General features: G+C 31.7%; 3 protein-coding genes across 3 annotated transcripts; 2 read left to right on the top strand and 1 right to left on the bottom strand.

The window, feature by feature from the left end:
- Nucleotides 1–71,998: 71,998 nt before the first annotated feature.
- Nucleotides 71,999–91,541, bottom strand: LOC143911462 (endocuticle structural glycoprotein SgAbd-2-like). The gene is made up of 2 exons (XM_077430335.1): nt 91,457–91,541; nt 71,999–72,995 (listed from the first exon to the last, which is right to left on the bottom strand). The coding sequence occupies exon 2, from the start codon at nt 72,957–72,959 to the stop codon at nt 72,672–72,674; it is 288 nt and encodes a 95-aa protein (XP_077286461.1). The 5' UTR covers nt 72,960–72,995; nt 91,457–91,541; the 3' UTR covers nt 71,999–72,671.
- On the top strand, nt 91,408–95,970 carry LOC143911451 (facilitated trehalose transporter Tret1-2 homolog). Its single transcript, XM_077430322.1, has 2 exons — nt 91,408–91,965; nt 94,513–95,970. The coding sequence occupies exons 1-2, from the start codon at nt 91,890–91,892 to the stop codon at nt 95,886–95,888; spliced, it is 1,452 nt and encodes a 483-aa protein (XP_077286448.1). The 5' UTR covers nt 91,408–91,889; the 3' UTR covers nt 95,889–95,970.
- A 30,667-nt stretch (nt 95,971–126,637) lies between these two features.
- LOC143913916 (facilitated trehalose transporter Tret1-like) lies at nt 126,638–131,568 on the top strand. The gene is made up of 2 exons (XM_077433977.1): nt 126,638–127,048; nt 129,321–131,568. The coding sequence occupies exons 1-2, from the start codon at nt 126,958–126,960 to the stop codon at nt 130,685–130,687; spliced, it is 1,458 nt and encodes a 485-aa protein (XP_077290103.1). The 5' UTR covers nt 126,638–126,957; the 3' UTR covers nt 130,688–131,568.
- The last annotated feature ends 12,611 nt before the right edge of the window (nt 131,569–144,179 follow it).

The following is a 144,179-nucleotide window of genomic DNA, read 5'->3' as shown; positions in this document are numbered from 1 at the left end:
AAAAATGTTATCCAAACTAGGCCCAGATATATTTTTTTTAGTATTGTATCATTGATTTCGTTTGACAATCATCAGCAAATACATATCCAGCTCCATACAATCTCTAGCATATGTACATGATGCGTTGACCCAGAAATAAGTTTTATTATTTTTAAGTATATAGTATTAACCTAAAATTATTTTTAGTATCAAGCAAAAAACTGTAGTAAAAAAAGAGTTTTATAACAAGGTTTTTAAATTTTAGCTAAAAGATATTAGGGGACCAGCTTAGTCCCTATAGTCTAAATATTAAGGGTCTTATTATATATATACATATATATGTATACTATTATATTTTATTAGATTATGATTATGTATGAGTTATAGGCTTAAAAATATTAATTCAATTCCAAATCAAATACGATAACGTAAATCCTCGATTAATTTTGTCATTTTTTATATTATTTTTATTTTAACCTTTTAAACACGGGCAGCTATATCGATCACGCGAACTTGCCGCGATCACGCGACTAAACATGTTCATGTGGGTAGACTTGCACATGTACATACATACATTTGTCATGTATACAGTCGGAATCGCCCTCTGTTTGCGACACATATTTATTGTGTATGAGTGAGTAGATAACTAAAAAGTCTGTAGGCGATTTATGGGTTTGTCCCAGGGCGGCCCTCGCATAACGCCGAACAAAGAATGAGTCGTATATTACGCGAAACGATTGCGCTCGCTCGCTTTGCGGGCAAAACGGCCAGATTTACTGGGACACTGTTTCGTTTTGGCGGAATTGTGGCGACTTGAAACATTTCTATTGCCTTCAAAAATATAAGAAAAATCGCACAACATACACAAAACTGCATAAAAGAATATTGAAAGGCTGTGCGACCATATACGGTTGAAAACTTGTAACATGCCAAAATATCATAATGTGATGTATTTATTTTCATTTTATTAAGAGTGGAAAATCAGCGTGAGTGTTCTTTTTGAGTGACAAGTTGGCTCTCAACAACAATATTCAACCAATCGAATCGTTGTCATAGAAAATTTGACTATTTTCGACGTTCCCAACTAAAAATACTTACAAACATACATATGTACATATGTACATACATACATACATACATACATATATGTATATATATATATATATATATATATATATATATATATATATATATATATATATATATATATATATATATATATATAAATATATACCTATGGTTGAGATAAAACTAAACTATTACTTTATATGAATAACAAAATCGGGGTATAATTTACAAGCACTGTTGAACGAAAAATGAGAACATTTGCTTCGATAAATAATGGTAAATGTATACTTGTATAATGTATACGGGTCCACATTGTGTGGATATTACGCGAACAACGGAGAAAACAGTTTCGAGTAGAAAGTTTCTGTTCCATTTGGTGATGTGAGTTCGGGAAATATGGATAAAACGACCACTTCCTTAAATGTTACACGCAAAAATACAAGAGAGTATTATGTTATGTTCGAAAACAATTCTTGAAAAATATATTTTAATTTCTGTGGAAAACTCATACGAAAGAAATGTAATTTTGAAGAAAAATATATACATATGTTATATTATATATTCACTTCGAATGGAATAAAATTCAAATTTTTTTTTGGTCTCCCGTTACTATTATTTTTATTTTGCTTATATTGTGTTATAAATACATATGTATATTGGCAGTTAAAAATGCTTTTATGTTTATCAACATGTGATATATATATATTATTATATTCTGTCAAAATTAAAGTAGGAATATAAAAAAGACTGTAAAAAAGAATTAAAAGGAAACTAAAAATTAGAAAACGGCATTACGAAAATAGAACAGCGATAACTCACGAAAGTAGTTATAGAAATAAAGTAATTTTGCAAATGGATCTTTCAAGTTCACAGAACCTAGTTTATCGAATTAGACATTAATAATGGATTAATCGTAGCGTGTCCTCTAGAAATTGCTTTTCTATAATTGCAGATTTATTTAAATTCGGATTTAAATATTAAGGTAGTTAACTATGTATGTATACAATGTTTATACACGTTTATCGTATAATTTTCTTGTTTCTCATTTAAATTTTCATAAGAATGATAATTTTATATAATTAATACTTTTATTTCAAGTCCAAGATGAGTTTCGCGGAAATATAATATAAGCCGATATATGTATGTATGTATGTACGTACATACATATGTATACTGCCATTCAGCGTCATACGTTCAATTCTCCATAGTGAAATATGGAGATATATTTATATATATATATATATATATATATATATATATATATATATATATATATATATATATATATATATATATACATATATATGTAATTTATAATATTCAAGATTGCGAGGTCAATGACCTGGGTTTGTTTATACATAATTGTAGGTATTGGGTTTTGTAAATTAAACACATAGTTCAAAAATCTTTTTAAATAAACGTACTAAACGTTCATATTATACGATTTCGACTGTTTCGGTGTTGACTTCGGTTTTATAATTTTATTATTATTTTTTATTGCATAATTTAATTGGCATAATCAATTCCCGATTTCTGTTTCAGTTCCGATTCCGATTAATTATTATTATTCATATTGTAACTTTATTTTAAATCATGTATCAATCCGAAAGCACCCGTTGAAATTTCAATGGGCATAAAGCTAGTACATAAATACTATATTCCCTATATGGGAAAAGTTATTTTATTTTCTTTTTTAGCGTACGTACAGGGTCAGAATAAAGGAGTAAAGGGTCAATGTTTATCCTGCTTCATTTAGAAAATAAAGTATAAAGTTTTTGCCTTTCAATAGATCTACGGAACATATTGATAGAATTACCGGTTTTAAATTCGGTTGACCTAATTTCTTCTCTTTTCTTATGGAACAAGCACATTCACGAAGAAAGTTGGTTGAAGGAAGAGTTGATAGCACTTTCTTTGCTTCTGTAAACGTTTGTGGGAAATCTCAAAAGGCAATTCAAAATACTGAATACTCGGTAAATTATGGCCTATGACCCGTGAATGGAAAGCTACATAGTATGAGGAGAAAGATAAAGAAATTGAGTAAAGGATACTGTTTCATCAAAGCAAATTTAATAGACGGCAAGCACACAAACTGAATAAGTTAAGTGTCGTTTAAAACGAAATTCGCTATTTGGACGGTGTTTGTAAGCTGGAGTTTGTAACGGTGACAAATCAAACTAATAAAAGCTCAAAAGGCTCTAAGGTCGAAACGACGAATGATTGAATTTTCATGTCACAAATATAGTAAATATATTTTCATTTGTGTTTGTATGTATTATACATCTTTTCATACATACATATGTATGTAACCATACATACGAATGTACTTATTACCGAATCCCGTTCAATGAGTTCGCTATCACAACCCTTTCAAATTGTCCTATTTAATTGTTATATTCTTGTGTTCAAGTAATACAGGGATTTAACAATTAACTAATTTAACATTTTGAAAATACAAAAACTCACTACATATCAAAGTACATCGTTTATTAATATTGAATTACTGAAGTTATTTTTTCTACTATATTAATATTTCGGTTTTAAAGTGGAAAAATGTACTCAACATTGAAATTAAGTCATAATTTATTTTTGTTTTCATTATTTACTTTTTCTAAAATATTTGAATACATTGGTTGCAAATTGATAACATTCTTTTTTTACTTATAATGGTTGATTCATTGTGCTATGTACTTAGATACATACATATATGAAATGAAATAAAGCGGTAATTTTAAAAGTCAATGCATTTAGTTCGTGTTTTTAATATACACAATCAATTTAATTATTTATAACTGTCCTTTTCAAGACAAATACGAATAATAAAAAAAACATACCTAGATACGATTTACAGACTGTCACTTTAGAACACTGCATCAATGTGAACATCATTAGAAATGTGAAGGTTAGACTTAAACGTCGCGACATTTTGTTTTAATTACAAATATGTGATATTGGTAATAAAATAGTGATTATTTACTTTATGATTTGGGCAGTTTCTAAATCATTCACTTTTTCATGATGTTGCTGCGTTCACCGACCTGAAACAATAAATTAAAAAAAATGCATTAATGAAATAATGAAATATCTATAATATATGCTTAATCATTGTTGTTAATATTTATCGTACGTAAATGTTTCATTTTTACGAGCGAAATAAAAAAAAGTAATTTTTCAAGAACATGTTCCACCCAAAGCGATAAAATTTCATATGCTATTGAGTACGCGTTAAAAGCACTTTGGATAGTTAAATATCAGCTTTTGAATATTAATAAACTTACAGGTGTCGAACGGTTATATAGTTATCGGTACGCCCTATGAAATGTTCTTTCGATAATCGACAGATGGCACACCCAATCTTTGTTTTCTTCTATTTATTTAATACCTAGAGAAATCGAGATCCAGGTGGCTCGAATGGGTCGCTTCGGCCATAAGCCAACAATTTTATTTTCGAAACGCACTGACGCGACTCGTCGCGCTAGTGAGTTATAATTTTTCTTTATTTATAAAAGTTTAGTTTTAAAATTACTGTTTCTGTTCCGATTCCGATTAATTATTACTATTCATATTATAAATCATGTATTAATCTGAAAGCACCCGTTGAAATTTCAACGGGCATAAAACATATATAATGAGGGAAAAATAATAAAAAAAAACCAAGTTGAAAATTAAATTTATTATTGCAAAATATATTCGTTAAAAATTAAATTTATTATTGCAAATTCGCAACAACGTGATAATGGAATGTTAAACAGAATGAGACTGAGTGAGATATATTCTCTGAAGATGAAAACTTCATGGGAAGTGATGTCCAACACGTTGATATGAGAAGATGATTATTTTCCGTCTTTTCTAAATCTTTTCGCAGTGAATTTATCTGTCCAAAACGTTGGGCATTTAAAATCAATAATTTCTAAACTAAGACTATTGATTTTAAGATATTAAAAATATTGTCAATATTATTTTTGTCTATTTTATCAGGCTTTATTATGAAGGTAAACATTTCACCGTGGTTCTTATTCATTTTTGTTCAAAACATAATTTGATTGCTTTCTCAATATTTTCTTTTTCATGTTGGCTTTTCAACATGAAAGAAACCTAAATATTTTAGTTCTTACGTCAGCTTCAAATAATATCAATTTCGAACAAAAACTTTTCCAGGAGTCATACATAGAAATCATTATAATATTTTATAATATATCTTAGGAACAAAAACCATTGCTTATCATTGATTTTATGGTCATTTTCACCGATTTCGTAAAGAAATATTTCTATTTCATCAAAGCATTGCTAACCTAGACATATTATTTACATCAGCACATTCATCGAGAGCAATGCTAATTACATCACTAGATAACAAAACTGTTCTGGCTGATAAATGCAGTTCTTTATTTCTTTCAATTATTTGTTTTTTGTTTTCAAAATCATCGAAAAAGTGTGCAGAACAATCTATAAACGTATTTTTTAAAAATTCGCCATCTGTAAATGGTTTTCCTTTAGTACCTATTCTAAGAGCTACAACAAAGCTGACAAACGTAACGTAATTGTTACTGGCAACTAAAATCTGTAAAATTTTTGTTTGTTTTCCGAAACTTGATACACGTTTAGAAATAAATGTATTCAAATTTTTCTTCATTTGGCATTTCACTAATATCTTTGTTTCGAGAAAAAATGTCTTAAAAAATGTCTTAGCAGTTATTGTATATCAGACAATAAAGCAATAAGATGCAATTATTTTTGGTCCGAACAACTACATATACATACATACATATGTCCTACATATACTCTCTATTATCCAGGCTAATTCTGGAGAGGGAGGGCAAAGATAATTGAAAAACACGGATAATCCTAATCATCAAATTTTGACTTGGTTTCGAGTATAATATCATTAACAACACAATTTTTTGTTTCATAATTTTAATACTAATTATTTATTAAGAAAAACGCTTATAGTTAAACAGATGTGTGGCCGTTAGTACCTATAGGTAGTACTACTGTTGCCAAAATATAAAAAAAATCGGGTGTGACCAACCCATGACTTTATCTATGTATTTGAGGAATATAAGAAGGTAACAAAACAAAATTCGATATTGAACTAATAACTATGATAGCGATACAAATTGAGCGCAAATATATGGAAACTTGTCCAAGACAAAAGTTCTACTTCCGGTTGTCAGATTTTGTTCAAATTTTTTTATTATTTAAAATCATTATAATTATTATACACATTAAATATTAAGAGGATAAAAATAATTTAAAAGGTCAAAATAAAATAATGAAATATTGTTTTAAAAAAAAATACTACTTCCGGTTTACAAATTCCAACCAAAACATTAGCAGCTCTAAGTTAGTACATAAAGCTTAATACGTTCAGGGGTGTGAACAGGATCCAGGCTACAACATTGTTGACCTATCTAAGAGGAGAAAATACCACTTCCGACTCATTAAATTTGCTGATTTTATTTTGTATTTTTACTTAAAATCACTATCTTTATTATACATAATAAATATCAAGACTCTTAAAATAATATAAAAGGTCAAAATAAAATAATGAAAAAATAATGAAATATTGTTTTAAAAAAAAAATAATACTTCCGGTTTACGAATTCTGACCAAAACGTTACCAAATCTAAGTTAGTATATAAAGAATACAAATATAATTTTTGAGCTTAATACGTTCAGGGGTGTGGACAGGATCCAGGCGACAACATTTTTGACCTTTCTAATAGGAGAAATCCCACTTCCGGTTCATTAAATTTGCTGATTTTATTTTTTATTTTTATTTAAAATCACTATCTTAATTATACACAATAATGAAAAAATAATGAAATATTGTTTTAAAAAAAATACTACTTCCGTTTTATGAATTCTGACCAAAACGGTACCAAATCTAAGTTAGTACATAAAAAATATAAATATAAATTTTCAGCTTAATACGTTCAGGGGTGTGGTCAGGATCCAGGCGATAACATTTTTGACCTTCCTTCCGGAAGCGAAAAAACCCCACTTCCGGTTTATTAAATTTAGTGATTTTTTTTATTTTAATCACATTGATACAAGAATTATACTTTAATTTTTTCGTGAAGACCACACATGTTAAAAGGGTCAAAAAAAATAGTGGAAGAAAAATCGAACAAGAGTAAACTGCCACTTCCGGTCGACGGACGCTTACCAAATTTTTATACATAACTTGGTATTAAGCTTAAACTGATCGATATGAAATTTCAGTTCGATAAATCAAAAGACTTTTGAGAAAAACATAAAAAACCTCGATTCTCTAGAGTAAAAGTACTACTTTCGGTTCTGATAATAATATTTAAAAAGTATAAAATTATAAAAAATAGTATTTCTAGTACATGTAAAAAAAATTCAGTCCGATTTAGTTAGTAGTTTGGGAGAAATTCGAATTCAAAAACTTAAAAAAAAGAGGACACCTATAAGGGGAGGTACCATTTCCGGTCAACTTAAAAATTTGAAAAAAATGTACGTAGTGTCTATAAAAATTTCAGTAACCGATACTAAGTTTCGGTTCGATAGGACAAACGGTGTTGAAAAAATCCCCACAATACACAGACACACACACAGGCACACACACAGACACACACACACACAGACACACACACACAGACACACACACACAGACACACACACACAGACACACACACACATTTTTTCTAGGTCATAAAAACGTGATCAGTAATCGATTCTGAGTTCGAATCAGTCAAAATCTCGAGTTCGAATTTTCGCATGATCACAAAACTTCATCTATTGTTACTACGTACATACATAGATAAAGTAAAAATCTAATCAACCAGACAGACGAAGCATTGAAGTTGTCTACTTATCCTAATTTTTCATGGAAAAACTTGGCTGTTTTCATACACATTTGACTGCTAATTGGTATTCCTTCAGCTCATTTTTGATTTAACTATATACATAGTTGCAACCAAATCTTCGTATCTTGACATTTTCATACTTTTTCGTTTTGAAGGACCTGCAGAACTATCACAATCTCTCGCGAACGCCTCTAACTTATTTTTTTTTTAACCATATTTCGAAGAGGTATGTAAATCTGAAATGTATCTAAATGGTATATTTGTAAAATAAAAAATAAAAAATAAATACAAATAAAAAAATACATGGAAATGCAAGTCACGCGCGGCAAACGTGGTGTCTCTGGTCGAACTAAAAAAAAGAGCCGCACGTGATTGCTCGACCTAGTCTTGTCAATGGGTTATGCGTCAATTACATATGTCAATTACATATAATTTAACTGCGCGCGATCCTACGCTACGTGTCGCGCCAGTGTTTAGGCCTCGGTTTAGCCTGCAACTTACGCAGCTTCGCATTTGCACCACCGCCTACTGCGGTTTCGATAGCGAAACCCAATTGTGGTCAACGATACTTTTGGTTTTGAACATAAACAAACTTCGAGCATTCTAAACGTACAATTGATCACATGAGCCGTTATATCATATTTGAAAGTGGTGGAAGTCCAACTTTCAGTTCCTGAAACACCATTTATGTTCGACTTAATTGTTGTCACTTATTTAATTTGGTGTTTCCCGAATCTTAGAAAGGCAGAATAAACGTATTACAGGCCACCAGCGTTTTTAAACATTGTTAAAAGCAAAACATTATATTCAATATTTTGCGAGATATTTCTCTTGGTAAGACACTTGTGGTACGCGGGTGATGGGTGGTGGTACGTGGTTAATGGTTGGTGGTACGCGAAATAAGTGAAAGTAAGAAGAGTTTAGTAAAGAAAATAGTATGGCTCACATGCAGGAATGAATGATTTACGATAATAATAAAAATAGAAATATTTTTTTATTTAACATTATCTTAATAAGTCATCTTCGACGTCAATATGTACAGTCGATGATCGAAAATCTGGCAAACGATATGTTTTCCTCAGATCCGACATGGATTTTGGTGTGCATTTTTAAATTTACCGCGTTGACGCTCAAATAAATAAATAACTTGATTTTGACACGAGAATAGCTCCATAATGATCTTTAATGTTACAGATAAAATTGAAAGAATGATTGTAAAATAAAATTTTTGGAATCTGTATATCGAAAATGATCAAACTGAAGTAAATGCCATTTTCCGGTAATTTGCATGCCCTACTATGTAAATACAAACATATTTATATCTACATACGTACATAAACACACATATTTATATAATATAATTTATATCTCATGTATGTCTGTATCATAATATTGAATCGAACAAATTTTGTATTTATTTTTGGCATTTTTATAATTTTAATTTGACGATATTTTAATTTGAGTATGGTTCAAATTGCGAGATTGAAAAATAGTGCCCTCATAGAGATTATGATAATTATAAATATTTGTACATATATTAAATATACCCAATAGTTCCTGCGGGATAATTATAAGAATAAATATTGAATATATTATGATGAGGAAATTTTATTTATGTAGATAGAATCCTATACAGCTCATGCAGAAACAATTATTGTCTTGAAAATTAATATTTACATTGAAATATAAATATTCACTTGGTAATAATTACATACTTTATTTATTTAACGTTTTGGACCATTGTGGCATTACAGGAAGAACCTAATGCGCCATAATGGCCTACATGATAAATATAATAATGTATATATGTATGAACAACGAGTCCACTCTAAAGTATAGTTAATCGTTTTCTAGCAGGTTTAAAATATGAGATCGATTATATAATCAATAAGATGATCGAACTGCCTAAGTAGTAACCAAATAAATAGTTACTTACTAGCAATCGATCTCAACTTTTAAACCTACTAGCAAACGACCAACTAAATATACTCTAGAGCAGACCCTTTCGAAAACATTGAAAGGTTGAATGTTTTCCAGATAAAGTAAAGAGAATATGTAAAGATTATTCCAAGAAAAATTTAATTATAGCTTATAAATTACGCAGCATCAGCAAAACATAACGAATATACAATTGAATATAAATAAAGCTTTAGTTCCGTTATTTCAGTCTATAAGACTGTGGGGGTATTGGAAAAATACTATTATTTCTGTAGGCAACTAAAGAATATAGTTTCGGATCATATTTATTCCGAAACGAAATAGAAAGGCTTTTCAGGTAAGGATAAAAAAGGCCGTATCCTCTTTTTGAAGAATAAAGCGTTTTATCTTCTGTCTACCGATTTTCTCACAGAACGCTTTATCCAAAACTCGTGTTATTGGCTCGTAAAAAACGTAAAACCTCACAGCGAGTTGTCGGCTGCCCAAAGAACAGAAACGGAAACAGTATAGGATAATTTAAAAACATCTCAAATGTATTTCTCCTTATTCATATCTCATATTGCAGCATCTTTACGATGTTATAGCTTTGTTGACGCTTTCCGAGTCAGTTTTTGATATGATCTGTCAGTCGCCTCGTTTTCAAATGTACAATTTTTTGATGAGTCAATTTCTATTAGGAACTAGTGTTGTGGCCATTGATGTATAATACACATATGTAGATGGGCCCTGACGTGTGATTTTGGTCGGAGATTTTGTCTTCACTAACTGAGGGGTGCGGGGGGTTTAACTAGCGGGGAAGTTGGGAAAAAACATGTTTTTTCTTCCCTACGAAGCAGCGGTACCTACCTACCTACTAAGAGAAACTGTGCATGCGCCATGTATTTTGCATGCGCCAAAAAGGAGACCAGTATAAGACGTGAGGGCGGATCTAGTGTATTATACATCAATGGTTGTGGCCGTTGAAATTTCAACGGGTGGTTTCGGAAACAAATTAATACATGATTTAAAATAAAGTTACAATACGAATAGTAATATTTAAACGGAATCGGAACTGAAACAGAAATCGGGAATCGGAACTGAAACAGGGATCGGGATCCGGATATGAAAATGGAGTCAACAACTGGAACTGAAAAAGGAATCGAAATCAAAACTGAAATCGGAAAACCTTATCAACCCTATGTAACGCTAATACATAAAAAATACAAATATAAATTTTCAGCCCAATACGTTCATTGGTGTGGAAAAAATCATGAGGTCATTAAGAGGAAAAAAATTATTAAATATCAAGAAAATAAAAATAATTTAAAAGGTCAAAATAAAATAATGAAATATTGTTTTAAAAAAAAATACTACTTCCGGTTTACGCATTCTGACCAAAAACTTTGCAGCTCTAAGTTAATACATAAATAATAGAAATATTAATTTTCAGCTTAATACGTTCAGACGAAGAAATTTCACTTCCGGTTCATTAAATTTAGTTATTTTTATTTATTTTCATCACATTGATACAAGAATTATACTTGAATTTTTTCGTGACGAGCACACGTGTTTAACCCATTTGAACCCACGCGGTCAGTTATGAACTTACACGATGTATGCCAGCGCGGTCATTCTCGGCATTTTACAATTTTGCGTCGTAAAATAAAGGGATCACTCAGGCCGGCCGTAAAACCTTTCGTTACGCTTGGTTAGATGTTGGTGATGAATTTTAAGAAAGTCACACGAAATTAAATCAGTTCCTTTTGGAGTTTTGAGGGAATATCATCGAGCGCTTTTCGACTTGCAGATATGTCGAAGAGAAAACATACGTAAGTTTTTTATTTTTACATATTTTTTATTTATCTTTATGTTTCTAATACAGTAGGACTTATTGTATAATATGCATAAGAGAAATTGCGTTTATATATCTCATATTCCTGAAAAAAAAAAATCAAAGTCGACGGAGTCGTATATGACTCCTTGGGATAATGACACATATTTTTTTCCAGAGAATGCAATTTTACTACTGCAGAGATACGGGAAGAAATTGATAATTGGGACGAGTCTCAACTTCCGGATTCCATATACATACATATTACCACCCCTGGAAACTGATATTCGGTTAAAGAAAAAAGTAGGGTGGAAATCAATCAACCATTTAGTATAAATATGTATAATAAATATGGGTGGGATTGATCAAATAGATAACCATATTTCTAACTATAACATAAGTATTAGAGGGAAAAAATGGTACATGCCTATTCTGTTTTGGAACATCGATGTAGCTGTGAATAACGCTTGGATTCTTAGCAAAAGTTTTGGTTGTAAATTTGATAAATTAGGATTTATCAGACAGGTAACAGAGACGTTGTGCAAGTGTTATGGTCAAAGACGAAAACAATTGGTCCCATTCAGACCCGGCAAAGTTAATCAAAATCAAAAGGAAGTTGGAAGACATTTGATATTGGTCAAACAGAAAAGGAGAAATTGTGGACACTGTAAAAATAAAACGTTTTCCGCTTGTGATAACTGTGAAATTCCATTGCATGACAAATGTTTTGTACCGTATCATAATAATTAATTATTTTGTCTTCATGTATTTTGTTTTTACGACTTTTGAACCCAAAATCTCGTTTATGACATTTCTTCTTTTAAAAGGGTGCACCCTTTTTTTTGTTGACGATGTGTATATGTCACAATATATGTACCTACGTGTGTTATGTTATGCGATTTGAAAATATCATTTTATCGAAGAGATGCGTGTTTGTTATTTTTAAAATTAATTTTATAAATTTCTTAACAATAAAATTACAAATAACCAGTGAGAAAGTATTATAACTGATTATGTGACTCCATTGTGATTTTTGTTTTATTTTCAAAAACATGTTTCATTAGCCCCAAAGGTCGTTCACGACACCACCTTGAAAAAAATTAAAAATGTTGAAAAATCAATTAATTATCCATCCCTATCCTATAAAAAATATTTCCCATGAAATAACTCAAAGATTTTGGAAAATAAACGAAAAAATAGTCCTGGGCACATGGGACATGTGTTTTCACGCGAGCTCTGGGTTCAAATGGGTTAAGAGGTCACAAAAAATAGTGGAAGAGAAATCGAACGAGAGTAAACTGCCACTTCCGGTTGACGGATACTTACCAAATTTCATAAATCACTTGGTATTAAACTTATATTTCCAAATATGAAATTTTAGTTGAATAAACTAAATGGTTTCTGAGAAAAATACAAAAAACTTCGATTGTCTAGAGTAAAAGTACTACTTCCGGTTCAGATAAAAATATTTAAAAAATATAAGATTATAAATATTATTATTTCTATTACACGTAAAAAAATTTCAGTCCGATTTAGTCATTCGGTTTGGGAGATAATTGAATTAAAAAACTTAAAAAAAAGAGGACACCTATAAGGGGAGGTACCATTTCTGGTCATGCTAAAAATTGGAAAAAAATTACGTCGTGTCGATATGAATTTCAGTAACCGATACTAAGTTTCAGTTCGATAGGACTAGCGGTATTCAAAAAATCCCCAAAATACACAGACACACAGCCACACACATTTTTTCTAGATCATGAAAGCGTAATCATGAAAGTAATCGATTCTGAGTTCGAATCAGTCAAAATCTCGAGTTTGAATTTTCGCATGATCACAAAACTTCATCTATTGTTACTACGTACATAGATAAAGTAAAAATATAGAGTGAAAAAAGAAAAAGTTATAGGCGTTTAAATAATTAAAATTTGACAGCGAGATGGCAGGGCGAAAAGTAATGAAACTACCGATGTGAATGATGAATATGACAGATAAACGTCACCGTGTAATACGATGCAGTATTTCCAAACGTGTCTAATACGATATTTTTTCTACCATCGTAATTGCGGATGATACCTTAACTTATATTGATGACCAAAATGAGCAATATGGCAAAGTATGAAAACGATTGGATAAGAGATAAGAGATATAAAAAATGATCGCTTACACGAAGAGGTTAGTAAAAATTGAGTCCAATCCGTTAAGTGACTAAATTGAATCCAAAAACTTAAAAAAAGAGGAGACCTATAAAGGAGGTACGATTTCCGATGAATTTAAAATTTGAAAAAAGTTAAGTCGTATCGATAAGCATTTCAGTAACCGACACTAAGTTTCAGTTTGATGGGAATGATAGTGTTCAAAAAGTTCAAATATACACAGAAACACATACACAGATACACCCACACATTTATTTTCTAGATCATGAAAACGTGATCAGTGATCAATTCCGAGTTCGAGTTCGAATTTTTGCATGATCACAAAACTTCATATATTGTTACTAGGTACATAGATAAAATTAAAAATGTGCATCATTTTACTAAACGAATCACAATTGGAACGCGTTTCGCTCAAAGCGTCACATATAATTTTTTGAGGCGTCACGACGTCTCCAAGCGTAACTGGCGTCGGTTTTCCTAAGCAGTAAAAGAAGGGAACGTGGCACGTTGTCATCGAAAAAGATACGAAAGTGATGATAAAATAAAACGTGAAAACAAATGAAATGTGAACCTGTCCCGCATTATATCTTGTTGGCAGATTTCCGCAGCAGGACCTGCAACCTCTTACGACTACTCAAATCCCACTCCATACCCTCATGACATTCTATCGCATTTTGCCACTATACACCTATGTATGTATGTACTAATAAAAAAGCTAATTCAAGGTATTCGAAAGATTGAAAAAGTATTTAAGAATTCTTCAATGAAAAATTGCAAATTACAAAAATATGTAAACAAATTGAAAAAAGAGCTATTACTGATTTTAGACTACAAAACACAATGAAATATTATGGAAAATTATTGAACAATTTAAAAAGGATGAAAAAGTATAAATGATATTCGCGAGAATGTTTTAGACATGAAGCGAGAATTCCTTTTTGTTGAAAAATGTCGAGAAATCAGAAGCACTACTGCCAATTTATTCATTTTTAAAATATCGCATAAAATATTGCTATGTCATTTCATTACTAGAAGACATAGATACATACAAACATATCTGATTTATGAGTCGATCAATATTTGAACGACAACCAAATCAGACACACTTTTTTAATATCTAACTCTTTTTTTGTATTTTTATTAATAATCAATTTTAATTAGATGGTTATTAGTATATTATAACAAAAAGTTCCAAGGTGTAAATAGGACAAAAAATATAAAATAATCTTAACAATTACAGCTTTCACTTTCCGTATCCGAATGTCCACAATAGTGCAACCGATCCTCGGTTTGAGCACTGAGATTACGGTGCTGGTAGATTTTATCGTAGTACGACTTTGTCTTTGTCAATTCTACGATTATCTATTTTATCGTAAGTAAACTAAGCGGAAACTAAATGTGTTTGACCCATTATATTTGACTATGATAATGATTTTTGTTGGTTTACTCTCGTTTATGAGATATGAGCGTTTAAATTAGTGAAGTGAAACATAGAATATAGCATTGTAACAATTTATTACATACCTCTTCTTATTACAGTTTGTTGGCTTTTGAGGTTTTTAATTCAAAATCTAGAATTTCTGTGCTCAAAATGAGTATTGGAATCGATAATCAGAGGTTTTTTCTTAGGGTGCATTTTAAAGTCAGACAAAAGCCCCCATTGAAAGGCGGGTAGCTTACAGTACTTTATTACTTTAATTAAGGTTGAAAATTGGGCATGGGGGGAAATGGAAAGACGAAGCGTTTCTTTTGGTGACAATTTCTGAACTTTGTTGATAAAGTGGCCGCCGGAAACGAACAATTACTTGCAGCAAACAAGTCGAGTAACCTCGCATTTTTTTCGTCGCCAGAAGACCCTCTGCCTCTATTTTATTTTTTTATTTTTTTCTGTTCATAAACTGGAATTGTAAATTTGAATCCTAATTGTAATCCTTGTTTTTATTTATGCCCTCCGTTTTCATAACTTTTATTTTGCGTCGCCCGTAATAAAGATACAGTTTCCGTTCGGCATCCAAAATCCGTAAATATTAATATTTAATTTTGCTATGAAAATTACTATGGAAATATACATTTCAATTGGTAAAATGTTTGTGTACTACCTAGCTTGTAACTATATACGATATACATTCCCTATGGCATTCCTGACGATAAGACGTACAGTAAAACACTGTCTTAACGAATCCACGTGCATCATTTGGAACTCCTTGCATCTTGTTCCTACATACATACATATTATGTATATGTATGTACATATGTATGTATGTCATTCCGGTTCTACTCTGTTCGAACGGTCTTCAACTCAATTCAACTCGACGAATTTCATAATTTCTCATCTAATTTAACAAGAGTATATTTTTTAATATACAAGAAATATTGTGATTATTCATCGATTTTTAAGCTATTCACACGCTAAAAATAATTTAAAAACGTTTTATATATGCAGATGATACCGCTTGCCTTACAAGTAGCACCAAACCAGCCACTATTCGTAAAATTCTTGAACTTGCAGTTAAAACAATAACGGAACACTTCGCTAACTGGAAAATTCAAATTAATTAAACCAAAACCGACGAGATCTTCTTTAGTATTAGAAAGCATAAGCCAAGTTCAGATCTGAAAATTCCCTCTTTGGAGAAAGTCTAAAATAGCAATTAGTAATAAAATATTTAGGATTAATGTTCGATAAAAGAATAAGATGGGTCCCTTACATTGAGGCAGCGAAATCAAAGAGATGCGTGGTATATACTCAATAAACCCAGAGTTCATTATCAACTCAAAATAAAGTAAAATAATGAGCGCGCTCATATTACCCAATTAACTTACGAAAAACGCCTCCAATACTAATCTTTCCGAGCTTCAAATAATACAAAAAATCCCTTAAAATAATTTGTAAGAAACCCATGTATACAAACCTGAAAAAACTGCATGCCATAAATAATATTCTATGATATATACATACATATATTATATTTGTTTATACACAAGGCCGTATCCAGTGGTTTTGTTATTGTTTAAACAAAATGATAAATCTTTTGACCAATTATAAAAAGTAACGGGTGGCTTTTTTTTAATCAATTGGATGATGTTGTACGTGGACAAGGATTTTTGTATTTTTTCAGTATTGCTGCTCAGATTTGGATATTTTTTACTCCATTTCGATCGTTTCTTATGTTCGTTTCGAGTTTGCCATATTTGAATTATGTGACTTAAAAAGTGTGTTTACACGATATAATTTTATTTCCACATCTACTCATTATTCAAGCCGCATATTTATGCGTTATATTAAATTAATAGTAGAATTAGCTGGGCGCGTATACACGGATAAAACTCGATTTCGTGGAATTATTTTTTAATTACAATTCACATCGTCGTATATTACGTGAGGGCTGCGAAAGGTTCTCAAATAAGGGTGAGTTATTAAACGTGGGCATGAACGTCATAATGTTTATAATTGTCGTACTCATCCACCCCTATATAGATAATTCATTGACAAAGGCGAGTGGAAGCCGCGTCACACTAGAGTTTTAGAGATAAAGCGCAAAGGAATTTTCCCAACCACCTATGAGCTTTCCCATTCTCTTTGGTGAAAGACTTGAAAGAGGCGGAGACGAAAATATATGGTTAACATACGCGTTTAGCAAACTACGGCAAGTTTATGCCTCCATCACCAAAGATGATGTTTTCCCCTACCATCTGCGCTTCATCTCACATTCTTTCTATGAGACATGCGCCCGAAGATAATGGAAAAAATACGCACGACAAGATTTATTAGAGTGGTAACGACCAAAGCTGAAAACTGCGTACGAAACATTTTTACTTTGATTTTGCCTGAAAGTAAAAAGAATTGAATGATTATTCAATTATTTAAAAATTATACATAGTTTTAGTTAATGTTTATGTTTTGGAATATTTAGTTTAATTATTTTCAGAAGTTGAATTTATTTAAAAATGTAAAACATGATTCTTAAATTAAACACGGTAAATTAAGGCGGTTAAGTTGGAGCCACAAAATATTTAATGGTTTATTATTATTTGATAATTAGGTTTTAGAAAAATAAGATTTTTTTTAAGTTTAAAATTTTTATATCGAAAAAAAATGTAAATATATATTATATTATTCAAAAAAATAGGTTTTTTAAATTAAATTGAGTGATTAACATTATGATCTAAATTATTAAATATTTGAAATACGTAATATTCACTATTTAGACATGCGCGAACACACAAACAGGTAATAAAAATGCGTCAGCGTTTCTCGTTCGATTCCAGCTGATGACAACGCTCGTTCCCGTAATTAATGTCCAGCATTTTATCATATTCTTTCCGTGATTGCACAAAGTCATTTCGCTTTCATTTAAAGCTCTCATTCGGCACGAGTTTTAATGACCCTCGCCGGTCGTAATTGAAGCCACCTTACCCGTAAGTGAATGGGAGGGGCCACCTAAGGGTGGCGAACTTTTCACGTAACGACCCCGACGAGGAAAAGGACAGGGTATGTCGTGTTTCGCAGTGGTTTTGAAAATGTGGGACGCTGTAGATGGACCATGGATCAATTTGCTTATGGTTCTCACTTAAGAAATATGATTTTACTGCTATAAAATGCTTTTTGGCGTGTTTGGCCATTACTTTATAAAATAAATTTGATTGTATCAGCTTTTGTAAAAGAGTTAAATTATAATTACTTTATATTTTTTTAGAAATTATAAAAATATGGGGTGGGGGTTCCGTTTATGGAAAAAAGTTTAATTAAGAAACTCGAATACATTACTATGCACCTACATACATATATGCAATATTATAATATTTTTTCAACGTCAAACTATTTTTATTGTATTAAATATTTTAAGATAAATTCCTAAAAAATAGATATAAAATAAAATAACCGTGTGATTTTATTTTTTAGAGAACAAATAATACTAAAATTTCCTTTTTACATGTATTCTTATTCAACTATTTCTTCGTTATCACAATTGTCTTATAAATATTCTTTACAAACACCATTGTAATTTAATAGCAGTTACTCGTATAACGCTAATTTGCAGAAATTTACAAACTGATTTTGATCACCAGGCCAAGTAATTATTATTGTACAAACTATCGAAGCGTCATTCTTCCACTATTTCAACGACATACATATGTACATGCATACATAAGTCGAGACATAATCTTGGCTTTCATTTGTATCCCCGCGAATTCACACAGTTTTGTGTCAAAAAATATAACCAAAAGGAGGGTTATGGCCAAATAAAGCTTTACAATTTCCACATTTCAGTTGTACGTAACTATTATATATGTATGTAATATTATATAACGAGGTCGCGCGAAAAAAATCCGTCAATAGTCGTAAAAGTGTTAAATGCGCGGCTTATGCATTATTAGCATCCATATTTGCGAAACTACATACATATATGTACACTGATATGTGTAATCCCATCTCTCTATTTATGCATTCTACGAAAATAACTTAAAATATTCGGATATGACCAAACCATGACTTTATACATAATATATGAATTTGGCGAAAATACGAAGTGTCAAAAACAAATTTCGGTAATGACGCACACATTTTGGATAAATAAAAATAGTTGGAGAAAAAGCAAACAAAATCAAACTGCCTTGAAAGTAACTTCATTAAAATATTAGCTAGCAGTATGGCTCGGTGATTACGCTTATGTTTAGTACCGAGAGATTACTGGATTTGATCCCGTGCTTATCTTTAATACTGCTGGTTAGACTTCATTATTTGTGACTCCAAGTCGATCGTTTCTTATCAGAGTTTGCCAATTTATCTGATTTTCTTCAGCCTCTCGAAATACAGTGATATATGAAATAAAAAATGCTGCAATGTGTGTAATTAATTGTCTAGGAAGGCGTATTGGGGTCTACCTGTCGGGTTTTCCTGATATATATCTATGTAAAAAATAAAATATAGTAATTGCTATTGAAAAATTTCTAGATATGAAGTTTCAGTATAATATGGCAAAATGATTTTGCAAACTCAAAAATCTCGATTTTCTGGAGTAAAAGTCCTATGTACTTTCGGTTGAAGTAAAAATAGTAAAAAATATATTATATTGTATTATATTTGTAATCTAATATAGATATAACTTCGAAAGAGATTTTTGTTAGTTTGTATCTTTGGTTGGGAACTTCGTAATCAAAACAAAGACGACAATTCAATTGGTTGAATATCATATATTTTTCCATTCAAATAAATTTAATAAACAAACAACTAAATATTTACTATTAGATTCGCCATGTTTATGTTATTTATATTACAAATACTGAGCTAAGCCGTTATGTATGTATGTACATGTAAAAAAATAGTTTCAGTCCGATCCGTTCAGCCGCTCAGGAAAATTATCTCCTAAGCCGCTGAACGCATCGGAATTCAAAATCGTAAAAATACGGGAGACTAACATATGTATATGTATTTATACCTCCCAGGTACTTAAGTTGTGTTGAGACTTAAGCCCTATGATTCCATTGATGCTTTAAAACGGTGGCCAATTGTATTTACGTGGGAGTTTGCATTTTGTATCCTACTCACACACACACACGCGCAATTAAGCCACAAATTTAGCATTCTGATCCTACTTGGCATCACAGCAAGTCTCACTTGTGGTAATTTGACACACAAATTTAACCCGTTTATGACAAACTTTCCCAATACCCAATTTTCACCTTTCCATGTCCCCACCACATGTAAATTAAAAAGAGTGCGGTGTGCGTTTGCGGCATTCGTCACGTTTCCGACTATTTTCCGGTAGCGGAGATGGCTTATCGTAGATGCTGTGCTTTATTTGAATAACCGCTCTGATGGTGAAATTTGTGCAAAATATATACTAATAAAAACGATATTGTAATAAAATATATACTATAATAATAGAAGTAATAATTTTATATTTCAATAAAAAAAAGTACATATAATATAATATGTATGTATATACAAAATACATACGTCTACCAGCTGGCAATTCATAAAAGATTAAACCTCGCTAATTTATTACCGAGAACATTTTAATTTATACTGATTTATAAATCAAGCAAAAACAACATCTTTTATTTTACGCATTTATTATTTAAAATAATTATATAGAAAACAAAATCCTTAGGGTCTGTAATAAAAATCTTTCAAATCGAATATTTAGTATTAAGCTATGTACATATATATGTATGTATGTATACATTAGGTCGGAGTGAAATTCATACGTGAATGTTGAATTTTCATAGATGGACCAAGTGGAAAACTTTTGTCATATTAAGAGAACGTTAAAATATTTTGATTTTTTTTAATATTTTTTAAAAAATATGCACCTATCGAACTATATTTTGGTCGATTATGATAAATTTTGAATAATAAATGAGAATTCAAAAGTTTCCGCTTCGCTCAAAAGGCTCTATACAAAGCGAATCGTGTTCACAAATAGTGTTCGTATAAGAAAAGCGTTATTTTCAGTCCACAATGGAAAAAAATCTAAAACCACAAAATTTTGCAAGCTACATTTCTCGTGACGGTCTTTGGAATTAGTCTATGGTCTGGGGTCGAAGTTTTAATTTTTTTTGCATTTTTTTGATTTATTTAACTTCACCGCCGCAAGCAACGCCAAAAAATTAGTTGCATTATATTAATACCTACTTAATATTCAAACATTAAAATTATCAATTATTGACGTGTTGATTCGTATTTAGTATTCAGTTTGATTTATTAGCCAATAAACAATTTTAGTTTCTTATCGCGATCGACAAATAATGAATGCGCATGCATGTTAATAATGTCGATTTTCACGTTCCATGTGAAAAAGTTATTTTCACGCTGAATTCCGTTAGCTTGCAAACGGAACTTTAGTCGAACCGCATGGTTTGGTTTTGCTAGGAGCACGTTCCAATAGCTTATTGACCCAATCGGCATGTGTGAGGACCAAAAGGTCGTCCCTGCCAAACTCGATTAGGTCTTCGACTTGGCTCAGTCACAATAAGGTCCGTGAACAGGCTAAAAAGGACCCACAAGTAAATCAATAACGACCGCCTCTCACGACATTTACAATATACGATAATACCTCTGGTGATAAGAGCTAAATATTTTATTAAAGGGAAATTTTTTGTCGGGTGTAATTGAAAGAAATTTCAGACGGAGGTTGTCACGATGTGAAGCTTTCACGTGGGTCAAAAACTTGACTTTGCAATATACAAACGAAACGTATAAAAAATTAAATTATCAATCTCTATTACTTCACTATGCAGAGTCCTGACGAAATCCGTATTATGTACATACATATGTGCGCTATATTTAAAATTGAATTGTCTTTATCATTATTTTAATATCAAAATACACCAAACGATTTCCTTCAAATATTTTTTCATGTAGGTGTTCTTATTATTTCTTGCGCCGCCAATCGGTGCTGTTAATTTATTGCGAAAATAAGTATGTATGTATGTACATATGTACATGTGAACATATGTAAGTATATATGTACCTACATATAAGTACGAATGTGGAAGCGCTTGTACATAGCTCTACTTAAGTGAAGTCATAATTACATAGTTTAGTTTTTAGAAGCATTCCGTTTTAAAGTATTAAAAAACAACTGTAAACACTTTTATACTTGCCAAGTGAAATAAAAAGCTAACGAAAATTTTCAAGTTGTCGAAATATATTACAACTTTTTTTTTTTCATTGTATACCAAAATAATATTGGGATAACATTTATTTTTCATCATCGTTGACCGAAGATGAAAGAACCTTCCGATCCTTTTGAAAACGTTTCAAAAGATATTTCTCGTTGGGAATGGTAGGGGAAAAGGTTTCTCACCGAGGTGTCTCAACCACAAGTGTATTTTACATTCATCTTTTGACGACAATAAACTCCCTTTAGTACCTCCTCCCTCTCATTGTGGTATTAGCGAGTCGATTGCAAAGGCTTCATAAAGCTTTCGACAGGCTTCTTAACGTCTGAAATTAGAATATTTTATACAATTTCCCGATAATTAAAATTTAAAATTGAAACCACTCCAGAAATAACAGAAAAACCCGGACAAAGGATATCATTTTCAACCACCTATTGAATATTGATAAATACAGTATTAATATTCAACATGTAATACTTATATATATTTAACACACTTGTATTGATTTGCAGGTAGCATATTCCATATTTATACAATGCCGAAAATTACATTTACTAACGTATTTCAAATGAATGTTATCCTAATATATTAAAAGAAGACAATTAATTTTATATGAAACTACCTTTCATATGATATGCTTAATTCGGTAGAATTTCAACAGCATGTTAAGATAGTATTTTTTCGGTACGAAAATGTAAACTTATCTTTGTATACAGTATTTTTTTATTTAAAAAGATGTATGTATGTATGTATCTTACTAATTCTATTGGAAAGGTTTTCATTGGGTAGATTTATATACTTTTTTTTAGAGTAAAAAATAATATGCCCCTTTTTATGAAGGCAAATTACGAGACAAAAATGTTATCGAAAAAAAACCTGTTATCGAAAAAAAAATTTCTAGATCAAAAAGTTTTACGATTTAAATACTTTAAGATGTGCTTTGTATGTATATGTGTGTGTATATGATATAATTCTACAATGCGCTGTACATTTAGTAATATCAATCTGATAATGTCACCGTAGCAAAGAATCTTGCTTTTTTATATATTCTTGTCGTTCCTCTCATTCCTGAGGATCGCGACCTACATTGATCTTCCAATGAGTAGTGTAGACGCTCCAAAACATCTATTTCCAACACTTTCTGCGCCAAGTTACAGCTACGTATAGGTAAGGATTTGACCAAAACATTTCAATAGTTGGGCTATGAATATCACAAATATTTCACTTTATTTAATCTATTAGTGAATTGAAAACATATGTGGGAAAGTATAAAAGCTTGTAACATTTAAATGAGAGTGAAAAAATAGGAACCGTTTTAACTGTTTACTTGTGAGTGTTCATACAGACGTTTTTGGATAGCCAGCTGTAATCGCTTCGATTTGACACAAGATTTCGATGTAATTTTTAATGAGTTTGTTGATGATTAAATACCTCAAGCTTTTCATGTCAGAGACATAAAGTCACATAAAGAGTGGAAGAGGTTCAAAATCAGATCACAATTTTTTGACGGGCAGGAATGTCACTGAACAAAGCGAAGTTCACTTCGCTTGTAAAATCAGTTCGGAAGGCAAATTTCTGCACCACTTGAATAATTTCTGCTGAGATTGCCTGAGCTGAAAACTCCATATGTACGAAATTCTTTATTTCAGTGAATGTGTGTGGTTTTGGGCCGTAAATATGTCCGGTATTATTTAGTGCGCGCTCATGTGGTCACCTGGTCTCGTAATACATATAAATTCGTACATATAATGTAATACAACGACCCCTTCGTTTACTGCCTTCCTTAAAAGGTAGCGTTTTACATTGTAATATAAATCGGAATCGTATTGAAAATAATAACAAGAAACGGGTCGAAAGTAACTGGTCCTAATCGCATTCCCAAATTCACCATAAAATCAAAACGACACGCTCGCCCGTACGTGAACGAGCCCGCGCGATGCCCGTGCGCGATAGTGAATTTCAAGAAATTTTCCACAGAAAATATTCTCTCCCGCGATTCTTTACACTCACATATATTAAAACTTTATATTGTAAAAAACAAGAATCGCATTTATAATCCCAAAATTAAAAAAATTGGCTTATTGTACATCGACCGATTCAAAATTTCCCTCCTTTGGAAAACAGTGAAATTTTAATATATTATGTGCAGTGAAACTAATTCTTCATATGATTATATAATTATGATTTATTGCAAACTTTTTAAGCGTGAAAGTGATTGTGGATCAAATAAACATTTAAAGTGGTAGTTTTATTCTAAGTAAAGGTAGTTTTATTAAGCTAAGCACCAAAACATAAATGGTTCCTGTTTGAATTTAATGAATAACATTGATTGATTGTTTCGTGGTTCACACCAGTGTAATATAATACTTCCGCTTTCACTTTTAAAGGGTCACTAATTTATTATTGATAGCTGTATTTACAACGAAAAATAAAATTTTAAACGATCACTTTAACATTTTCAAAACTTCATAAAAAATCACCATGAAACTATTAAACGATGTGTTGATTTAAATTTCCCATTAAAAAATCGTACTTAAGATGACATACATACATATTTGAAGTTTTCATAACAATTCAACAAAACACAGTATCCAAGCTGCAATCACTCACAAATACAATACACATATACATAAATATGCACAAAATTGATTCTTACCTGTTGAAATTCAGCTAAATACATACATATATGTACATATAACACACAACTAATAAAATTTCACTTTGCACATAATAATTGATATCACCCTAACATGTCGAAAAGTTAAACGGAATCAAATCACGTATGGAAAATTGGATAAAACCGAGGAGTGAATACTCGTACACGTATGAAATCACCAGTATGTTTATGTGTGAACTATGTATTTACGCGCAACGGTGAACACGTCCGAAATCAACAGTACGTTATGTGTGAGAGAATCATCCTCGTCAGAGGTTGCATCGAAACTGTCAATTGGAGTGAATACTACATAGATGCAGTCTCCCCTACGAATAGGACCACCCCTCACAGTAGAAATACCCCTCCGCTACGAAAAGCTTAACAGGTTTCATCGGACTGGAAAATTTTCAATATATACACCAAATACTTGTACTTAACATGTTTGTAGTTATTATATTAAATTGTATATTAATTATATTGTACTTAACATGTTTGTAGTTATTATTATATTAGTTCGCATATTAAATAAAGTCTATTTATATGGTGTTTTTGACGTCAGTTCACAATGTAACATATGTATTAGTGGTAGAATCGACTTGAACTCGTTATTAATCCGTGATTTTCTCTCGCGTAGAAATAATACTTTTTTATTTATTGTATCTATTACACATTTTTATCATAGTACCACGCATAGCACATAGCACCAAGACAGTTGGAGCTGCGTATCCAAAAGGCTGCTCAAGAAAGCGTCTTAAAACTAGACTCGCACTCAAGACTAAACGAGACAAATCTATTCCTCCAAACATTGAGTAAACTATTCAATCTATCTGTGGCAGTTACAAAATCTAATATTAACTTTAAATAAACAGTTTTGTTTTTTAGAAACCTGCCATTGTTTAATGCATTAACAGAGGCTTAATGTTTGAAAGGATATCAGGACTTTTTTAGACAATTAATAGAGAATATAAAAAGTGAATCCACTCCGGATATATATTGCTATTATTGATTTCAACAAAAATTTAATATGAAGAGTTTGGTCATGCAGCTCTAAATTATATTTGGTGTCCCGGCAATAGTGTGGATGCTGAAAGATATTTTAGTAAATACATACAATATAATTGTTACCGATCGTTGCACAAATCTCAAAAAAGAATCTGTAGAAATATGCTCCATGTTGGGTTTTAATCAATTTTAATTGGTATTATATTTTTATATTCATATTTTTTGTCTTTGTATTTTTATATTCATGTTTTTTTCATTTTAATTCCAAAAACATTTTTGAATTTTTCTATTATTTTTTAATTGTTGTGTTGTCTTTGAATTGTATATACATATGTATGTATATAAATTTTTTAAAATTCATCGAAATTTTTTATTATTTAAAATTAAACTCTTCATCAAAATAGATGCTAAAATTGAACATTTCTAATGCCCTAAAACGCTAAAATGCAAAATTAAAATGCTAAAACTGACAAAAATAGATGCCCAAAATACGTGTCTCAAATTATAACACAACACTGTACCAAGATGAATCACTCACAAATACAACATACATAAATATAACTAAAATTGATTCTTACCTGTTAAAATACAGCTAAATACATACATACATATATGTATGTATTTACATATAACACACAACTAATAAAATTTCACTTTTTACAAAATAATTGGAATCACCCTTAGATGTCGAGAATGTAAAAGGAATCGAATCACGTATTGAAAATTCGACAAAAACGAGTTAATACGCGTACAAGTACGAAATCACCAGTATGCACGCGTATACTATATACGCGCACCTGATAACAACTGATGCGTTCGACGTCACCAGATGCAGTCTCCCCTGCAAATTGCACCCCCCTCACAGTATATGTAAATACCCCTCCACTACGAAAAGCTTTCCAGGTTTCATCGGACGAGAAATTTTTCAATATATACACAAAATACTTGTACTTAACATGTTTGTAGTTATCGCATATGAAATAAACTCTATTTATATGGTGTTTTTGACGTCAGTTCACAATGTAACATACATATGTATTAGTGGTAGAATCGACTTGAACTCGTTATTAATCCGGGATTTTCTCTCGCGTAGAAATAATACTTTTTTATTTATTGTATCTATTACACATTTTTATCATAGTACCATGAAATTTCGCCCCAAAGTCACCAATACTGATACTAATTATACGTAAGTACATACGTATCTGCGGTGGTTTGACTTATGAAATATAAGATTTGTGTTTCTGAATCCATCAATTGATGGAATCTTAAGCATGTGTGACGGTTTTCGTTTTTTTTTCTTTCTCAAAAAAAAAAGACCTTGATTATAGATCGCTGTTTAAAATTTTTGCTGTCATTTGTCATTTGCAATTTAGTAGAAATTAATAAGGCTAAGTTATAGGTTTGGTAGGTTTTTGATTTCGTCTTTAAATGAAAATTAAATATTGCATATTTATGTAGTGTCCAAGAATCATTGAATCTGTTATTTGATATTGGAAATATTTTGCTTAATTTATGTTTCACTAATTCAAATATATGTACGTACATATGTATATGTACATACATACATACATACATTTTTAAGAATGTTAAGATAATTACATACATAGAACTGTTATACCTACATATATATTATACATTTAATGTTTGAGTAATGTGTACTACAGGGTTTCCACTTAAAATATACATTATACATATGTATGTACATATATGCATATGAATGGTATTAGACTGACTACCTTTGTCACGGTTTATATATCAAATATAATTATGTCAGTGTTTATCGAAAAGTAATTTAGATCTTTTATTTATGGATCTGGATTGTCCATGTAGGATTTGATATATAATATTTACATATTTGAAAAATTATTCATCATATGCTGCTATAAATACACACAATTTTACACTGAAAAAAATTACAACATTTACCTGGTAGCTGTAGATAGGAGTTAATTCTGTTTTTGACGCTTGGCCGACACGTGAAAAGAAGTGTGGGGTTTCAAACGGAGAAGAGATGGAAACCAGAGAATAATATCGAAACGTTGAGATAAAAAAAGAAATAACCACTTTTCCATCGTTGTTTTGCGGAAAAGTCATCGTTGTGTTGAGGCGTGCTGAGTGGCATAGCGAGATAAGCCGCTATTCAATAATTCGGCTCGTTCCCGGCCGTTACCAACAAACCGAATGCGTTAGAGCCAGGTGGGTTTATCATTTAACGGTTCACCCAAGAAGAAAATCGTCAGCCTCAGCCTCCCTCGCCCCCTTCGTATCATAAAATTGGCCATTCTTTAAAATCATAAGCTGATCAGAAAAATTCTCTAGAACTTAAATTTAAGACATATGTAAATGAAAATTCGCATTGAAGTGTGCTTTTAAGATTCGATAAATATATGTACCTACATATAATATATATTATAATACATTTCTAGGCAAACTGAATGTAATAAATTACGTTCTACCAGATTGAGCTGGTTCTCCATGTCGTCTTTTACGGCAATCGAAAAAAAATCGTTATTTGGAGTCGTTCTGTCAAATGTAACTTGTCTTCCGTCTCTTGGTAACTCCTCAGTTACAGGTTAAATCTCACTTGATAAGTTAGTCCCCATTTCGATCAGTATTTTTACCTGAAATCCGATTTGTGAACACTTAATCACTGTCAACAGTCTCGGTCGCTAATCCTCCACTTACCATTCCGCATTCTACGTGCAACAAAAGAAATTGTTATATAAGAAAGTATAGACAAATGTTTTATAATATATGAAATATACTAACGCAAGGTACATCTGTGTGCGTTCAAACTTAATATTAAATTTTGTATATTAAAATGGTTTCCTGCTGGGTAACACGTATTTACAATGCTCTTATATAATATGTATTTTTATTGCTTCACTTGGAAAGTTAATTTAAGTTAGGTAAGTAAGTTTTTCTTGAAATTTCGATTTACGAGTGAGCATTTTACATATAATATTTAATATTTGAAGACTAATAACGGAAGATTGATACCGGTAAAGTGCAGCTGGAGTAAGAAAAAAATTACTTTGTTAGAATATGATTTTCAAATTTATGATTCTGTCAGCGATAAAGGCTTTCAGACATCATATCGCATATTTATAATATTAGTAAAAATCCCAATTTCTCAATAGATGAGATCAAAGTTAAATTATCAAATTAATGTTTTGGAAATTATTGAAAAAAAAACTATTTTTATAATACAATATACTTTTACTTGTCAAAAAATTATTTAATTTAGTTAATATTTACTATAATAATTGCTCAAAGTTTTCATGAAATACAATAATTATTTAAAAAAAATAGTGCACTTAGCATAGTGACAATGGTGTTAAAAAAGGTGCGAAATACCTAAATACATGTGTATATTCATTCATGGTTTACTTTTTACTTTATCTATGTACGTAGTAACAATAGATGAAGTTTTGTGATCATGCGAAAATTCGAACTCGAGATTTTGACTGATTCGAGCTCAGAATCGATCACTGATCACGTTTTCATGATGTAGTTTTTTTTTGAGTTGTGCTAAGAATAAAATGTTTCACTTTCAGCCTTAAATTAATTCGGGTGTGAATTATCGGCTCGGCATGATTGACCAAAATACCGACAAACTAGGTAGTCATAAAATTTAGCAACCCTTAAAATCCTTTGTCAGATCATTCGTAAGATATCATTTGGAATTTGCTAGTACTATTTGGAATAATTTTTATTGCGTATATGTGAATAAATACTCGACTAAAAGGACGAAGCTGTCAGTACTCGAAAATGTGTCGTACAAAGACAGTTTCCGTCGGGCACATGATATTTTAATATTGTAAATTTGATTATTTTTTTTTTTGGTCTTTCATCAATTGTCGGGCAAACAAACGATTCTGACGTATAAAAATATTATCCCAATGAATTCTCTCTGCGACAACACAAACGCTTTAGTTTATGAGTGAGGAGTAACCAGTAGCTGTGATGGCATGGAGGGAGGTAGCGATGAGGGGTTCAATCTTAATAATGTAAGTCTAAAGATTTTCTTTACTTAACATTTTCCTGGTACGGTACGCAAACATCATAGGAAAATTGCATTTTTTGCTTCGGGCTTACATATGAGAACTAGCAACAAAGGAGTAATTGAGTGTTTTCATAACTTAAATCATATTAAATTGGCAGAATTTTGCAAAAGTATATACCAATACTTTTCACGAATATTACAGTAATGCAAATTAATGAAAACCGCCAAACTTGAAAATTATTTTCACTCCTGACGCGGCGACTATTGCTTGTGTTGCTTCGAAATAAAATTATCCCATTTAAATTTTGAGATTAAAGTGTGTCAAAATCTCGTGCGAAAGAAGGTACATGAAAGTAGATCAATGTATACATACATAAGTATGTACATGTGTGGTGCTACGCATAAATTACATTTTCAGCGATAAAATTCATTAAACAAAATTACAAATGTTATTGATAAATAAATTTCATTCCAATTTATTAAAATTGGCAGGAACAATTGATGCGTTATATTTGAAATTGGCATTAATCCACTTTTCTTCATTTCGAAAAATATCTCGTAAAACTTGTATTGATTTGCGATTAACAATATTTAAAAATACTGGTGGCCTGTAATATGTTTATTCTGCTTTTCCGAGATTCTGGAAATATCGAATTAAAAGAAGTGATAACAATTTGTAATGAAATCGTGAAATCAATTTATGAAATCGTCTTTTTGGAACTGAAATTTGGACTTCAAACGCTCTCAAATAACGGCTCAATTATCGAAATTGATAACGGAATTGAACTACCGAAAATAGCATACATATGTATATATGTATACATATATTATATTATATATGTATACATATATACTCCAATTATCCTTTTTCAAGCCTTTCATTCTTAAGAAATTTATTGTATTCACTGTATTATTATTTTAATACAGCCGCGGAAAAAAACTTTTTTCTTAATGCGACCCTTAGACTACCTAAGCTTGAACAGCATTTGTGTAGACAACGATTCATTTTTTATCATACCGCATACATATACATATGAAATTACAAAAATAGGTATTGAAATGTGTTATTAAAATGTGCACGACTGATAGCATTGATCGGACAAATCGGACAAACCGGTCCAACCCCCAACCACTATTATCTACGGTAAACTAGGCGTAATATTAAATTTTACCTCTCCTCGCTTTACAGCCACCTAAACATATTGTGACATGTCCTCTATTTTACCCTTTTTACAAAATTCACCGTTATTTGCTTATTTCAGCAGATAAAAAAAATAGGATACGATCTAGCTAAAAAAACGTTACACACTATGTACAAAGAAACTTAAAACATATATGTATCATAATAAGTATGAGATAAAGGTATGAGAACCGTACCTACAGGATAATATAAAACGTTTGTGTGTAAAATTTCAATATTTAATAAGAAATGATGATATTAAACTATGCCAACAAAATATTGGAAAAATATACTGATTTTAAGTTTTTAATTTTTACTTTATCTATGTACGTAGTAACAATAGATGAAGTTTTGTGATCATGCGAAAATTCGAACTCGAGATTTTGATTGATTCGAACTCAGAACCGATTACTAGTCACGTTTTAATGATCTAGAAAAAATATATGTGTGTGTGTGTCTGTGTATTTTGGGGATTTTTTCAACACCGTTAGTCCTATCGAATCGAAACTTAGTATTGACCGGAAATGGAACCTACGAATGACAATAATTTCATCTGTGCACATCGAAAGGTTACCCGTCATCTGATGTGTAATCTATCATTCGAGAAGACGAGAATTGCATTTAAAGCAGCCATCCTTTAATCTGTCGTTCAATTTGTCTGGCGATTTTAGAGCGGATGCACCGCATCCTTGCAATCGACCCGTCGGTCATAAGCAAATCTTATCACAATTTTATTTTAGAAAATTTGGCAATTCATTTATTGCCAGCTTTTTATCCATTATTCAAGCACTCTGCGGCGCTTTAGCACTAGACTTTATAAGAGCTTTGGCCAGCTCGTTTGAGTGGGTTTCGAGTCTACGCTTGTAGTTCTTTGTATAACTTTATATTTCCGTTTTAATTGATGGTATAGATACATCTTGATGAATTTCAATATTTCTCGCAAACCATGGGGCATTTGTTATTATTCTAAGAGCTTTATTTTGGAATCGTTGTAAGATTTCCACGTTAGAATTTCTACTCGTTCCCCATAGTTGGATACCATATGTCCATACTGGCTTTAAGATTGACTATACTAAAATTTTATTCTCTTTTGTGGTAGCTGGTGACTTTAATGCCAAACATCCGTAATGGAGTTGCGTAAACACTGACCAACAAGGCACAACTCTTTTTAAATACATTCAACTAACAGATACAATCTTACTTCATCCGGATACATACACACACTATCCCACAAATAACTCACAACCATCCACACTAGATCTTGTCCTCGTCAAGAACTGCCCAAAAATATCGACACCAAATGCCCTTCAAACCCTGTCGTCTGATCATCTCCCGATAATCTTCTCAATCGACGGGAAACCCGAGGAAATCATCAAGCATAGTTGGGATTACGGGAGAGCTAACTGGCGAGAGTTCAAGTCGTACATAAATGACCAAACCATTCTAACTTCTACCACACTCACAAACAAAACCGAAATCGACAGCTCCATAATACACCTAACGGAATCAATAACTCGATCCAAACACCTTCACATACCTAAGACACAATACATTGAACACAAATTAGAGATAACTGACTTTGTTGCAAATCTAATTAAAAGTAAAAATAAACTCCGTAAAATTTGGCAAACATCAAAAAATCCAGCATTGAAAACATTAATTAATAAGCTCACATATCAAATTAAAATTAGAATGAAAGAAATCAAAAATGAAGCTTGGTCTAAAAAATTAGAAAAATTGAGATCAGTTGATGGCTCTCTATGGAAATTAGCTAAAGCGATTCGCAGGACAAAAAACTCGATTCCTCCATTAGATGATGCAGGAATCTCAGTGACGCGTGATTGCGACAAAGCAGAACTATTATCAAAATCCTTCCAAAAACATCATACACTCACACAACATTGCAATCACATACCAACGCATAATAAAGTCAACTGGTCCATTAAAATCATCACAAAAACTCCCACTAACAGTACTAAAAATATAAAATTGGTGCATCCGTGTGAAATCCAAAATATAATACGTAATTTAAAAAATAAAAAGACACCTGGGCGAGATTCAATAGATAACATCATAATCAAACAACTTCCATTTAAAGCTTTAGTCTCACTATCTAAAATATTCAACGCATGTTTACTCACCGGGTATTTCCCAGAATACTGGAAAACAGCCAACGTAATTCCCATACTTAAGCCCGATAAAAGCTCAAAAAACCCGGCCAATTATCGACCCATTAGCTTACTTTGCACGCTTTCAAAAATTCTGGAAAAAATAATCTACACACGTTTACTTAAAGTCGTAAATAAGAAATTAATAAATGAACAATTTGGATTTCGCACTGGACATTCCACGACCCAACAACTAACAAGACTAACTGAACACGTGACGAAGAACTTTAATATGAAGAGAAGTATCGGAATGGTATGTCTCGACATAGAAAAGGCCTTCGACACGGTTTGGCACGATGGACTCATTCATAAGCTCCTTATTAACAAAATACCAAACTACCTAATTCTCATCATCAAATCGTAGAAAGCTAGTGGTTAGCGTAAATAATGAATTATCGTCTCCAAAAATAATCGCAGCTGGCGTTCCGCAGGGGAGCTTGCTTGGCCTACTCTTGTTCTCCATATATATAAATGACATACCTATTCCAAAAAACTGTCACATAGCCGTATATGCAGATGATACAGCTTGCTTCACAAGTAGCAAAAAACCGGACAAGTGGAAAATTCAAATTAATCAAACCAAAACAGACGCCATATTCTTAAGTGTTAGAAAACATAAGCCAAGTTCAGATCTGAAAATCCCCTCTGGAGAAAGTCTGAAATGGCAGTCAGTAATAAAATATTTAGGAGTAACGTTTGATAAAAGAATGAGATGGGCACCTCACATTGAGGCAGCGAAATGCAAGGCGATGCGGGGTATATCCTCAATATATCCAATATTTAATCGCCATAGTTCTTTATGGCGATTAAATATTGCTAAATCAATTATTTTATTTAGCTATCAACGCTAAATAAAATAAAATTATATCGCGCGCCCATATTACCATTATTAACATATGCTTCACCTGTATGGAATAACGCCTCGAATACTAACCTTTCCAAGCTCCAAGTAATACAAAATAAATCCCTTAAAATAATTTATAATACACCCATATATACTAACCTGAAAAAACTGCATGCTATATATAATATTCCGTTTGTTACAGACATTACTAACAAACTAACCAGTAGATTCTATGAAAGAATCACTAATAACCATACTAACACACTTGTGAAGAGTCTCGGTGATTACAACAAAATTTATATACCCTTCAGGTATAAACACAGATTACCTAAACACAATCTGCTTTAGGTCATCGACTTTAGATAGTCTTTAATTAATATTATGTATTAGATGTATTATGAACATTTATAAGGATTGTAAATAGGTTTTTGAGCTCTTTTTCCTATTATGCTTTAGATTAACATTAGAATAATATAATACTGGGATTACTAACCAAATTAAATTAAAATTGTAAAATAGAAAATGATCAGTAGATCAGTAGCTATTAAAATGTAAGATGTATTGTGAATATAATTTCGTAATAATAAAAAGCATTTAAAAATCAAAAAAAAAAAACAAATTCTCTTTTGTTAGACTGGATTTTCTTCCTATCAACCAGTTCATTTTGTGTAGCCACTGGGTGAGTTCCTGTCTTTTATTTTTGATGTGATCTATCCATGTCAGTCTCCTGTCAAGGATGAAACTCAGGTATTTTGCTGCGGTACTTTCAGTCAGTTCATCGTTTTTCAGTCTGACTACTGGGCAGTTCCTTCGTCGAAGTGTGAATGTGACATGAACAGATTTGTCAGTCATTCGGAAGCCATTTAATTGATCCTGTAGCACTTCCGATGCGAGCGTGGGGTCGCTACTACTTGTTAAGAATGCTGTGTCATCGGCGTACGTTGCTACTGTGACATTTTTATTTGGTGTTGGGACGTCTGCTGTGTAGATCATGTATAATATTGGTCCCAAAATGGATCCCTGTGGTACTCCCGCTCTGATTTTGTATAGCTTTGAAAACGCCTCGCCTTGTCTTACTTGGAATATTCTTTCCTCGATATACGATTTAATAATTGTGTATAGAGTGTGTGGGAGCTCCTTTTTGACCTTATATAGCAACCCTTCGTGCCAGACTCTGTTAAATGCCTGTTGTATGTCTAAGAAGGCTGCAGAGTAGTATTCTCTATCTTCCAGAGTTTGTCTGATTTTTTGGACCACTCTATGGACCTGCTCGATTGTGGAATGGTTTTCTCTGAACCCAAATTGGTGTTCTGGAATTATTCCTTCCTCCGTCACTACAGTTAGGATTCTAGTCAATATTATCTTCTCAAATAGTTTTGAGTTCAAGGTCAGTAAACTAATCGGTCTATAAGAGGATACTTGGTTTTCCGGGCTTAGGTATCATCATGACTTGGGACACTTTCCAGAGCGCTGAGAAATATGATATTCTTAAAATACTGTTGAACAGCATAGTTAAGAACACGATTCCCTTCCTCGGTAGTTCTTTTAAAATTACCGCAGTGATTAGATCAAATCCAGGAGCTTTTTTAGGATTTAGCATTTTTATTTGTTTCATAATCTCTTTAGGTTTTATGCTCTTTATGGGTTTACACATCTGAAAATCTGTTTTTAAAAAGTCATCTATCTCTTGCTCGGATTCCTCTTCTGCTTCATTGGGTTTAAATACATTCTGAAGAAATTCTGCATAAATTTCGGCTTTTTCATCGTCATTTCTTCCCCATCCGCCATTTGGGTTGCGTATTGGTGGAACTGACTGCTGTGGTCGCTTGAAGCTGTCAGTAGCTTTCCAAAGCGAGTATTTATTCGCTTTGGATGTCAGGTTGCTTAAGTATTGGTTGAAGGATTCATTTTTAATTTCATTAAGCATTATTTTGAGTTCTCTTGATGATTTTTGAAATGATTTGCGATCTGCTTATAATCGGCTTGAGATCCATATTCTTCTTTATATTCGTTTTTCTTGTATTTTTATTTTTATTCCTTTGGAGTAGTTAAGATTCTGTTTTGTGTTCTCGTTTTGACAGGGCGTAGACTTCCAGGCTGCTATTTGTATTAAGTTAGTTATATATCTAGTTGCATCTTCCATTTCATTTCCTGTTTTAAGTGGTATTTTCAAGTTAATATTTTCCTCCAAGTATGTTTTGAATGCTTCCCAGTGTGTTTGTTTATTGCACAGTGTTTGTCTTTTTTCTTTTTGAATTAGTGTTGTGCTCAATGTTATTATGATAGGACAGTGATCAGAGGAACCGTCCATGCAATTTTCCACATTCATATACAGCGAAGACATCCCCTTGACTATAAAAAAAACAATCAGGTCAGGGTTTTTGTTTACATCGGCTGGCCAGAATTTAGGTTCTCCTGTTGACAGTGTTTGCATATAATTCATATCAATGCTATTTTTCAGTTGTCTGCCTCTTGGTAGTGTAACTCTGGAGCCCCAATGAGTTTTTTTTGCGTTCCAGTCTCCTCCTATGATAAATCTATGTCCTAGAGTTTTAAAGAAGTCATTGTACATTTCTGTAGTTATTTTGTGTCTAGGTGGGCAGTAAATTGCTGTGATAGTTAATGGTCCTCTCCTGTCCAGCACAATAATTGATGTTGCTTGGATATGTTCAGTTTTATATTCAGGTAGTTCGTAATGTTTTATTGTATTTTTTATTATTATTGCAGTGCCTGCATGTGCAGTTCCATCAGGATGATTAGTATACCGAATATCCATGTAATTTGAATGTCTTTTGTACGGTGAGATGAGTTTCTGAGATCAATGCTATGTCTATAAATTGCGTTTTGATAAGGATTTCCAATTCTTCTCGGTTATTGTTTATACCATTAATATTCCATGCTGCGATTCAAAGCCTTTGATATTTTTCGAGTATTTTTTTTTAACTCCTAATAATAGGGATGTTATTTGTTGAGTGATTCGTGCTTTTATTGAGATAGTTTATTCACTAGCATTGTGATCAGTCCCATTAGGGTACCCATTTGCTGTATGAGAGTATCCATTTTTTCTGCCTGTTTTCGGATCAGTTCGTGGAGCAGATCTCCGGGTATATGCTGTGGTTCCATTTCGTTGGCTCCATTCTTCACAACATCGGCGTACTGTCTTTGCTTTTTTCCATCTTGCTTAGTTTGGTTATGCTGTATATCTTGCACTTGCTGGCCGGCTTGTACGGGGATTATTTCGTTGTAATAATTTGTTATTTTGTCTTGAAGTGGTTGATTTCTTGTTTTTCCTTTTCTTTTCATGATTTCTAAGTAAACATTGCAGCCTTTGTAGTGTGCTGGGTGTTCATTGTGACATAATGCACATTTAGCTGGCGTGTTTTTATCTGTTTTAGGACATTCGGATGTTTCGTGTCCTTCGGCGCATTTCACGCATCTAAACGGGCGCATGGAATTATTTTTTGTATGTCCGTACTGCTGGCATCTGTAGCATTGGACAATTGTTGTCTTTTGGGTTCTTCGATTATAATTTTTTGATGAAAAATATTTGTAATTTGCTTTGCTATTTTGTTATTTTCACCGGGTTCCAAGTTTACAAAGAATGTAGAGGTGGGTATTTTATTAGGGCCATATTTACAGTTAATAATTTCCCCCTTGATTTTGTTGCCGGTTGCCTCTATTTCCTTTTTGATTATTTCCAGTGGAGTTGAGGGATGAAGATTTTTTATGACCATTCTTGTACACCTCTCTTCTTTTTTCGTAAATGTGTGTCCAATTAGTGAATTTGAACTTACCAAATCTATTATTTTTTTGTATGTGATTGCATCCTTACATGTTATTATGATTTTTTATGAAGTTTTTAATGAATGAAAAATATAAAACTCACTGTGTTGAAATATTAAATGATATACCCTAATAGACGAAAAATTAAACAATGATTCATTATGATATTTGTGGAACCTTTCAAGCGCCAAATGCCGATTGTAAGCGAGGTATTTAATTTATTTATAATAACATAAAAACAAAATTTTATAATAGATGATTTATATATAAAATATAATTTAATGTATGTAGAAAAGCAGAAAAATGCTTAACACATATTATTATTGAAGCTGAAGGGGTCTGTTGGGCCTGACGGTGTGCCCCCTGACGTATTAAAGGCATGCTGTAATTCGCTCTTAGAGCCTCTTCAGTTTATTTTTAACCTTATTCTTGGTTCTGGTAATTATCCTGAAAAATGGAAATTATCTAGAGTCATTCCCATTCATAAAAGTGGCTCTAAAAATGAGGTTGAAAATTACAGACCTATTGCTATCATCTCGGCTATTCCCAAAATTTTCGATAATATCCTTCACCGTTTGATTCTTTTGCAGTTCAAAAGATTGTTGTGTGATGAGCAGCATGGTTTTTCACCATGTCGTTCCACTACCACTAATCTTGCTTGCTTTTCATATTATACCATGTCTAAAGTTGACCGTGGACAGCAAGTTGATGTAGCCTACTTCGACTTTCGAAAAGCATTTGATCTTGTCAAAAATGACGCTCTTATGATCAGATTAGCTGAAGTGGGCTTTTCTCCACGTCTTCTTAAACTCTTTGCTTCTTATCTTAGTGATAGGAAGCAATTTGTTAGATATGGTATTTATGAATCTCCTTCATTTTTTACGCGATCTGGTGTAACTCAGGGGTCCATCTTAGGCCCTTTACTATTTACAATAGTCATTAATAACCTCCCAAAAGTACTACGCAATGCTTCATGTCTCTTGTTTTCTGACGACGTTAAACTATTCTTTGCTGTTAAAGATGAGAGGCAAGCCTCTCTCCTTCAAGCTGATATTAACGCTGTTTTAGAGTTCAGTTCCACTTTAGGGCTTAACGCTTTCACAACCACATCAAGACAATCGCTGACGTTTCCTTTCGTCGACTTGGATTTGTCTTGAGATATGCTAGATTATTCTCCAACCCCTTGTCTTCTCGCTTGCTTTTCAACTCGCTTGTTAGAAGTAAGCTAGAGTATAATGCGTGGATTGTGTGGAATCCGCATGAAGCAAACTACTCTTTTATTATAGAAAAAGTGCAAAAAGCATTTCTTCGTTTTCTTTATAAGAAAGAGTATGGGTACTACCCATATCTCTATCCTACTCCTTTCCTTTTGGGCATGCTTGGGTATAATTCCCTTGAACTTCGGAGAAACTTCTCGTTAATTCGTTTCGTTCTCCAGCTATTGCGTGGTAATACGTCATGCCCGTTGTTGCTGGAACAGTTGGGTCTTTATGTCCCTAATAATTATGTGCGTGGTAGACATCATTATTTTATGGTTGTACCTGCTGCTCGCACAGTTCTTTTTCGAATGGCTCCTATTCCAAGAGCTATTCGACTTCTCAATGAAATCGTTGCTGCTGTCCCTGAATGTGATATTTTCCACCTTGGGGAGCGTAGATTGTCGGATATTATCTTAACATATTTATCTGGTAACCTGCGCTCATCATTACTTTCTTAATTTGAATGTGATGAATGAGTGGAATCTTAATCTACTCTCTTCCATTTGGGCCTCGCTGTGATTTTATTTTTTATTCATATTTTGTTTTATTTTATTTTATTTTTTCTTTCTCCTTTGTACATTTTTATATACTATTTTAATTTTGCTCAGTGTAAACAAAGAATGGGATTTATGGATTTTATTTTTAATTTTTACACTTTTGTTATTTTTTTTTTCTCTCTGAATGATGTATTATTTTCCTTTTGTTACTTTTTTTTATTATTTTATTTTACCATGTTTTCTGCTTTTGCTTTTTTCCTTTATTTACAGTTTACTTGTTTTTATATCATGTTTTTATATCTTTTTTAAATGTAGGCCATTGTGGCGCATTAGGTTCTTCCTGTAATGCCACAATGGTCCAAAACTATTAAATAAATAAATAAATTATATGACATATTCAAGTTTGTTAAGGTGAAAAAAACTTTCTGCACATTTGTTGATTAGGCCTGCTCAGCCTTTTGGTTTTCCACGCAACATCAAATTAATCAATAAATATTACATATATTATATTCTTGTGACTGTCTTATATCAATGACAAAGATTGAATGATGAAATTTTTTACACGAGCATACAAAATCGGGAAATTTAATTTTCAGCTGTTAAAAAAATGCGCATTTTTCGGCAGCGCGCTTGCGCTTTAAAGGTTAAATTAAATCGAGAGCGCGTCCGTCGTAACGTTAAAACGCGTCGGCTCCTAGCGCGTCCTTTATCTCAGGCAATCCTTCATGGCATTAAAAAAGGGCGAGATATAATAATAATCTGGGGAGCTTTTTTTCAAGTTGAGTGCAAAGCAGGATATAAAAGTGTACACGTTGTGATTTTTTAATCTTAATACGTTTTTAAATTGAAGATTTAAATGCCGCACTCAAATCTGAATCCAGCACAGCTCGAGTGAGGAGATTTTCAGAGGTGCGAAATTATCTTTAATTACCCTTGTTTATTACAGCGCTGCGTGGTTCCTAAATAAATACATATGTATTTATGTATATACATAGTTTATATATGTATAAACGCATGTTTATATATGTATAAACTCATATACTTCTAGCATAAGGCATACTGTTGATCAGTCCACGATTTGAAAAAATTTAAATTTATTTTCAATTCCTGTCCATAAATAGCAGTTGAAATGTATGCCGGAAAATCAGAAACGTTCTAGTGGAGTCAGGAAAGTTTTATCTGCTTACATTTTGTTGTAGAACCCCCAAAAAGGCTAAGTTCCATACATCCAAAGGTAAACAAATTTTAATTGATGTGTGCACACACTGGTAATCAATAAAAATTTGACAAACATATGTAGGTGCCTAAACGATTTGATTTAAATCACAAGTGGGAAATCCAATAATTCAAAATAAATCAAGATTTAATTTATGTATTTATTTATTATATCGCAGTGGCAATATACATTAGAGGTCGGTCACAAGCTGTAGTGCTAAATTGATTCACATATACTTGGATGGATATCCCTTCCGGTGTTCCAAGGCTCCCTTTTTGCACCTTTGCTGTTTTCATCTTTGACATTGAACAGTGTTTTCAAAATTAAAATATCTTGATAGTTGCAGACGATATGTAGGTTTTTAATAGAGTAGATAGTTGTAATTGTGCTTTGTGCCCTCGGGATGACTTATTCAGGCTGGAAGTGTATTTCAGCCTGAATAAATTATAAATTAATGCCATGAAATGCCCTTGCATAACATACATATACTCGAAAGGAAAATTAATCAATGGACTTTTGGAAGTAATGAAGATTAGAGATCTTGGAATCGCCCTAAATTCTAAATTATCATTTGTCAAGAACATGTACAATATGAAGGCTCAAGCATCAAGGACTCTCGGTTTTATAATTTGTTTTTCAAAATGTTTCACTTCCATTAAATCCAACAAGATACTATATTGTGCATAAGTCCGGAGTATCGTTGAGTTTGCGCCTCCAGTCTAAAACCCAGGGTACTCTGGTGCAAGGAACAGATTGGAACGTATCCAGAAAAAAAAATTGAGTTACGTCAGCGTTTTGGGTTATATGTACATATTATGCATCCTATGAGGATGCTTGTATCAGATGTCAGCATCTGCTTCCACTTGATAATAGGAGAGAGATAGCTGGAATCTTAAGAGCTTTGAATATTCTGAACGGCTTGATTGACTGTACTCAATTATTGAGCAAATTATCATTACGTATACCAAAGAAACCGACCAGATATAATGAGTAGAGGTAGGATAGTCACAGTGCTATCCATTGTTCGGCAAACCTTTAACAATGCATTTACAACTTTTGAACAATACACGGCTCCCTCAGGCTCCGGTGACTAATAATGAGCGACTTTGCGTATCCAATGTCTATTCAAATTATGGATTTCGATGTTTTAAATGAAAACGAAAATGAAACTAAAATGATTATTGCAGACTTATTTTGTAATGTATACCAGAGTGCTATTAATTAATTAAATATTTGAATTGTAAATTTTTATTACTATTACTAATTATTTTAATTACTCTTGTATGTTGTTTTTTTTTAATTTTTACTTTATCTATGTACGTAGTAACAATAGATGAATTTTTTGATCATGCGAAAATTCAAACTCGAGATTTTGACTGATTAGAACTCGGAATCAATTATCGATCATGTTTTCATGATCTAGAAAAAATGTGTGTGTCTGTGTATTTTGTGGATTTTTTGAACACCGTTTGTCCTATTGAACTGAAACTTAGTATTGGTTACTAAAATGCCCTGGCTAAAGAAATGGTACCCCTTATAGGTTTCCCCTTTTTTTAAGTTTTTGAATTCAATTATCTCCCAAACCGCTAACTGAATCGAACTGAAATTTTTTCACATGTAATAGAAATTATAAATTTTATAACCTAATATTTATTAAATATTTTTATCTGAACTGAAGTAGTACTTTTACTCTAGAGAATCGAGGCTTTTTATGTTTTTCTCAGAAACCTTTTAGTTTATCGAACTGAAATTTCATGTCTATCAGTTTAAGATTAATAACAAGTTATGTATAAAATTTTGGTAAGCATCCATCAACCGGAAGTGGCAATTTTTCTTCCACTATTTTTTCGACCCCTTAAACATGTGTGATCTTCACAAAAAAATCAAATGTAATTCTTGTATTAATGTGATGAAATAAAAAAAAATAATCAAAATTTATAAACCGGAAGTGGGATTTTTTCCTCTTAGAAAGGTCAAAAATGTTGTGCCCACTATTCTTTCCACACCCCTGAACGTATCAAGCTGAAAATATATGTTTGTGTTATTTATACTAACTTAGAACTGATAAAGTTTTGGTCAGAATTCGTAAACCAGAAGTAGTATTTTTTTTAAAACAATATTTTATTTTGACCCTTCAAATTATTTTTATTATCTTGATATTTAATGTGTATAATACTTACTGGTCACATCCAAATTTTTACTTAATTTTATACATATGTAATAGATATTATAAATTTTATACCTCAATATTTTTACCTCAACCTCTCAGATTTTTATCAGAAACCTTATAGTTTATTGAACTGAAATATTTCAAATCAAGAAGCTTTAGGTTAAAAGCTTTAAGTTATATATGTATATATCATCATCATCATCATCATTTACAACCATTCGCCATCCACTGCTGGATGAAGGCCTCTCCAACACGCTTCCACTCGTCTCTGTTTTGCGCAACACTCATCCATCCCACCCCGCACATTTTTTCAATAAAATTTTTCAAGCAAAATAGATCCATAAATTACATTTCATCCATTATATAATTTTATATAATGGATGAAATGATGCAATGTTGTCATAAGCTATTGTTTTGATTTTTAATTACGTTTTAGTCCGTGGACCAGCTAACGGCGGTGCACGGACCGTTACTGGGCCGCGGGCCAGCGTTTTAGTAGCACTGCTCTAGGATGAACATTAAAATAACATTTCAGTAGTGCCAGTTCTACTGGCTCGCGTATAATCTGCCCAAGAAAATTGCCTTAAATGTCCTCAGCAATAACCAGATCTGAGAAATTAGCAAACGAATTCCGACAAAAACATCTCGCTAACTTAGCAAACTTATTAAGTCAGGGTGAAATTATCACTCACGCTTATTAAATTATAGAAACATCGTTTGTATTATTTACATCTCCAATACCGCCAATTCTACAAAGACTAATTTTTAAATCAATGAAGATACCACGTGAATGCATGGCAACCTCAATATAAAGCCTGTGTAAGATTTAGTGTAAATTTACCATTCTCACCATATAATAATTACTTATAATGTGAGATGTTACTACACATACATAAAATCTGCTATTATAATAATTATAAATAAAAAATTTCCGTTCAAAACTAATTAAAATCAACGATTCAACGCATTCCATGGAATAATGTGCGTTATGAAAGGAAACTTTCTTTACATTGAATAAAATGAAAAGGATTTCAGTCTTCCACGATTCTACCGCGATGTATAAGGTGCCTGGGTTATAATAAGTAACCGTGCTTTGAAATTCATTTGCAATAAATCTTTTTAAGTGACGGCCAGAGAATGGTTTGTTTCAGCGCGTAATTATGAATCATGTTGGAAAAAAGTTGCCATGGACTTGTACGCGCTGAAAAAAATATATGGAAAAATACCTCGAGAATATTATATGCCTGAATATATGTATGTACATATGTATTAGGGGTTAAGAAAAAGCTCAGGCGCGCAACGTTCGCTCGGAAAACAGCTCACAGAGCGTAAAAGTGCACCTAAAGAATATAGTGCATGTGAAACGTTTCCGCTTTTGCAAGCAAAAATTGCATTGTATTTGCACCAAAGAGGAGAATAAGACGATAGCATTTGAAAAATAAATTAGTATTTACCGATATATCTGGGAAAATTGATCATATTTGAAAATGCAGCTCAATTTTTTTCGTTTGCATTCTGTTATTTAATATATGTACATATGTATATATACTAATGTACAATATGCGTTTTCTTCGTCATTCGTATAAAAACGCAAATGCCACAGTCACTCTTAAAACCAATAATAAACTCTGAGGATATTTATTAGGGCGTGTCTAGACTTGCAAATATACGGTGAGAAAACTCTAATAAAATACTTTTCTCCGAATCTCATCGCCGTCGATATTGTATTCAAAATAAACTTAAGTTTTGTAGGTATTAAATACATACGTGTTTGTATAGGTACATATGTACATAAACGTGTAAATAAAACATGAATAAAATTTAACACCAAAAAAAAGTTGAAATATTGAAGCCACTATCGAAAATAAATAAACGTGTGTTCATATTTCATTTATTTATAATCTTTTACCAATCTTCTTCTTCTTCTTCTTCTTGTTAATGCCTTGTCCGCATCCGGACGTTGGCGACCACCTAGTCGATTACCAATTTACCAATCTAATATTCACATAAGAATTGTATTTTCCATGACTTTATATATGTACATATATAAGTAATGTTATTATTTACAGGAAACTTCATTTGCTAAAATTATATACCAGAAGGAAAGTTAATGATATTTCAATTCTGTGTGGTCTTCTTAACGGCACTATTAACTGCTCTGAGTTGGTGAGTTTAGTGTGCTTCCATGTGCCGGGTAGATCAATTAGATGTAACCATCTTTTTGATATGCCCAGGTTTACCACTAATTACTCATTGAACTCAGCTATGTTGAGACTGCACAGAGTTGGAAACTAATTTTCCATGGTCGATTTATTCATTATTAGTAAATACAACATGAAATCTATTCTATTTAAATATTTTTTTAATATAATGTAATTTATTTTGTAGTATATGAATGTATGTGTATTTTTCTTTTATGTTTCATTTTAATTTATTTTATATTTTTTTTCTTTCTCTATTTCCATCATGTAAAATGGTCAATTTTTTCTTGACCGTAAAAATAATAAAATAAATAAAAAATACATACACATATTTATTCTTCACTCTGGAAAACTAATTTTATATTATTCCATGGTGCCATTATTGGGTTTCCCCTGAGCGTCATCCATGTTATTAAATTTTTCCATATATAAATTTTATAGAATATAAAATTTGAAATCATAATTCAAATAGTAGTGACTTATTGGGTAAGATGGTTTTTATCGATTTAATGAGGAATTGTTTCCACAATGAAATCAGATAAATTGGCAAACTCTGATTGAAAACAAACTACTCTGTCACAAATATCAAAGTCTGACCAGTAAGTAGCACTACAGATATTATCGGCCTAAATTATTTTCAATCGAGGTCAGCCCGTTGGATCAAATCCGCAAACCTCTCGGTGTTTAGTAATAACGCAAATACCAATCTATGCTGATAGTTTCGGAATATGTTTATTTGATTCGATAAATGACAAAAGTTTTAAATCACCACATGTTTTGTTGATTATAAAAGTTCAATTAAATTATTAAAAACATTCGAGACTCGTGCTCCAGATTTTTACGACTTGAAATATTTATAACTTTGCCAGTGTGGTTTAACTTCATAACTATATTTTCAACCAGGATCTATTGCTGTGTTGATTTTTATATAGTTACAAATTCTCTATAAAATGGATGTAAATATTATATTTTCAAAAATATCAAATTTTCAAAAAACTTCCATTTTCAAATACAATTTCTTAAAGAAAGAATTACTACATATGTAGTTAAGTTTTCAAACACATATGTAAGGTAAAACATATATGTATATTTATATTTATCTTTTTCATTTTTGTAAAAATCTATTATTGGACTCGGATGTTACATATATTATTTATTTACTATTTGTTTTTTTTTAAATATCTATGTACATCCTGTCTGTTGATTTTTCAATTAATAAAATAAAAATAAAAATAAAATAAAATAAAATAAAATAAAATAAAACGTTTGAGCACCATTTCGTATGATGGTATACTTCTTAGTTTGATAGAATCATGAAGTGTAATAATACAGATAGCGTTGTGAATATTTTTGGCTTTCCCTTAGAAGAAAACTTTGCAAAAGCCATAACGCCAAAATTATGAGAGTTATTATTCAGTAATATTAAAAAAAATATTTTCAGTGCCACATTTTCAATAAGTCACCATGTACTAACTGATAGAATCATGCGGTAGACTTTGGTATCTTTATCGCTGAAAAAACCATAGATTTTCCGGAAAAACGAAACGGTAACGTTGTAAATAAAGCGCTTAGCAAACAACGCGCCCTTCGGACAGGCACGATAAGGCGTTTAGTGCACCGTGAATTATCGAGATTCAACTCAATGATTCTTGCCTTATAACCGTCGACCAAAGCACCGCTATTATTAAAAAAAAAAATGGACAGATTTCGTGCGCGCGGTCGGCGTGCGTTTCCGAACACTCCTAATTCACAGGCCATAATAATTAATCAGCAAAGAGGGTGAGTTTTATACACCCCCCCACCCTTAATAATCATTGTATTTTTCACGTCATCGTGGCGTGCAAAACTATCCCCACGCTTACAGGTCTTAAAAAAGGTGGGAGTTCTATTTCAACAAACAAATTTCCATTCTTGGAGCGGTTGATTTATGTCCTCGGCTTTAACGTGCCTTTCCGTGACCCTAAGATTTAAATTTGGCGATATTGTCGGTTCCTTCTCCCTATTCGTTCTCTCCCATAAACGTTCACGTTTTGAATTTGTGTTTTTGACTTTGTCGTTAAATATTTATTGAGAGCTGTGGACGCTGGACCGCCGAAAATTCGACGCAAAAGCATCGCGTTCGTAAAACGGAAAACTGTGTCATTGATATACAAACATACACTTCCCGTTAAGATAAGTCATGTATGTAAATGTATATAAACATGTACATATATCATTGAAATATATTTTTGTTGAGATGGTGAAATTTTATTTGGCTTAATTAGATGCCATACATATTGGTCTCCCTAGCGGGACCGAAAGTGAAACGCCCGAAAACGCAAATATCGGAAGGCAAAGATCGAAAATCGAAAGATCAAAAAAAAAAGGGTGCATGGTAAACGGTACTATGTATATATAATATATATGAGTGGCATGCGGTGAAATTATCTCTCTTTTTGTCATACAGCCTTGTTTAATGTGCGCGTGCAGAATACGGGAGGAAAAACCTGTTCCTCTTGTTCCTGTTGTATCCTGCTTGCGCAAATTAAGTGAGTTTGTACGACGGGGGGAGAAACCCTTTTTTTATCTTTCGACTTAAGATTTTTCGATTTTCAATCTTTGCTTCCGATATTTGCGTTTTCGGGCGTTTCACTTTCGGTCCCGTGAGGTAGACCCATAAACGATCCTATCTATATTTTTGTGGTATGGTAGGTAGTATGGTAGGCTAGGATAACTACAATATATTTTACGAAAGCAAAATCGAAACAAAATAATTAATGATGGTCATTTATATAAAAGTCGAGGACAGGGTACACGAAGAAGAATAAGCTGATTGGTCAATTTGATCGGTAAATTTCCTTTCCATAAAATAATAAAATCGGCTGTATATAGATACATACGTCATGCGTCAACTCGTTAAATATTTATTTTCATTTATTGATTTTGATATCATTTTCAGGTAGCAAATAATTGAACTTAATATTCACTTTGGAAAATTATAGACGTTCACTCTGTCATTGGGAATGACTATTATAATTTATTTTCCGACAATTGCAATGCTGGACAAGACACTAATTGGTGAAAATCCAAGTGATATTCTATTCCATCGGAAATAATTGAAGGAAATTAATGGGGTCAGTGGGCGGAGGTGTTTAAGCGTTTCGCCAAAAACCTGAAAATTTATTGTTTCCAGCAGGTTCGTCTTAATTGTTAGGCACGCAAGACGCCTCCAGGACCTTAGAGGTCATTCAATTATTTTTTCATCTCCTCTTTGTTAACACAAAACCCTTTATTTTCATTTAATTCGTTTCCTTGTTCGGCATAACGTTGACCGTGCTCGCCTCGGGCTGCTTTCAGGCGTTTTTGCTTCGTTTTAATTAAATTTCTTGTGTACACCTGTACTTTAATTGGAATCAGCACTGAATTAAACAATGTACTTCAGTTTAGTTTAACACTACTTACATATTCATTTATAGTTTTGGACCATTGTGGCATTACAGGAATAACCCAATACGCCACAATTTCCTACAAAAGAAAACAAGAGAAAAATAACACTGTTCGACAAATTCGAATTTTTGTTATTAATCCACAAGAATAGTCGAAATATGATTTTTCTAAGTGGAATTTTATTTAATTCTCATATAAAGATAATTTAATAAAATTTTTAAAAAACTAAATCATTGAAATGGTTTTTTTTATTGTAGTTTAATTATACATATACATACACACAAGGGCATGCATCATCGGTTTTCGGTAAACCGGTTTACCGGTAACTATGGCCGAATTTCATTATCAAATTCCCGATAATTTCGGTAAATATAAAAATTATCTTTCTAATGAAATAATATTTTTGAACTACGATATTATGTGATTCGTTTATTTTATCGAGGTAAGCCAGTTATCAAAGTACTACAAATGAAAAATAAAATACCCGACTATAGATTCCAATATTCATTTTGAACAGAAAATTAACAGATTTTGAGAAATCGAGCGATTTAAGAAACACATATACCTCCGAATCTCGAGCCAATCAACACTTTTTATTACCAGATTCGTGTTCACTGGGGATAGATCTATAAGAAAAGTCATATCTCGTCTCTGAAACATTTTTCGTGTCGAACAGTGTAATTAATTACATAGAATAAAAAGAAAAAAAGAAATACAAACATAAATATATATTTTTACGTAATTGAATTCCTTTTTCAGTTTTACAATATATATATTTTTATTTTGCGTTTAATGTGTAATGTGAGTGCGGAAAATCACAAGCTATGTAGGCAGGGGTTCCCAACCTTTTTTTATCCTAGAGCGCATTCTAAAATATCGGTAGGGCGGCGCGCATTTATAATTATATTGCTGTCGGTTCCCTCATCACTGAGGATCGTGACTATGATGTCCGGTCAACCAGCTGCCTCCATTCAGTTCTAAATGTATTTATAATTTAATAATAAATTTATAATTGGACAAGGGTAATAAATAATAAACAAAAATAATTTCAAAATTATTGTTCAAATTATATACACACAAAGAAACGTACATACAAAATGTAATACAAAGTAAACAGAAAACACACATACAAAGAAAACATTTTATAAAAAAATATAATATCAATCTGTCGGTGTGATCTTTGGGGGTTTGGTGCATCCGCTCTAAAATCGCCATATTAACAGAACGGCAGCTTTAAACGTAATTCTCGTTTTCTCGAATGATAGATTGCACATCAGATGACGAGTAACCTTTCGATGTGCACAGATGCAATTATTAAAATTGAGTTGGATCTTTCTGGCGAGTTTAATAAGGCAAGATTCGGAACTTATCGAATCTTGCCTTATTAAACTCGCCTGAAAGATCGAACTCAATTTTAATAATTGCATCTGTGCACATCGAAAGGTTACCCGTCATCTGATGTGCAATCTATCATTTGAGAAGATGAGAATTGCATTTAAAGCAGCTGTCCGTTAATCTGTCGTTCAATTTGTCTGGCGATTTTAGAGCGGATGCACCGCATCCGATCTTTGGCATTGCATTCCATTGGCCAGTGCCTCATAATTAGGAGATTATGACGATAATCCTGTTAGCAGACAATCATAAAGATGCTCATAAATGAGTTGATATCTATATATTGATTTTATTAAATTCATGTTTGAAAGCAATTATTCGCATAAATATGTCAAACCGAAAAATGGTTTAATTTTTTATTTTTTTTCAAAAATGGGAATTTTTTATGTCCACTGTATTCCAGGAGTCTTCTGATATTAAAGATTTTAGCAAACTATCATTCTTAAGGTTCAGAATTTCTAACTCTAGTTCTTCTGCCTTCCCTTGAACAAGATCTGAAATACATGCGGCTTTTTCCATTACATTTTTTTGGCAAGTAAAAGGATTAATACAGACAATTGTATCGATATTTTTAAACTGCAGGAGTCTCTCATCAAACTGTTTTTGAAGCACTTGAAGGTGCTTAATAAATAATGACGTTTAATTCATTGTTATCTAGCATTTTCTTCATATGTCGGAAATGCACGAGAGACTTGATCTGCAGATGTGATATTAACAAAACCAATTTTGCTTTAAATGAGTTTACAGAGCTTATCATTTTAGCTATATTTTTGTCTTTTCCATGCAATTCCAAATTTAAAGAATTCATTTTCTCCATGGTGTCGGTGAAAAAACCCAAATCCACGAGCCATCAAGAGTCAGTTAGTTCATCATAATTTTCATTTTTATCGTTTATAAATGTTTTTATTTCTTCAATTAAGCTCATAAATCTTGTAAAAACTTTACCTTTACTGAGCCAACGTACTTCAGTATGCAGGATGAGATCATGTTCTTTATCTTCAGTATCTTTTAATGGGACCTTGAAAAGTCGGTGCTGCAATGGAGCCGCTCGAATAGAGTTGATTATTTTTGTAACTATTTTCATAACGTGTTCAAAGGGCAGTATTTTACAACACAGAGCTTCCTGATGGATAATACAGTGGTAGTACAAAAAGTTTGAAAATGATTCATATTTCTTGCAGAGGGCAATAAGGGGGAAATCACACATCGGTGAATGTGGGACGTGAGATTTTTAGATAGTTTTAAACATATAGAAAAAATGTCTCCCTTATGGGATGCATACAAGGTATAGTCCTTTCAAAACGTCCAACAAAATGACCCCCTGGGTGTGTTCGGTAAAATTGTATCCTTGCTTGACAGTGATCGATAAAGGTTTTAAGAAATGTAGGAGAACTTGTAGACGTTCCACATACCACATCCCGCGCAGTGTGATTTCACCCTAAATCCTTTATTTTTACCAACCATTCCTGGTGTCCCATCGGTGGTTATCGCAGACAGCTTGTGTAAAGGCATGTTTATAGACTTGGCGTATGTTCTGAATGTATTATAAATATCCTCACCCTGTCTGTCCTTTCATAGGTAATATTTGCAACAGATCCTCTTTTACTGTCAAGTTTCCAAATACCATTGTAACCATAACTGCTAACTGTGCGGTGTCCAGGGTTGTAGAATAACCGGTACGCGCTGGGTCGGCGTCCCGCTACCTTTTAGGGCGCGATCACACAGCGAGGGAGCGGTATGCTGTACGCGGGATATTTTTTTTTAGATAGTTTTAAACACACACAAAAAATAGGGTCATACCCGGTATGATACGCCGGATCTTGCGGGATCGTGCGGGATCGGAGCGGTCTCGTTGAAATTCTATAGAATTGTTTATACTAACTTGACGGTGATATATACCAATTCGTCGACCCTCGGACGACGCTTGACAGTGATCGATAACGGTGTATCCCATATTTGCAAAAAAATATAGCAGAACTTGTCGGAATAATAAGATTATAGAAAATATAAATTACATTAAGGATTTCAAGCTTTTATTGTTTAATAATTCAGTTTTAAACTTAATTAGTAAACAATTAACAAAAATAGACAAACAAGTGTCCGGTTTATAACAACAATTTCCGGGTAGGTTTAAGAATTAAATACTCATTCGATACTTTCATAAACAAACTCTGCGATCACGGACAAAGATGTATTCAGCATAAAGGGTTTTATGTAGTACACGAAAAAATTTATGGGAATGTGTGCGACAAACAAGTTGTCGGGTGTGGCATGTCCCATCTACCTGCATGCATTGGTCTGGTCGTCCTCAACCAAGTCACTCGCTAGTCGCACGGTGCGGCCCGGCCCTTTGTGTCATACATTCATCGCTCGAAGATTGCTTTGAGGATACATTGATGCATTTCTTGCAGAATGCAAAAAAACGGTCTGATTTGATTGAAAAAATTATAGAATTGAATTGAAAAAAAAATTGCAAAATCGAGAGTACCGGCACTTCAAAATTTAGCACTACACCACTGACGGTGTCTGATATATCTGTCGACTCGTCAAATTGTAGTGAGAACCAGACACATATTTCGAAGTCAGTCTTTAACTGAGTTTGCATGTCTGTTGAAATTGCACGTATTCTTCTTGTGACGGTGTTATTTGATAACTGTGAGTCTTGTATTGCTGACATAATCTCACGTTTGTTAGAAAATCCCTCAAACAAACAATCGGCACCAGTCAAAAAGCTTCTTTTAACAACTCTAACAAGGTTTTTTCTTCTTTGCGAGGATGTGAGAAATTTTGAAAGAAGCAATGGTGGCCTTATTAGAATTTTCCACTCATAATACGATATCGCAAACATACGAACGAATATAATAAACAATTTGAAAACTCTAATAAATAAATAAAAATAATTTATATTTTTAATTAGTGTTTGTGAAAAAAATTCTGTCGCGGTCGAATACTGGCGGGTCCGCGGGCACGGGGTTGGGAATCCCTGCCTTAAGGAGACGACTAGCCTGGTTTTGAACACCCTCGACTTTATATGACGAAAACCACAGCTATGCTGAAAAATAATCTGACGACCGCAAACAGAAGCTTTAAGGTGACAAAGCGACGGAATATTAACTTTGGAAGTAAAATGAAATTAAAGGTTTTTTTAAAACAAATTTATAATTTTATTAAATATAATTAAAAGTACGAAAACATCGGATTTGACCAACCCATGATTTTATCTATGTATTTGAGGAATATAAGAAGGTAACAAAACAAAATTAGATAATTAAACATATGTACATACACATTCACACATATCGGTTACGATAGCATTTTCAATGCAAATTGAGCGCAAATGTAGGGAAACTTACACGAGACAAAAGTTCTACTTCAACTACACACAGACACAAACACACAATTTTTTTCTAGATCATGAAAACGTGATCCGTGATCGTGATCCTGAGTTAAAATCAGTCAAAATCTCGAGTTCGAATTTTCGCATGATCACAAAACTTCGTCTATTGTTACTACGTACAAAGATATAGTAATAACTATGATACCGGCCTAAATGCTGAAAGATTATCCCTATTGTACTAGCATGCGACATAAATATTGAATAGTAAAATTTATTCAATTTCTATTTGCAGTAAAGTATAATTTATTTATAAAACCAAATATAAAAGCTAGGGGCATAAGAACAAGATTTAAAGGTAAAATATATCACAAACGCGTCTTCTACGTCGAATTAATGTCTCACACAGACAAAAATGAGCGTAAAGAAGCTTGACAGTGTGTTTATTTTTGATAAAGAAAAACAAACTCGCGTCGGCTTATAACTCGTCGTGGATTTCCCCGCAGAGCGCACGTGAGTGCGTAGCTTGAGTGGAAAACGAGACATATCCTCGGACAGAAATAGTGGAAAGCCTTTTCCAGAAGGTAAGCGTAAGAAATGGGTTCCTTTACAGCCGACTTTCATATCTTGCCAGCTGTTCTATGACGCCTGACACATTTTCACGCACGCGTTCTCCCACAGAGGCCCTTTGTGCCCCTAGCCTAGAAACATTTCAGCTTCGTGAGCACGTTTCCACGTCTTAATTTTACATTATGAAAACGAATTAAAACAGGTCAAGAACTTTGGATAAACGCGATTGTTAGGAGTAGACCTGATTAGCTAATTTCACCTACGTTGAAAATAGTACTAAACTTTCACATTCACTAGAATATTAAATATGTACATTAAAATATTTCAATAATAAATAAATTCAGATTCAATACTTAAATACCTATAAAACAGAATTCATGTAATGGAACACAAAATATATTTAATTCTGTTCCAGAAGCTTTTTTGCCTATAATACCTGTCAAACATATTCCTTTGTCATTACGGTTGTCACATCAAATAGTGAATTTATATCAATTTTGTCATGAAATGAAAAAAAGCTTATACTTAAGTACTATATACATACTAGTGTAGGGCCCGTTGATTTCAATTTTGGGTGGTTTCGAAAAGAAATTGAAACTCGAATAAAAATAAAGTTAAAGATATGGAATCGACTGGTTTCGGAAAGACAAAGGCACAAAAAAATGAAAATTATGAAAATAATGAAAAATATGAAAAAAATGAAAAAAATGAAAAAAAAAAAATTGTTCCCCATACTGGTTGTTTTTGTTCCCATATTTGTTCCCCATCCCCATCATAAGAAATCGGAAATCGATTCAAACGAAAGTCGACTGTCGATGAAAGCCGAAGATACGCGAATGATTGGTTCCCCATACTTCTATAGGATAATCGAATATTAAGTAATTTTAGATCGTTTTTTCTGTCGAGGCTGTAGTCTTATGGCTAGCGACCTGTTCTGGGCGAGGGGGCCTTAGTTCGATTCCGTGATTTGGAATTAATTTTATTTTTCAAATATCGCTAAAATATAAATTAATTTCAATAATTTCAATTAAAAATATATATTTAATTATATGAAAAGAAAAAAAAATGGTTCAAAACCTCGCTAAATGAAATTATTAAAATTACGCATTTTTATATGGCGAGAAGGAATATTTCAATTAATGTTTAAAAAAAAAGGCGAAATGAAAAATTGGATTTGGCGTGATGTCCGAGACCATTAGCTCGATTAGACCCATGTTCAGGCTATTTGGGGTGATCGATTCGAGTCGCGACGAAGTCGTCTCGTCGAAAAATGAATTAATCATTTTCTATCGATTCGTTCATTATGTTCGGCGAGAGTTAGGACACACACGCACACACACGCACGCACGCACGCACGCACACACACACACACACACACACACACACACACACACACACACACACACAAAGAGAGATTACCGTCTTTATATATATACTAGTGTTGGACCCGTTGATTTCAACGGGTGGTTTCGAAAAGGAATTGAAACTCGAATAAAAATAAAGTTAAAGATATTGAATCGACTGGTTTCGGAAAGAAATTGATGCACGAATTACGAATGACAAATTACGAAGTGATTACGAATTACGAATTACATTTTGTGCATCGCCGACGCCTCCGGCACCTCGGGGCCTTCGCCCCCGGCGCTTTCAGTTTTTTCAAAAAAATGAAAAAACTGAAAAAATGAAAAAACTGAAAAAATGAAAAAACTGAAAAAATGAAAAAACTGAAAAAATGAAAAAACTGAAAAAATGAAAAAACTGAAAAGATGAAAAAAATGAAAAAAACTGAAAAAATGAAAAAACTGAAAAAATGAAAAAAATGAAAAAACTGAAAAAATGAAAAAAAATGAAAAAAAGGAAAAAATGAAAAAAATGAAAAAACTTTGAGTAAAAGTCCGCTCACGTGTATATGCGTGAATAAAAACTTTGCGTAAACGTCCGCTCACGCGTATATACGTGAATAAAATTAGCTTGCGCTTTGTGTACATAAACGCACACAAAAGCAAATTCCCATACATATATGTATGCATACATATCTATATGTGTGTATGTATATCTATATGTATTTATTTTAACGCTGAGATGATCTCATGATCGGTTAAAGATCATCTTGATTTACTTTTTTTATATAATAAAATTTTTGAATTGAGAAAAAAAATTTTAAATATTCTCATCATCTTAACGATATAATTAATTGCAAAATTTAAAATGCAATAATTTTTTGTACCAGGGTAACCATCCTTTTATTATAGAAAAAAATTTTTGAAGTGGGAAAAAAATCTAAAAATATAGCATCGTCTTTTAGCTATAAATAATTGTAAAAATTAAAATAAAATAATTTTTTAAACTGGGGTGACCAAACTTTTTTTATACAACAAAATCAGATAAAGTCAGAAAAAAAAGAAAAAATATTAAAATCATTTTTGGGCTATAAATGATTGCAAAATTTTAAATATAATAATATTTTGACTAGGGTAACCAGCCTTTTTTTATTCAAAAAATTAGCTAGAAAACATCTAAAAATACTACCATCATCTCTGTGATATAAATTATTGCGAAATTAAAAATATGATAATTTTTTGACTAGGGTAACCAGACTTTTTATACAAAAATTTTTTTCGAGTTGGAAATAAAATTTAAAAGTCTTAATGCTATAAATATTGCAAGCTTAAAATATTATTTTTGAGACAGGGCTTACCAATCTTTTCATACAACAATTTTTAATGTGAAAAAACAATCAATATAACATGTAAGTAATGTTTAATGACAATTTATTAATATTTTAATTTTAAAAATAAATAAACTTAAATTAAATTTTAAAATTTGTATATTGTTGTTAAAAAAATTATTTTTAAAAAAATTTGAATATTTAATAATTTTAAAATAAAATTAGATAAAATCAAGATACAGTTAAAAATGTATGTATTATTAACTTTAAGCGAGAAAAAATCCAAAAACATTCCAATCGTTTAAATGCTTTCAATTATTCTAAAATTTAAAATAAAATACTATAATTTTTTGACTACAGTAACCAGCCTTTTTTATACAACAAAAAAATATTAAAATATTCCCACCGTTTTTATACAAAATTTAAAATAAAATAGATTTTCAAAATAAATTAGATTATTTTGTCAATTAAAAAAATTCGTTGTATAAAAAAGGCTGGTTACCCTAATAAAATTTATGGTATATTAAATTTTAATCATAAAGATGATGGGAATATTTTGAGATGTTTTCTGACTTAAAAAAAATGTTGTATAACAAGGTTGGTTGCCCTAGTCAAAAAATCTATTTTATTTTAAATTTTGCATAGGGACGATGGGAATATTTTTCGATTTTAATCTCACTACAAAAATTTTGCTGTATAAAAAGCCTGGTTACCCTAATCAAAATTTATAGTATTTTAAATTTTAATCATAAAGAAGATGGGAATATTTGTAGATGTTTTCTCGCTTAAAAAAAAGTGTTGTATAAAAAGGATGGTTACCTTAGTTCAAAAAAATATTTTATTTTAAATTTTGTCATCATTAATAGGCCATAGCATAAAAACAATGAGAATATTTTTAGATTTTATTTACAACTTGAAAATATTGTTGCGTAGGGGTTGCTGGAGGATCCAAGTAAAAGGCCAAAGTCGTTTCACAGCATTTATTAGTGATTAAGGAGATACACGCACTGGCAGTGCTCCGTCCAGAATGTCTTGATATCGCCTAAGTACCGCCTTATAACGGATAGATCTCTCAGGGTATCTTCAACGTCCGATTTGCTTGCCTATTGTTATGGTCACGTACTAGATGTCCCACGCTACCGCTGTGGGTTCTGAGAACTCTACCGGAATGCGACCCCGACTCCCGCTAAGTGCATTCGGGGGAGATAATCCTCGAAACCAATTATAACGGTCACACAGTCTCTGGGATGCTACTCGTCCTAATCCGATTGCACTTACTCGGCCTAATCCGAGTGTACGTAACAATATTTTTTGTATAAAAAAAGGCTGGTTACCCTAGTCAATATTTAATCATATTTTAAATATTGCAACTTCTTCAGTGGGATTCATCATTGGTGAGTATGAATGTAAGTAATTAAAAATATGGTTTGTACGTTCAACCAGCTCACTCACTTCTGAGGTATGCTGGTATCACTTCTGGGGTATGCTGGTATCACTTCTGGGATATGGTGGATGCTGGTGTTGTCTAACACTAACCATACTTTTTCAAGATTAATACTTAATTTTTGAGAAACACCGAGTTTAACATTATTTTGACATCTTGGTCTTGAACTTTCGCAATTTACAAAAAAAAAAAAAATGTCGTCTCGTAATTATTAATGGCTAATGAGTATTTTTTAAATAAAAAAGTTAGAGAATCACCGAATCAAAATTGTTAATGTATTTACATAAAAAATACAGTTTGAGAATAATTCTTGGAAAATAAATTTTATGACCTCTTAAAAATAGTTGCCTTTTTTAAAACCAAAATATCGCTTTACAAAAATGCAAGTTAAAGAAACACTGGATCTTTAAAAAAATTAAAACACAGATGATACTGTTCTCAAGGATTTACTAGTTGATTTGGGATACTAAAAAAATATACTTATACTTCATAGTTAATTTAAATTAAACCCAAATATCCTATTTAAACATTATCCTAAGCAACTATTATTCCGAAGCTATCACAAATTGTCTCATTTTCAAATGAGTGAAAAATGATTTTATTCTTCACATTTTTGGAATTTTGATTTACCATGGTCTGTCTATTACTGTCCACTACTACAAACTTCAGTTTTATGCTATTTTTATATTCAAAGGCTATTCGGATGACATTTACGTAATTTATTATTTTTTTAATTAATTCGCGTACTCCAGTTTAAAATTCCTGGTTTTACTTTTTAGATGTTTGCAGAGGGATATAATGAACATTTTTTCAAAATATCACTACAATACGATCATTATTCTAGAAGTAATCAAATGCACAAAAAAGGCTTTTTTTGTATTGAAACTGAAATCGGCCCGGATTCTAGTGAAAATAGTCGCGCACATTTCCGGACATTGGTGAAAACAATCCACGCGTCAAAGCGGGCGGTAAGGTGTTAAGTTTCGTGCCACGTATATAGAAAACATCCTTTTATGGATAGTTGTGTACAAATCAAATAAAAACAATGCTCATGAACTAACATCCGTAATAACCAAAAACCCCTGAAAATTATCCGGTATTGATTTTTAGACTTACCTACAATTTACAATGTTACAATATTTTTCAGAAATGTTCTAAAATACGTATACTACTAGATCATGAAAACATGATCAGTGATCAATTTTGAGTTCGAATCAGTCAAAATCTCGAGTTCAAGCATGATCTCAAAATTTCATCTATTGTAGATAAAGTAAATATTAGATTGTGCATATTGGAGTTTAAGTAATTATTAGATTAAGCATATTGAAGTTATTTACCCGTTCGGACTTGTTTGATTCCAGTTTGCAGTCTGTCTGCCAATTTCACAGCTTATGGCTATATCGTTGATTTGTTAGCCACTATATAATATGTACAATTTTATGAAAAGTGGAAGGGCCGATTTTTTTTTATCATATTCTTGATTAAGCAATTGATAAAGCATGTAGAAATTTACATTAAGTAGACATAATATTCGAGGTTTCAGGAACTCGACTTGGCTGACATTGATTCTGCACGTGATTTTGAAATTTACAAGTGAACATCAACATGGTTCGACGCAGCTTTAATTGGATCACATTCACTTTAATATTTACATTTGCATATGCATCACAAGTAAGCCTCTTAAGAGCCAAAAAAAAGCGAAGCATATATCAATAATCTTTTACAAACAAAAATATTAAAGCGTTTGACCGTAGAATACTCGAAGGCAAATTCTTCAGTAGACAAAGTGGAAAAATCAACAAAAGGACTCGTTTACTAACTATTCAGCTCAAAATGAGGTCGATTGCACTTCAATTAAAATTAAAAAATTAGAAATTAAAATTCAATTAAATTGAAAAAAAATAGCCCTAAATAGGTTTCTTTGTTGTACATACATAAATACATTAAAGCATATGAGTATATAATATAATCCGATTTATAATGTAGGTCATTGTGGCGCATAGGGTTCTTCCTGTAATGCCACAATGGTCCAAAACTATAAATGAATGAATATGTAAAATAATCAATAATCATATTCCCCTTCAAAAATTACATACATATTTGATGAATATATAATGTGCTTATGTACATGTACATGTGCTTATGTACATGAAGTATGTATATTCATGTACATAAGCTTCTGTAAATGTAGTACAGAAGCACATGAAGGTACATAAGCACAATGGAACTTCATGATACAGAACAACTTAAAACTTCAAACTCCTGGCGTGGTCTTTTTATTTAATTATTGAAAAAAATCAACAGGCAATAGATGTAGAAATGCATAAAAATAAAGAATAAATGTAACAAAATAACATGTGAGCCCAATTATAGATATGAATAAATCCAGTCAGGATATACATACATAGACTCTATAGTCTATATACAATATTGAAGATACATGCTTAACATGTTATAAATGAATAAAAAAAAATTATTTTGAATTATGTATTATATTTGGGTTTTGGTCTCAATTTAAGTTACCTGTAATGAGAGACCGATAGATCGTGTTCCAGTATTTTCAATAATGGAAATTGCTTCGGTCAAAAACGGTTCGAAATACGGCTGATTTAATACATACTATTGTTGTAGAGGTAACCGTGATACTGTTTATAGGCAGAAACGGAAATCTTCCTTCGCGAGACAAATGAACTGCCGAAAATGGATATTGCTTAACTTAAACAACTATGTATGTTCGAAGAACGAGCTACCCCCTTGAATACTCACGGGCCAATCAATCTGCTCATTGTACCTACATACATACATATCACGGAAAATATCCGGAATTCGGATAAAGCCTTTTCGCAATTCATTATTTATCTGCACAGACAATTTTGCAATATACATATTTATAATCCAAAACTTTGAGTTCGATTTAAATATTTCCAAACAATTTAAATTGAAACGATACACACACATACACACACACATTTTTTAAAAACCACGCAAACGTGATCGGGGATCAAAACCAGATACAATTTAGAAAGATATTTCTGACACAAATACACGGTGACGCATATAAAATAAGCTGATTTTTGTATATAAATCGTTACCTTTTACTTTAAAAACAATCAATATTTTTTTGGTATTATGGATTTGTAAAATGTCGGACCTCTCTTTAATTTGACCTCAGCATGAGAAAAAGACATATGTATGTACATGTCTTTTTCATACAGATCTGCATATATTGGCTGGTGATCGGTTACTGTAGTCGCAAGCACGTTCGTTAGTTATTTAATATTTAATATTTAATGTACATACATACATCAAGTGTCAGAGTCGCTTTAGCCAAAAGCCTAAATTTCACAACTCTGACTCCGACTCCACGTCTCAGCAATTCATTCAAAACCGATTTCAGATTTTCTCACGATTTTACTTTACTTATCTTATATCATCTATTGATCGCCGAAAAGTCAAAAATTTTAGATCTATAGGATGAAAAGAATTCCTTCAGAGGATTTTTTTGTTGAATGAGATGTAACCATTCCACAATTAGTAGATTTATAAAAAAAAAAGCTTAATGACAAAGGACTTTCCAAACGAGGAAAAATGTGCCTATACAAGATTGGCGCATTTTGAAATGAATCTCGCTTCAAAGCCGATTCAAAAGTGCATCACAAATCAAAGAAGAGTATAATGAAGAGTCAGAAAACCGCTCATGAGTGAGCGTAAGCGAATGAAATCGAATCATGTACTAGAATAGGAATCTCCATTCAACATCTTGCTCTTGCATCATGCATACGGCCATCAACAACTGCTTTTTATAACTCCAACTCTGAATCTTACGGAAGCGGAGGTAGAGAAAATAATGTGAATCAAACATTAAACTATTTTTTTTAATGTTTGATTCAATGTCTTTTAAAAAAATCACAATTCACGTGGGATGCTAGTGATTAAACTCCCCCGGAATGAGATCCTGCTGAAGGGAAAGAAAGACGACGGATATGTGGGGGGGAGAGGAGACACTAATCCGACCCTGCGAAAATACAGTGGTGGATTGAGGTCGCCGTGTACACAATACATATGTTATTAAATGCTCGGCACGATGAGCCAGTATTGGGAATTAAGGGCCATTCTTATATCCACCACTCCCTCTTATTATACCCACTTGTGTAGGCTTACATTATCAATAGGAAAAGTAAATAAAGCGTAGAATGCAGTTGTGTTATTTTATCCCATGGAGAAATTAATCCCCCTCGTATGAAACTTGGTCGCGAGAACCACTGTATCAAAATTAAGTGTTCAAATTAGGTGTAATTTATTTGGTCAGAAACCGGTCGAAACGGTCGGTTTCTGGTTACGCAGCAGTTAACCGCCACCGGTAAATAACCCTACCTTGTCTACGGACATCCGGTTCCCATCTCACCTGCTCACAGTGGCAATTGTCTCAAATTTATAGTGTTTTTTTTTTTTCAAATACCTTTTTTACCTGTTCTTCGTTTTGGCAAACAACTACCAATTCAAAACCCGTAGGAAGCGGAAAATTTCCCGTTCTGTCCCGTAATTTGAGATGGTAACATGATTTTTTTTCATTCAATTAGATATGAATAATTCTGCTTTACAATCAACTGACGTGAGTATTTTGCTATTATTTTGAGTATAATACACATGTATACATATATGTGTCTATAATCTATGTACATGCATGTATAAAAGCGGCTGATAGCAATAATTAGCTACAGATAGTTACTTACTATCAACCATATATGTAATATGTAGTTAATAGTAATTTACTACATATGCAATTTTTTTAAACATAGTTTGAATTAAATATTTTTCGTAAAAAGATTCACAAATTTAATGTGGATCGTTCCCGTTCTCGTTCAAGTGATGGTTGGAAATCAACGTCGTGGAGTACCGCGTCTTCAACGCCGTGCCGTCATAAACCAACCTGTTATCTTGGTTACCCACAATCACATTTCCTTGACTACACAATGGAGCTTCATACTATCAACAAATCCCCAAAATACACAGGCACACAGATACACATACTGACCCACACACGGTGATCGATTAAGTCAAAATCTCAAGTTTGAATTTTCGCATGATCACAAAACTTCATCTATTATTACTACGTACACAGATAAAGTATATTGTGCATATGTACCACATATATAAAAAATATATTATACATTTGTACTACATACGAGTATATTGATCCTATGTCTCTTTTCTTCTATCGTCTCCTTAGTAAATTCTGATTTTTACTCCCATATTTCGCATTTATTTATTCGTGTATGAAATTCATACACATACACATACTATGAATGTACTGACTTTTTACATACCTCCTTTACGTTTCACATGGCTTTCGTGTCAGTGGTCATTTTTATCTCTTATCCGATCGTTTTCATACTTTGCCATATTGCTCATTTTGGTCATCAATACACGTTAATATATCGTCTGCCATTACGTTGGAGATAAAATATCGCATACAACGCGTTTTAAACACGCGGAAAGTAAATCTTCTTGACGTTTAATAAGCGTTCGTCCCGTATCTTCCAACCTGTTCGCCTTGATATGGCGATATAAGATTTTAATTGTTTAAACGCCTATAATTCACTCTATATTTTATGAAATTTACTCTATAGGTTCTCGTTATCTCTAATATATAAATATTTATAGTTTTAACTCTCATATGTATATATAAATTTCAAATTTGGCGTGTAGCTTCTTGTAGGGTAATACACGATATATATTGATTTTTGGCCAAATATGTCAGATTTGACATTTCACGGCTAAAAGTATATCTCTTCACTGGGTTTTATCTGCGAGATAAGTATTCAATAATAAGTTATGTTGTATCTAATTGTTAATATGATTTACAATAAGCTTACATACATTTAGTTTTTTACAATAAGCTTCCTTTTAGATCATCACATACATACCAAGGCGGCCCATACCTCTTAATAATATATTTAATTACATTAGTTTAAGCCGGGATCATAATTTTGATTGAAACCCCAATCATTGAAATCATTTTGATTGAAACCCCAATCATTGAAATCATTTTGATTGAAATTTTAATCCCACAGATTTGTACATTTGTTGTTGAAATATTGTTTAAATTGCCTTTTTATTTTAATAAATTAATATTGTATTTAATTTATTATATATTTATTTAATTATTTATTATATTTTAGTACATTATTTGTTTATATACATTTATTTTACTTGACTTTTTTAATATAGTTTTTTTACTAAAGTTTTTTATTTATACCTATTTCATTACCAACAATTCAATAAATTGGGTTACATGGCAATTTTAAATAATTTTTTAATTCCTTTATTTTCTTTTTTTTCTTTTTTTTCGAAATCTATAATTTTTACTAACCTCTTCTTAGTTCAGAATAGACGAAATTGTCGTCTGACAAAGTTTTAATTACTAATAATTTTATAAAAAATCGTTCAAGTCGAAAGCGAATCATAAAGACAGTCGGAGTCGAAGCCGGTAAATTATAATCCGACTTCATATATTGAAACTCGATCTTATTTTTGAAAAGAGGGATTGCTATCGCACAACTCACATAGTGAGATGCAACACTAGTTTCCGCTAGTCGCCACCAGGCGTCTCGACCACAAGCGAACATGCCCGATGGCATGTGGGCCCCACTATCTGTTAGAAAATATGGGCCCTCAGTAAAATTAAATAACTTTTTAACTATTTCACGTGTGCAAAAATTTATAGGATATTGCACTTTGGGACCTAAAGTTTGGGTATTTCAGCAAAACAAATTTCTTACGATATACACAAACAACTAGTACCTGCTTTAACAGACCAAGGATCGGTTAACTTTTTTTATTAGGCTCAAAATGTAAGTTTCAACATTTGCGTGGGCCCTTTTGCCGGGCCCATTCCCAACCTCAAGATTATGTATATACCAATACTTATGTAACAACTACCTACTGAAATAAAAATGGGAATAAACCGAAACGATTTTAAACACAATTTCAAATAGTTTCCGAATATAAAATCTATTCCTAAACTATTTCTAATCCATGTATATAGAAATATAGAATGGGGGCACCTTCCCCAAAATTCCAATTTTCGATTAACATTAATTGAAAATATTATGCATTGCTTTCAGAGATGTAATTTGGGGGGGGGGGGGGGGCATAAGGGGCACTCGCCCCTTTAAATTATGGAATAGTGTGATTTTAGAAAATATTATGAATTTAATGATTAATGAGATACTATGGATCAATGAATGCTACGTTTATTTCTTATGTATGTTACTTTTGGGTAACTAATAACATAATCGAAAAAAAAAAGATTTAATTATTTCGAAGCAAGTATATTTTGGTTTTTAAGCCTTGGGTAAAATTCTTAGAAATTGTTCATCCTATGGAACGAATCGTTAGAAAGGTCCCCTTTATTTTATTTTGTCTCAAAAACAGATGTGTAACGTTTATTTTTCCGAAAGTTCGTATATATTTTTTTAAAGAATGGTTTTAGATTATTATTTTAGTGAATCGATTCAATCACATATTTATTTATTTATTTAATATACAAGTATACCACAGTGTCTTTACAGGTCACCCCAATATGATACTGTAGCCAGACAATACATAAAAGATCAAAAACATAAGAAAAAATAAAACAACAATAATAGAAAAACAAATAAAATAAAACATTAAAAAAATTGTACATAAAAATTAAAAATTGAAAAATTGAGAATTAAAAAAAAAATTGAAAAATCAAAAATTAAAAAAAAAATTAAAAATTACAAATTGAAAATAATAAACAAAAATCACATATATATATAAATATATAAATATTTTAAATTGAATTAAAAGTAAATTAAAAAGCTTGCACATATGCGACAGTTCCATGCTTACATTCTTCAAAGTAACAGTGTTAAAGTCCCCTACAAATGAAATATTTTTACTCTTTAAAAAGTTAAATTCCTCTTGTAACTTATTAAAAAAAAAAAAAACTTCAGAGATCTTATCGTTTTGATTTGGAGGAAAATATACTACACAAATATAGATGGAACACCGCGGAAGATCAACTCGAACCCAAAGATGTTCACCAACTGATTGAAGACGGTGAATTTGTTGAGCAGACCGCACACGATCGGCACGAACAGCCAGTAAAACTTTTCTAAAAACTAAGTATCTATCATCGAATATCTCGAAGTCGCAAACAGATTCATTTAGCCAAGTCTCCGTAAGTGCAATGAAGTCATGATGCTGTGCCAGAACAGAAGAAAGGCAATCAACAGTTTTGGAATTAAGGCCCCTAACATTCTGGTACAGCATTGTCATCTTGCGAATCTTGCGAACCCTATTGGTTATAGGGTGCCGGGCTCCGACGAAATTTCCATGGGTTGAAAGCTATACCAGCGGGCCAAAAGTTCGGATTCAAGACACTAGTATAGACAGCTTCGATGACAGATAATTTGAAAGAAGAGTAAACTTTAGGACCCTTCGAGTTTAATTTTACAGCTGTAGCATCACTGGATGGCAATTTCATGTTAACGTAATTAGTTAATGAGTCAATGGTGGTGTCATTGTGAAGATAAATAACATGAACAAACTTCCTATGTTGTGCTGGCAATAAGAGGTTGCTAGTAGAACCGGTACCAGTAAAGAACTGTCGAGAAGGACGAGATGATGTTCCTGGAGACGAAGATTGTGCGGTGTTCTGTAGAATATTATCAGGTGTAGAAGCAGAAGCAGGAGCACAAGAAACAGGAACACAAGCAGATGCTGGAGCAGAAGCTGATGTAAGTGTAGCTGAAGCTGAAGATGGCAGATGTGAAGAAGAAGAAGATAGCGCTGCGACTTGACTGTAAGATTTCGCGGGTTTTATAGGAGAAGAAGGAGAAGCAGAAACAGAAACAGGAGAAGCAGAAACAGTAGCACAACCAGGAGTAAATGCTGAAGCTGAAGCAGATGCAAGTGAAGTTGAAGCTGAAGAATGCTGAGGTGAAGCGGCAGAGGATACCGCTGAAACGTCATACTGGCCACTGACAGGTGTTTGTTTACACACAGTAGTATTGTTGCATTCCGTGTGTGTTGTCGAAGTGGAGAGTACATGTAATGCTACCTCACCCGATTGCAGAGTCGTAGGTACGCCAGAAACAGCTGGAGCCAGGATTGCTGCCGGAGAAGGACGACACATCATCCTCCTAATTTCGCCGATATCTGAGTGGACAGTCTGGAGGAACTCCACAGACTGTTTCAGCGAGGCCAGACTGTCAAAAGCGACGCGTGCGATAGATACTATACTGTTAATGGAGGCGCTGATAAATTGCACCCTGTCCCTGGTAAGGACATTGGCACCAGAACCCTTCTTTGAAAGGTCAGCAAGTATCGTCCGGCTCAAAGATATAATATCCTCCATGGTAGAAGTAGTTGTAATTTTGTTCAAAACACAGCACAGTGCGACGTGCGACTCGAGCGAACGCCGAACGAACATATGATTTTATTTTTCGTATTTTTATTTTATTTGTCCATTCTCTCACAAAACAACGAATTAGATGGATCTAAACTTCATGTGTAACAAATTCGGTCCAAAAAAATTTTTAGTTATTTAATAAAATTGCTTTCTGACCAAAACCTTATCAAATTTAGTACATAAAGAATACAAATATAAATTTTCATCTTGATACGTTCAGGGGTGTGGTAAAAAATATTTTTGAAAAAATCCCACTTCTGGTTAATTAAATTTAATGATACATTAAATCGTGAAGAGCACACATATTTAAAGGATCGATTAAAATAGTGGAAGAAAAAATCCGGTAAACTGCCAACAGGAGTAAACTGTCAATTTCGGTTAACGGGTGTGCGTGCAGGTGTAACTAATCTATAATTTGGAAAGAGACTTTGTATATATGTATGTATGTATGTATCCTTCGTCGTCCGTAGATCGGTGACGTCATCGAACACGTAATTCTATTTTTTTTTTTTCGATCCATAGGCGCCGATTTGTTTTTTTCGATTCAATGGATTCACCCCCGTGGGGGCGCAAGGCGAGTAGTTTCATGGGGCCCCGCCAGGGGCGCCACAAGGGGCGCAGCCCCATGGGGCCCCGGAGGGGCCGCAGCCCTACGGGGCCCCGAAGGGGGCGCAGGGGGGCGCAGCCTCATGGGGCGCAACCCCATGGGGCCCCAAAGGGGGCGCAGCTTTCATGGGGCGCAGCTTTATGGGGCGCAGCCTTATGGGGCGCTGTCTTATGGGGCGCTGCCTTATGGGGCGCAGCCTTAGGGGCGCAGCCTTATGGGACGCCGCCTTATTGAGCTCAGCCGCATGGGGCCCCGAAGGGGGCGCAGCCCCATGGGGCCCCGAAGGGGGTGCAGCTTTATGGGGCGCAGCCTTATCGGGCGCAGCCTTATGGGGCGCAGTCTTATGGGGCGCAGCCTTATGGGGCGCTGCCTTATGGGGCGCAGCCTTAGGGGCGCAGCCTTAGGGGCGCAGCCTTATGGGGCGCCGCCTTATTGAGCTCAGCCGCATGGGGCCCCGAAGGGGGCGCAGCCCCATGGGGCCCCGAAGGAGGTGCAGGGGGGGGCAGCCTCATGGGGCGAAGCCCCATGGGGCGCAGCCTTATGGGGCAAAGCCCTAAATAGCAACTGTACATGGGGGCGAAGCCCTAGACGGCATTTAATCATGGGGGCGTGGAGGGGCGAAGCCCTAAAAGGCATTAACTAAGGGGGGCGAAGCCCTAGATGGCATTTAATCATGGGGGCGCGGGGGGGCGAAGCCCTAAAAGGCAACTGATCATGGGGGCGAAGCCCTAAATGGCATTTAATCATCGGGGCGCGGAGGGGCGAAGCCCTAAAAGGCATTAACTAAGGGGGGCGAAGCCCTAGACGGAATTTAATCATGGGGGCGCGGAGGGGCGAAGCCCTAAAAGGCAACTGATCATGGGGGCGAAGCCCTAGACGGCATTTAATCATCGGGGCGCGGAGGGGCGAAGCCCTAAAAGGCATTAACTAAGGGGGGCGAAGCCCTAGACGGCATTTAATCATGGGGGCGCGGAGGGGCGAAGCCCTAAATGGCAATTGCTCATGGGGGCGTGGAGGGGCGAAGCCCTAGAAGGCAAAGGCTCAGGGGGCGCCGAGGGCGAAGCCCTAGAAGGCAAAAAAAAATTTGATTTTTTTTTTTTTTTTTTTTTTGATTTTTTTTTTCTATTTTTTTTGATTTTTTTTTTAAATTTTAAAATTTTTTTTTTTAATTATTATTTTTTTAATTAAATGTTTACTATTAGCTTAGTCATATTTAAGCGGTTTATATTATAAATACTGAGCGAAGCCGGGTAATACAGCTAGTATATTATATATTAATACATGATTATTTGTATGATAGAATATAATTAGTTGAATCTCTTAAATAAATAAATAAAACCTTTATTGTTTCAAGACTACAATCACACATCCTATTCAAATCTAAAAATAATCTATTATAATTTATTAGGATTGTTTTAAGATGATACGGTCATATGACCTGTTTAAATCTAAAGTATAATTGCATCTATCTCATGACCCGTGTAACTGTCAAATATTATTATCATGTCCCGATATACATTCAAGGGCTATGCAGAAATCAACGTCACACGCGAAATCATGAACAAACGTCTGTGAGTGTGTGTGTGAGATTTCGTGCCGAGACGCCTGGTGGCGACTAGCGGAAACTAGTGTTGCAACTCACTCTCACTACTATGTGCGTTGTGAGATAGCATGCCCCCTTTTGGAAAATCAAATAGTTTCAATATATTGAAACTATATACATTGCATATATGCAATCCGACTCCACAGCCTTGGTGCATATATATGAATGTACATACATTACACTGTACATGTACATACGTTCAGTGGCGGACTGGCCATACAAGCGAACATGCCCGATGGCATGTGGGCCCCACTGTCTGTTAGAAAATATGGGCCCTCAGTAAAATTAAATAACTTTTTATCTATTTCACGTGTGTAAAAATTTATAGGATATTGCACTTTGGGACCTAAAGTTTGGGTATTTCAACAAAACAAATATCTTACGATATACAAAAACAACTAATACCTGCTTTAACAGCCCAAAGATTGGTTAACTTTTTGTATTAGGCTCGAAATGTAAGTTTCAACATTTCAACGTGGGCCCTTTTGCCGGGCCCATTTCCAACGTCAATATTATGTATATACCAATACCTATGTTACAACTACCTACTGAAATAAAAATGGTAATAAACAAATTTCCGTGAATAATATAAACTGAATTGCTTAAAACAATTTTGATAGGACGATTCATCATCAACCAGCTATTTAAATTTACTTCATACTTTCAAAATAACATTTGATTATACTTCGACGATATAGTAAGATTTAAATATACAATTGTAAACAGTTTCCGAATATAAAATCTAATCCTAATCTAGACACATCCATGTATATAGAAATATAGGATAGGGGCCCCCTTCCCAAAATCCAGATTTTCGCATGATCACAAAACTTTATCTATTGTTATTACGTACATATGTATGTATGTATGTACATAGATAAAGTGAAAAGACAGTCGGTAGAAATTAAGTTAATTGATAGTTTTTTAGTGACTCAGTTTGATGGTCGATTTTTGTTGACCATGTGAAGATTTTTAGAAAAAAATTTTCGCCTGCGGCGCTTTTTTCGATTTTAACATAATATTTTTTTATAATTAATTTTTCAAATATAAGCTTATTTTTTTTATATTTTATAACTCAATAAGGTGTATTCAAAGAATATTTCCATTTTTATTCCGATATAAAAAGATTTTTTGAAAAAAAATTCAATTTGACCAATCTTTGCCAGCCCAAGAAAAAGCTGAAATGACGTCCCTGATTATTTTATGATGCATTCTATTTACCTAGGACAAGGGTTACAACGAAATATACAATGTAATTTATGGATCTATTTTGCTTTTGCCATTTTTCTTTTACCTAAATTTGTTTATTCCCATTTTTGAAAAAAAAAATTTTTTCCCTTGATTTTTAGCGTGATGGAAAGAAGAAAATTTTGTTATATGGGGGGGGGGGCAAATTTTTTTAACCCTGGGGGGCCCCCTTTGACTCCTGGCATGCACTGATTTCAGTCCCAGTCCGCCACTGCATACGTTACACTGCTAGAGTAGCACTGCTCTATCCTATTTGTCACCAATAATCACTTTATATCAAACCCCCACGTCTCCCTCAGGATGCGTGCAATACTAATGGGTGACTTCAAACGTAATATCGACATTGCACCGACCTGCAATTTCGTTAGGTGATTTGTTAATTTGGGTTGTACATTATGGACCATCGTCAATAATTTCGTATCATCCAGATTATAATCAATTTAAGATTTTTCAATTTTATAGGAAAATACTGATTTTGCCAATTTGCGTACCTACTCCAAAATACCTATATAGATACTAAAATTATGATTTATTACATTCGAATATCACAGGCTTAGAATATTTTTCCATATAGGTCTTCGATGCCGGTTCAATATTAATAGAAAATAGAAAAACTTTGTCTTCTGTATCCCCTACTGTCACTCAGTAACATAAAATCACGTTTTTGAGTTACCAGAGCGGAAACTAACCAATCTTTACTAAGTTTGACCCACTAAATTTGAATATGATATTGATTTTTGTTGATGGGTGATCGTTTACGAGATATGAGCGTTTACAAACATCCGCGACTTTTAAAATTTTTGGCTTTTGCGGTATTTATAGGATTGTTACGCTCAAAGTGAGTATTGGAATCAATAGTCAGATATTTTTGCTATTAATTTTTATATTTAATTTATTTACAATACTTCTAACTTATTATCTAGCGTATTTTAAAAGTCAAAAATATATTTTTTTTTACAGACTTTTTTCCCGTCCTATTTTTCATTTATTTGGCTTTTGGATTTTTTTAAACGCTCATATCTCGTAAGCGTTCACCCATAAACAAAAATAAATATCATATTCGAATTCAGTGAGTCAAACTTAGTAAAGATTGGCTAGTCTCCGCTCTGGTATTTTTTTTTGTTGCTCAGTGCTGTTAAACAGATCCACCATTCATCCAATCCCTCCACTATTCCGAAGGCTTCGTTTGTGAGCAACTCCAGCCACTCGGGTTTCTTCGACGACATCATAAATCCAACGTCGTATAAAAACTCCTCCACTGGGGGGGACTTCGTTTGGAAGCATGAGTTCACAGAGTTGGCCCGCGGACCGAGCCCTTTATAATATTATGTTTATTTCAACAAATTTGCAAATTAAATTAATTTAATAATTAATTTTGTCTATTAATTTGTAATTTGAAATTGTTATTGAAATTGATACTTCATCAGGCTTATCCTTAGTATCAACACAAAATTAAAAATAAGGGTTAAGGAATGAGGATTTTTTTTTATTTATTTCATACATTATCGACAGTGTTTTGGATTTTGGTTCATTATTGATCTACCTAGGCAACGACAGATTTGGGCAAATGGTCACCTATGGCTCTGAATCCGAGATGATCAGCGACGTACGTGGTACGGAAGACCTGACCGTCTGGAGCGGTGAAGGTGAACTCTCCAATTTTGTGGAGGACGTGGTCCTTTCCATCAAGGGTCGGCTTTAAGATACCCTGTTCAGCAACTGATGTTCCATCGGCACTCAAGTATCTCAGAGAGAATTGGCCAACTTCGTCGTGCTTCTCGGTACGTTCTAATACCGGAATGAACCTAATTGAAGCTTCCGGGGCAGCCATGGCGGCTGCTACGACGAGGAGAGCGAAAACTGCGACCTAAAAATAAATGATTAATTTGATATATCATTCGCAATTTCCTTTAATATTTTCAAAACGAGCGGAAATAGAGAAAATAATACTGAGCCGAAAAACAGATTCATCGGCGGACACGTCTATCGCAATTAGCATCGAAAAGTGTACACTCTACACCCTACGGGCCATGGAGACCATTTTTTCATGAACGTTTTAAATCCTATTGCGTCATTAAATGCAATTACAGTGGTATAATACGATTTCCTGTAGCGCCACGTTGCCTAGACTCTAAATAAAAATAATCACAAAGCTCATTATGAAAATGTTTTGTGCTTTTAACATCCGGTCCATTATTTAATTACATTACATTCCGTGTCCTCGATATACCATTACGAATAGAATCACCTGTGTTATATTTCAAATCTAAATAATGCTTTATCTGTTGGGAGACAAGATCCTCGTTGCTGAAGGTCTGACCGCACTAGTGGATTACCTAAGTGGTTAGGTTAGGTAATCCGCATTTGAATTGCAGCGACGCGACATTACGCAACAAATTATATCAATCATTCGTTTGGTAGTCTCTGACCTCTGACTAGTCACGAAATGGACATAATTGGAGTGTCTTTGCCATGTGAGGAAGACGAAGAAACAAGAAAAAACAGAAAATATGGCTACATGCAATTTCAAATTCACGACGTGAAGTGGCAAATATGAATTGAAGTATACGAATGAAGTGACGTGAATATGAATTTACGACGTAACTATACACTTTTGCCACGGCTTAAAAAGGCTCTGAACAGACATTGAAATTTAATAACACAATACTGACCATTTTGTCAATAAAATACTGGCTAAAAACTGATTTATATACTGGCCATTTAATTTGTTGCCGTCGTCTATCAATTTTTTTTTAAATCAAATCTCTCCGTTTGTAGCCAGGATATACTCACTGTCTTCATGGTAGGTTTATTTGTTGGTTGTCGAATAAATTTGAGTCTCTAACACGACTGGTGTACAAATCATCAAATTTTGAACTATTTATAGGTGCATAAATTGTAAATGTATAAAAACCCGTTTATGCATTAAAATGAAACTGGTATTTAATAGTGTAGTTTTCGTTAAGTATTTAGGACTAATGTCATATGTATGGATGTATACTTATGTACATATATATATAGTAAATACATACAGGCAGTGCCGGCCTTACACAATATGGCGCCCTCGGGCTAAGCGCATAGAAAAAATTATAAATGACGGGTTCCCATCCTCCTTTTTTCAGGCTTGGGGCCGGCAGCAAAATGGTTAATAAGATTTTTCAACCCCAGGTGAAGTTAAAAATAAATAAATGAAATGATATTTCAAGCTGAAAATTCAATAGTTTCAGCGATTGATAATAGAAAGTTTCAAAACAAGAACGTCTATTTTGTGACAATGTAGACCGGAGATGAGTTTTAGTTAATATAAGTTTCGAAAAACTACGTTTACCACTTGCTACAGTTTCAGGCAGTGTCAGTGTCAAATGTTCAGATATAATACTTTTAAATTATGCTGTTTTATCAAATTTAATACAATGAGTTGATTAATTTCACCTTGAATTTTATTTGAAAAAAAGGCTTTTGAATTATTAAGTGAAAACTGTAGCTGTCTTTAATTCGCCAAAAATCATTTTCGGTAATTACCGGTAATTTTCCAATTTACTGGTAATTAACAAAGGTGCTTTTTTGTCGATTTACCGGTATTGTTTATTGTTTATTGTTTATTGGCACAAAGTTTATCAAATCTTGGGGGCAATATGGAGAGTGCCACTCGTAACTCCTTTTCGACTATTAACCTGGCTCGATATTTAGTTTTCATTGCAGCTAGTGCCGAAAAGCCCATTTCGCATAAATAAGACGTTACAAACGGTAGAAGCACTTGCATTGCTTTGCAATACAAAGATTCATACTCTCCACTAAGATTCATCCAAAATTTAATTATGGTTTCATTTTGAAACTTTTGTTTTAGTGAGCTATCGCATGATAATTCTATCAATTTTTCTTTTTCGATGGTTGTCAACTCAAATTCGTCTTCTTCATTGTAGTTAAATGGGTTCTATATCCACAAAAACTTGAAATAATTGGAAAAATGCAGCACTAAACCATCCAAGTGGCCAATAAAAAGGTTTTAACTTGCTTCAATATTGGCTGTGGCCCAGAAATCTTTGGAAAGTGAAAACATATCCAACTCATTCTTTTGTAAATTTGATTTCCATAACTTCAACTTTTTAATGAAAGCTTTTAGTTTGTCTTTTTGTACAAGTGGATGTATTTGTGATCCCTGCATTGAATTATTTAAACCGCACAATGTTCCCAAAATTTCAACCAAATAGGCAAGTTTAACAATAAAATTATCGTTCGTCCACAAATTTGCCTCTTCATGCTAGTTTTCTTCGAGAAAGGTTGCTAATTAAATGTGTATATAAAAATAAATATTCATGCATTGCATTTTTACTGTTAAGCTCCGATATGAAGTTTTATTTATTTGTAGATATTATGGTATGAAAATTATTTTTTTATTTAAAAGTTTTGGTGCCTCCCCTGGCAATATTCCGCGCCTCCCCAGGGAGGCGCGCCTCCCAGTTTGGAAACCGCTGCTCTAGTACATACACATACTTCAGATTGATACATATTCATTATAGGTTAAAATAATCAACATAGAAAACAGTTGAATAATAAAAATGAATTCGTAAACGACAAATATTATTAATTTAATTACTTATTATGAACTAAATCCAGTAACTAGCTAACTAAATCCAGTTTACCGTTCGCAATCATACAGCAAAATGTTAACATGTTTTAATGACGTATTTTCCTAAAATCAAAAGACAAACGGATGCTTTTAACGATTAAAATCAGTCATTTGTTAGTATATTTTTATCAATTATTCTAGGAATAGAACGTGCATCGCATTTGCAAGCTTTAGTTAAAAGTTTCATAGCTAATTTGCAAATAGGTAAATGTGAAACATTTTTATCTTTATGATCGATGTAAAAATTCATTAATCTTGTACTTTTAACTGTCCGCTGGTTACATGCTTGAATTTGCCGAGTGTAACTTTACAAATTTGTTTTTAAGATTGTGACGAGGGAACTGACTATTCTGAACACCAGAACGGATCTTACAAACCGTATCAACTCAAGTTAATAACATAAATAATACAAATATAAATTTGCAGCTTGATACGTTCAGGAGTGTGGATAAAATCGTGTGGTCACAACATTTTTCTAAGAGGAATCCCACTTATAAAATTTAGTTATTATTTTTATTTTCATCACGTTGATACAACGATTAATTTTCCCGTGAAGAGCACACACGTTTAAGGGTACGAAAAAAATTGTGGATAAAAAACCGAACAAGAGTAAACTGCCACGTACGGCTAGGCAAATTTTATATGTAACTTGGTATTAAGCTAAAACTTCTTGATTTGAAATATTTCAGTTCAAATATTTAACTATAAGGTTTCTGAGAAAAATCTGAGAGGTTGAGGTAAAAATATTTAAAAAACATTGAGGTATAAAATGAACAATATCTATTACATATAAAATAAATTGAAAATTTGGATGTGACCAGTATTATACACATTAAATATCAATATAGAAAAATAATTTGAAGGGTCAAAATAAAATAATGAAATATTGTTTTAAAAAAAATACTACTTCTGGTTTACGAATTCTGACCGAACCCTTATTAGTTCTAAGTTAGCACATAAATAATACAGATATAAATTTTCAGCTTGGTACGATCAGGGGTGTGGAAAGAATAGTGGGCACAACATTTTTGACCTTTCTAAGAGGAGAAAATCCCACTTCCGGTTTATTAAATTCAGTGATTTTTTTTTATTTTCATTACATTGATAGAAGAATTATACTTGAATTTTTTCGTGAAGATCACACATGTATAAAGGGTCGAAAAAAATAGTGGAAGAAAAAATCTAACAAGAGTAAACTGCCACTTCCGGTTGAGGGATGCTTAGAAAATTTTATACATAACTTGGAATTATGCTTAAACTTCTAGATATGAAATTTGAATTCAATAAAATAAAAGGTTTCTGAGAAAAACATTAAAAAACTCGATTATCTAGAGTAAAAGTACTACTTCCAGTTCAGATAAAAATATTTGAAAAATATAAGGGTTTAAAAATTATAATTTCTATTATATGTAAAAAATATTTCATCCGATTAAGTAAGCAGTTTGAGAGATAATTGAATTCAAAAACTTAAAAAAAAGAGGACACCTATAAGCGGAGGTACCATTTCCGGTCAACTAAATAATTTGAAAAAAAATGACGTCGTGTCGATAAAAATTTCAGTAACCGATACTAAGTTTGGGTTTGATAAGACTAACGGTGTTCAAAAAATCCCCAAAATACACAGACACACAGACACGTGATCAGTAATTGACCATGAAAACGTGATCAGTAATCGATTCTGAGTTCGAATCAGTCAAAATCTCGAGTTCGAATTTTCGCATAATCACAAAGCTTCACCTATTGTTACTACGTACATAGATAAAGTAAAAAACAGACAAGAATCTCATAAATATGTACATATGTATGTTCAATATCATCATACGTGCCATTCTCGTGTTTATGTGAACGATAATATCCGGAAATTAATTAGTGTCTATACAAGGCGTTTAAGAATATTTTAAATAATGATAATGTATTTAAAGTGCTATGAAGGTTAGTTGGCATTATAATAATTAAAATAACAATAAATGTAAACATTTAAACATATGTATACACACACACATGTGTACATATATTGCATAAAATCTAATTTTCGCAAAAAATAAATCTTAATTAATTAATTTATTCACCGGAATTAAAAACGCGCCATTGTTTCAAAATGGAAACAAAAAGAAAATTTCTCTGTTAATATGTAAGACTATTAATTAATGAACACCGTTTAATTAGGAGAATTTTGTACGAGTATAATAATGAAAATTTTGACGTCCACAAAGATGTAATGCGAGTGTATTTGTAAACGTGCGAAATGATGATGATGATGATGATGGTTTTCACGCACTTTACACGTGACATAATTATGTCATTTCTTTCGAGCATCAGGTATGTATATGTATATAATAAGAGCGTTACATGGCCCATTATCATAATGCTAAATCTCAGTAACAAATTGTATGCATATTTCAAGTCAAAGTCGCACTGTGTTTAATCAGGATGTGCGTGGGTGGTGACGTTCAATCTAGACCAGTTTTATACGGAAACATGCTCATGATTTATCTACATAAAATACATACATCGTAATTGATATGAATGCTTTGACCACCTTGAATGTCATTTCCGATGATCCGACCGTAGATTATTTGTGAAATGTTTTCCGATTTAGAATTTCTAAGAATTGCCAATACTGTCAGAACATATTGCGCGTAATTATTTAAATGACTGCTGACGTAAATTCGCTATATTGTTTGTTACAAATATTTTACATACATATTTTTACCGGATCATATTACAGGTTTTTCATTCCAGATTGACCCTTTTTCATTTCAAATTGATCCTTTTTCATTTCAAACCTAACCTTTTTCTTTTCAAATTAACCCCTTTTCAATGTCAAATGTGTATTGTGCTAATGTCTTAATTTTAATATTGTGTTAAACATAATGTTTTGCGTTTTACAATATTTTTACTGCTGAATACTGGTGGCCTGTAAATCGAATTTCGAATTAAAATAAGTGATAACAATTTGTGAATTAAGTCAAATAGAAATGGTGATTTTGGAACTGAAAATCGGACTCCCGCCACTTTCAAATTTAATGACTTATATGTACATACATATGTATGCACATTGAACTGAAAAAAACACAAAATACTAAAATACGTAATTGAAATTTCGACCATATTCAGAACTTTTTTCTGAAATTTTTACGCTTCAAATGTCAAATACTCTCACTTTCCACTACGTATTGCAAACTACGTGTAGTTGGCTTTGAAAGCCAGGAATAAAGCTCTAATATGTACATACAGTATACATACAGACCACTCGAGGGGCCCCGTGTCGGAAACCATACCTATTATATCATACTTCCTTATTCAATTATTAAAACAAATATAGTTACGTTCATATACATATGTAGGTATTTTTCTAATAGTTCTGATAGATTTTTCGCATATTAAAAATATATCTAAAATATATATACATATTTTTTTAGTTCATCATAAGGGCCGATTATTTTTCCCAGGGCTCGGGATTCTTCTCGGCAGCCCAGCATACATTATTGAAATGGATATACATATATATATGTACATACCTACATATAATAACATAGTAACCTTATTTAATCGAAATTACTGTCGCACTTATCGATCTCGTTAGAATCCGACGAGTCTTAAGGTAGATGCTGAATCCAAACATAAATTTAAAATTTCGTCTGAATATCTCTAATTATTCAGCAGTAAAATAAGTTACGCTATTTGACAGCTGGCGCCAAATCGGCGCTGGTGGGAAATCCGTTGTTGGGAGATCAATACCGGTTACTGGAACACTGGAAGAAAATGGGGAAATTTCAATTGTTACATACACTTTCAACGCGCTGAAAAATGTTTATCTATCGTGTTAAGTGATATCGAACAATTTAACGTATGCATAATTTAATACTGCACTACATTATACATATGTCGTATTGATTTAAATTAAAGTACGAATATGACAAATTAGTTTTTTCTCAATTTTATCACAAACACACACACAAGAATAATGAGATAATTTCTAAGTTAAACATAAAATAAAATACCTATGTATGTACATATATCCGATAAAATACTTTATTCGATTTGTATTGGAGACGGCAGTAGATAAATGTAAAGTAAGTTCAGTGAAGTGTAATGCGGCAGCAAACTGCATCGTAAATTTTGCGTTCAACCTGACTCACCGAAACGAGTTCAGGTTGAATCGAGAAACTATGAAATTTGTAACCAAATACAATGCGAGCTTTATATTGAACTAAAAATGGGAGATACGTAACAAATATAGCCGCAAACCTGTATTTTTTTTGCGAGTTTCGAAGACGATTGAAAATACATATCTACCCTAAAATTTATATTTTTTGTGAACATTACATGCGCCAAGCGAAAGCTCCGTATACGTAATAAAATAATAATGAATATATATATATATATATATATATATATATATATATATATATATATATATATATATATATATATATATATATATATATATATATATATATATATATATATATATATATATATATATATATATATATATTAATAGCTACTAATCTACGGATCATTTTCTATTTTACAATTTTTATTTTATTTTATTTGTAATCATAGTATTATATTATTCTAATGTTAATGTACTGCATAATAGAAAAAAGAGCTCAAAAACCTATTTAAAATTCTTATTGGAAAACATGAATTACAAGAGTTCTATTCTGAATTCGGAAATTGTGTTTGTATCAATTGTAGAAATTGTGTGTGTATCAATGTTTTTTACCGTCAATTTTTATTGAGTTCCTTGCAGAAATCATGGTTAGCTATTTTCCAAAATGAATTTCATATATTATTGAGAATATATGTATATGCATACATAGTTGGGGTGGACAACTGTTACATATGTATATGCAGCAATTCGAATTTACCTTACACAATCCATGGATACCCATTGTGTACTTACTCCGAAATGTGCATTCGAATCGAGAGCCAAATTCCTCAGTTGCGTAGAGGTTCTACGGCGTGGTCCAAAGCTAACTTTTCTCATTGTAATCCGAGCTTTTCAGTAAACAAAGCCTATTGTTCGCTTATAAGCAAAGTTGTTCAAATTGCTGTTGGTTAATGCCGCATCGATGAAACAGGATGCGAACGAGGGACTATTCGATCGGGACATAGTTAACATACCGAACGCATCATTGTTATTGTTGAACATTCACCGTGAAAGTTTTCCGGCGAGAACAAACGATTAAGCATACAATGCTTAGTTGTTGATGGTGTACGAGACACTTTATAATTTCGAAAATTAGGACACGGAAACCATCCCATCATGCGGAAAAACTTTGTACAAAAATACTGGATTTTAAAAAATAAATGTTTTTTTTAAAAGCAAGGTTTTATATTAAAAAAAGTTATATACATATATGTATGTATATATTGAGACAGCAGATAATGGAGCTAATTCCAACTTGTTAGAAACCAAAATAGACAAAGAAAACCAGAATATTAATAATTATGAAAGAGATTGTGAAGCGAATATGCTACCTTCCATTGAGAACTGCTCTTTCCCTCATCAATTCAATTCTTAATCGGTGCAAGCCTGTTGCTTTGTTTTTGAATTAAGTATGTAGTCAGTGTGTATTATTCATACACAAATCTATCAACTGACGTTTTGACATGTCGAAAAACGAATAATAAAAATCGTACGAATCTTATCGTACGTTTAATTAAAATATTTTTTTCGTCAATAGTGCACATCGTTGTTGTATCATTTCAAACTTTTTTTTCAAGTTGAAATGAACATCACTATGGTTATGAAATCTGTTTTGCTAATGAGAAATGAGTATTTAATTAGCAATGCAATTCTTACACATCTTACAAATTCGACAGATATTTTATATTTGACAAGTGAGCAATTTTACGAATAACATATGTAGGTGTAATACTTATAATGTTTCTCTTATTTTAATGTTGATGTTTAACAGCTTAACGGACATTTTGTATGCTATTAAAAAAAATCAGTTGATATTTTTGTTACATCTTAGTTTAACCACCGACATTTAATTTAACCACCGATTCATTAATTTATTAACGTGGTTTTAGGTTGTTCTGTTATTGAATATCCTAGTTAATTTATTAGTGACATCTACCACTAGCGGAATATTACTATTCTGGGAGTGTAATTTTATTTACGTTTACGTTTTTAAATTTATGAAATTATGCATTTATAACAATTGCTAAATCACTGTAATATTAAATTAAAGTTTTTGGAAAAAATATGAAATGGGATTCTACATATGTAGGCTCATATTCATTCGAATTGAAAGGTTCAGATGAATCAACGTCTATTTGCTGTTCTTTCAGTTTTTCCAGTAATCCCAATAGACCTCTATCTCGGTTCGGCCGTTTTCTTCACGAAAATATTTAATCTTTGCTCAAATAGCAATCGAGATTCCCTAAAGGACCTCTATTAACACCATCTTTTGGCCTTTTTTGCGCGGCATCATAATTCTAAAATAGATGTGCTTTGTGGCAAAATCGGTTCAAATCACGCGACTTTCAATAGTAAATAAAATATGGAAATAGAATAGAATAATGTAAAAAGCGAAAGAAAGCGTGAAACACGTCTGAAACGACAAGTTCGCGTTCTGTTCTGCTGTTTTATGTTTGACTTAATTTATTTTCAAAATAAAAGCTTAAATATGTCTTTGTAACTTATGACACATCGTAGATGACAATAGCTGCCGTTTTAAAAGTTACATTTTATTGCAATATTTTCAGTGAAAACAAAATGGAAATGTCAAATTTTATATTTATACAATTGAGTTTAAAATATAAGCTTAATGATCATCAAGTATTATTACATATTTATGTATTTTTAAATTGTGAATTATCATTTTTTTCGCGACAATGTTGAGCCGAGAAATTAGGATTAGCCTTAAATATTATTGACAATGATGTATTATTAAATTAAATTATTTACAGTTATTTTACTACCTCGTCTACTTTAGTTGGATCCTTTCTATATTTATGAACAGCCTAAAAATGTCGAATGAAACTCGTATCGGTACCGAAGAATTTGCTTTAGTGCTTTATTTATGTGTTTTCATTTGATAGACGGTCCACATGCTGACTTCTGCCCGAAGGCTAAACTATTTTATTGTACATACATATGTACATTTGTATGTATTGCTAAGCCATTAGTTGATGAATTTTTCTGTTGACGTTCTTTAGAAAAGCATACCTTTGCACAGTTAAATTTTACATACATATATATGAACATATTTACAACCGATAATGTGAGATGACTTACATGCATACATGTGTTTGTCTGTATGTACATACATATATGATAACATCAGGACTCACAAACTTATAAATTTATAGCTGCTAAATTCTGATAGTTAATAACTGGCGGGCTCTTAAAAGAACATGTCTCAGCAGTGGAATTAAAATTTGTATCCCCCCCCCCCCCCCGCTATTCTATTTTTCGTAGAAACTGTCTAAATACATATATGCAAATGTATACATAAATGTTTGCATTTGTATATACATATGTATGTAGATAGATACTTACATACATATATTATCGCCAAAATTTTTCATGAGAATTATATGTATGGAAAATTTAAATATGAATAAATATGTGAATACTTATCATTTTATTGGTTGATATTTTTGATAATTAATTGAAACGATAAATATTTGCGTACAGTTTTTGTCAAGCAAGAGACTCGTCTGTTAAAAAATAAACAAGTGAATTAAATTTAAATGCAGATATTTTCACGTTATTTATTTTAAAGTTTTTCTTACGTATACATATTTGACAAAAACATAATAGTTCCGTCACTGTAAGGTCTACTATTTTTTCGCATAAGCAAGTCAACAAGCGGTTCGCGGATATTCGAAATTCTTGATACAAGTTTTATATATTTAATAGATAGTGAAGTATATGATAATTATCATAACCATTAAATCGTGGACGTATATAGACATATATAATACATATATATAATCAGTTACATATACAATAAATCAGTTATCATTCAATTAAATATTTTAGATGTAAATCAATAGCCATGTATATTATACATACATGTACATGTATGTACATATGTATATATATCGCAATAGTGCCGTGCCCAGGATTATACATACATACATATATTTGTGTGGGTGAGTAATCTGATAGAACTTAATAAAATAATATGAAATATAATTAAAAACAGCATTATTTTCTAAATACAACACTTGAATTTTTTGGAAAATTCTCTTTATGTACATAAGTATAATGTTTTCCCGGATATCCTAAACCTCTACCTCCACTTTCCCCTATGGGCGAGTCAATTTATATGGATATTTTAAAAGTAAATTACTGACATCTATTGCAAAAATGTTGCAACTATAATAATTACATTGATTTTATTTTAAAAGTTTAACAACAAATGTTCAGATGACACTATAAATTAAATATCCATTTTGAAATTATTTGTTGACAAATATTAGATAATAACGGCAAATAAACCATTAGTTAGCAATTATTCACAACATTCAAGAACATTGCATGAAAACGAAAAATTGCATGAAAAATAAAATAAGAGATAAAAATGACCACTGACACGAAAGCCATGTGAAACGTAAAGGAGGTATGTAAAAACGGGACACTACGTAAAAACTTTGTTATAAAAAAATGTGTTCAAAAATTCAAACGTCCAAAAATTTTATAATTTTTCCCATAACCTAATATTAATAATTATTAAGGAATAATAATTTATTTTTAATATACAATTCTTGTGTACAGGGAAAATCGTTCATGCGCCGCAGGCTGGTATTTTTTCTGAAACGTTTAAAATTAACAAATTAAGTAAAATATTTTTTCCCAGAACGCATATATTTATTTAAAAGAAGAAAATGTAATAAGATAAATTAAATACATAATATTGTATTTTAAAATAATTTAAAAATTAAGCAATTTTTTTTTCAGAAAAATGTAAAATGATTAAGGATACAAAATATTTCAATGTTACTACTTTTTCGAAAACGACGGGACGAACGCAAAAAACGTAAAAACCAGACTATCCCGGCCAAAATGGGACTTATAGGATACGTTTTGGCATTAAACCAGCGGTTTCCAAACTGGGAGGCGCACATCCCTGGGGAGGCGCGGACTATTGCCAGGGGAGGCGCCAAAAATTTTTAATAAAAAAATTATTTTCATACCATAATATCTACAAATAAATAAAACTTCATATCGTAGCTTAACAATACAAATTCAATGCATGAATGTTTGTTTTTCTTTCATTTTTACATACACATTTAATTAGCAACCTTTCTCGAAGAAAACCAACATGAAGAGACATGGACTTGCCTATTTGGTTGAAATTTTCGGAAAATTGAGCGGTTTAAATAAAGCAATGCAGGGATCACAAATACATCCAAAAAGACAAAGTAAAAGCTTTCATTAAAAAGTTGAAGTTATGGAAATCAAATTTACAAAAGAATGAGTTGGATATGTTTTCACTTTCCAAAGATTTCTGGGCCACAGTCAATATTGAAGCAAGTAAAAATCTTTTTACTGACCACTTGGATGGTTTAGTGCTGCATTTTTCCAATTATTTCAAAGACCTTGATTTCTCAAAATTTTTGTGGATACAGAATCCATTTAACTACAATGAAGACGAATTCGAGCTGACAACCATCGAAAAAGAAAAATTGATAGAATTATCATGCGATAGCTCACTAAAACAAAAGTTTCAAAATTAAACCATAATTAAAATTTGGATGAATCTTAGTGGATAGTATGAATCTTTGTATTGCAAAGCAATGCAAGTGCTTCTACCGTTTGTAACGTCTTATTTATTCGAAACGGGCTTTTCGGCACTAGCTGCAATGAAAACCAAATATCGAGCCAGGTTAATAGTCGAAAAGGAGTTACGAGTGGCACTCTCCATATTTCCCCCCAAGATTTGATAAAATTTGTGCCAATAAACAACAACATCCTTCGCACTAAATTTTGATGTGTTAGACGTAGTTTAATTAGTAATTTAATATAAAAATAAATATAGATGTTCGTATAAATTTATGTTATAGCAAAACCTTTTTATTATTCTGTCTATTGTAGTGTTCAGTATTTTTTTTTAAATTAAGGTTTATTATTTAAAACGTGTCCATTAACGTGTATTATAACTATTAAAAAATAAAAGGTAGGGAGGCGCGGAAAAAAAATTTTTTTTAGGGAGGCGTAGTAGCATAAAGTTTGGAAACCGCTGCATTAAACGATAATTGCTTAAAATAAGTGTCTGTCAACATATTGTCATCGTGTACATGTGCGACTCAGGGCCTCTCAAAATATGTACATCGCCGTTCGATTGTCGGTAGACCATGAAAACGCGTTAAATAGGAGATAATTTGCTTGACCTAATCTTTCAATAATTTCAGAAACCAAAATAAAACGTGAAAGTTTGTCATCCTAGAAACCTTGGAAATCATTCACAGCTGTATCAATTACCATTATTGTTTAATTTCTACAAATATTCATAAGTATTTATTATACATGTACATACATATGTACATATGTGTATGTGCGGTCTCCATGACGAGACAGAATGTTAAATTACAGAAAACGCAAATATCGGAAGGCAAAGATCGAAAATCGAAAGATCTTGAGTCGAAAGATCAAAAAAAATGGTGCATGGTAAACGGTACATACTCTCTTAATTTTCGCGAGCAGGATACAACAGGAACAAGAGGAACAGGCTTTTCCTCCCGTATTAATGTGCGCGCGCAGAATACTAGGGAGCAGGACTGTGGAATCGAATTCGGAGTCGGATTCGTAAGAATTTAACCGACCCCGATTCATTTTTATTATTTTATTTAATTAATAGTTTTACGGTGTGCGTCAACTCGGGTGTCCAGGAAATCCAGTAATAAATTGAAATTTTATAATTTCTTCATAAAAATTATGAATTCAACATTTTACGTAGTAACAATAGATGAAGTTTTGTGATCATACGAAAATTCGAACTCGAGATTTTGACTAATTCTAACTCGGAATCGATCACTGATCACGTTTTCACGATCCAAAAAAAATGTGTGTCTGTGTGTGTGTATTTATTTTTATATTTACTTAATTTGTTTTGTTCTTAAGTACATTTGTAATTAAATAGTTTTCAATTAATTAGCGTGAAGTATGGTATGGTGTCATTGAATATTTAGGACAACGTAGTACGTATGTATGTAATACGAGTATTTATCTATGTACCTATTTTGAAATAATTTGCATCAAATATGACGATGAAAAACAATATAATGCACGTGCATTGACTATAAATGATGTGCATATTTCATTTAAAGATTTTACTTTTAGAGAATATGATAGCTCCACCATTGTCATCGTTGAAGAGTTTTATTTTTACACAATTTACGATACATCCAAACAATACACAATTAACGATATAAATTTAGGAGTTAAAAAAAACACATGGAAATAGTAAAAAGTCATTTTTGAACACCGTTATTCCTATCGAACTGAAACTGAGTATCGGTTACTGAAATTCTTATCGATACGACGTAAATTTTTTTCACATTTTTAACTTAGGTGTCGTCTTTTTTTTAAGTTTTTGAATTCAATTATCTCCCAAACCGCTAACTGAATCGGACTGAAATTTTTTACATGTAATAGAAATAATAATCTTTATAACCTTATATTGTTTAAATATTTTTATCTGAACCGGAAGTAGTACTTTTACTCTACAGAATCGAAGTTTATGTTTTTCTCTGAAACCTTTTGGTTTATTGGACTTAAATTTCATATCTAGAAGTTTAAATTGTAATACCAAGTTATGTATAAAATTTGGTAAGCATCCCTCAACCGGAAGTGGCAGTTTACTCTTGTTCGATTTTTTATCCACAATTTTTTTCGAACCCTTAAACATGTGTGCTCTTCACGGGATAATTCAAGTATAATCATGGTATCAACGTGATGAAAATAAAAATAATAACAAAATTTTATAAACCAGAAGTGGAATTTTTTTCAACCTAACATGTGTGTTCTTCACGAAAAAGTTCAAGTATAATTTTGTTTTGTGACTTTCTTATATTCCTCAAATACATACATATACATAAAGTCATGGGTTAGTCACACCTGAATTTTTTTATTCTCATTTCGTTCATTAAATTGATTTATTGATGTATAAAATTCATATACATACACTATGATTGTACTTACTTTTAATTTATACCTATTTCATTACCAATAACTCAATAAATTGGGTCTCATGTAAGTTTTTAATGATTTTTTTAATTCCTTGAATTTTTTTTATATTTTGAAAGTCGCTATTATTAATATTACTAACAGTTTCACACGTTCTCAAGAAAAGCTGATCTTACTAAAATCGTTCAAAAATATGAATACACAATATCGCTATTCTGTGTGTGACTATGTGTGGAACGCTCACCGTACTATATATGTACATATGTATGTAGGCTAATAAACGGAGAACTACATATGTAAGTCTTTGAGCATTTAGCGCATTTATTAAAAACTAGTGTTAGACCCGTTGATTTCAACGGGTGGTTTCGAAAAGGAATTGAAACTCGAATAAAAATAAAGTTAAAGATATTGAATCGACTGGTTTCGGAAAGAAATTGATGCACGAATTACGAATGACAAATTACGAAGTGATTACGAATTACGAATTACATTTTGTGTATCGCCGACGCCTCCGGCACCCCGGGGCCTTCGCCCCCGGCGCTTCCGTCGCTCCGGGGCCTTCGGCCCCAGCGCCCCCGATGCCTTTGGCACCCCAGGGGCTTCGCCCCCAGCGCCGCCGACGCCTCCGGCGCCCCCAATGCTTTCGGCACCCCGGGGGCTTCGCCCCCAACGCCCCCGATGCCTCCGGCACCCAGGGGGCTTCGCCCCCAGCGCCGCCGATGCCTTCTGCACCCCGGGGCCTGAAAAAACTGGGAAACTGAAAAACTGAAAAAATGAAAAAAACGAAAAAACTGAAAAAACTGAAAAAATGAAAAAAATGAAAAAACTGAAAAAATGAAAAAAATGAAAAAACTGAAAAAATGAAAAAAATGAAAAAACTGAAAAAATGAAAAAAACTGAAAAACTGAAAAAAATGAAAAAACAGAAAAAATGAAAAAAATGAAAAAACTGAAAAAATGAAAAATGTGAAAAAAAAAAATTTGTTCCCCATACTGGTTGATTCATCATGTTCGGCGAGAGTTAGGACACACACACACACCCACACACACACACACACACAGATTACCGTCTTTATATATATGACTAGTGAATAGCCCGATGAAACATCATCGCATGGGTGTAAAATTATTATATACTCTTATAAAACTAAAAAAAAAAATCGGGAACCGGAACCGTTATTTTCGTAGACTCTTATAGATAGTTTTCAATTCTTTATTTGTAATAATTTTCGATTCTTAAAAATACGCAGACTCCCATGGAGAGTTTTCAATTATTTATTTAAAGACTTCCTATTTTTTTCTATTATTATTAGCTATCGCCCCGAGCGATACTGCAAATCGAAATCGATTCACTCGATCCATGACACCCGAAATTATTAAAATTACGTATTTTTATATGGCGAGAAGGAATATTTCAATTAATGTTTAAAAAAAAAAGGCGAAATGAAAAATTGGATTTGGCACGATGTCCGAGACCATTACCACATTAGACCCATATTCAGGCTATTTGGGGTGATCGGTTCGAGTCGCGACAAAGTCGTCTCGTCGAAAAATGAATTAATCGATTTTTATCGATTCGTTCATTATGTTCGGCGAGAGTTAGGACACACACACACACCCACACACCCACACACACACCCACACACACACCCACACACAGATTACCGTCGTTATATATATGATTATTTAATTTATTTATTTATATATTTTTTCTATTGGTGTTTTATATAGTTTATATTGGTGTTTTATATAGGTAATTTTTAACCTGTTTTCATGTTAAACAATTAAATATAAATATATTTAAAAGGTATTTGAAAAAAATACGACCGCATGCAGATCGAACACTGGACCGACACATTTTTTTTTTGTTTTTACTATATCTATGTACGTAGTAACAATTAATGGAGTTTTGTGATCATGTTAAAATTTGATTTTGAGATATTAACTAATTCGAAATCAGAATCGATCACATCGATCGTAAGTTTCTCTCAATTTGTATAGAAAATGGTCTCATAACCGGTATGTGTATGTATCGGTAAAATTTTACTTTAATCGATAAATCAACAAAGCATATCTTATCACATCTCTCTCCTTTATTTTATCTTGTGGTAACACTGATATGTGGTACATATGAACATTAGTATATACACATGTATGTTTGTAAAATGAATAACACTGATATGTATGTAAAATATGTAAAATGCATGTACATATGTATATGAAAATATCTGTTACTTAACATACATAATTCTGTTTGGCTTCGTTCTGTATAACTGTTAACGAAATACATAAAGAATGAATTTTTTTAAAGTTATATCATATTAAATTAAGTAATAAAGTGATTTTAGACTTAAATAGACCCGAAGTTAAAAAATCAAACTTTTAAGTTTGGTTTTTTTTAAATGTTCAAAAATTTTCAATAAAAAAATACGTAACAAATTATTTAATATGTAACTTGTTCTTTATCATTCGCATGCGAAACAGGTTCACAGATGAATGCAAACGTACATTCATGCAAATATAATAATAACAAGTAGACCAAATGTGAAATCAGAGGAAACTAGACACTTACTACATATATTTCATTTTTTATATAAACAATAGCTGAAGTTTTGAAATTCGTGGAAAAAATCTTTATCTTATAAATACAAAAAAAAGTGAATCTGGTTTAAAAAAAAAGTATCGCTGTCATATTTAATCACATCATTGGTCCGGACAAAAATGCAATCTTTTTATTACAAAAAAAAAAACTAAATAAAAGGTCTTAAAAGCTTGTTGACGATGACGTCAAATTTAATTATATAAAATTAAATCAATTTAACGGATGTACATATGTATGTACAATGAGACGTATTGAAAAACTATTATTCATATTAAACTATTTTTTATTTTCATGTTCTTACAATTTTTTACATTTTAGAAATAATAATGAAAAATGTTTCACTATATTAAATCATTCACAAGTGTTATATATACATACATAGAGATGTACACAAGTTTCGAATATTAACAATCTTTGATTTATTTATTAAATAATTTAAAAAGATAGCACAAAGGCAGAAATTATCAACCATTCTTCTGAAATCATTATTCATTGCAATGTACGTATCATGTCCAGTGTTAACAAACTGTTGGCCGTATGATTTATCATTTTGTCAAAAATACTCCAATTGAAGAAAAATTTTGCTTTGAATTGTCATTCTTTATTTATTTAACTAAATTAGAATACGATTAGAAACATTATTGCTTTCTTTCTAAAAGTATTAAGCAATCACACTAATATTAATTGTGAACAAAATCACAAACTACTTCATCGAAAATATTATATTTAACTAAGCATAATAGTCAAAAATTCAATAGCAATAAATTGGAGGGGAAATCGAATGTTTAGTTAACAAACCCTTACAGATAATCTTAATAATATAGAACGCAAATAAAATGTTGGCTACGCCGGAGATATGCCCGTTACACGTTCACAAGTTTCGCAATGGCCACTTTCGAATAAGCCATTCAAGCAAACGAACCGAGAAAAATCTACATACAACAATAACAAACGAACTCAGTCGATGTCGAGTACTCCATGGTACGTAGTCGTCTTTGTCGTCTGGTCGAGTTTGCAATTGCCCACGAACTAGTTCCACTTCTCCTATGCTTAGCTATATAGCTTTCCGGGAACTACATACATCCATATGTTTGTATATATGTACATAGAGATCGACGAATGATCAAGTGACTGAGAGTTTTTGCTACCTTCCACTTCTTTGGCAACACGCAGCCGTTTCAATTAAAAACGACCGTGTTTCGCCGATTCGCCAAAGAGTGGTCGGTCTTCTGCGCGAGCTCACGAAGACATCGCGTAAACACTGACGCCGCGCCGTGCAAAAATATTAGGAAGTGTTTTCAACCTTAGTATGTTCAGCAAATAGTTCAAATTTTGCTTCATCGACAAGTTTGTAAATTAGAAAATATAAGAAAATGACTGTAGAAACCGGAAAAATGGCGCTCGAGAGGGAAAACAAACAATGGCCTCAATGGCTGGCCGTACTTTCAGGTGAGTCTAAGGAATCTCGGAGCTAACCTAAACCTCAATATTATATAAATTTCAATTTTGCGTATTTTTTTCAATAATCAGTTAAAATATTTGAAGGCTCGCGGTCAATACGCGTGACACTCATCGTAACGACGACTGTTTAAATATTGTACCTATGTTTTTACGAAGAAGACTGTTTGCTTCATCAATTTTATAAAATGTGTTATCACACAATGGGAATATTCAAACGTGTTAGCTTCAGTTATTAAATTTTAGATAACACACGTATTATACATACATACATATACATACATTACATACAGGTACGTAAGAAACCTAATAAAATGTCCGCCAAGTTGGGTAATTATTGTTCACATACATATTAGAAAGTGGAATTATGAAATGTTGGTTAGGATATTCTTTGACTAGCGGACATCGTTGAAAGATTCGACATTAAGTAAATGGTTTTTTTCTGGTCTTACTTAGTACATTGCTTTTTAGTGATTTGAAAGATTATATTCTTATTCTTCAGAATAATAAGCATATATGTATATATCAATTACATAATACAATAAAAACTGACGAAATATTTGTATTTTTAATAAAAAATAGTAAAATCGGTTATGGTTTTAAACTTCGGGAATTTGTAACAGCCAGTAAATCATAATTATTACACTAAAAATAATTGGCTAGTACATTATAATTATTACATTAGTTAGTACATTATAATTATTTTATTGCAAGCCAACTTTTCCTATAATATTAAAATATAAAATAAAATTTCAGAAACGCTTATTTATAAAATGTGTATCTGCAATAAATGTCAAAACATCTATGAGAGTGGACAAATAAATCAATAAACAAATTTTAATAACGATTAGTTTAACTTTATACCTCTTTATCTTTTTATTAAAAACCTTGTAATAAAATGGTTGAGGAGCAATAGTTTTAGCATTTCTTATAAATAACTTACATGATCGTAGGTACATATATATTGTACATATGTAGGTATGATCAAAACCAACTGTGATTTATCAGATTCCATTATTTTTTAAAAAATATAAAATAATTAGTTAGTATAATAATGTTATAGACACCATTAAATAAGCCGTTATAATTGAAAGTGGGATAAGTCCACTTTTCTTAATTTCGAGAAATATCTCGCAAAACATTAAATATAATGTTTTGAATTTAACAAAATTTTAAAATACTGCTCGCTTGTAATACGATTATTCTGATTTACTGAGATTCTGAACGTATCAAATGGAAACAAATGATATCAATTTGTGAATGAAGTCAAACAAAAATAGTGTTTTTGGAACTCGAAATTTGACTTTCGCCACTTTCAAATATAACGGCTCAAATACATACATATGTATGTATATATTATGTATATGGGTATAATTAAATTACATTTCCCTCCGTGATACACCGTTTAAAACTACAATATATTATAAGATCAATTGCAATTCACATAGCAACATTATTGACGATATTTTTTATTGCTTAGAATATTTAAAAAAATCCAGCATAACAACTAAAATCTGCAGACTAAACCGCATAATTAACAATCTGCATTGAAAATTTAGCGGCCTTCAACACGTTGAAAAGGAGTGTACTTAACGTCGTACACTCTGACTACTGCATGTTTCAATGAAATACATATATATGTACATATTACCATAATGTACATATAGGAACTTTTGAGTCATTCGAGCACCTGGATGTTCATCGAAATATTTCAGTTGAATTTGTTTTCAATCCAATTTGTAAACATGCATTCAAGCGCGAATTACCTTCAACGTTCGTCTCCTATTTGGATCAAACGTATAATTATTTACGGTACATATAATGTGTATGCAATAGTTGAAACTTTTTCAAATGTATAAATATGTACGTACGTAAATATATCCTGATACTGCTTATACATACATACATATTATATATGACAAATCATTAAAACTCATAATTGCGGCCGACTACCATGAATAAAAAAAAATGATAATCGTATGTATGTAAGTATTGTTGAGCACTGAATTATTGTTTCCAATGCGACGAACTAAAGCTTTGTTCTTTCGAAGTATGCAAATGTAGTCAGGAATTTTCATTGAATGTCGTGAATACAATTCCAGTGATGTCATTTCGAAAGTCTCTATAATTGCCTTTGATGTTTTTTTTTTCACAAACGTTTAGTTTGCACTTTACTTTTGCATTTCATAATTATCGACTGCATGAGAATGCTACTACATGCATACATACATACACATTAATCTAGCATTTGGAATCGATTTATATTTCATAATTCAAAAAAAAAACACTTTGTTATAGATACGTAATGGGACACAATTTATATACATATATGTATATGTACATACATGCGTATATTTATATATATATATATATATATATATATATATATATATATATATATATATATATATATATATATATATATATATATATATATATATATATATATATATACACACATTATAATATAAAATTAAATCTTTTGTAAATAGCATTATTTTTTGTATTTATTTAAAATTGTGTTTTTACTTTTTTTAGCCACACTGTGTCTGTTCAACGCTGGCATCTGCTTCACATGGTCATCACCCTCTCTAGCCATTCTACAAGGTCCTAATACGCCCTTCAACATCACTAATGATGAAGCATCTTGGATAGCATCATTGATGCCTTTTGGGTCAGCTTTAGGTCCAATTTTCGGTTCAATGTGTGCCAGATATTTGGGACCGAAACAATCTATAATAACGTCTGCCGTACCTTTCCTCGTCAGCTACATTCTTATCATATTTGCTAAAAATGCTTCATATCTGTACGCGTCAAGATTCATATCTGGAATAGGAGTCGGCTTCGGATTTTCATCTGTACCTATATACATAGGTGAAATAGCTGAGAATCACAATAGAGGAGCTCTCACTATAATGATGATGCTCATGTTAGGATTTGGAAGCGGTCTTCCAATTTGCGTAGGACCTTTCTTGACATTACAAATGATGGCTATTGTATCTTGTATTTTTCCCATCCTCCTGCTTGCCACTTTTGTATTTATGCCCGAGTCACCATACTATTTGATGCGATTAGGGAAAGAGGATGAAGCGAGAATATCTCTTCAATGGTTGAGAAGGCAAAAGGAAGGAGAGGCCGTTCAAGGTGAAATTTCGCAAATAAAAAAATTGGTTGAAAATAATTGTTCATTTTTCGAATGCTTCAAAGAAATCAGAAACAAACCAAATCCAAAAGCACTGTTTCTCATATTCAGTACCATTTTGGCACAGCAATTTAGCGGTGCAATGGCTGTCACATTTTATCAAGAACAGATATACGCGTCTAACGACATTCCAATCAGTCCATATTTAGCTGTGATTATTTCCCAATGTCTCGGAACTGTATTTGGAATAGCTTCCATATTCTTCATAGATCGTTGGGGAAGAAAACCTTTACTGATATTATCGACTAGCGGTTGCTGCTTATCTACAGCTCTCATTGGTATATATTATCAGATATCGTACATTCAAAACGATTACCCAGATGTAAAATGGTTGCCGGTGTTGGCAACGAACTCTTTGATGATATTCTTCTCCATAGGCTTGGCCCCTATACCTTACACGATTTTGGGTGAAGTGTTTTCGTCGAGTTTTAAAGAAGCTGCAACTTGCATGATATCGGTGGGTGGTGCAATTGCAAGTTTCACGGTAACCAAATTGTTTCAAGTCTTTCACGACTCCTTCGGTCCTGCTTTCGTGTTTTATTCACTTTCGTTCATGAGTTTCACTATGCTTGTTGTTATGATCGTTTTCTTACCAGAAACAATGAACAAAAGTCTCTTGGATATACAAAATTTATTACTGGGCGGAAGTGAAAGAGACCTTTCGGCAAAAGTAGAATTGGACATAAAAAATAAAAAAGTAGCAAATGAATAATCTGCGTTGCAAATAGTACGAAATAGCTAAAAAAAAAAGTACAAATTTTTTTATAAAAATATTACCTGGAATGTTTATATTTAAATAATATAAAAAAACCAAGCTATCCATGGTAAAGATTATTTGAAGGAATATGTATATTTGTGTGTGTATATAAATATATATACAGGATGTTTGATAGCTAGGTGCAAAGCCTTAAAGGGTTAATAGCTCATATCATTTAGAACATGTGTGAATATATATATATATATATATATATATATATATATATATATATATATATATATATATATATATATATATATATATATATATATATATATATATATATATATATATATATATATATATATATATATATATATATATATATATATATATATATATATATATATATATTATGGTAATCGGATAAATGCACTCAATAGAGCCGCACTCTCGAGACATCCAAACTATTAAAGATGCTCAAGAAGAACTATCGCTATAGAATTAAAAAATAAAGCGTCAGGGGGTATTTGTGCGCTATCCGAGAATGTTAACCCTTTTTTGTGGAATTCCATTTTGCGTATGTCATTCTTGAGCGCTTTTGAATATTAGGATTCTCCCGAAACTGCGCCACTATTCATTTAAATTCAGTGCATTCTTCTGGGAACTATGTATATTTTATATGCGCAAAACAGTATTAATCTCTTTTATCTTGTCAATGGTATTAATAATATATTTTTATGTTTCTGCAATTGTATGTACATATTTCTTTCATTGTATAATATAAGATATATGTATGTTCTTATTTTATTATATGATATAAAAAATATTTTGATAAAAATTAGTTGATAAGACAGGTAAGTGCGTATTGTTTACATAGTAAAGGTGTTTACAATCAAATCCATGCTAAAAAATTGCACGTGCCATTTAGGTATTGACACTTGATATACATATATGTATTATACATAGTACAATTAAAAATGCGTATGAAATTATAAGAACACTGTTTATGTAGTTCGATTTACTGAGAATCGAGTCAAGGTAATCAGGTTTTTTGATATTGAATTTTCATATTACCAAATTGATTTGTCACGCACAAAAAAGCTCTGATATAGTAATATAATGTATATGCATATCAATTAAAGCTAATTGTATTTTTCCAATCAAAATAATTAAAGTTTTATATTTTAGACAACTATTATAATATACGTACAAATGTATGTATATGTATGTAATATATATATATATATATATAAATATATTACAAATATGTATGCACATTTGTCATGTTTACAATGTTTAAGGTCGTAAAGTTGACATAATATTAAATTTAAATGAAATTACGTTTATTGTTTGTATCTTACTGTAACTATGTAGTTACTGTATATTGTGATATTATTTGTATTTGAATTAAATCAAACCTTAACTAGACTGAAGTGGTTTAACTATGTATATCAAATCATATTCATATTATATTTATGTATACACATTACACTATAATATCGACACACATACATAAATACATATATGTCCATACATATACATACATATACATATACATTCGCTGACCATACTTCCTTTATTTAAGAGGACAGTCCTTTATTTCACTTTATTTCACAGAAATATTTAAAGATGCAATTTATAAATTTTATCAAGCCTGTATTGATTATTTTAATAACTCAGACAAATGGTTCGTGGAAATGGAAGTATTTTAATCGGTCAAATTACGAGAAACCCAACTATGGACGAAGATCGAAGAGGCTTTTTCTAGTAACTACATAGTTCTTAAATATACTTGATTGTAAATTATTCTATGACATTTCGGGCATTAAGAGTCATGTCACAAATAATGAAGAATGGTGACAAAATGACAAAACTTGCCAATGTACATATGTAGGTGGGTTGAAATTTTCGAATATTTCACAAAAAAAAAGGTGAATTTCCTTATGTTTCCCTGTATCTAATGCTCCCATTTAACGATTATTTTCATTAGTAAACAATATGTGGACCAATTAAAAATAGACACATTAGAAGCATGCATTCATACCAAATGCAACTTCGAAATGAGCTGTCAACATTTTTTTTATATTTTTGAAGCACGAACCAGGGTCATTAAAACATTATTAATTTTGTGAAAAATATCAAAATGAATGTCATTTAAATTTCAATAATGTAGTATGTACCTACGTATTAATTTCTTTCAGCTGAAATATCAACATTTGAATTCCAAATAATGCTTGTATGCAAGATTTTTTAACCATTTCCATTGTGCATACATTGTACATATATGTATGTATGTACATACATACATAAATAAGAATCTAATGTTATTACATATACAATATTTTAAACAAGTTCTTCTTAGCAACGACGGCGATCAATGAACTTGATCTTGTCACGTAGTCGTAAAATGTTGTTTTCGCAAGCACAAGGTAACTAACTGCCCATACGTTAATACATATGTACATACATACATACATAGGTACATACATTGTATGTATTCACATACAAATAATTCTCACGCATATAATAGCTACGATAAAATCAATCAAAAAATTTGCATTGTCAGTTCGTAAGTGTCTCTCCATACATCACTTGTGAATTCTCTTATCTGGATTAATATACGAACTTTTTATTCAAGTTTATTCGAATATGTTCGAGTTAATGAGAAATCAATGTTAAGTTGGACGAACGCTAAATTGGTTAAAGGTAACATCTACTTTTGAATATTCACACAATGATGGAACAATCCTCCACTCTGTTTTAAGAACTTGGTGTATGTACATATGTAAAGGTTCGTCGAGGCTACAACGAGCAACACTACACACATATGTTTATTATATGAAGGTATCTAAATGTACACACGAATCAGAAATCCCAGCAATTATTGGAACTTGACATTGTATTAACTTACATTTTTTAACTTGCCAATAAATTGATAAAATCTACGGCAAACTTGTTTACTATCACGGACAAAAATATTATGTAACAATGAATAAATTCGATAACCCGTTATTAAGCTGTGAAAATATTCTGAGAATCGCCGTAGGAATTTCATTTCTACGAATGACGCTTGCTATAATTTGTATTCAGAATAAATTTATTTAACATTCGAATCACATTCGATCCCCAATGAAGAATTATGACCTCAAACTTGTCTGAGGCAAACAAAGCATAAGGTTAATGTTTCGGTAATTTCCTCTTAATTTGAAGGCAAAAGATGAGAGGGTTTTGTCATCTATTTGTCAGGCCAAGCAAGGTGATATATGTATGCATATATAATACTTATATATGTATATATATATATATATATATATATATATATATATATATATATATATATATATATATATATATATACATATATTTATATATATATATATATATATATATATATATATATATATATATATATATATATATATATACATATACATATATTACATTTAATATTCGTACATGCTCTGTAGTACATATATAAAAATTCGAAATCTATTATTTCAAAGATAATATTTAATTGCAATCTGCCATTACAGGTTTCCCAAAGGCGACACCTTTGGTCAAACTTTTGTACACACGTACTAATCATTATTATTATACATACATGATTATACATATAATATATAGTACACGAGTTGAAAATATTTTGTGACAACTCTCCCACTAAGCAAGCTGTTTCTTCATACATACATATGTATGTATGTAGATGCTCATCTTCCCAATCTATCGAGTTGATTGTAGTGTGCTGTAATATGGCTGCCGTTTCAATTTATTATCTTTCAATGTAGTAAGATTATTAAATAATTTGAGGTAATGTTTCAAAATATCATGTAAACTATAAATTCAAGGGAATGAGTTAAACAAAATAAGTCTTATCATAACGAAATTGGGATATTGTGCTTGACGTCTTGACATTAATTTAAAGAAAATTGCAGGATGTTCTTTAATGTGATTATTTTCAATGACGGTCTCACTTAATCGTATGAAATAAGTACACACCAACTCGATTTTAAATTGAAATAATATGAGTTTTAAATATAAAATAGCCGAATTTGTCGAAATTCATTTTAGACTTTATTGACTACTTCAGTGCTTAAGAGGAATTTGCGAAATTGCTTCGTTAAATTGTTCTCTTTCTCTTTTGCAATTTGAAACCGTGCGAATTGAATTCGTGACGCAACCTTAAGCAATTGATCATTACTGCTTGAAAATGCCATCACACTAACCCAGGGTTTCCCAATTTTTTTCTGAAATAGAACACTTGGCAAGCTCGGAAATTTTAACGGAACGCTTAGCTTATTTTTTAGGTTGAGTAATTAATTCCTACTAGTAAAAATTAAAAAAAAAATACTAAGTAATTATTTTTAAATATAATATAATATAAACATAAAAATATGAATTAATAAGCACTTAATGAATTTGATGATTTTAAGTTCTTGAATTGCATATATTTTTGATATCAGGCAGAATATTGTTAAGTTGCATTCTAATATCTGGTGTGACGTCGAACCTATTCCAACACATTGACTTCGTTGCAGCATAATAAGAAAATCCCGCTTCACATAAATAGGTTGTAGAAGGTGGAAGTAAAACAACAATAGCTTGTTTTGAAAAATTGGGTTACTCGCCCAGAAATGATTTAAAGGCTGCTCTTTATATTTTTGTTTCAAATCAGAGTCACTAGTTAAATCAATAAGATTTTCATAGCCAATCGCGCTTAAGCCTACTGGTTTAGCTATCAAGGAAAACGGATTCCGAACCCAGGAATCGTCCTTTCTAATTTTCGGAAAATATTGCAAAATAGTTCTTTTCAAGTTATGTAGGTGTTCTAAAAATACTTTGGAAACTTCGTCATCTATTTAAAAATTTAATTAATTTCATTCAAACATTCATGTAAGGCAGCAAAACAATCAAAATCATTAGAGACAACTGATGAAATCCAAAATTGTATTTTTTTTATCAAAAGATGCAATTTGATCTCTTTTGAATTAAAAATTGTAAAAAATTTTCCTTGTTAATGATAAGTTAACTTCATTGCACTTGGTCAAAATATCTGCCAGATATGCAAGTTATATCAACCATGAAGGATTTGTTAGAACTTCAACAAAATTATTTTGTGCCTTAACCAATAACTCACTACGATATTCATAAAGTCTTAATAGTGCTTTTCCTCTGGATAGCCATCTCAATTCAGTATGTAATAAAAGTGCTTTGTGTCCACTACCCATTACATCGCACAAAATTTTAAATAATCTGAATTGAAGTGTTCTTGATTTTACATAGTTTCACGTCTTCATCCATAACATTTTTTAGTTAAAATGACAAGACTTATCAGACGATCATGTAAAAACAATATACCCCTTCTCTTTCATTCGCACGGTGTAAAAAAATGTTCTCTGCTTGTACCTCGATACTTGACGTCATAAACATCAGTGGAGATTGATCATCAGTATCATCAATCGCCTTTCAATATGAAGTAGAAGATCTTTAAATGTGTTGCAGAGTATAAAACCTTTCCAAATTGTCGCGGAACATCTGTTCAGGTTCAGCGGAACACTGGTGTTCCGCGGAACATAGTTTGGGAAACCCTGCACTAACCGAAAGGTAAAACGATGTGTATACGATAAAAAAAATAATAATTTGAGTCACAGTAAATGCGTCATTTCTGAGAAAACCTTCTTCAAATAACACTGAGTAGAATCCGAGAAGACATTGCAATCAATAACAAACAGTGTTATTGATTGCAAAGGTGTCCAGCATTTTACGAAGAATTCGGCGTGCAATCGCTTTTTATTTTAAAATCGTCAGCTTTAATTTTAGTTGCATGATTCGGAAATACTGATGCACAAAATAAGGACATTTCATAAGATAGATATATAAAATTGATCGTAAAAATAATGAAAAAGATTTCTATCAGAATTGTGTGGATAAAATGTAACATGGTTCGTTTTTTATTGAACTCAACTGAGAACATCAAGTATTTTGACAAATGGAAAATTTGACCATTCAAATCAGTAATGTCAAGTTTTCTATGATTATATTAAAAATTGTGGTGATTAATTGCACTTGAGTTTATCATATCATATTTACTACCATAAAACAGTCATAATAAACATAAGATTATAAAAAAGCCAATAACTATCACTTAAAATAAATACATTGTACTCATATTTGTACAAACCAAAAATCGCACGATATGCATACGAAATTAATACATACGGAAATTAATGGTTTTCACTACGTGAATGAACCAAAGCCCCATTAAGGTCTGTTCATACCTATCTAGCACGAATCGGCAGCCGCAGGTATCCTGCAAGTACGAACAGTATTCTTTGGTAATAAACACGTCTAAATTTGCGTAATTTTTGAAGACGGCGACGTTTAATAGCAAGTAGGCTTATACATATATTTGACTTTCCGAAGTTTTTGCATTCATCATTTGATAAATTTAATAAAAGAAGTTTTTGCAATTAAAAAAATATATAAATTCTAAACGAATGCGCAATTCAAATTTGACAATGATGTTTATTTCAACATGAGTCATTTTCAGGTACCAAAGATATTTCTAAGCATTTTAAGTCAACATTTGTAGACACCTCTCCTCAATCTACGAATAGCAATTTTCAAGAAAGTTTTTCTCTATGCTGGCTAGAGTTTCCAATCCAAATTTTCGAATATATTAGCAATTATTCGAATAATATTTCAATGAAATTTTAATAAAATATGTTGCAAATTTAGAATTTTTTAACATAATAAGATTTTATTTTTAACTCGAAATGTGTAACGCAACATTGTATTGTAAGAAAGACGTATTAGTCGTCGACTCGGAGTCATTTTATCGCCCCAGTGCAATGGATTCGTGGACCTTGACATTGGAATTCCTCGCTTTAGAAATTGAACTTATGTATTTTACGAAATTGAAATTATTCCAGCGTTTATTTGAAACGGAAAAGAAAAAACAGTCTGAAGCGGGAACGCAATTTTTATGGATAAGAAGAAATATTTCGTTTTGAACTTCAGTTGTGTTTCGGAGTTTGTAGTGACACGTTATTGATCCGGGTATTTTTTCTCAAATTAAATAAGTTGATTGAACGCGCATGCACGTTATAAAATTACGTTTTTCAAATTCCAAGATAAATCCAAAATGTTAAAAAAAGATTTCAAGTCCTTGGATAACTTTATACAATGAACCGAACCTTAAGATAGCCTTCTAAAAACTTCTAAAAACAATTAAGCCAACGTCAACTGCTACTGAAAGTGTTCTCTACAGCAGGAATAATAAAAACAAATTTAAGGGTGCGATTAAATTTTGAAACATTTAACGCATTATTATTTTTAAAATATGTATTTTTAAAATTAAAATAAAGTTTGTGTATGATGATAAATTTACTTTTTCTTTTTACCCCACTCATTTTAATTATTTTGAATTAATATTTCACACTTTTTTCTATTGCTTAAAACTATTCAAATAGTCCAATATTTCGAATTTTACTATTCGATATTCGAATAGTTGACGAAGTCGAATAGTTGTAAACTCTAATGCTGGCAATAATCGAAATACAAATCAGTGATATGGGGTATGGGTTCAGGAAGTTAAAATATATTAGATAATTTGGTCCTGACTAAAGGATGCACAAAAGTCACTCCTATTCACAAACAAGACGATAAATCTTGTATTAGAAATTACAGACCGGTAGCCATTGTTTCTGCGCCAGACAAATGTATGATATCTATAATTTTTATTACGTGTAAAAAAAATTCAGTCTGCTTTGGTTAGCAGTTTGGAAGATAATTGATTACAAAAACTTAAAAAAGGGGAGGTACCATTTCCGGTCAACTTAAAAATTTACATCCTATCGATAAGCATTGTAGTAACTGATACTAAGTTTAACTTCGTAACGACTAACGGTGTTCAAAATATCTCCAAAATACACAGACACAAACATTTTTATAGATCACGAATACGTGATCAGTGATCGATTCCGAGTTCGCATCAGTCAAAATCTCGAGTTCGAATTCTCGCATGATCACAAAACTTCATCTATTGGTACTACGTACATAAATAAAGTAAAAATACGCCATTCCCATGGGCCAGTTAAAGTTATATTCATTTGTTACGCATGTTCATAAAATGCTGAAATTTGAATTTGAATGAAATTTTTCAGTGTTACAAATTTAATTCAAAATGTATGTCAAATGGTCAAGCTGATTATTTTATTAAAATTGTACACATGTAAATTTATGTATATGTATGTTTCAAATAAATCGTGGACTTTTGATATTGTATATGTATATATTACAGTCGAAGTCTATATTGTTACTACGTATTTGTTACTACATAGATAAAGTAAAAATTATGAATCATATTGCGATGTTTTCTTAAATTTTAAAGTGTCATATATTGAAAAAATTATATTATTTTAAGATTTGAGGGGGGCTGGCGCCATCATAGCCTCCCCCCTGGCTATATCCGTGGCATATATATATATATATATATATATATATATATATATATATATATATATATATATATATATATATACATACATACATACAACATGATTACATATGTAGTATATGTATATGAACCATTAAATTTGAAAGTGGCGTAAGTCCGTAAGCTTATTAAAATGTCTTGCGTTTTACGATATATTATGATTATTCCACACAAAGCGATCTCGTCATGTCATATGCCACTAATATGTCAAGCACGGAACATCTCTCACCCGAAAATTAGGATATATATATATAAAATTATTATATATATATATATATATATAATATATATATATATATATATATATATATATATATATATATATATATATATATATATATATATATATGTATATATACACATACATACAGCTTTTATGATCATAAATAAATTATAACTGATGATGAAGATAAAGTATATATGTATATATGCACATAAACATAAATATTATACATACATAATAAATAAATATATAGCATTATCTACAATTATTTTGAACTAATTATACCGAATATATAATTTCGAGAGAGATTTAGTATGTACATATGTATGTATGTGCATATGTATGTAAGTTTTGGTTCGTAGAATCTTTGGCGTTAGATTTAATAAAAATAAAAACAAATTAATTTTCAAATTAAATAAAATAAAACTATTCAAATAAATTTAATAAAATGTTTACTATTTGATTAGCCATGTTTAAGCGGTTTATTAATATTAAAAATACCGAGCGAAGCCGGGTAAAACCACTGGTATTTTATAATCTATAATGATGTTTAAATGTAATTTAATTTATAAACGTAGATCAATTATTTCATCAATTAAACGATTTTGCAATTTTATTATAAAGGTTTTCGCCTATAATTGAAAATAGCCATGTATGTATGTATAGGTATATAATCGCAATTACACGATTGAAATTGTTGCCATTGTCTGAGATTGCACGATTCTATATGCAGTTATGAATGAATATACATAGGTACTATTAGTATGTAATATTTAATATTTATTATATACGCATGCGTAATTTAATAAAAAAATTATGTTATATATTTATGTATTTGTAAAAATTGTAATGTGTATAGAATTTCTAATAAATTTTGATAAAATGTGTAAATTTTCTTTGATTTTAAAAGGAACTATTATTTTTAGATTGTAAGCCTTTTTACTTTATTTTTAATTGTAAAATGGTTTTATTTGCGGCCAAAACCCGAAAAAAAATTACAACCAAAAACACCTTTTGTAATTTTTAAAATTAAAAACAGGGCTTAGAAAATAACATCAAATTATTGGAAATAGCAAAATAGCTGCGTTCAATACTGGTAAAATATTGATCGTATTTTTAAATAACCATGTATTTTAATCGACATCTCTACATGTATTCACGAAACTTTGTTAAAATTTAACGTATTGATTTAATTAAATTAAAAATAATGTCAATAGATGGCAGAATAATTACTATTAAATTCGAATAGCTCAATGCGATATTATATATATATATATATATATATATATATATATATATATATATATATATATATATATATATATATATATATATATATATATATGTATTTATTTTGAAACTTATTTTGCCCCTATTTAAAAGTATCACATAATCATTAATACATACATTATACAATTCCAATATCATTAATTTTATCATAGAAGCACATAAATAGATATTTCGATAGTTGACACTTTGTCAACACCAATGAATCACAGTGTATAAGCTCTTCAAATTTGTTTATCGTAACATGAATCTTTCAAATGACAACGTACGATTATTATGACAACAGTTTGAAGTTTTATGAACTCGGGAAGATTAATTTTCACCTTGTTAGAGTCTTATAAAAGTGCGCACATTAGACGGCAGAAAAATTCGTGCTATAAGCACTGTGTAATAAAATTAATGCTAACTAACTGATAAGTATTCTTTATCGAAATGGGAGAGTTGAACCGAAAAAATTGTCGATGATTAAATATTATAAAAATATTTTTTGTTTATTTTGTGAAATTTTGTTATATGTAGGTATATCAAAAAAAAAAATGTTATGCACGGTTTGCAACGCATTATATTTGCAAATGATGCAATTTTCTTCAATTGCACACTGTATACATTACATGTATGCTAATTTAAAGATAAAGAAAACTTGATTAAAATCTTAGGTAGGTACATACATATATCTGTCGCACAATTTATCCAACAATTTTAATATGATACGATTCGGTATCGGTTATTTCGGAAAAGTCGTAAGCTAGCTTAAAAATGAAGGGTATTGCAATAAAACTACAGTTCCTCAATTGACACCACACATATACATCTGTATGTTCATACATAGTTAAATATGGGGAGAGGTTATTGCCATCTGATATAATGACTATTCAAGAATAACGAGTAGAAAAAGAAGAGGCGTTTTCGCGGAAGAAATATCAACTTTTTTCCGAAGGATGTTGTCCAAAATGTCATAAATGTTGCATGCATACTTACATATAGTTTTCATAATAAGGACAAGGATAATATTATGATAGAGGCTCCATTTTCATCATGACTATTGTAATATTTGGCATGTCCATATTGTAGTAAAGTTATCTTGAGAAAAGTCTTTTTTATCCACATTTTATCTCGTTTGTGAAATCAGCAAATTCCAAGAGGAGAGGGTAGATTTTAATTTGATAATTCATCTAAATCTTGTCAACAGCCATAGATAGAAATACCCTATCTGAATTTTTTTTTGATTTCAGATAAATCCGAATGCACAAAGTCATTAAAAATACTGATGGCCTGTAGCTACGGATAATATGTGTATAACCAAAAAATAACCATTTTGAAAATTAGTTGATGGATATTTTTACTTTATCTATGAACGTAGTAACAATATATGAAGGTTTGTCATCATGCGAAAATTCGAACTCGAGATTTTGACTGATTCGTACTTAGAATCGATCACTGATCACGTTTTAATGATCTAGAAAAAATATGTGTGTGTCTGTGTATTTTGGGGATTTTTTGAACAACGTTATACGTCACACTAAAATTATTAATTATAATTCAATTATCTCCCAGACTGAATTTTTTTATATGTAATAGAAATTATAAATTTAATCTCAAGCAGAAGTAGTACTTTTACTCTAGAGAATCAAGGTTTTTTATTTTTTTCTCAGAAACCTTTTGGTTTATTGAACTGAAATTTCACATCGAGATGTTTAAGCTTAATACCTAGCTATTTATAAAATTTGGTAATCATTTGTCACCCGGAAGTTTTCTTTTTAGGGACCTTTTCCTCTTAGAAAGTTCAAAAATGTTGTGCCAACTATTCTGTCCACATACCTGAATGCATCTTTGAAAATTCATATTTGTATTCTTTATGTACTAACTTAGAGTTGAAGGTTGAAGGTTTTGGTCAGAATTTGTTAACCGGAAATTGTCATAGTATTTATAATTAATAATCAACAGTTAAGTATAATTTTTTATGTATATTTTTAAGACAATTTAATATTTTTGTTTGTACATATAAATAGAAAACATCATTATTTATGTAGAGATATTATACCCTCTCATTAGAAATTAAATAAATTTCCGTGAAACAGTAATAATTATTGAAACTTATAAACTTATTTGAGAAAAAAAATTTTGGGAACAATGTGAAAAACTGACGCTATTTATGTACTATTAGGTATATACATATGTAGATACATATGTACATATATTGGAAATATGAGATTTTCGTATCAAGGAAAGCAAGGTTGTCGACTTTCAACCTTTTCCGACGAGGTTTGCTAAAAAACCTTGACTCAGTATTTCGCGACACCTTGACATTACGTGATCAAAAAATAATTGTGCTGCAATTAAAGACAAGAAAGCTTTTTCATATTTACTAGCGAAAAGTTAGATAAAGAAGCGATTATTAAAATATATTTATATATTTTATATACATATTTTTAATTTTTTAACAAATATTTTTATAGATTTTAAAGATGTTGTTCACTGTTGTTTAATATATGTACATATTTACAGGAATGCGATGATTGTCAACGACATTATACACTAGAATCGATCATTGGTAATAGTTAATTAAAGTTTGAGTGTATTAATTAAGGCTTTCCCGATATAGAAAAATATCAAGGTTTAGTCAGTCATAAAAAATTGTGACGATCAAATTTCATATTAAACTAAAATAATTTGATTAGTTGATCCATTAAATGCATGTAAACATACATATACATAAATACAATATACAAAAGGCTATTCATGCATAGACTTTGAATCAACAATATTATTTACTAGTGTTGGACCCGTTGATTTCAACGGGTGGTTTCGAAAAGGAATTGAAACTCGAATAAAAATAAAGTTAAAGATATTGAATCGACTGGTTTCGGAAAGAAATTGATGCACGAATTACGAAGTGATTACGAATTACGAACTACGTTTTGTGCATCGCCGACCTCCTGACGCCTTTGCCCCCGATGCCTCCGTCGCTCCGGGGCCTTCGGCCCCAGCGCCGCCGACGCCTCCGGCGCCCCCGACGCCTTCGGCACCCCGGGGGCTTCGCCCCCAGCGCCGCCGACGCCTCCGGCGCCCCCAGCACCCCCGATGCCTTCGGCACCCCGGGGGCTTCGCCCCCAGCGCCGCCGACGCCTCCGGCGCCCCCAGCCTCCCCGATGCCTTCGGCACCCCGGGGGCTTCGCCCCCAGCGTCCCCGATGCCTTCGGCATCCCGTCGCCCCCAGCCCCCCCGATGCCTTCGGCACCCCGGGGGCTTCGCCCCCAGCGTCCCCGATGCCTTCGGCATCCCGTGGGCTTCGCCCCCAGCGCCGCCGACGCCTCCGGCGCCCCCAGCGCCCCGATGCCTTTGGCACCCCGGGGGCTTCGCCCCCAGCGCCGCCAGCGCCCCCGGCAATGAAAAAACTGAAAAAATGAAAAAAATGAAAAAAATGAAAAACTGAAAAAATGAAAAAAATGAAAAAACTGAAAAAATGAAAAAAATGAAAAAAATGAAAAAACTGAAAAAATGAAAAAAATGAAAAAACTGAAAAAATGAAAAAAATGAAAAAACTGAAAAAATGAAAAAAATGAAAAAAATGAAAAAACTGAAAAAATGAAAAAAATGAAAAAACTGAAAAAATGAAAAAAATGAAAAAAATGAAAAAACTGAAAAAATGAAAAAAATGAAAAAACTGAAAAAATGAAAAAAATGAAAAAAATGAAAAAACTGAAAAAATGAAAAAACTGAAAAAATGAAAAAAATGAAAAAACTGAAAAAATGAAAAAAATTAAAAAACTGAAAAATATGAAAAAAAAAAAAAAATTTGTTCCCCATACTGGTTGATGGTTGATCGTCCGTCACATACAAATATACAAATATACAAATATATTTAGCGACAGTCCGTTTTTATATATAGTATATTTATGGGTGAATAAAATAAATAAAAACCTTGTAATAAGATGAAATTATCCATAAAGACGACCATGTCAAAATCAAGCAAATTAAAACCAAGAACTTTTTTTCATTTACGTAAAACGGTTTTTAAACGATTCGTTCGTTTTTAAGGTACTCCGATAACATTGACTTAATTTCATGATTATATTTAAGTACACAACAACGCACATAGGTCAGTTTTCATGTGAAATTACACTAATCGTGAATATACATTCATATCTACCTACATATTACGTAAAATAAACTTTTAAAACAAAAATTTAAGCATTGACAATATTTATATCTTCTTAAAATAATACTACACAACTAAACAATGCTAAAAAAAATCAATTTCTTAATACCACTAATATAAAGCTATTATTTTTTTTATTTCAATCGGTTTTATACAAGGATTCAATGACCTGTTCTCACATTGTATGTCGAAAAACAATAAATTTAATTTTATATGAACACACATAAATAAAACAACACTTTTATTGTGCAAAAAAAATTTAGAAGGGCCCTAGCAACAGTTTTTAACGACTCGATTACAAACTAAATACATACATACATATAGAAAATATTATATAATACATGTACTACTATTAAATTTACTATGCTATTAAGAAAATCGTAAGATTAATAATACATAAATGTTCCACATCAACCTGGCTTTATATATTGTATAATAGCCCTGATTAAGATTTATATGTCAGGTGCGAGCCCAGCTCGAATTAATCGATTCCAAGACACAGTGATGGCTATCTATGCTAAAATGGTGTGGACTCCAGTTACAATTTTTCGTTTTCATATTCTTACATTGTTAACGACGTCAGTTGAACACATATCCCACACGTCTCTAAATTTTAGCATCAGGTAAAAAGAACAGTTTTGCTAATGCACATGGAAACGATTATAAATTTCTTTTTCATCCTCACAAGTTGCATTTATTTTAACTCTTAACTCGCATATGCATTTAACGTTTTTATAACTAGTATAAGTGAGAAAAAAAATAGTTCTTGAATAATAAAATGGTATTTATCGAAGAATCATCTAAGGACACCCGCTGAACAAATAAGGTCCTTAACTGGTATCTTGCAATATGTACATATTTATGTATGTATAATATGTACAAGCCAGATGTAAAATAGAGAGACAAGGTTGTGGACCATTTTCGCACAAACAATGATGGGATATAGTTTACATTAATATATGTACATTAAAAAATATATACCTACATACATACGTAACATGAAAATAGTTACGATTACAAATGTAGTATGTACATATGAACCATTAAATTTGAAAGTGGCGTAAGTCCGTAATATATAATACTCCCACGAAGATTTGCCTGACGTTAATCGCCCAAAATGTTCGGTCGCAATGTTCGCCTACTGCGATCGCTTTGGCTTCTTCTTGCTGCATATCCGTTTTCGCCGTCATCTAGCAATGTCAGATTTTAATTGCTCAAACGCCTCTAACTTTTTCTTTTTCATTCTATATATATTTTATAATTTCTAGGTATGCTATGCACGAGCCGCCACTAAAACTACACATATAATATATATGTATAATTTCGAAAGAGACTTTGTAAGTATTGTTGTTTGGATAATGCTTGGGAACTTCGAAAACAAGTCAACTATTAAAATAATTATTTTGATGTATTTTAAAAACATACCTCTGACTTAACTATACTATAAATTCTGTAACATCTACATTAAAATGATAAAAATCAAGTGATTTTCAAGAGACTATGGATATATAAAACTTTCAATCACGTGTGGTGCAATTGCATACATTTATATTTGTACATATGTATGTATGTATGTATGTATATATTCCAACGTATAAAAAATCTTTGTTTTGCACAATATGTACAATGTAATTACATATGAACATATACGTATTATAATATGAATATCGGTAAATGGATTATTTCGCTCACATGACAATGCTTGCCAAGATAATCGCGTATACGGAATATCTAGTTTTTAATTTTTCGTTAGTGGGATAGGTCACGTGGATACTCTCAATCAATGGAATTTTCGGGTGAGAGATGTTCCGTGCTTGACATATTAGTGGCATATGACATGACGAGATCGCTTTGTGTGGAATAATCATAATATATTGTAAAACGCAAGACATTTTAATAAGCTTACGGACTTACGCCACTTTCAAATTTAATGGTTCATATACATATACTACATATGTAATCATGTTGTATGTATGTATGTATATATATATATATATATATATATATATATATATATACATATATATATACATATATATATAAATATATATATATATATATATATATATATATATATATATATATATATATATATATATATATATATATATATATATATATATATACATATATATATATATATATATATATATATATATATATATATATATATATAATATATATATATATATATATATATTATGCATTTTACTTGTGCTTTAACGCGTAAATAAAATTAATTAGTCGCAAACTAAAACGTTTCCTTTTCCGGGTGGGGGGGAGGGTGCTAAATTTTATCTCTAGGGACCGAAATACGTCACACATTACATCATAAACCTTATGGAATAACATGACCTCGAAAATATTTGACATATAATATAATCTCACGAGATACATTTATATTCAAATTAAAGAGTATAATTTAACGTATTGAATTTCCAAGAATCACTACGTACATATACATAAGTATAATATATGCATACATAAACATACGTAAGTTCCTTTTGTTGTTCATATATTTATGAATGTGCGTCGAAAAATATTTGCACGAGATCAGTGCGTGTTAAAAAACTTCTAGTTTCTCACAAATGTGAACGATTAATTATTTTAATTCCATTCGGTCGTGTAGCTAGAATGTGAAAATAAATTAGATACGAGTTTGTATTGTATAATATGTACATACCTATGTATGTGATTTATGTATGTATGTAGTTAGCAATCTAGTTTTCTGGGATCTTTTGTTTGTTTTCCGCTTTTGCAAGCGTCATCCCCATAGATTTGTAGAACAATGAGAAGAGTTCACAATGAGTGCGATACAATGCGGTGACAAAATCGTGAACATCCCACTGTGATAAAAAAGTTAGATTCTCTTTTATGTCTCACTAATTATTTTATGAAGTACGTTATTGTTGAAACGTAATTGTGTGGAATTAATGATTGCGATGTGTCCCTTGCTCTCGTATATATTATGGTATTTATTATTAATAATAGAGTTCATGTTGTGATGCTTGTTGTTGTATCTTGAATTGATAAGGATTTAATATATTGCGTTTTTAAAGCAAAAGAAGTTCACGATTTGGTTAAATCAAGTTATTAATGTAGTTTTATTCCCGATGACACGTTTTTTCAAAGCATATTGGTAACTTAACAAAAATAACGAGAACTAATTTTAATTTTTAATTAAAATTAAAAGAAAGAAATTTTATTAAATTTAAAGCAAGTTTTAATCTATATATTTAAAAATCAATGTCTGTCTGTCTGCCTGTCTGTCTGTCTGTCTGTCTGTCTGTCTGTCTCTCTCGAATAGGCTCCTAAACCAAAGAACCGATTACGATGAAACTTTCAGGATTTGTTGTATGCATGTCCGGAAAGATTACTGTGAAAATAAAAAGGGAAAAAACCTCTTAATAATAATAATATTCGTAATTACGATTTTATCGACGCGAAGTATGAAGCGCGAGTAGTTAAGGAAATGTTTACGTTAGCAACCAACTTGCGCATTGCCAACGTACAAATACATTACGTACCACTCATACCAACCTGACATTACGTACCACTCATAACAATCCTAAAAAAAAATTTAAAAAAGTAAAAAAAAAAAATTTTAAATTTAAAAAAAAATTTAAAAATTTTTTTATTTTAAATTATATTTATTTTTATATTTATTTTTTGTTTAGGCGGTTTATATTACAAATATCGAGCGAACCCTTATTACATATCTCTTAAATTGAAGATTAATTTGAAACTGAAACATTCACTTACCGAAACGCATCAAGAAACGGGAATTGCATGCGTTATTTTACGATGGAACGATGGAACTTTCAGAATTTATTGTATGCATGTCCGGGAAGCTTACTGTGAAAAAAATCGGCCAAAAACAGGGACGGAAACGGGAAATGTTTTTAGGTTAAAATAAACAAATAATTAAATAATTTCAAATATGTTCGCAGCCTTCATTTTTCCGACAAATGGGAACGGGAACAAGAACGGGAATGGGAACGGGAATGGGAACGGGAATGGGAACGGGAACGGGAACGAGAACGGGAACGGGAACGGGAACGGGAACGGGAACGGGAACGGGAACGGGAACGGGAACGGGAACGGGAACGGGAACGGGAACGGGAACGGGAACGGGAACGGGAACGGGAACGGGAACGGGAACGGGAACGGGAACGGGAACGGGAACGGGAACGGGAACGGGAACGGGAACGGGAACGGGAACGGGAACGGGAACGGGAACGGGAACGGGAACGGGAACGGGAACGGGAACGGGAACGGGAACGGGAACGGGAACGGGAACGGGAACGGGAACGGGAACGGGAACGGGAACGGGAACGGGAACGGGAACGGGAACGGGAACGGGAACGGGAACGGGAACGGGAACGGGAACGGGAACGGGAACGGGAACGGGAACGGGAACGGGAACGGGAACGGGAACGGGAACGGGAACGGGAACGGGAACGGGAACGAGAACGGGAACGGGAATTGCATGCATTATTGTGGCATTGCAACGCATGCCGGGTTCACGTATCAACTACTTTCCAAAATCAAACATTGAATTGTAGAAAATAAAAGCTAAAGAAACTTAAAAAATTGGAGTGCAATATTATGAATAATTATTATTTCTGTATTCAGTATTATTGCTTTATTACAATGTTTAAAATTTTATCCCGAACAATTGGGATTTTTGGGACGCGATACTAAATTTTTAAATTTAATATTCCAGAAATAACGAAAATTATCAATTTATTGACACACGCTAAATATATGTACATACTGAAGTATTTTCGTTTCTATTTTCATTTCTCTTCGATCAATTACGATAAAATCTTATCGTTGATTTTACGTTGTATTTAAAGGTAAATGTTCTGTTATGAAATACAATATACATACATACGTATGTAAATAAAGCCAGAGTGTCTTAATCAGTGTGGTTGAATCGTTTTGTAATCGATCACAAGCACTGTAAAATCACTTGCAAATGAGACGAGATTTTACTCTAAAATGCATTTTTGATCGATATTTTGTAATATAACAATGCGATTTTAATATAAGTACACGATTAAATTGTATGAAATGCATACATATGTATATAAACAAGAAACACTAATTGGTCTTTTGAATCGTATGTATAATTTTTATCTAGAAGCAGTGTCATAACATCAAAAGTATACAACATGCTCTATTCACTCTAATAACCATTATTACAAATTGAATGCTAATCAGAGTTTTTCCAGGTACCTTGACCGTTATAATTGTTTAACTGAAATATTTGGTATCTAAAAGCTTATCTTCAAGCGACTATGCCGTGTTTGCTATGTTTCTGTTTAACTACATGGTAATACATATGTAGAATAAATGCGTATAGACAATGTAGCAGTTCTGTGTTTATTTATAAACATATAGGTACATATGTACAAGCATTAGCAAGATACGCGTTTTTGCCAACTACAGTGAAATTATAAGGAAAATTCTCCCACATTGACCCCGTAATATGGGAGTAAATATTTATGAATGATAAATTATATCAATGTGTAACATACAATACGATCAAATAATCGTACATACAGAATAGTATACATATAGTATGTCTTGAGATTTATTGTGATAATGCATGAGTTTTTTTACTTCAATCATTAAATAGTAAATATATTTATGAACTGATAGAAATGCACGGCGACACTTTTATCTGCTAGTGTGCAATACGTCATGACGTCAATGTAAAAGAATTTTTTTATATGATGCATTTAAGTATGTACTACTGAAGAATAGTGATGTGCAAATAAATGGAACGTGATTTACGTATTTCCTACACGTGTATTATCCGTAAAGATATCTAAATACATATGTACATTATGTACATAGTTCAATCGAATATAATTTTTAAGCCTTTTGGTTTGTTCCGTTTACGTTAAAATGTTGATGGACATTAAGTTTAAAAATTTCAACCAACGCTCTTATATTTGATGCTTTCGCTAGTTACAACAATATTTATAGCGGAAATAGGATTTATTTTACATTATTTGTAACTAAACAACATTAAATGATAACATTAAAATAAAATAAAATAAAGTGTCACGTAATAAATGTCAATAATTTATGTACTGAAATCGTTATTTAATATTATAGTGGGAAAATTTACCCGAGAACACTTGTTTATTATTTTTTCTAATTTAAATTTCAGCATCATTATCGGAGTGTAAGGTCAGCACGTGATGAACACGTGCTGATTTTCCAAAACACTCCAATCAAATGATTGTACTGTTTCAATGTCATCTATCGTACACCTTCGTTATCATAATTATCTCACATAAAATTGCATGAAAATTAATTAAATACATAATGAAATTAACGTGATCTTAAAAAAAACTTAACCGGTATTCAATCAATTAAGTCGTAGCTATGAAAATCAAATATTTTCTCAAATGTTATTGAATTAAATTTATATAAGTTTATCATAGAACTTCCAAGCCGGTTTAAACCGAAACCGAAAAACCGGCTTTTTGACAATTTTCCAAAAATCTAAAACCGGCTTCTTTGGCTCAATCATCCAGTTTTTTAAGGTTTTTGTTTAATTATTGTTTTTTCCTCAAAACTAACAATTATGAAAGATAAAAATAAATGTGTATATCTAAACTCTCTTAGGTAATAGGCGTATATTTCTTTGAACAACAAAAAAAAACGTACATTACTTAGCGGTTTCTTTGAGATTTAGTAATGGACGAAGACCAGGTCATAAACTAAAAAAATATTATTGAAAGTAGTTTCAATGACATGTTCAGGTATAAAAGTATAGAAAACATTATTATCGCAAAGCCTTGTACTTGATAACAACAAAAAAGTAGTCGTAAACTCAAATGCTTTATGGAAAAATGCATGGGAATTTCCGGAATATAATTGATTTTTCTTCGAAGGAATTGGCCTTTAAATTTTGAGACCACATACCTATGTACTTTTAAGTATGGTTTTAAAATGTTTGTGATATGAGACAAGCTTTTGGATTTTTAAGCTAAACCAGATGCTTAAAAATAACTTATAAGTATAAAATAAAATAATAAAGATGGAAATATTTCGACGTTGAGCGCACCTCAGAGCGAATCTCAGTATTGTTCTTAGCCCTTTGGCTGCTACGAGGTTTTTCAATGTCCAAGCGAAAAATGCTAACATTTGTAATTATTTTGAAAAAAAAAAAAAATAATATTTTTTTTTACATACTTACTTCGCCGAACACTCGTAATTTTTATAATACTTTATATACATTTTTAAGAAGCAGTCGTGGACTCGTGCTCTCTCTTTCTGTCTTGCTTTTACATGCGTGCGTGCGAAAGAGATACCTACATATATACACTAAATAAGTTTTGACGATTGTTTTCCGAGGCTTTATTTTTTTCAATAATCTATTTTTAGATATCGATGTATCCTTACAACATGCGATATATTCGAAACAGGTAGCGGTCTCTCTCTCTTTCTTTCTTGGTTTTAATTGTGTACGTATGAGCGAGACACACAAGGATGCGAAGTTTCTAATAATCAAATAATTTTTCAACATGTATCATAAACATTTTGTATGCATTTCAGTTGCATTTGATTGATTGCATGAATTCGTGACGTCTCGTGACCTATATAATTGAAAGCGGATTTCTATTGTTTTTTGCCATTTATTTTAACTCTGCAAAATTATATCGGACAGTGAAAGTGATGAAAGCGAAATAATAGCTCCTCGCCGAGGAACTCGACAAATCAGCAGCTCTACTGATTCTGAAAATGAATTTATCGATAATAATCAATTCCCAAGTAATAACTCCTTATATGACATTGACAACGAACCCGAAATTTACTTTGATGATGAACCCGAAATTGAAGAGCTTTTATTTAAAAAATTGATAAATATTTATAAAGCTTGATTGAAAAATAAATATAAATACGTATATAAAAAAAATGTTTCGTGCCACTGATGCGCTGGTGGCTCAAAGAAAGTATTGAAATACGACAATTAATGACGTCAACAACGATCGTCGTAGCAATCTTCGCCGATTTCAAAACAACGATTTATCGTTGTTGTAGCAGTCAAAGGGTTAATATATATTCATGATTCCACAATTATAGTTTTTCTGCGAGGTTACACATTACTTTTTTAATAATATATTCTTGATAGTAGCTTATTTAAATCATTTAATTATTAATGCGTTTTTAGGATCTGCCATTTTACGGCTGTGATATATAATACTAATTGTATTATTTGTAATATTTGTAATATTACAAATAAATATGATCTTATAAATGTTTACAATGTTTATAACTCAATTTAATTTATAAAAAACTATTTTTTTGCATAAATGTATATTTACATTTTTTTTCGATATCAATATTTTAAACTTAAAAAAGATCTTAATTTTCTAAAACCGGTGAAAGCCGGCCAACCGGCTATTTGTAAAAAAAAAACGAATACCGGCATTTTCTTTCGGGTGGTTTTTTGGAACCCCTAAGTTCATCAAATATGTATGTATGTATAAGTTTATATTATATTTAACATTCATACAATAATTAAAAGAAAAACAAATATGCAAATACAATGTAAATTTGTATAAACCACTTCAAATATATGTACATATGATATGATTATCTTATTTTTTTTAGGTTTGTTACAGTTTTTATTAATGTAATTTTTACAAATTGATAATTTTCGAATAAGAAGAATTATCGTACATATGTTTGTATTTGTATAAATGACAATGGGAGAAGTTGACAAAAATAATGTCAATCGTTTAATGTCATAATGATTTCTAAAAACAAGTGGAAACAATCATAAAGTTTCTTTCTAGTGACAACCCAGGAATTCCAAGATTTTTCGCTAAATAGTGAGTCCCAGTTCTAAATATTTCACACATATTTAAATATTTAAAAATATTTACCCACGATAATTTTTTGCTTGTAATTACAAATTTGATACACGTGTTTGATTTTGGAATCAACTAGAAGATTGATTTTGTTTATTGAAAGTATCACTTTGTTTATTGAAAGTTGAATAGTGTATTTGGAGTTGTAATATATTTTGAATAGTGCCGTCTACCCACGTGACTTGATTCATATGGCGAACTACATATGTACATACATTCCATCTGGTCGAAATATATTACAACTGAAAATACACTTCGACTGTAACATACATACATATGTATATACAATATCAAAAGTCCACGATTTATTTGAATGAAAATTATGAATCAAAACAATCAAAATTATGATCCCGGCTAAACTAATGTAATTAAATATATTACTTAAAGGCTTGGGCCGCAGAAGTATGTACATATGTATGTATGTAATGATATAGTTTTTCATACTGCTAAATTGACTGGACTAGTTGTGGACATTAAAATCTTACTTATTATTCATTATTTTTTCTGAAAATCATTATTATTAATCATCATATACATATGCATATGAAATTGTGATCTATTTAAATGAATTACATACAATTTAACATTATACATATATTATGTATTAACGGATTACACAAACTGGATAAAACAAGAAATATTTATAATGAATTTATGTATATGTGCGTATTACGCCTTACCGATTTGAGTGTTATGCATCAATTATTATTTTGCTATGTATACCACATATGTATATATGTATACTCGAGTACATTTTCCTCATTTTCAAGCGTATATATGTACGTAGATTCGCATCTGTAGTACAACATACAAATATATGTACATACATTAAGGCATTTGGGCACCTACAAACACACATACATCCACCGAAAACAGCGAATTTTTGAATTTTGGAAACAGTTTCAGTAGGAAAAGTATCAATGGATAATTGATACATAATTTAACTTGAATTTTCTTGTGAAGAGCGCACATACATAGTATATAAAGGTTCGAAAAAGATAGTGAAAGAAAAATCGAACAAGAGTAAACTGCCACTTCCGGCAGACGGGTGTTCACCAAATTTTATAAACTTCTAGATATGAAATTTCAGTTCAATACAATAAAAGGTTATTGAGAAAAACATAAAAAACCTCGATTCTTCAGAGTAAACGTACTACTTCCGGTTGAGGTAAAAATATTTAAAAAAATTTTGTGTATACAATTTATAATTTCTATTACATGTAAAAAAGTTTGATTTTGAAAGTTTCGTTGAGCGGTTTGGGAGATAGTTAAATGCAAAAACAAAAAAAAAGAACAAACCTACATACATGCAATATATATATATATATATATATATATATATATATATATATATATATATATATATATATATATATATATATATATATATATATATATATATATATATATATATATATATATATATATATATATATATATATATATGTATATGTATGTAAGTGGAGGTAAGACTTCCGGTTAACTTAATACTTTGAAACAAAAATTACTTCGTATCGATTCAAAATATGCCCAAAATACACAGACACATACACACACTTTTTTCTTGATCATGAAAACATGATGAGTGATCGATTCTGAGTTAAAATCAGTCAAAATGTCGAGTTCGAATTTTCGCACGATTACAAAACTTTATCTATTGCTACTACGTAATTTTTGAAACTGAAAACTACCAGAACGGAGACAAATCAATATTTACTAAATTTGAACCACTGAATTCAAATATGATAATGATATATTGTATACGCATATATTTTGTTCGGTTAAATATAGATATCTATATACATATATATATATATATATATATATATATATATATATATATATATATATATATATATATATATATATATATATATATAAATCAATGTCTGTCTGTCTCGAATAGGCTCCTAAACCAAAGAACCGATTACGATGAAACTTTCAGGATTTGTTGTATGCATGTCCAGGAAGATTATTGTGAAAAAAAAGTGAAACAACCTCTTATTAATAATATTCGTAATTACGATTTTATTGACGCGAAAGTATGTTAAGGAAATGTATATCTTGGTAACCAACTTGCGCGCACGCATTGCCAACGTACAATATACATACATTACGTACCACTCATACCAACCTGACATTACGTACCACTCATAACAATCCTACATATGTATATGAATCAATGTTTGTCACGTATGCATTCCTTTACTTTACTATAATTTAATTTGATTATTAAGTATTAATTTGAAACTAAAACATTCACTTATCGAAACGGAACGGAAACGGGAAACGAGAAACGGAGACGGGAACGAGAATTGCATGTGTTATTGTACGATGAAACGATGGAACTTTCAGGATTTATTGTATGCATGTCCGGGAAGCTTACTGTGAAAAAACGGGAAAATACCTCTTAATAATATTATTCGTAATTGCAATTCGTAATTCGTATTATCGAAGAGAAAGTATAAAGCGCCATTGTGGTCAAGGAAAATTGTTTGTTGACAACCACGATAGCCAGTTGGTTTTGACGACACGGTTTTGAAAAGACGTTGTTTGATCTCCAACCATCACTTGAAACACGATATACAAATCCGCCAACTACAATCATTATTTGAAACGCGATGTCTGCCAACTGAAGAAAGCAAATTCGTATTCGCGTAATTCGCGGAAAAAACAGACGATCAACGAAAACCAACGAACAATTAAAATTACAAAATAAAAGAATATTCACAATACCAATTCAAACATTCAATTAAGCAAAATTCAAAACTCAAGCACGAAAGAAACAGACGAGCAATGGGATGCAAGACTGGAAACTATTTACTGCAAAGGAGTATTTGCCTGCTCACGCTTTGGAAAACCGTCTACTTTATTCGTGTAAAAACAGGAACGGAAACAGGAAAAACGGGAATGAATGGCATTGCAGTGCAATAATTTCAAATGTTTTTTAGGGTAAAATAAACAAATAATTGAATATTTCAAATGTGTTCGCTGCCTGCGTTTTTCCGACAAATGGGAAAGGGAACAGGAACGGGAACGAGAACGGGAATGGGAACGGGAACGCGAATTGCATGCGTTATTTTGGCATTGCAACGCATGCCAGGTTCAGCTAATATTTGATAAAAGTATAAAAACATGTATGTATTTAAATCAAAATTTTTAAGAATTTCAATGCATAAGTTATCATTATTCAAACTCAAAAACTTCACAATTGTATCAAATTGTGCATAAAATACCTTTAACCAATTTCATTTTCATCTTCCTTTCCTTTACAACGATGTCCCAGTTGGATGTGAGCAGCATTTCCTAAATTCCAAAAAAAAAACCCTTAGTGGTTTTTAAAGTTTGCCCGCTGAGAAGCACTGATTTATAAGACCACTTTTTACCATTTGTAGAAAACATATGATATACATACATACATAAACAAGTTTAATTAGTTATGGATTTAATTTCTCAAACTACGGAGAGATGGAAGAAAACAAGTTGTATGACATGTATTGTTGGTTGGTAAAGTCAAAACTTGAATAAAATGCGTGCAAATTATAGTCGAAATAGTATGAATATTAATAAATTGAAATTGATACTGACTTACATTTGCAGAAACATTTCTCAATCATAAGAAAAATAAAGGATACATACATACCTGAGACAAATCACAATTAATAAAGAGTAATGTGCCATGAGCCCTTCTACAATTATCATCGAGTTATGAAAACGTTGTAGTCAATAGTAAATAGTTGATTAATATTTTTAGTGTACATAGTATTGTATTTATTTTTTAATGAAAAACAATAAATTTATTACAATTCTGCGTAAATTGGTTACTCATTTCTCAGTTTACTGTAAGGGTTCAATTATAGCTACAAAATTAAAAATCTACATTCAGAAAGCCGCACCAAAATAAAAAAAATTTTTATGAGTAGATATATGTATGTATTATACATATGTACTTTATTCGTGACGTGCCTTAAAAAGTTATCAAATTTCATCTGTCTCAATATTTAAAAAATACTAAATTGACGTATGCCAATAGAACGTGTTTAGATCATATCAGATTTATCGATTACAATCAATTTTAAATACGTGATTATATTTAATCTTTAAGCGATATGGAAAAATTATATTGTGAGAAGAAAAGTCATTGACCTATGTATGAATCAAAAGTAAGCGGACAGTTTCAACGTACACTTGTATATACATACATATCTTCGTATTAAATTTCTATATAAGTTAGCATTTTTAATATTGATTGCATTGTACGTATAGTGCATATGTACATACATATATGTATGCAACATTTTATTTATTAATTCGAATTTGATGTGGAAAAATTCTAATCTGTAATTCTGCAAAAAAAAAAATCCTGAAAATGAAGTAATACCTCGTGCAGATTATATGTAGGTACAAACAGGGCCGTAGAGAGAAAATCCGGGCCCCAGTGCAAATTTGAAAATCCGCCCCCCCCCCCATTTCATTTCAGTAAAAAAAATTCAAAATATGTTAAAAAAAATAATGGGTATTTCAATTAATATCGTTGCTAATTAATAAAAATATATTTTATATTAATTTATATATGTACATATAAATGCAATACAGATGAAATTAATTAAATACAACAATAAACTATAATAACATAAAATGAAAAATGAAATAATTAAAACATAACACACGTTAAAAAATATTTTCTTTTTAAAAAAATAATGCTGTCATACATGAAATAAAAATTAAACATAAAACATTATATAACTTAAAAAACCGTAAAATATCAACTTATAATATTTATGGAAAAGCAGGTACATAGTAGGTAATAATATATTGTTTTGAAAAGAGTTTTGAAAAATGTCTCTATATATGTACGTATACATAATTCAGATTGATACATGTTCATAATGTGTTAAAATAATCAACATCAGTTGAATAATAAAAATGAATTCGTAAACGACAAATATTATTAATTTAAAAACTAACTTTGATTTGAAATATTCTAAATCCAGTCTACCGTTCGCAATTATACAGCAAAATTTTAACCTATTTGAATGACTTATTTTCCTAAAGTCGAAAGACAAACGGATACTTTTAACGATTAAAATCAATAACTTATTAGTATATTTTTGTTCAATTATTCTAGGAATAGCACGTGCATCACATTCGCAATTTTAAGTTAAAACTTTCATAGCAAATTTGCAAATAGTTACATGTGAAAGATTTTATCTTTATTAACGATTTAAAAATGCACTAATCTCGTACTTTTAACTGTCCGCTTGTTACCTGCTTGAATCGGCCAAGGGCTATTTTACTAATTTGTTTTGGATATTGCGACGAGGGAACTGACCATTCTGAACACCAGAACAGATCTTTCCCTAAATTTAATTATGCCATAAGTAGGTAAAATCCGTTACTCGAAAATAGTTACACCATTTTGCTTGGTGTCCAAAAAACCCTAAGAGTATAAAGGCCAAATAATGCTTTCATACTTTTGCTAAAAATGCACATTATTTGCGGGGGCCCCGGGACCCCTTCGAATGCCGGGCCTGGGTTATTTGCATACTCTTTCCCCCCTTCTCGTCAGCCCTGGGTACATATATTGTATGCATCTTAGTTGCTAAAAATATACATATACATATGTATATAATCATATATAATATTAGAATATCTACAACATTTCTTAATCTTATGTTAAAGTTCAAGCTAGTTGTCACCAAATTTAATACGATTCTATATGTATGCATGTATGTATATTAGTATTCGCGGATTTTTTTTGCTCCACTTTGTTTGGCAGATGCTAATAGCCAGTTTGGTGACCATCATACTTTCAATGTCAAGAATAACAGTACAATATTACGAAGGTGTTAACCTCAAGTAAATACCACTACGGAGATAAAATATTGTATAATGTATGAATATACATATGTATATATGTTTTCTCTGTTGCGAAATGGTAGTGAAAGCTACCTTGGACTCGATTCATACATTTTTTATGAACAAAATAGCTTTATTTTCTTCGTTGTCAATTCATTGGAAGACAATGTGTGTAAGTTCTCGAATTGTATCCAAGAGCATAGGAGATCTAATTGACGATAAATTGAATAAATAAGTATATAATACATATACAAAATCTGATCAACCTGTTTTTATTTTAAATTGTTTTCAATATCAGCCAACCCAAATATATTTTTTTTATTTTATTTATTTTATTTATTTTATTTATTTTATTTATTTTATTTATTTTATTTATTTTATTTATTTTATTTATTTTATTTATTTATTTATTTATTTTATTTTATTTATTTTATTTATTTTATTTATTTTATTTATTTTATTTATTTTATTTATTTTATTTATTTTATTTATTTTATTTATTTTATTTATTTTATTTATTTTATTTATTTTATTTATTTTATTTATTTTATTTATTTTATTTATTTTATTTATTTTATTTATTTTATTTATTTTATTTATTTTATTTATTTTATTTATTTTATTTATTTTATTTATTTTATTTATTTTATTTATTTTATTTTATTTCATACCAGGAAGGCATTACAGGTAAACCCTAATGCGCCTTCCTGGCCAAATTACAAACAATACAGCATTTTTATTATTATATAAGTCGCTAAATTACGAGACACTGACTTAAACTCGACAATTAGCGAGACATCTATGAATTGTACATACATTTTTATTGTAATATTTACATTAATCATACTCAAATAGTGGTGACATAGTGGGTAGGAAGGATTTTTAGCCAATTTTTAATCGGGAATCGTTTCAACAATGAAATCAGAGAAAATTGGCAAACTCTGATAGGAAACGATCAACCAGGAGTCACAAATCCTGGTCTGACCAGCAGCATTACAGATATACTCAGAAAATTTTTTTTCAATCGAGGTCAGCTCAAGGGATCGAACTCGGCGCCTCTCAGTGTTATATATATATATATATATATATATATATATATATATATATATATATATATATATATATATATATATATATATATATATATATGTATATATATATATATATGTATATATATATATGTATATATGTATATATGTATATATGTATATATATATATATATATATATTGGAACAGAGATGGAACAGAGTCGGACTCCTATTCCTACTCCGACAATCCACAACCCTGGTTACCTAAAAAGTAATAACTAGACTGCGGATATAGAGCGTGCCTTTTCCAGGAATCGGGGCGGTTTGGCTGTATTTACAAAGCTAGAGTGCAAAAAAAAAAGGTTCGGCAAACCTTTAACAAAGCATTTACAGCAATTGAACAATTATATATATATATATATATATATATATATATATATATATATATATATATATATATATATATATATATATATATATATATATATATATGTATATATATTCTGGTAAGACGATGATTATTACAGTAAAAGACTTACTGCGTCTGCATACATACGTATGTATGTATGTATGTATGTATGTATGTATGTATGTACATATACTGGCTGTCTTTGAATAAAGAGAACGCTCGATAATTTCTTTTATCAACAGAAGAGTAGATGGTTTGTTTATTCTTTTCTCACAGCAGGTTTTCACGGAAAACAGTTCCCGGTATTAAAAAAAATATTACTAAAATGTATGCTCTCCCCCTCTGGCACACCTGCATATTCATATATGTATGTATGTACGTATGTGATGGATCAGCGCGCGCGCACTATAGGAAGTAAACCGCGAACTATATAAGCCGTTTCGGCGACGAACGGTTCATTTCACCGACAAACCGACAACGCACAACATCGACGATAACTAACAAATATCAACAAATAGTTGACCGTCATCACTTGGGGGTCAACATGGTGATGAATAGCTGAAAAGTGCAACGGCTTTCGACACCGCTCAGCTAGTCTACGCTTGAAGCTATCATTTACAAGACAAGTGCAGTTAAAGTGATCTGTTTAACCATTCGACAAACGCAAGTGGATACAATATTTCAACAGACACGTATTTTAATCAAATCAAATAATTGACACACGATGGCAACGAAGACTGAGAAAGACGGCGACCTCACTGAAGAGAAGATTAATACGAATAAGCAGTGGCCCCAGTGGTTGGCCGTATTATCAGGTGAGATTATCAATCATTATCACATAGATTAAACGTAAGTATCTTAACCTCGAAATATTTTCTAATTCGTTATTATGACTTTTTCCGATGATCTAAAGTGATTTCACTGTTGCCATGTTAATTTTTTGTATGTTTTATCACTCGCGACAAAAGTGCACTGTGTGTAGATTTTATGCAGTCGTATCGTAATTATTGTGATATTTAAGATATGATAAAATCAAGTTGATGCAATCGATTGGTATAAATTCGATGATATTATTATTTTGCGATTGTTTTGAAATTTTATTGTAACAATAAAAATTATACATATGTATGTATATGGTTTGTTATAGCAGTGTTCTGGATATATGTATGTATGCATGTACATATATGTACATATGTATACTAACAAATATATAATATTATTCAGATTCAATTAATTTGTGTGTTAAAAGACAATCATTATTATACCAATAATATTAAATGTTTTACGGTGATACTGTGAATATATGTATGTATCTAGATGACGTAGCTATAAAAAATGGTTGAAGTTGGCAAACAATTGGCTTACCAACATATACGATAGTTGAAACTACATACATTATATCGAACGAGACAAACAGGGAGATAGTTTTGATTCTAAAATACGAATGCTGGGAAGAATAGATGATTGGTATTTAGAATAATTAAATTTTTGGCATTGAAATATATCCCAATAATAATTGAATATTATGCAAATTTAATATTCGACGACGAATATTGTTTATTCTTCTTATCGAAAGAATAACAATACATGTCAAATGAGTCTTCTCAATATCATAAATTTGACCTAAATCGACATAACAACGATAAAAGTAATGGCAAATTAAAATTCTCCATCGGCAAATTTTAATTTCAAAAAAATATTGAAAGAGCTCGAAAGTGGAAACCTGATTTTGTTGATTCTCGGAATGTGCACAAATGACTATTACAAAACGCGCACAAAAAATTGGCATAAATTTTTCGACGTGTACTACGCCTGAGAGTATGTATGATTAATGTTTTTGTTTAATACGAAAGTAACAAAAAACTCAATTAAAGCCGTTTCATTTTCCAAAGAAATTTTAATAGTAAAGTGATATTAAGAATTAGTTTCAAAAAGCCGAAACAAAATTACGAAGTCAAAATGTTATCCATTATTATGACTGTTGTGTTATTCGTAAATACATTGTCATTTTTTTTAAATAATACATTCTCATATATATTATATGACGGGTATAATCGCTTATTTTATGATACAGTCATATATATGTAGATACATATATGTATTTACATATGTACATATGTGAATATGTATGTACTTTAGATATGCGATATCTTTATTCAATTCGAACCATTTAACAACACATTTTTAGCCCAAAGTTTCTAATAAATTATACATAACTGATAATAATATAACGAAATTTATCAATACTCATGTTTTTGTATCTGGTCAATGGTCTCAAGAGAATAATGTAATTACATATCTTCTGACTTATTTATTCACCAATTGTTCATTTTTCTCAAATCACATAATTTTATTTAATTAAAAAATGATTCAGCTTAAGTTCATCTGTGACTGATTAAAATTTAAATGAATAAAGTTTTATATAATATTTGACCATAAAGCCAATGTACGTAAATCCGTTGGACATTTGCATCCGTTGTTTTATGTATTTTTAATTAATTGTACTTTTTTAATTGCCGTTTTGGTTGGCCGATGATTTTATCTACAAATGGAATTGAAAAATAAATTATAAGCATGCATTTTATGTAAATCTTGTTTTTATTTAACGATTTCGGTGAAAACCTACTGACGCATAAGCAAATATTGTTAGTGTTGTGATTTAAATTTTATCGAGGCCATGTTTTATTATCATTCGACACAATTTTTGCTCCTTTTAAAGGTTATTCCATAACGTCGTTGGGATTTTTTAATTATGTTTTCCTACAACGATTTAAGGTTATAATGGGGTCAAGTATAATAATTATATTAATCTTTCAGAAAAGGCACAGTGATACTTTATATTACAATAGAAAATATTAAATGGTACAATCAACGTATTATAAAGAAACACAAATATTAATAATGCATATGAGTTAAACTAAAAAATGCCGATTAGATAACGTTAATGGTCTTAAGAGCACTTTCGTATCTTATCCAAGTTATATGAGAAATTGTAAAATAAAATCGTATTTACAAGTGCTAAAAACAAATATTAAATACAAAACGCTCACCCGACATTAAAATGCTTTTTTTGTTTTTTTTTGACAGCGTCGTTGAATTTCTTCTCAGCTGGAATATGTTTTTGCTGGTCATCGCCTTCGCTTGCGATTCTTCAATCTGACAAGTCGCCATTCCCCATCACGAATGATCAATCATCGTGGATAGCCGCATTTTTACCCATCGGATGTGCATTTGGTCCAATTCTTGGCTCTTACCTCTCCAGATATCTCGGACCGAAGCATTCAACCATTATATCAGCATTCCCTTATTTGGCTGGCTTTGTTTTGATAATTTTCGCCACGGGACCGACGTGGTTGTATGTTTCAAGATTTTTGTCTGGTATTGGAGTGGGATTCGGACAAACAGCAGCGCCCATATATGTGGCTGAAATTGCAGAAAACCACAACAGAGGAGCTTTAATGTCTTTCTTTGTTTTGTGGATGGCCGTGGGAGGATTTTTTGTATCATGTATAGGACCTTATGTATCATTACAAACAATGGCTGAAATTTCTGCTATATTTCCAGTGCTGCTTTTGGCTACAATGTTACTTGTGCCCGATTCCCCATACTACTTGATGAGAATCGGAAAGGAAGAGAAAGCCATTAAATCTTTGAAATGGCTTCGTCGACAGAAGAACGATATGATAATTCATGAAGAGCTCAAATGTGTTAAGAAAATGTCGATGGACAATTTTTCAACGTTGGAATGCATAAAGCACATGAAAGAAACGCCAAATCCAAAAGCTTTAGCCATCGTTAATGTGACATATTTTGCGCAGCAAATATGTGGAGCCGTCGTTGTCGTATTTTATCAAGAGCAAATCTACGAAATTTCCAAAGTACCAATCAGACCTGAAGTGGCTGTAATAATGTCATCGTTTATTGGAAATTTAGCTGGAATCCTTTCGGTTTTATTTGTTGATAGATGGGGAAGAAAACCTCTGTTGTTAATATCTACTTTGGGATGTGGTCTGTCAACTGGACTCTTGGGAACATATTTGTTCTTGGATGAAAGGAATGCTTTGGGCCCTGTTGAGTATGTAAATTGGATTCCAATAGTAGCTCTTAATGCTTTGCAAGTATTTTTCGCGTTTGGACTAAGTCCTGTTCCTTCGACACAAGTTGGTGAATTTTTTTCATCTAACGTAAAAGAAATTGCTTTTTGTCTACTTTCCGTTTTAGCAGCATTGGAAGGGTTCATTATTACAAAGTTATTTCAAATAGTAAAAGATTCGTATGGCTTGCCGACGGTATTTTGGGGCTTGTCTGCGCTGACCCTCACAACTTTAGTTTTTATGTATTGGAAGGTACCCGAAACAAAAGGAAAAAGTTTCTTAGAGATACAAAACATGTTGATGACGCCAGATGATAGCATAGAAGACGATATGAAATTACAAGAAATTAAAAGATATTGATCTTTAGTATTATTCAAATTCAAATTCTAGTCCCTATTATAATATATTTAAAAAGTGCTATAATCATACGAATAATAATTATTAAGTTATTTTTAATTAGATTTTAAATGTGTAATGATATCAATAGTATTAATTTTTAACACAAAAACAAGAGAGGCTTTAATATACATATGTATATACATTGATTTTTTTTATGATAAAGAACAAAGTTCCAGTTTAGATCGTTTATGTATGAGAAAAAAATCATTGTGTAAAAATCAAGTTTGTGATATAATTTTTAAAAGTGTACTTTATAAAATAATTAATAAATCACAAAGGTTCTTCCACCTCAAATAACCTAAGCCATCGCATATATATGAGTACATAATTATTATACTTATACCAACGCATATATGAAATTCATTGGCTTTTAGGGTTATCTGGTGATTAGTTTGTGAACTTTGTATCATTTTACTGTCGTATACTGTCGAGTTGAATTGAAAAAATCTTAAATCGCAGTAATGTTAAAATTATTTGTTGAATAAATATTTAGTGGAAAATATTTTATTATACAATTGAATTTATTTAATCAATGTCAATGATTGTTTTGTAATTTTGATAGACAAATCATGAATGAATATAGTACATTTTTGCAAAATACAATCCTTTTTTTTATTATTATTTATTTCTATTGAATATGTGTCTGACGTTATTATTGACCGATCACGTGGTGCGAATTGAATGTATTTTCATTTCAATAAATAAATATTTATTGATGCGATAGAAATAAACGAAATCAAATTTAATAAATTAAATTAAAACATTATATTTTTCGTGCCATCTATGCGATACTTGTAAAACCATAATATATATTTTTGGTTGAATAAATTTCGTTGAAAGACTAAAAAATTATTAATAAATTATTATGAGTTAATATAATATTAAATGCACTACGGTTAACACGAATTAAATATGAAAATATTATCACAAACCTATTTTTTTCACAATTATAATAACAAAAAAAAAAATTATAAAAAGTTGTAATAACTTTCTAAAGATGTCAGGACATATTTTATTACAAATATTTATCAAAGAAACGGAACTAATTTTGTAAATAAAATATTAATTAAATTCGTTAATATTTTTAATATTACAAATGAAAAGTCATACCAATTTACACGAATGACGTTTATCAAACTACATACATCAACGTTTATCAAACTACTATTAATTAAATCAATTTGTTTATCAAACTACTACTAATTTAATCATATTCGTAGATGCGCCGGCTCGAAATGAATGGGTTTCTTTTGTCAATTTTTATTTTTAACCTTTGTTTTGTTCTCTAGAGAGCAAAAAAAATGGTTAACAATAGAAATTGACAAAAGGATACCGTTTCGGCGCTTTCATCCGCCGAAGATTGGTTATTACTAGAATGCTGACCTAAAGCGCGCCGTTCATTGTTCAATTGCTGTAAATGCTTTGTTAAAGGTTTGCCGAACCTTTTTTTTTTGCACTCTAGCTTTGTAAATACAGCCAAACCGCCCCGATTCCTGGAAAAGGCACGCTCTATATCCGCAGTCTAGTTATTACTTTTTAGGTAACCAGGGTTGTGGATTGTCGGAGTAGGAATAGGAGTCCGACTCTGTTCCATCTCTGTTCCAATATATATATATATATATATATATACATATATACATATATACATATATATATATACATATATATATATATATATACATATATATATATATATATATATATATATATATATATATATATATATATATATATATATATATATATATACATATATATATATATATATATATATATATATATATATATATATATATATATATATATATATATATATATATATATATATATATTAATTATATATTATTAATTTTAATAATTATTTTAAATGATTTTAATTTAAATGATTCTTCAGGAAAGATTATCACCGCTAAATGAGGGTGCAGGTAATGATTAGTCACCGGAGCCTGATGGGGCCGTGTATTGTTCAAAGGTTGTAAATGCATTGTTAAAGGTTTGCCGAACAATGGATAGCACTGTGACTATCCTACCTCTAGTAATGATATGTGATCTTCTGACACATGAGTTTAAAATGTTTCACCATCGCTGAGCTGGAAATATCCAGAGAGGAGTCAAACTAGTGTCATTCCATTAAAGAGTTTGCAGTACAGAAGAGTCACTTGTGAATTCTGAAACATTTGACATCGTCTGGTTAAAATATTGGCAGATAAGGCTCTTTCACCGTGACCGTTGGTAATTTTAATTTGGGCCGTGCAATTCCTTCGGACTACTTGCGCGATAAACCTTAAATGCATTTCGTGTACTCATTTAATTTTCTGTCCCAGGATGCCCGTTATGCGTCGTGCCATATCAAGATTAACTAACCACCCACGTCGCTCTGCCAGTTCTGAATTGCTTTTGCGTTCACTGTTCATGTTCAACATTCATAAGTCGTGACCGAGTACCCAGACCAGGCTCACGAAAACGATACCGACACACAGTACCAAATTTCCTTACGAGAGCGAATTATTTCAACCACTACCTACCTACTGACACTAAAATAAGTTATCATATTCATTTCCCGTTATATTTGAAAGTGGTGTAAGCCCGATTTTGACATAATGGGTTTAAGCTAGAATTAGGTAAATATGGATGTATTCTTGTATATTAATAAAAATTAAATCAAAATAGTATAATATACCAATGATATGAATAAAATAAATTTCACTGTAAAAATATTAGTATACTAGTGATGTGTCCCTTGAAATTTCAACGGGTGGTTTCGAAAAACATGATTTAAAATAATGTTGGGAATAAGAATAAGAATGGGAACTGAAAAAAGAATCCGGATCCGGAACTGAAACAGGAATCTGGATCCGGAACTGAAAAAAGGAATCGAAATCTAAATCAAAATTACATTCTAAATCATAATAATAATACATACTGTTGCGTAGGGGTGGGTGGAGGATCCAAGTAAAAGGCCAACAGTCGTTTCACAGCATTTATTGATGATTCAGGAGATGTACGCACTGTCACTGCCAAGTCCAGAATGGCATGATATCGCCTACGCACCGCCTTATAAGGGGTAGATCTCTCAGGACGTCTAATCTGCTTACCTACTGTATAGTCACGTATTCGGATATGTATTCCCACGGTATGAGAAGTGCAATCATTGTTTAGCTTTCATGCACTTAGCTTGTCACTAATCCCTAAAACCACTTACACCGGTCTCACGGTATGCATTTAGTTAATCCGTTAACAGATATCCGTTACAGATAATCCTGTCACATGTTCGGTCACACAGTCTCTGGGATTCTATTCGCTTAATCCGCGGCGTACGTAACAATACGAATATACAAACGTACATCAAGTTCGTTTTTATATACGCATAGGTATATCTATTATTAGGCATCTATTATTATTATTTAACACGCATATTTTATATCGCGTTCACCGATTATAAATTAAGTCAGCATATCAATAGCGGATGCCTAAAATGCACCCATTGGTCAGAATGTATCATCGTTACTCTAATTGGTCAAAGATGTAGTCCACGTGGACCACTTCACTTTGATTGCTTGTGCGGCTTGTTCGCGTGTATTTATTTTATTAAATATCTCGTATTAATTTTTTCATTTTGAGTTTCATCTCTTCTTCATGGTTTGAAAAGATTTTTATATTTTTGTAATAAATTTTTTTTGTAATTATTTTTAATAATTTTGTCGTTTATGTACATACAGAAACTGTTAATTCGAGTATCGATAAAAATGACCATTGCATGTGCATATGTAAATAGGTATTTTATTTTATTTTATTTATTGAAAAATCAACAGACAACAGGATGTACATAGATATGTATAAAAAACAAATAGTAAATATATAATATATGTAACATCCGAGTCCAATAACAGATTTTTACAAAGATTATAAAAAAAATGAAAAAGATAAATATAAGGAAAACAAATGAAAAAGAAAAGAATAAAGGCTATAACATGACAAAATATGTAGAACATTGCATAATTAAACTATAGTATTAAAATATTGGAAAAAGGTTATAAAATAGAATATAAGAAGAAATTGAAATTTACAAATATAAAACAAATGAAAAAGGTAAATACAAAATAAACAAATGAAAAAAAAAGAATGAAAGCTATAATATGATTAAATAGCACATTACATAACTAAACTAAAGTATAAAAATATTGGAAATATTGGAAAAAGGTTATAAAATAGAATAGGAGAAGAAATGAATCGATCGGTCAAGATTCTCTTGATGTTAGACCTGAATTGATGTAGGGAAATACCAAATAGATCAACCTCATTCAGCTCTCCGTTAAACATACGATAAACGCGCTGCAGATAAGAATATTTTTGGGAATTAGTAGTATTGAAAGGATCAAGTGAAAAGAGTGCAACGTGTCTAGAGTACCGAACTGGGATTCTGAAATTAACCATATTCAGTAAATCAGAACAATCAAGGAAACCATTTATGAGCTTAAAAAAAATATAGCATCAGTATGTCGTCGCCTGACAGAAAGATTGTTAAAAGATAGGATTTTTAAAATGTTGGAAACAGTAGAATGGGTATAGGTAGGAAAAAGGTAGCGTAAGGATTTAATAAATTTAAGTTGAACTTTCTCAATACAATTAATATGGGATAAATAAAAAGGTGACCAGATAATTGAGGAAAATTCAAGGTGAGACCTTACAAATGAAAAATAAAGTAATTTAAGTACATAAGGATCATTAAAGGGTTTTGTTGAGCGGAGTAGGAATCCAAGAGATTTAAATGCTTTGTTGGTAATAAAAGAAATATGTTCAGATAAATCTAGTTTATTATTGCGTATTACAGCAAGATCCTTAATAGAAGATGACGTGTTAAGGATTGAATGATTTAATTGATAGTGATTGGTAATAATTGACTTATTTCTAGTAAAATTTAAAATAGAGCATTTTTCTAGATTAATAAAAAAATCATTATTTAAACAATATATAGAGAATCTATCTAGATATTCTTGTATCTTATGACAATCGTCTATGGTGTATATTGGTTTGTAATTTTTTAAATCATCAGCGTAAAGAAGTATAAAAGAATATTTGAAGATGTATGAGATATCATTATATGTATTATATAATGGGTTGCACAGGAGAATATCTTCCACACAATTTTAGAAGAAATAAAGAGACGTACGAAATTAGAATGGAGTGCATTTGTACGAATGAATGTTACTTTTAAATCAAAAATGCCACTCTGCTTGAAGAAAAGATCTTCGATCAATGTGTTTTGCCGATGATGACGTATGGATGTGAAACTTGGACATTAAATGATAAGATGCTACCACACAGTCTAATGCACTCAAAGAAGTATGGAACGCTGTATGCTCGATAGAACGAGGAAAGACAGGAAGTGGAATACACATACACATTCTAATCATAGTTGTTTATTATTATTATTATTATTATTATACATACATACAAACATATGTATATATTACTTTATTTTAATTCACGTCATTTTTTCGAAACCACCCATTGAAATATCAACAGGCATATACACAAGTAATAATATTATTCAGAAGTCTTTCCGCTATGCACATTTTACATTATCATTTTACGGTCGCTTTTTACGGTGCTGGTGACCTGAAATAACTTGAATTTTTCCATCGAAATCCATTGTTTGTTTGCGAGAGTACGATATACAATGTCAATACATACATACATATGTATGTACATATATGTATATTTATGTGTGAATAAATTATATGAACCATTAGTGATTGTGAATGCATAGCCGAGCAAATTGGAAAAAAATGCAATCGACTAAATAAATAATATAAAGCGAAACTGGCATGATTGATGCATAACTACAATTATTTATTTATGTACACCATTCGCATTTTATACATATGTATTTACATATGTATATGTATATTTACATACACATTTTTTCGATTGAATCTACAATATTTCATTGTAAAAATCGTATTCATCTGAATACGTAAAAAAAAAAACTGAGATGTGTCTGTGATCTGGATAAAATAAAGTCGAGATGGTAAGGAACACGTAGACAATACGGTACGTGCTTTTTGCATCTGAAGCCACTGAATTATTAGTATCGACAATCCGATAATGCACGGTATCCGCAAAGTTTTCAATACAAGTTTGATGAGGTTTTTTTTTTGATAATGACATTCTTAATATAATTACACAGTAGACATACATTTATATACATATTTCGAACTTGATTTGAATACGACCAACCAGTGGCATAGCGTGAATTCCAGGCGCCCCACAGTCCTGCGTTTTAAAAAATCATGTCAGACAATTACTATCGCGAAATAAAACGATCAATTTTTATCAAAAATAGACACAGAACAATATATTTTACAACGCCAATTAAAAATATTTATAATTGAAAATAAATATAAACAAGTTTGAAAACATAAGGTGCACGTAAAAACTAGAATAGAGACATAAAAATTAAAAAAAAAATGCAAATATTATAATCGAAAAAGAAAAAGTAATTCAGAATAAGATAAAATAAATAAGTAAATGTAAGATGAAGTTAAATAAATAAATGTAGAATAAAGTAAAATGAAATAAGATAAATGACCCATTAAATTATGTAGGTGTATATATGTAGATCAAAATAAACAATCAAAATTTAATTTCAAACTGATTTCAATACTAAGTTTGTTAAATCATCCAGAGTCTTCATTAAAAATTGCTCGGTTTGATTTGCATATATCCTGATCTGGATTGAACGTTCTTCATTGCAAAATGTGCCGGTTTTTTTTTAATGGTAGTGGACGTACAGAGGATATAAGCGGGTCTTAAGATATTAATAAAATATTGATTAAATCAGCATTGGTATATTTTCGAGACATTTTACTTGTGTTCTGCTATCTGAATCTTCTGATTTCTTTGTGCCTAGCTTCACTCAATTGTCCAATGGGAAGCAATTAAGATCGCATCACTGATGCACCATGTATTAATATTTTATGAATATAATATACAATGAAGCAGTTTCCGCCGAATAAGTATTAAATGCATCTTCGTCAATATCATAGCCACAGGACATCACACATAATATATTTGAAAATCTTCTTATAAAATTTTCGTCTATTCGACAATTTTCGACAATTGTTTGTTTCTTCAGATTTGTTCAATTATTTTTTCACATGTATATCTATCCCAAAACAAACGAATCTTGTTTTCAGATAAGAAATACTTCAGTTTGATCATTTTCAATACATAGCTTCCAAAAATCTAATTTTCTAATCATACTTTCAATTTTATACGCAACATTTACGATCGTTGTCGAGCTGTTCAGAAGTGCTAAATTCAAATTATTTATTTATTGGCGCGCTAACGCGGTAAATTTAAAAATGCACTCCAAAATCCATGCCGGATGATAGGAAAACGGTATCGATTGCCGGATTTTCGATCATCGACTGTACATATTGATGTCGACTATGACTATTCAAAATAATTTTTATTAATTATTTAAAAAATATTTCTATTTTTATGATTGTAAATCAATCATTCCTGCATGTACGCCATTACTGTTTTTTTTTCGCTTACCACCAAGTGGTACGCGTACTCAGGGTTGGAAACCGCTGATCTAAAGCATAATCGCGCGTACATAAGTGCATACATATTTACATACTGTTACGTTCTAAAGGTATTTTTTTATTTTTAAAATCTTGATTAGGATGGATGACGATTCAGTCAATCATCCCAATCAATACACATATATTTATTTTTTTAAATATTAGACCTAAGTATATTCGAACTACACTTTTATTATGAGAACGATGAACTTTTAGAGAGATGCAAAGAACTGTCAAACTATTTAAACTTTTAACTGGTTGATTTTAAACTCTTGTTTTTATTTTTTTTACTTTTTATTTTGCTGGTTGTTAAAAGCATATGTTTATGCCGTGTTGTATTGACCGTCACTTGCGTTGTCCAGATGGAATTGACTATACGGAGTCGATGTTTTGACTGACTAGCGTACCTTGGGTAGGGTTGATATATCCAATATAATGATGACAGTGTTTATCTTAAAGTGATTCATATTTCATCGTCGGATTTATGGATCCGACTCCCCATGTAAGGTTTCATATATTTATTTGAAGAATGATCAAGTCGCGCTATAGCGGCACGGGATACATAAAAATATACATATGTATACTAAGCTACGACATACATATGTACATATGTACATATGTACATACACCCGGCTTACATATTTTAACTCAAACTCAGATAATCTATATACTTGCGTGGACGTGAAGAAGGGGCTTCCAGAATCGAAGTGAAAGACGCAGGACGATTGTAGAAGTCGTTTATTTGTCTGCTATCGTCGGCGCTCCAGGTCGGAATAGTTTCCAGGCCAAGAGCGCCCCATATTTATACCCGTTTGGGCTCAACAACTATTGGTCGATGAGTCAGGCGATCCCATTGCCCGTTGCATAAGGCTCATTCAGTCGTAGAGGCCACTTTGGCGGGAACGAGAGATCAGGTGATCTGCGCTAGTAAACCATCGGTCCACGAGCACCACTCACCTAATCTCTACGTTACAATATGAATATAAATGTCGATTTCGAGACGATCAGCAGTATGAAAAAATCATGTGATTACAACATTTGGACATTTAGTTATCACACATTTGTTTTTAAATTTATTTTATCGACATTATACAGGAACTTTCTCGTGAATAACACACAAATTTAAAGGGTCGAAAAAAATATTACATGGTCGAAAAAGCGAACAAGAATTAGCTGCCATTTCCGGTTGACTAATCTTTACTAAATTTATTATTTTACTTGACATTATACTAAAATTTATAGGAATGAAATTTCAGTTCAACATGCTGAAAGGTTTCGGAAAAGAAAATAAAAAATTCGGGTGTGACCAACCCATGACTTTATCTATGTATTTGAGGAATATAAGAAGGTTACAAAACAAAATTCGATATTGAACTGATGACTATGATAGCGATACAAATTGAGCGCAAATGTATGGAAACTTGCACAAAATAAAAGTTCTACTTCCGGTTGTCTGATTGTGTTCAAATTTTTTTTATTACTAAAAATCACTATCAGTATCATACTCATTAAATATCAAGAAAATAAAAATAATTTTAAAGGTCAAAATAAAATATTGAAATATTGTTTTAAAAAAAATACTACTTCCGGTTTACGAATTCTGACCAAAACCCTGCCAGCTCTAAGTTAGTACATAAAGGATAGAAATATATATTTTAAGCTTAATACGTTCAGGCGTGCGGACAGAGTAGTGGGCACAACATTTTTGACCTTTCTACGAGGAAAAAAATCCCACTTCCGGTTCATTAAATTAAGTAGTTTTTTTTTATTTTTACTTAAAACCACTATTTTTATTATATACAATAAATATCAAGAAGCTTAAAACAATTTAAAAGGTCAAAATAAAATAATTGAAAAATAATGAATTATTGTTTTAAAAAAAAGTACTACTTCCGGCTTACGAATTCTGACCAAAACCCTACCAGCTCTAAGTTAGAACATAAAGGATAGAAATATAAATTTTCAGCTTAATACGTTCAGGGGTGTGGACAGAGTAGTGGGCACAACATTTTCAACCTTTCTAAGAGAAAAAAATCCCACTTCCGGTTTATAAAATATAATAATTTTTTTTATTTTCATCAAATTGATACAAGAATTATACTTGAATTTTTTTGTGACGAACACACATGTTTAAGAGGTCGAAAAAAATAGTGGAAGAAAAATCGAACAAAAGTAAACTGCTACTTCCGGTTGACGGATGCTAACTTAATTTTATAATTAACTTGGTATTAAACTTAAACTTTTAGACATGAAATTTCAGTTCAATAAACCAAAAGGTTTCTGAGAAAAACATAAAAAACTTTGATTCTCTAGAGTAAAAGTACTACTTCCAGTTCAGATAGAAATATTTAAAAAATATGAGGATATAAAAATTATTATTTGTATCATATTTAAAAAAAATTCAGTCCGATTCAGTTAGTGGTTTGGGAGATAATTGAATTCAAAAACTTGAAAAAAAGAGGACAACTATAAGGCGAGGTACCATTTCCGGTCAACTTAAAAATTTGAAAAAAATTTACGTCGTATCGATAAAAATTTTATTAACCGATATTAAGTTTCAGTTCGATAGGACTAACGGTGTTAAAAATATCCCCAAAATACACACACACACAGACACACACATATTTTTTCTAGATCATGAAAACGTGATCAGTGATCGATTCTGAGTTCGAATCAGTCAAAATCTCGAGTTAGAATTTTCGCATGATCACAAAACTTCATCTATTGTTACTACGTACATAGATAAAGTAAAAACCTCGATTCTCTAGAGTCAAGAGTATAAGTACCTACTATGTATATTCTTTGGTTCCACGACATAAGGTCCAAAGCTATAAGATCCAACGACAAGGGCACCACGAAAGAAGATCCACCCGTTAGAATGCCCACCTGCTAAGTGATCCAGACAGTAAAAAGCCCAAATAATAAAACGTCCAACCGAAAAACATCCACCCTTTTAAAGTTCCAGCCACAAAAAGTCCGACATATATATATATATATATATATATATATATATATATATATATATATATATATATATATATATATATATATATATATATTAATATGTATGTATGTATAATGCCACTATTCTGTGTGTGTGTGGGGGGGTGTGATATACATATATAACGCTCATAAAACATAAATTGATAAAGAGCCTAAGCTTTGTATAATTTCGGTTCCGATTGCTATTTCACTTCGATTTTATAAATAAATAAATAAATGTGCCTTGTGGATGCCATTTTTACTTTATCTTTTTTTCAAGTTGGCCTAATTGTTATTTCACGTTTTTGACACTACATACATTCTTCTTCTTGTTAATGCCTTGTCCGCATCCGGACGTTGGCGACCACCTCGTCGATTATTTGAATATATCCGCATCGGTCTTCAGCGGCTCGGAACAGCTCTTCGGCGCTCATATCGGTCCACATGCGCATGTTTCGAAGCCAAGATAACTTTTTCCTGCCAATCCATTTTTTTCCTTCTATTTTCCCCATGGTTATCAAACGGAGAAATTCGTATTTTGGACCCCGTATCATGTGTCCGAGGTACTCCATCTTTCTCCGCTTGATGACAGAAACAAGTTCCCTGCCTCTCCCCATCATGCCAAGGACAGCTTCGTTCGATATCTTTTTGGTCCACGGAATCTTCAGCATACGCCTATAGACCCACATCTCAAAAGCTTCAATGCGGCTGATCATCTTGGTTTTCAGAGTCCACGTCTCACATCCGTGTAGTAATACTGTCCAGACGTAGCTCTTCGCGAATCTCAACCGCGTATGAAGATTGAGATGCTTGTTTGTAAGGGCCGCCTTCATTTTTACAAATGCTGTTCTAGCCATCTCGATGCGGATTTTTAGATCTTCATCTGGGTCCATCTCTTCATTCAGCCAGGTACCCAGGTATTTGAATCTTTTTACTCTTTCTATCACCTCTCCATCCAAGGTTAGATTCCCGGTGTCTGTTTGCATTCTATCTACTATCATAAATTTTGTTTTCTTTAGATTTATGCGCAGACCTCTTCGATTGCTTTCTTGATGTACACGGTCTAGAGATCTTTGCAGGTCTGCTAAATTTTCAGCGACTAGTGCCGTGTCATCAGCATATCTTATATTGGTGATCGTCTCGCCGCCCACCTTGATGCCCTCCGCCTCTTGGAGAGCATCGTGGAAGATGGATTCGGTGTAGGTGTTAAAAAGAGTAGGTGATAGGATGCATCCTTGCCTGACGCCCCGTTCTATAGGAATCTCATCAGTGAATTGATCATCGACACGTACTACTGCAGTCTGATTCCAATAAATATTTCGTAGCAATCTGACATCTCTGTCATCCAGGCCAATATTTTTTAATGTTTCCATCAGGCGAGCGTGTTGGACACGGTCAAAGGCCTTTTCAAAGTCTATAAAGCAGATGTACACAGGTTTACGGACTTCTCTGCATCTTTGGAGTAGGTATTTTTATAAATGTATGTAACTACATACATACATTTATAAAAATACTTAAGTATTTTCAATTTCAATAAAATTGGCTAAAACACTTTTGTTTATCATAATTTTTTTTTGTAGGTTTAAGCCATATGAATTTTGGCTGTAGTTCATTTTTGGTGAATATTATCCCGATCTAAAATGTTAAACTCCATATAAAATAAAAACAAAAAAATTGAGGATTTTTTCGTATTTGTACAATTTTATTCCGAAAGCGTGTGCAATGAGCGCTTTCCTGCGATCGAGCATGTACGAAAAATCCTTAACTCAAATATTTGCACTGGGAAATTCGACTTGGACAGGTGCAAAATAAATATGCATATAAATATAGAATACTAGCTGTATTACCCGGCTTCGCTCAGTATTTATAATATAAACCGCTTAAACATGACTAATCTAATAGTAAACATTTTATAAAAAAAAAAAATAAAAAAAAAATCAAAACAAAAAATCAAAACAAAATCTAGGGCTTCGCCCTCGGCGCCCCCCCTGAGCCTTTGCCTTCTAGGGTTTCGCCCTCGATGCCCCCTGAGCCTTCGCCTTCTAGAGCTTCGCCCCTCTGCGCCCCCCTTAGCTAATGCCTTTTAGGGCTGCGCCCCTCTGCGCCCCCTTCGGGACCCCATGCGGCTGAGCCCCATAAGGCTGCGCCCCCTTCGGCGCCCCATGGGGCTGCGCCCCCCTGCACCCCATGCGGCTGAGCCCTATAAGACTGCGCCCCCTTCGGGGCCCCATGGGGCTGCACCCTCTGTGGCGCCCCTGGCGGGGCCCCATGGAACTACACCCCTTGCGCCCCCGCGGGGGTGAATCCATTGATTCGAAAAAAATCAAATCGGCGCCTATGAATCGAAAAAAAAGTAAATCGAATCATTTGTTCGATGACGGCTGCGCCCCCGCGGAGGTGAATCCATTGAATCGAAAAAAATCAAATCGACGCCTATGAATCGAAAAAAAAAATAAAACGAATCACGTGTTCGATGACGTCACCGATCTACGGACGACGAACGAACGAACCAAGGATACATACATATATACATATATATATACAAAGTCTCTTTCCAAATTATATATTAGATAGATATGCATATACGAGTATGTACATTTAAAAGTGGATTTTAATTTCGTCATATGGGGAACAACACATAAGAATTACATTAGTGATTTTTTTATTGAAATAATAAAGGGTACTTACGATTCAGGAGGAAAGCATAAATAATGGCGGACGTCATTTCCACTTATATTGATGACCAAACCGAGCAAAATGGCAGAGTTTGAAAACAATCGGATAAGAGCCCAAACTTCGTCACACGACCAAATCGTTTGCAAGCTAAGAAGAGGTAAGTAATAAGTATTATTCTTATTAGTTTTGTGGAAATGTTGCAC

Source organism: Arctopsyche grandis, chromosome 1 (genome assembly GCF_051622035.1).
Source record: "Arctopsyche grandis isolate Sample6627 chromosome 1, ASM5162203v2, whole genome shotgun sequence".
NCBI classification, from domain to species: Eukaryota; Metazoa; Arthropoda; class Insecta; order Trichoptera; family Hydropsychidae; genus Arctopsyche; species Arctopsyche grandis.
Note: the sequence above shows the minus strand (reverse complement) of the source record. Positions and strands in the feature narration are given on the sequence as shown.

Excerpts from the sequence above, each read along its gene's own strand:
- LOC143911462 (XM_077430335.1), bottom strand. The coding sequence starts at position 72,959 with ATGGCTGCCCCGGAAGCTTCAATTAGGTTCATTCCGGTATTAGAACGT.
- LOC143911451 (XM_077430322.1), top strand. The coding sequence starts at position 91,890 with ATGACTGTAGAAACCGGAAAAATGGCGCTCGAGAGGGAAAACAAACAA. Across the intron at positions 91,966-94,512 it reads ATGGCTGGCCGTACTTTCAG|CCACACTGTGTCTGTTCAAC; the intron begins GTGAGTCTAAGG and ends TACTTTTTTTAG.
- LOC143913916 (XM_077433977.1), top strand. The coding sequence starts at position 126,958 with ATGGCAACGAAGACTGAGAAAGACGGCGACCTCACTGAAGAGAAGATT. Across the intron at positions 127,049-129,320 it reads GTGGTTGGCCGTATTATCAG|CGTCGTTGAATTTCTTCTCA; the intron begins GTGAGATTATCA and ends TTTTTTTGACAG.